General features: G+C 46.9%; 6 protein-coding genes across 6 annotated transcripts; 2 read left to right on the plus strand and 4 right to left on the minus strand.

Moving 5' to 3' along the window:
* Positions 1–18335: 18335 nt before the first annotated feature.
* LOC135598203 (uncharacterized) lies at positions 18336–19685 on the minus strand. The gene has a single exon (XM_065091743.1). It carries the CDS (start codon positions 19596–19598, stop codon positions 18336–18338), a length of 1263 nt encoding a protein of 420 aa, XP_064947815.1. The 5' UTR covers positions 19599–19685.
* A 377-nt stretch (positions 19686–20062) lies between these two features.
* Positions 20063–21385, minus strand: LOC135598204 (F-box protein SKIP23-like). The gene has a single exon (XM_065091744.1). It carries the CDS (start codon positions 21383–21385, stop codon positions 20063–20065), a length of 1323 nt encoding a protein of 440 aa, XP_064947816.1.
* A 15136-nt stretch (positions 21386–36521) lies between these two features.
* On the plus strand, positions 36522–79641 carry LOC135598205 (serine/threonine-protein kinase STY46-like). Its single transcript, XM_065091745.1, has 5 exons — positions 36522–36596; positions 37810–37890; positions 37988–38041; positions 79142–79276; positions 79355–79641. Exons 1-5 carry the CDS (start codon positions 36522–36524, stop codon positions 79430–79432), a joined length of 423 nt encoding a protein of 140 aa, XP_064947817.1. The 3' UTR covers positions 79433–79641.
* Positions 79642–104329: 24688 nt separating this feature from the next.
* On the plus strand, positions 104330–105010 carry LOC135598206 (uncharacterized). The gene has a single exon (XM_065091746.1). The coding sequence runs from the start codon at positions 104330–104332 to the stop codon at positions 105008–105010; it is 681 nt and encodes a 226-aa protein (XP_064947818.1).
* An 8081-nt stretch (positions 105011–113091) lies between these two features.
* LOC135598207 (uncharacterized) lies at positions 113092–114120 on the minus strand. Its single transcript, XM_065091748.1, has one exon. It carries the CDS (start codon positions 114118–114120, stop codon positions 113092–113094), a length of 1029 nt encoding a protein of 342 aa, XP_064947820.1.
* A 15945-nt stretch (positions 114121–130065) lies between these two features.
* On the minus strand, positions 130066–130617 carry LOC135598208 (uncharacterized). Its single transcript, XM_065091749.1, has one exon. It carries the CDS (start codon positions 130615–130617, stop codon positions 130066–130068), a length of 552 nt encoding a protein of 183 aa, XP_064947821.1.
* Positions 130618–144179: the final 13562 nt, after the last annotated feature.

Genomic DNA, 144179 nt, shown 5'->3' on the forward strand with positions numbered 1-144179 from the left:
GCACCTCCAGCACCGGGAACCCTAAGAGAATTCAAATTTTGGAGCCCAAATTTGAATCCTCTTGAGGCCTATAAATACCCCTCAAATCTTAGCTGAGATAACAACTTTTGAGAAGCATTTTGATTGAGAGAAAAGTCTTAGAAAGTCTTAGCAAGTCTTGTTTTCAATTTGCTAGAGAGTTCTCCTCCTTCTTTCTTATTGAAAATTTGTAAGAGGTTGAACTGCTTGTAAAAGGTTGTAAGAGGGGTGTTTACCCTTCCATTTCAAGAGATTTGCTAGTGGAAGGTGGGAGCCTCATCGAAGAGGGGCATCGCAAGTGGAGTAGGTCATTTGACCGAACCACTCTAAAAATCGGCGTAATATCTAGTTTGCATTTTATTATTGTCATTTACATTACTGTAAATCTTCTTACTGCTTTAGTTCCTTATTACCCTTGCTGCGCAATTTTAAGAATACGCTTTCAAGTTAAACTTTTCAAGTTCCGTTCTTATCGTATGAAAGAACTTGTTAAAATCGAAGTTTTAATCCGCTGCACTAATTCACCCCCCCCCCCCTCTTAGTGCCGCTCCGATCCTAACAAGTGGTATCAGAGCAAGGTTATCTCTCATATTTGGTTTAATACCCAAGAGAGATGGCTTACTCCGGCATGCAAGAGGGCCATTCTATTGCACGACCACCTTTGTTTAATGGGTCGGATTACACATATTGGAAGACTCGCATGAGGATCTTCCTCATTTCTATGGACTTTGAGCTTTGGTCTATTGTCGAGAATGGATTTCAAAAATCTTCTCTTCCGATGAGCGAATGGGATGAATCGGAGAAGAAGGTTTTTGCTTTAAATGCAAAGGCTATGAATGCCTTGTTTTGTGCACTAGACAAAAACGAATTTAATCGTGTTTCAATGTGTGATTCGGCTTTTGATATTTGGAGAACTCTTGAGGTCACTCATGAAGGCACTAGCCGAGTGAAAGAGTCCAAAATCAACATCCTTGTGCACTCTTACGAACTTTTCCGAATGAAACCAAGTGAGTCCATCGGAGACATGTACACCCGGTTTACGGATGTCATCAATGGACTCAAAGCTCTTGGTAAAGATTTTAATAACTTTGAACTAGTAACTAAAATCTTAAGATCCCTCCCTAAAAGTTGGGATCCAAAAGTTACGGCCATTCAAGAGGCCAAAGACCTTAAAGCATTCCCTCTTGAAGAACTCATTGGGTCTCTAATGACATACGAAATGACATGTCAAGCTCATGATGAGCTCGAGAACCCCCTTCCAAAGAACAGGAAGGATATAACACTCAAATCACAAGAAGACCACTTGAAAGGAACATCAAGTGATGAGGACAGTGACAATGACATTGCACTTTTGACTCAAAAATTTAAAAAATATTTAAGAAAGAACAAATTTAAAAATAATACAAAAAATAAATTTGAACAAAAGAAGGACCAAGTGATTTGCTATGAATGCAAAAAACCGGGACACTATAAGAACGATTGTCCTCAAGCCAAAAAAAGAACATCAAAGAAGAAGGCGTTCAAGGCAACGTGGGATGATTCAAGCGCATCCGAAGAAGAGGAGTCCAACACCGAGCAAGTTGCTCATTACGCGCTAATGGCGTTAGGAGAAGAGGTATGTGATTTATTTAATGAAGATTTATCTTTTGAAGAACTATCTATCGCTTTTCATGAATTATTTGATGAATGTAGAACTGTTAGCAAGAAGTTAAGTATCTTAAAGAAAGAGCATGCTTTGCTACAAGATAAGTTTAATAGTCTTCAAACTCCTCCATGCTCTAAGTGTGAGCACTTAGAAGCAATTAAAAATGAAAATTTACTTCTTAAGGAAACCTTAAACAAGTTTAAGGTTGGTAGCAAAGGATTAGATATGATCCTTGCACATAAGGGTCACATCGCAAATAGAAATGGAATTGGATTTGTAAAAGGATTACATCAAAATTCTACCACTTTCATAAAAGGACCTATATTACATGTTTCCTCTTATATGAAATGCAACTTTTGTTGCAAATCCGGACATATTGCCTACAAATGCCCATTTAGGAAAATTAGTTCACAAAAATTAATATGGGTTCCTAAAGGAACTATAAAGAATTCAATAATAAATAACAAAGTTAGTGGGTCAATTTTTGAGGCACCCAAAATCAAATGGGTACCTAAAAATCATCCTCTTTTGTAGACAAACCCACAAGCTAGGAGCAAGAGATGGTATCTCGATAGTGGATGCTCAAGACATATGACTGGAGATCCATCTCATTTCTCTATGCTCACTAGCAAAGAAGAAGGGTACGTTACCTTCGGAGACAACAACAAGGGCAAAATCATTGGCAAGGGAACTATTGGTAACAAATTTAATTTTTCCATTGATGATGTCTTACTAGTTGATGGATTGAAACATAATCTCTTGAGTATTAGTCAACTATGCGATAAAGGTTACATCGTTAGATTTGAATCAAATATGTGCATTATTGAAAAACCAAATCATAACATGACTATGATTGCTTTAAAACAAAATAATGTCTATACCATCAATCTTGATGAACTAAGTAATGAAATGTGTTTCTCCGCCGTAAATGATGATGCTTGGCTTTGGCATAGGAGATTAGGCCATGCAAGCATGAAAACAATATCTAAGATCTCATCTCAAGAATTAGTACGAGGAATTCCAAATATAAAGTTTATTAAAGACAAAGTATGCGATGCATGTCAACTAGGCAAACAAATAAAAACAAGCTTCAAACCAAAAAATCAAATTAGCACCACTAGACCATTACAATTGATCCATTTGGACTTATTTGGACCAATTGATACAACAAGTCTAGGTGGAAGCAAATATGCTTTTGTGATTGTGGATGACTACTCTAGATACACTTGGACCTATTTCTTAGCTCACAAAAGTGATTGCTTCAAGTGTTTCTCTAAATTTTGTAAACTCACTCAAAACGAAAAAGGCTTCATGATTTCATCAATTCGGAGTGATCACGGTGGTGAATTTCAAAACCATGACTTTTAAAATTTTTGCGAAGTTAATGGATACAATCACAACTTCTCAACTCCAAGAAATCCTCAAAATGGTGTAGTTGAAAGAAAAAATAGAAACCTACAAGAAATGGCAAGAACTATGTTAAATGAACATAGCTTACCCAAATATTTTTGGGCCGAAGCCGTAAATACGGCTTGCTACATCATGAATAGGGTTCTAATAAGATCATCTCTATCAAAAACTCCCTATGAATTATGGAATAACAAAAAACCAAATATTTCTTATTTTAAAGTTTTCGGTTGTAAATGCTTTATTTTAAATGAAAATGATGCCTTAGGTAAATTTGATGCTAAATCCGATGAAGGCATCTTTCTTGGCTACTCTTCCGTTTCTAAGGCTTTTCGGATTTTTAATAAAAGAACATTAGTAATAGAAGAGTCTATTCATGTAGTTTTTAATGAAATTTCCGATTTAAAGAAAAGTGATTTTGATGATGATTTTGGTTTTGATAATTTGAATTTAAATGAACCCTCTCCTCAAAATAGCCATTTGAATGCATCTTCTTCCGAAATTTCTTTACCAAAAGAATGGAAGTATGTAGATGCTCATCCAAAAGAGCAAATTATAGGAGATACATCAAAAGGGGTTCAAACTCGTTCTTCTTTCAAAAATTTCTGTGCTAACGCCGCTTTCCTTTCTCAAATTGAACCTAAATGCATTGACGAAGCCTTAAAAGATGATTTTTGGGTCATTGCAATGCAAGAAGAATTGAACCAATTTGAGAGGAATGAGGTATGGAAGCTTGTTCCTAGACCAAGTGACCACTTAGTCATAGGTACTAAGTGGGTCTTTAGAAACAAGCAAGACGAAAATGGTATCGTGGTTAGAAACAAGGCTAGATTAGTGGCCAAAGGTTTCAACCAAGAAGAAGGTATCGATTACGAAGAAACCTTCGCTCCCGTGGCTCGATTAGAAGCCATAAGGATGCTCCTTGCCTATGCTAGTAGTAATAATTTTAAACTATTTCAAATGGATGTTAAAAGTGCTTTCTTGAATGGTTTTATTTCCGAAGAAGTATTTGTCGAACAACCTCCCGGATTTAAAAATTCTCTTCTTCCTAATCATGTATTCAAATTGACTAAAGCTCTCTATGGCTTAAAACAAGCTCCTAGAGCTTGGTATGAAAGGCTTAGTTCCTTTCTTATTTTAAATAATTTTACCAAAGGCAAGGTTGATACTACATTGTTTATTAAATATTTTAAAAATAATTTTCTTATTGTGCAAATTTATGTTGACGATATTATTTTTGGCTCTTCGGATGAATCACTATGTGAATCATTTGCCAAATGTATGAGTCTTGAATTTGAAATTAGTTTAATGGGTGAATTAACTTTCTTTTTGGGATTACAAATCAAACAACTTAGTGATGGTATATTTCTTAACCAATCTAAATATACATTAGAATTGTTAAAACGATTTAACATGGATAATTCAAAAGCAATAAACACCCCTATGAGTACTGCGACTAAGATATGGATGAAAATGGTGAAAGTTTCGATCAAAAAACATATAGGGGAATGATAGGTAGTCTACTCTACCTCACCGCGACTAGACCAGATATTATGTTTAGTGTAGGACTTTGTGCTAGGTTTCAATCTAATCCTAAATTATCTCATCTAAAGAGTGTTAAAAGAATATTTAGGTATCTTAAAGGAACTCTAAATTTAGGATTGTGGTATCCAAAATCTGAAAAATTCGATCTAATAGCTTATGCAGATGCCGATTTTGGTGGATGCAGGATAGATAGAAAAAGTACATCCGGAACATGCCAATTTTTAGGACATGCACTTGTTTCTTGGACTTCCAAGAAACAAAATTCAGTTGCACTATCTACGGCGGAAGCTGAATACATTGCTGCAAGTGCATGTTGTGCACAAGTCATTTGGATGAAAAATACATTAGAAGACTATGGAATTCACTTTAAAAACATTCCCATAAAATGTGATAATACTAGTGCCATATGTCTTACTAAAAATCCAATTCAGCACTCTAGAACTAAGCACATCGACGTTAGGCATCATTTCATACACGATCATGTCCTTAACAATGATGTTGTTCTAGAATTCATTGACACAAAGCATCAATTAGCAGATATATTTACAAAAGCTTTGAATGAAGACCAATTTGAATTCATTAGAAGGGAATTAGGTATGTTAAATTGTCCCTAAGAATAAACTTGTTTGAATGGATTTTCCGTAAAGTTTTTCATTCTCTCTCCGTTCCTCGGTGACTTGTTAAATTATCTTATCCTATCTTGAGTCAAACACCGCTTCCATCTGATCAAGATTAATGATATTTTGAATCTCGAAATTGATTTTGATGGCTTGATTATGAGTTTCAAGTTGACGAATTGAATTTGAATGGATTTGTATTCGAATTATGATCTTGACTTATTGGAGTTACTACTTAAAATTTTTTTCTTATCCCAATCTCTTCTTTGTACATCTACAATTTTTGTTATTTATAAAAAGAAGAGATTTGATAATATGGATGAATGCTGAATTTTCCTTTAAGATGAACTCTGCGTAAATATTTTAGCATACTTAATTTTGAATGATAAAATCTTTGTATGATAAATTATGTGCTTCAAGTCTCATTCCCTTTTTGTTGATGACAAAGGGGGAGAAAAGTGATGACTTGTATCATTTTAATAGCATGACTTATATGAATTGCAAAAGCTTGTGTGATATGAATGTCTTATATGCCTTGCAAAATCCTTGAGAATATCACAAGATTGATTGATCATATTGAAAGCATGCCTTACATCGATATCATGAAATTCATGTTGAAAATCTTAATCTCCTATCGTAGTAAAAATTGTCCCATATCATTTGACTTATGATTTTCATCGAAGTTTCGCATTTACTATTGCTTAATGAGAATAACGATAAGCTCTACGGTTAGAACTTATCGGTTTATGCTTAAATTCAATGGATGAAATTCAAGTGTTTTCATCTTCTCATAATATGGCATATAGATAGGGGGAGTTATGTTTAACTTCGTCATCAATTGATTGTCATCATCAAAAAGGGGGAGATTGTTGAATCTCGGATTTTGATGATGAAATCAATTGATGGGTTAATTGATCTAATCCATATTATTGAGTTAAGTGTGCAGGATTAACTACGATAATCAGAAAACACAAAGCAAGAGAACTGGAGTCAAGATCGATGGACGTTTAAGAGTCCGAAGAATCGTCGGAGATGCTGTCGGAACCAACCGAGAAGAAATCGGGAACCTATCGGAATTTTCAGAAGTTCGCCGAAGAGATCGTCGGAGGTTCACGGAGATCACCGAGAAGGCTCGGCTACTCGTTAAAGTCATCACAAGATCGGGAGCTTGATGGGAGTCCGTCGGAAGAAGCTCGTCGGAAAGCTCGCCGAAACAAGACTCGATGTTCGCGGTTGAAAGCTTGCTTAGGATGTGTTTTTGTTATGTAGTTCACTTGTAATTAGGATTAGTATTAAGAGATAATCCTATATCCTGGTTAGGGGCCAACTGGGCCCAAAGTCAGATATGGTTTGGGCTTAAATTAAGCCAAACCAGTGAAATCGGAGTGCCAGGCGGTGGCACCGCCCAGCACCCGAGAGCTGGGCGGTGACACCTCCTTGGCTGGGCGGTGGCACCGCCTGGCTGGGCAATGGCACCTCCAGCACCGGGAACCCTAAGAGAATTCAAATTTTGGAGCCCAAATTTGAATCCTCTTGAGGCCTATAAATACCCCTCAAATCTCAGCTGAGATAACAACTTTTGAGAAGCATTTTGATTGAGAGAAAAGTCTTAGAAAGTCTTAGCAAGTCTTGTTTTCAATTTGCTAGAGAGTTCTCCTCCTTTCTTATTGAAAATTTGTAAGAGGTTGAACTGCTTGTAAAAGGTTGTAAGAGGGGTGTTTACCCTTCCATTTCAAGAGATTTGCTAGTGGAAGGTGGGAGCCTCATCGAAGAGGGGCATCGAAAGTGGAGTAGGTCATTTGACCGAACCACTCTAAAAATCGGCGTAATCTCTGGTTTGCATTTTATTATTGTCATTTACATTACTGCAAATCTTCTTACTGCTTTAGTTCCTTATTACCCTTGCTGCGTAATTTTAAGAATACGCTTTCAAGTTAAACTTTTCAAGTTCCGTTCTTATCGTACGAAAGAACTTGTTAAAATCGAAGTTTTAATCCGCTACACTAATTCACCCCCCCCCCCCCCCTCTCAGTGCCGCTCCGATCCTAATAGCATTAAGAGGGGGGGGGGGGGGGGGGGGGGGTGAATTAGTGCAGCGGTGAAGTGCGATAAACTTTTCACAATTTAAACACTTTTCGGAAACTTCGTACGATAAAAGCAACGTTTTCGTTTAAAAACGTTTCGATTGCGTTTTAACTTGAAGAGATAAATAAGACGGAGACAAAGCAGTATAGCATTAAAGTGCAAATGGTTTGCAGTAATATAAATGACAATAAGTAAATGCAAACCAGAGATTACGCCGATTTTACAGTGGTTCGGTCAAATGACCTACATCCACTTGCGAGGCCCCTCTTCGATGAGGCTCCCACCTTCCACTAGCAAATCTCTTGAAAGGAAAGGGTAAATACCCCTCTTACAACTTTTACAAGCGGTTCACTCTCTTACAGATTTTCAGCAAGAAAGAAGGAGGTGAACACTAGCAAATTGAAAACAAGACTAGCAAAGACTCTTCTAAGACTTTTCTCTCAATCACTTGCTGCTCAAAAAGTTATCTTCTCAGCTGAGACTTGAGGGGTATTTATAGGCCTCAAGAGGATTCAAATTTGGGCTCCAAAAATTTGAATTCTCTTATGTTCCCGATGCTGGCGGTGCCACCGCCTAGCGCTCGGGTGCTGGGCGGTGCCACCGCCTAGGCCAATTCAGCTCACTGGTTGGGCTCCAAACTTGGCCCAAACCAGTCCGAACTCGGGCCCAATTGGCCCCTACTTGGGTTATAGGATTAATACCTAATCCTAATCCTAATTAACATGCTAACTATGAATTTAAAGACATTTTCTAAGCTATTACAAAGTCCGTAAGTCAAGACTTCTTCTAGCGAGCTTCCGACGGTCTTCCGATAAACTCTCGGAAACCATTCTGCGGACTCCCGGCAAGCTCCTAGACTTCACGATTTGATCTTGGCGAGTTCCGATGAGCTTCTTCGGCAAGCTCCGATCTTTCTCGGCAAGCTCCGTGAACTTCCAAAGAACCTTCCGGCGAGCTTCCGAAAAACCCTTCGGCAAGCTCCCTACTCATTCTTGGCTAGTTCCGGCAGCATTCCCGACGAACCTTCGGACTTCCGTCGAACTCTCGAACTCGCAACGAATTCTTCGCGCTTGACTCCAGCACTTTGTTTCGCTTTATGTCTTCATCGTTATCGTAGTTAATCCTGCACACACAAACCAAAACTCAACTCCGATCTAGACAATTATTACAACACGAATTGACATTCTGTTGCCCGGCACGTTATTGGTTGGCGCTTCGTTCGATTCTTCGGTGCATCATCCTCTCTTGCGGCTTGTTGCCCAATCGATGGTTGACCTCCGCAACCCCGATATCCTTGGCGCAATTTCGCTCTCCTTGGCCCGATGCCCGACGTCCGAAGCATTCAGCCATCCAATATCCTGACGTGATCTCTTTCGGCGCAACGTCAATTCCTCCTGCGTCAACTGTCTAAACCTGATCTAGTAGACCTGTATCGCTCAAAATGCAGTTTAAATCATAAACACATATCAAGTGGTTTCATCATCAAAATACGAGATTCAACAATCTCCCCCTTTTTGATGATGACAACCACTTGATGACGGAGTTAACCTTAACTCCCGGAGTTTAAACAAACTCCCTCTATCCATATGCCATATTGATAGAACCTTGAATTCAAACTGAATTCAAGTCATTGCAATATTCATCTTGAATACTTGCAACACATCATCGTGAACATATGCATAAACTTATGCATATCATGTCATCAACATACTTCTCCCCCTTTGTCATCAACAAAAAGGAGAAGTATAACTATTCTTTGTGTTTGTAATATAAGTTCTACTCATTGCATGAAAAACATAATATTAAGTTTTATCATCATGCAGTTTTGAAGCTAGAAAATTTAGCAAGTAATGCATCATGCTTAGGACATTCAAGCTATCAAGTTTTAGATATGCAAGTTTTACAGCATACAAGATAGCACTTTTGGTAATGTTCAAGATAGTAAGTTCTACATCATGCAAGCTAGCAATATTGAGATGTTCAAGAAAGCAACTCTTGCTTCTTGAAATATGCAAATTTGTTAAGTTTTGCTAGATGTGCAAGTTAGCATTTTTGACTCTTAAGATAGGAAAGATAGCACATTTGCTTCTTTTGAGATAGCAACTTTTTGCTTCTCTTTAGACTACAAGCTAGCAATTTTTACGATACGTAAGTTTCACAATATACAAGCTAGCAAAAATTTCGAAAGCAAATGCAAGATAGCTTTCTTGTGTAAGCTCATAATTCTTGCTTCCTATTGCGATGTGCAAGTTGCAAGTTTTGCTTCTTGAGATAGGCAAGATAGCACTTTTACAATTTTTGTTTCTTAAGATAGGCAAGCTTGTGATGTTCAAAATAACAAGCTCTTTCTCCTAGAAGTGCCATTTTTGCTTTTTTTGCAAAGTGTAAGCTAGCAAAATGTTTGAAAAAGTGATCAAGTTTTGCAACATACAAGCTAGCAAAAATGCCAAACTAGCAAGAGATAATGTTTTACATGAGGCAAGCAAACAATTTGGCAAATGTTACATTTGCATCTTCTCTTTTGAGAAGTGCAATTTTTGCTTTCATCTTGAATTGTGCAAGCTAGTTAGTTTGCCTCTTTTCATGATGTCCACGCTAGAAATTCTTGCTCCCCCTTTGTCATTGTCAAAAAGAAGGGAAGACCCTTATATCAATTTTCATATTATGACAAAGGTAAGTATCATTCTTATTTGTGCATCATTATATATTCAAATTAAAACATACATAATTTCAATAACCTTATTTTTCATGAACGATACCGAAAAATAAATCAATCATCATTAATAAGCATATCATACATGATACTCAAACATTAAAATTTTCAAGCATTTATCAACATGTTGATCATGATACCAAACATTCATCATTTAAAGCATTCCTGATACACATCATATGCAATAAATACATCATGTACATCATTATCATAAGTATTGCATACATCATTTTAACTTTATGAATATTTCATCATTGCATGCATTATACCAAAACATTTCAAGCCATGCAAGCCATAAATACAAAGAAATCATGTCATGAAGGATAAAATCATTTGAATACCAAAAAAACATGATTTATATAGTAAATATCTTCTTTAAATAAAATATCAAGAAAAATCATAGGAGTACAAAGAAGAGATCTTGTTTTAAAAGAAAAATCAAGTAATAACTCCAAGAACTCACAAGGAAAAATCATGATTCATTTAGAAAATCTCCTCTCAAGAGAATAGCAAGTAAAATCGTAGAAGATCAATTAATGAGAAATTTTGATTTATAATAAAATCTCATGTATCGAATGTCGAGAAATCAAAATGATGATTTATATAAAAAATATCACAAGTTATATTCAAGAGAAAAATCATCATTCATTTTCAACTTATTCAATTTGTCACATCAATATTTCTTAGATATGCATGATACCAAAACATGGTTTTAAATCTTTAACATATAACATGCATAAATTGAAAGGAGAAGGGAAGAATTCAAATGTACAAAGATTTCAACCATCTCATAAACAAATGTAAGACCAAGTCATGAATCCAAAATTCCATGAATCAAAATGATCATCAAAGGTAATCTCATGTTATTCCAAGAAATCAATATCATGATTTTGATAAAACTCATTTCAAATTTAAATCATCAAAATCATCAAAATATCAACATTACTTTCAAGAGATTCAAAATGGTATACATAGATTTATCATAATAAACATCAAAATCAATAGGATAGAGAAAAATAATTTTTCAAGGAAAAAATATTTTCCTCTTTTTAGTTGTTTCAATTCATATGATTTTATTTCACTTATACCAAATAAAAACATGTATAATGTTTAAAACTGAAAGTGTAAGATTTATTACAACAAAGATTAATAAGGCACTTTCATTATGGTAAAAATCAATAATCCATAAATCACAAAATTCATATGCATAATTTTGAAATTTATTAAGCATGATCATTATGCATGACACTAAAACATGGTTTCAAAATGTTTAATATTTTCATTACATCATTATGCAATGGTTTCATTGAACATAATTTTGAATGATTCTTATAGATAACTAAAACTTCTTTAGTTTTAATTTATGTGATTGACTTTATATTAGCATGCTCAAGTTTTGTTCTTATGTCAAAAACATACATCATGTTTGAAAACCAAAGACAAGGTTTTAAAAAAAATATCATCAAGCCTTCCATATAAAAACCATGCATCATCATTGAAAGTTAATATGGAAATCATCAAAATACACATTCTTGCTTCTCAAGCACATATATATGATTATTTAAATCTAACATTTTATTCTATTAACATAAAACATACAATTTTCAAGAAAAATAATTATTCAAAAGAAAAGAGAAAATGCATCATGGAAAACATCAAGTAATTTCAAAATAATTCAAGAGAGTTGAGTTACTTACCTTATAGTCGAAGCCTGTCAAAACCCAATTCGCCGTTTCACCTTTGGAAGTTCTTGATTCATCCTCGGTTGCCTTCCTCTTCTTTGGCCTCTTCCTCTGTTCAAGTTCATTGTTTATTTTAGATTTTTGTTTAATAAACTTATCAAGATTTAGTGTTCGAAATTCAAGTTCATCATTGTCCTCATCACTTGAGTCATCGCTCAAGTGGTATTCATTTGTCCGGAGTTTCAAATCCTTCCTATTCTTTGGAAGGTGGTTCAAGTGTTGATTGTGTTCATCATGTGCATTACGCACCATTTCATATGTTATCAATGAGCCGATAAGTTCTTCAAGTGGAAAAATATTTAAATCTTTTGTTTCTTGTATTGCCGTTACTTTTGATTCCCAAGCTTTAGAAAGTGATCGTAAAACTTTACTAACAAGTTCAAAATTCGAGAAACATTTGCCAAGAGCTTGTAAACCATTGACGACATCCGTAAAACGGGTGTACATGTCAACAATGGTTTCGCTCGGCTTCATTCAAAAAAGCTCGAAATCATGCATTAAAATGTTGATTTTCGAATCTTTGACTCTAGAAGTGCCTTCGTGTGTGATTTCAAGAGTATGCCATATGTCGAAAGCCGTTTCGCACAAAGAAACCCGATTGAACTCATTTTTGTCCAAAGCGCAAAATAAGGCATTCATAGCCTTTGCGTTTAAAGAAAACATCTTCTTCTCCAAATCATTCCAATGGTTCATTGGAAGAAAAGACATTTCAAATCTATTTTCGACTATGTACCATAAATTCAAATCCAAAGAAAGTAAGAAAACTCTCATTCTAGTTTTCCAATAAGTGTAGTCCGTACCATTGAAAAAGGGAGGACAAATGAGAGAGTGACCCTCTTGAAAGCTGTAAAGAGCCATTTCTATTTGGGTGTTAAACCAAGGTAGAAAAATGTGGCTCTGATACCAATTGTTAGGATCTGAGCGGCACTAAGAGGGGGGGTGAATTAGTGCAGCGGTGAAGTGCGATAAACTTTTCACGATTTATACACTTTTCGAAAACTTCGTACGATAAAAGCAACGTTTTCGTTTAAAAACGTTTCGATTGCATTTTAACTTGAAGAGATAAGTAAGACGGAGACAAAGCAGTATAGCATTAAAGTGCAAATGGTTTGCAGTAATATAAATGACAATAAGTAAATGCAAACCAGAGATTACACCGATTTTACAGTGGTTCGGTCAAATGACCTACATCCACTTGCGAGGCCCCTCTTCGATGAGGCTCCCACCTTCCACTAGCAAATCTCTTGAAAGGAAAGGGTAAATACCCCTCTTACAACTTTTACAAGCGGTTCACTCTCTTACAGATTTTCAGCAAGAAAGAAGGAGGTGAACACTAGCAAATTGAAAACAAGACTAGCAAAGACTCTTCTATGACTTTTCTCTCAATCACTTGCTGCTCAAAAAGTTGTCTTCTCAGTTGAGACTTGAGGGGTATTTATAGGCCTCAAGAGGATTCAAATTTGGGCTCCAAAAATTTGAATTCTCTTATGTTCCCGATGCTGGCGGTGCCACCGCCCAGCCCAGGAGGTGTCACCGCCCAGCCTAGGCGGTGCCACCGCCTAGGCCAATTCAGCTCACTCGTTGGGCTCCAAACTTGGCCCAAACCAGTCCGAACTCGGGCCCAATTGGCCCCTACTTGGGTTATAGGATTAATACCTAATCCTAATCCTAATTAACATGCTAACTACGAATTTAAAGACATTTTCTAAGCTATTACAAAGTCTGTAAGTCAAGACTTCTTCTAGCGAGCTTCCGGCGGTCTTCCGATAAACTCTCGGAAACCATTCTGCGGACTCCCGGCAAGCTCCTAGACTTCACGATTTGATCTTGGCGAGTTCCGATAAGCTTCTTCGGCAAGCTCCGATCTTTCTCGGCGAGCTCCGCGAACTTCCAATGAACCTTCCGGCGAGCTTCCGAAAAACCCTTCGGCAAGCTCCCTACTCATTCTTGGCTAGTTCCAGCAGCATTCCCGACGAACCTTCGGACTTCCGTCGAACTCTCGAACTCGCAACGAATCCTTCGCGCTTGACTCCAGCACTTTGTTTCGCTTTATGTCTTCATCGTTATCGTAGTTAATCCTGCACACACAAACCAAAACTCAACTCCGATCTAGACAATTATTACAACACGAATTGACATTTTGTTGCCCGGCACGTTATTGGTTGGCGCTTCGTTCGATTCTTCGGTGCATCATCCTCTCTTGCGGCTTGTTGCCCAATCGATGGTTGACCTCCGCAACCCCGATATCCTTGGCGCAATTTCGCTCTCCTTGGCCCGATGCCCGACGTCCGAAGCATTCAGCCATCCAATATCCTGACGTGATCTCTTCCGGCGCAACGTCAATTCCTCCTGCGTCAACTATCTAAACCTGATCGAGTAGACCTGCATCGCTCAAAATGCAGTTTAAATCATAAACACATATCAAGTGGTTTCATCATCAAAATACGAGATTCAACAATACACGGGCGTTGAGTCGGCTGAGGCGCCGTCGGGCGGCGACAAGCCCGGGTCGTTGAATATTCGCCAATATCGTTCGGAAGTCGTGGCGGGGTGTTCGTCACGATGGTCTCCGTGCGGGGGATGTTCCCCCGAGGCTTTGGTCGGGTGTGACCTCTCAGCCGCGGGCTCATCTGAGCCGCTCAGGTGATCACCCGACATTCCGGGCCCTCCTTCTAGCGCCAATCTACTGCGGGAAACAACTTTGAGTCGTGGCCTCGGGGCCGATGCGGCTTGGTTCGGGTCCGAAAGACGGGGATTTCCCTGGGGGCGTTCCTCGAGCCCGCTGAGGAGGTCGGGGGCGGTGTCCGATCGGGACGGTGTAATCGTCTCTTCCGGGCAGGAACTCCTCGCCTGCGCGTCCGGAGGGGACCTTCGGGCTCGCACCTGCACAAAGGTCGGGCCGGGGTGCTCGGCCCGACCCCTCCGACGATCAAGTTAGAGGAAGATGTGGAGGGGGTTTCAAGAGAAGAAGTGTTTTAGTGTGTCTCGCCCCTGTCCCCCCTCTTCGATTAGGATGCAAGGGTATTTATAGGGGAGTTTAGTGTTACCTGATGTGCCTGCCTATAGGAGGCAAGCTTGTACCTCTGATGGCGTCTGACATTGCTGTTGGCGTTGCGTGGAGAACCGGACTGCCGCAGGGCATGGGCGAGCCTCGGTCGTCGTTCTCCTCTGCCTCGACCAAGCATGTTGGGTCAGACGACTATGAAGTCGTTGTCTGAGAGCGGGTGACATCAGCGCACATCGCGTCGGCATTATTGCCCTCTTTGGGCAGAGTATCGTCCAGGCGTGGCTGACGTCGTGGCGCGTCATGTCACCATTATTACCCTCATTAGGTTCAATTGTAACTGACTATATTTTCCATTAAAACTGTGTGCAACTATAGACTTATCTTAATTCTGCAATGCTTACATGGTGGCATGATTAGGTCTCTTCAATATTGTTTAACTTGATTTAGTTGTATTGGTATCCTGTCTTATTGATTCTTGGCAATTCAGTTGGTTTTTCCTTGAATATTCTGTGGTTTCATTATTTATAATTCAGATCTCCAACGAACCAAGAAATTCCGCACTTCCTCTATATTTAGGTCATAGAACACAAGCCCTATGATCACAAAGCTGATGTTTTTAGCTTTGGAATTGTAATGTAGGAGTTGCTTGCACATTATTGGCATAAAAGAAATGCTCTTTCCACCCCTTATTACTGGAGGGAGCCCCGCTAACTCGAAAGCCCGCTCGGGCGGATAGATAGTAGCCCCCCGACCCCTTGGAAAGGCGAAAGCAAGAAAGAAAGAGAGACAGGGTCGGGGTGATATTGGCATAATGACATTCCCCCAGGAACGCCACGATGTAGCGCCAGGAGTTGGGCACCATCTGAGACGGTGAGATGCGCCACCGTGAAATACAAGAGGTTATGAGGGGGTGCAGGGGGAGGCGCAGCCCAGCCTCAAAAGCATCAATGGTGAGGGCGAAACCCCTCGGAATTGGGTCGTACGACCGTTGGCCCGGTTCAGGTGCCAGGAGAACAAACTCCTCCGGGATGCTGTAGAGATCCCGAAGGCGACTAAGCAACGACTCGCTCACAGTTGAGTCGTGGTCGTGTGGCCACATCAGGGCTTCGAGGGCCCGGGCCGCTTTTTCGTCGGATGACGAACTTGGATTCGACACTACCACCATTCTTCCGGCTCTAGCCGAAGAAGAGGAAGAAGAGAAGGAGGAAGAAGACACCATCCTTACTAACCTTTAGTAAGAAGAGGAGAACGATCGATGCAAACGAAATAGTGGAGTCCGAAGCAGCGGAGTCGGAATAGATAAGGAGACCCTCAGGGGGCTTGCCCCACGCTACTTATAAACATGCCACATCTCGCCAAAACAGCGACCCTTCCTCTCCGGAAGTGCGCTGCGAAGACGCAAACGTCACCTCGCCATAAATATAGCCTGACGTGGCAGCTAACGGCAGCGCGGTGCAAAGTACGGAGGCGCTAATCATATCAGCCTCGAAAGCCGGCGACTCCCGAAAGGGGCGGCCCTTTGAACTTCCCCAGGGAAAAAGCAACCTGGCTGCCCGCGCCCGCGGTTGAACGATCAATAGCTGACCAAAACAAAGTTGTTCCTCGGCTACATGATGCCCGAGGCCACACCCTCGGCCGCATAATGCCCGAGACCACCTCCTCGGCCGCGTAACGCCCGAGGCCACTTCCTCGGCCGCATAATGCCTGAGGCCACCTCCTCGGCCGCATAACGCCCGAGGCCACTTCCTCGGCCGCGTAATGCCCGAGGCCACCTCCTCGGTCGCGTAACACCCGAGGCCACTTCCTCGGCCGCATAATGCCCGAGGCCACCTCCTCGGCCGCATAACGCCCGAGGCCACTTCCTCGGCCGCACAATGCCCGAGGCCACCTCCTCAGCCGCGTAACGCCCGAGGCCACTTCCTCGGCCGCATAATGCCCTAGGCCACTTCCTCGGCCGCATAATGCCCGAGACCACACCCGCGCGGTCTGTCCGCCCGCGTCCTGCTACTCGGTCACATGACCATCGCAACCACACCCGCGCGGTCTGTCCGCCCGCGTCGTGCTACTCGGCCGCATGACCATCGCAGCCACACCCGTACGGTCTGTCCGCATGCGTCGTGCTACTCGGCCGCATGACCATCGCGACCACGCCTGCGTGGTCTGCCTGTCTGCGTCGTGATCCTCAGCCGCATAATGCCCGAGACCACACCTGCGCGGCCAGCCCGCCTGCGTCGTGCTCCTTGGCCCCATGTTCCCGAGACACACCTGTGCGGCCAGCCCGCTTGCGTTGTGCTCCCTGGCTCCATGTTCCCGAGACACACCTGCGCAGCCCGCCCGCCTGCGTTGTGCTCCTTAGCTCCATTCTCCTGAGACACGCCCGCGCGGCCAGCCCGCCTGCGTTGTGCTCCTCGGCTGCATAATGCCCGAGACCACCATCGCGGCCAACCCCCTGCGTCGTCCTCCTCGACTCTATACTCCCGCTTGCCCGCTCTAGACGAGCTCGACCTCACGTCGCCTGAGACTGCTGCAAACACCAAGGGACAAAGCCATGCCTCGGACTCCCCCCAATAGCAAAAACCGATGCATAGCTTCTTCCGGGGGGGAATATGATAGGGGTAATAATGCCTCGGACTCCCCCCAATAGCAAAAACATATATGTTTGAAAACTATATATGTGCCTGCACAACATTCTTTTTTACTTCAATTTCTACTCTATAGGGTTTGAGGCCTACCTTACCAAAGAATACTCATCCAAAGCTTGATGAGCTGCTGCACAAGTGTTGGCAACAAGATCCAGCTGCCAGGCCTGACTTCTCAGAAATATTGGAGATACTACAGCTTATTGCTAAAGAGGTTCATCATCTAAGCCTAGGATTCTGTTCCTAAATTCCAAAACTTCTTTGACATGATGGTTTTGAAACTATCAAACAGGTCGAAGATTAATCCGATGACTGCCGTAAGGATAAGTCATCAGGTGGATTTCTTTCTGTTCTCCGACGTGGCCACTGAAACTTCATTTGATCAAAATGTAGGTACGATCTCATCATCGGCAATTTCCAGCCATAGATAGAGATAGTACCTTAAAACTGTACAGTGTTCAAATTTCATGGCTTGTTTTTCATGGTTCTTAATTTTTATGCTTTTAATTCTTTTCTCTGTGTTTTTGTTATTTGTTACCACTTCGTAAGATGGAATGTGATGAGTAGGAGGACTCTTGTTTTTTTTTTTCTAACAATTCATTTCAGTATGTTAGACTTAAATATATTCTTTAATCTTTGCCACAAAGAAAGGATTTTATTTTTTTATTTGTGCCAATTTCATAGTTTACGGGATTGATTAGTTATATAATTGTGAAAAACTTAATGTTATTGCTCAAAATTTTGCAGGAAAAATAGAAAGAGAAAAAGAGAGACACAGAATAGCATCAAAACAGTCAACATCATTGAACCATGAGATCTAAATCTTGGAAATCATGTCAGGAACTTAATGACTTGGCAATCGAGAAAGAACGGAACCCGTAAAAGAGATGGGGGTTCACCACCATGTCCGTCGATGTCTACTCGTAGCGGCCGCGAAGATTAGGGGACAGCCACCAAGTAGCGTCCGACCCGTCAGACCGCCACTCGAACCTTTGCCCCTCAGCCTGGTTCGAATCGGCGATGACTCTGATCTCACCGTCTCCCAGGCTGAGCAAGCCGATGCTGAACACCGACTCTTCCTCCTCCTCGGTCACCTCGTCTCGGTACACGAAGTACATGTTGTTCCCCTCGAACCCCGGGTAGTCCCCAGCATCGACCGACACCGAGTGGCTGGTGCCCAAGAAAAAGATGCGGTCTCTGATGAGGTGGATGTCGTCCACCTCGACGGCCTCCGCGTCCCTGTTCCAGTCTCCTGGGTCGAGCCAGAAGACGCGGAAGCTCTCGATGTCCCTCCCGTCTGCAGTCCTCTTGGAGCACCCGGTAACCAGCAGCAGTTCTCCGGCCGACGGAACCAAGTAGGAGGGTAAACGATTCTGCGGCACGCTGATAGGCATGACATCACATGCGATCATCGTCACCCTCCCCGGCGGGCCTGGATCGACGTCGAAAATCCCCAACATCTCAGTGTCATCGTAGACGGCGCACAGCCTCCTCGTGCCGTAGGGCACGACGTCGACCAAACGGAACAGAAATCGTATTCCGGGGGCAAAGAAATAGAGGTCCAAGATAGGGCCGTTGACGTTCGCCCTCCACGACGGGTCATCTGGTCGGCACGAAAAGCATTTCTTGTGCACATCGTTGAGGAAGACGATGGCCACGAAGTCCCGGTCGAGGGTGGGGTCGGACGACAAGACAGCCTTGTCGACGATGGCGTCGGACTCGACCGGAAGATTGTGGCAGTCCGTCTTGACGGTGTACATTCTGACGCCGTCCTCGGATTGGGCGGACGAGATCAGCACGTCGGCCGGGAGAGTGGAGAGGCTGGGGAGCGAAATCTCTTCGGCGGTGATGGGGTTGAAGAGGGAGACATCGGAGGAAGCCTCGCAGATGAGGATGAGCCACCCGAAGGAGGAGCCAATGCAGAACTTGTTGACGGTGTTAGGGAGCGGGCGAATGCTTCCGGAGTAGGAGGCGGCCGAGAGGCGGAAGGCTGAGCGGATTCTTGGTTCCGAGGGGGAGAGGAGGAGGAGGAAGGGGAGCTGAGTGTGCAGGTGGCTAGGCCGAAGGGGGAGGGCGGAGCGCCACGGCTTGCAGACGGCCCGGAAGCTAAGGTAGTCGGCGGCACTCGTCAGAAAGTGGGAGGTGAGTTTGACGAGCCGAGGAGAAAGCCTTGCCCACATGTCCTCTCTTGGGACTTCGTCGGCTGCGTATCTTTTATTTCTCTTACTCTTCCTCTCTGGTCTCTATATCTGCAACTGGGGCTCCTTCCTTCCTTTTATGTTCTTGGAGTCTTCTTCCTGGGTTAGTAGTTTCTTGAAGGGGAAGATGATCACGTGTTCTTCCCCCTTCCGTGACAGTTAGGAGGTGGTACGGATAACAAAAGGAGGAAGCAATGATAACGACGATCATGACTTCTGTGTAGACCGATGACGTGGCAAAATGAATCTCCTCGATAGCACACGGGGCGATGACGACGCTGACTTTTACTTTGACTAGCGACATGGAAATATAGTGAGTCGAGTCACGTCATAGCACAATGAATTGACCCTCGATCCAGAGCACACCGAGTCTCAACTTGCCTTGCTAACTAACCTCGACGCCTTAAGAGCACAATGAGAAAGCCAAAGAATACTATGGGTATCTCTCACAATTGGTTGATGCCAGAATGTAAGACGTCAGCAATCTCTGGTTGTTGCCCCCTGCCAAGATTGGGGGCCACCCACCAGGGGATGTCCAACCGGTCCGACAGCCACTCGAGCCCATCCGGCTCAGACCCGCCGGAATCGATAACCTCCGTGATCTCACCATTTTCCAGGTTGACCACGCTCACGGTCGACACCAGGGTATCTTCCCCCTCCAAACTCATCTTCTCTTCCTTCACGTAGTAGATGGCATTCCCCAGGAACCCTGGGAAGTCCCCTGCGGCGACGCACACCGAATGGCTCGTACCCAAAAACAACATACGGTCGCCGATGTCCTGCACTTCGATCGCCTTTGCTGGCCAGTCTCCGTCGCCTGGATCGAGCCTGAAGACGCGGAAGATCCTGGTGTTCTTCCTGGCTGCACTCCTCTTGTAGAACTCGGTAACCAGGAGTAGTTCTCCAGCCGACCCAATCAAGTAGGTGGGTAAACCACCGCGCGGCACGCAGGGCGGCATGGAGTTCCATGCGATCATCGTCGCCCTCCCCGGCGGGCCTGGGTCGACGTCGAAGACTGCTAAGTAATTTTTGTCATTGTAGACAGCGCACAACCTCCGCTCGCCGTAGGGCACGACGTCAGTCAGGTTGAACACCTGCGGCACTCCTGGGAAAATCCAATGGAGATCATCGAAAGGTTCGTTGACGTTGTCCTTCCACGATCTGTCCCCTGGGCGGCAGGTAAAGCAGCGCTTGTATATGCCGTCGAGGAAGACGATTGCCACGAAGTCCCGGTCGAGGGTAGGGTCGGAGGACAAGACGGCCTTGTCGACGATGGTGTTGGACTCGACCGGAATGTTGGGGTAGTCCGTTTTGATGAAGTAAGATCCGATGCCGTCCTCCGATTGGTAGAACAAGAGCAGTACGCATGATGGGAGGGTGGAGAGTGGGGGGAGAGGAATGTCTTCGGCGGTGACGGGGTTGAAGAGGGAGACCGCGGAGGTGACTTCGGAGATGAGGATGAGCCACCCGTAAGAGGAGCCGATGCAATACATGCTGGTGGTGTGAGGTAGGCGGCGCATGCTTCCATTAAAGGCGTTGGCGAGGCAGAAGGCGGAACTGTTTCTTGGTTCCGGGGTAGAGAGGTAGAGGAGGAAGGGGAGCTGAGCGGGGAGGTGACGGGGCCGGCGGGGGACGGCGGAACGCCAACACTTGCAGACGGCGCGGAAGCGGATGTAGTCGGAGGCGCTTCTCAAGAAATGGGAGGTGAGCTTGACGAGATGCTGGCGAAGCCCTGTCCACATAGCTATTCTTGGGACATGGTCGGCCATTGTGCGTCCCCTCTTTCTCACTCTCTCTACCTCTATCTAGATGATGTCCGCCTCAGCATCTTGACGGCATCCAACGGCTTTGTTATTTTTACGGTTATGGAACAGTTGAGATATGGTACGGAGAGCCGCGGCGGGGGAGCGGGGGGGGAGCGTGGCGCGCGTGTGTGGGGGGGGGGTGGGGAGATTGGAGGGAAAGGGAGGGGGGGGGGGAAAGAGGGAAGGGAACGGTTGTTGGTTCTCTTGATTGATTTCGATTAGTTTAATCTTAAATCTGAGTGACAGCCTCAGTTATTCCACCAATCACGATTTCAATGCTCATTTTTGCCTGCAATTGTTTATAGGAACGTCTTCCAGTCATACTTCGAACTCTAATTGATCGATGGACAAAATGAAAGCGGTAAAAAAAGCAGAGCAATGACCATCTCTAGGTGTGGAAGCTGCGAAGATTTGGGGACATCCACCAGTGGACGTCCGTCCGCTGTATCCGCCACTTGAACGGCTTCGCTTCAGGCGTGCGCGAGTCAACGACGTCGGCTATCACCCCATTTTCTAGATTCAGCTCGTTGACGCCCAACACCCGCACAGCTTCAGTCTCCAGACGCCTCTCCTCTTCGATCATGTAGTAGATGGCATTACCCGGGATCCCAGAGCAATCTCCGGCAGCGACGGACACGGAGCAGCACGTGCCCAAGAACAAGATACGATCCCCGATATCCTCCAGTTCCACGGCCACCGCCGGCCTGCCTGTGTCGCCAGGGTCGAACCTGAAGACACGGGTGCTGTCGACGATCTTTCCATCTGCAGTCGTCTTGTTACAGTGGGAAGCCAACAGCACTTCTCCGGCCGACGCAACCAAGTAGAAGGGAAGATCGCTGCGGGGTACGCAGGAGGGAAGGGTGCCCCACGGGGTAGCGGTCAGCGTCGCCGGCGGGCCATTATTGACCTCGAAGACCGCCCAATACTCGTTCTCGAAGGTGGCGCACATTCTACGCTCGCCCACCACCCCCCACCCTCTCTCTCTCTCTCTCTCTCTCTCGCTCAAAGAAATGGTTCTCTCTTTTCAATGTCCTTTTGGGCGGTGGTTGTGCAAGAACCACACTCACATTGATGTGCAAACTGATGGGCCCCGGGAAAGTGAGACCAAAACGCCGGGCCTTGGGGCAGTTCGAAGTTTGTTAATCGATGCAGTTATGTCATCAATCTAATGGGAAAAGATAAATGTGAAATACTGCTGGGAAGGGTTCGGATTTAAAATTATACTAGTAAAAGAAGAAGTTATGATCTAACAAGTGTTTGAGTGACACATGATTTCTATGATGTGTAGTGTGGAAGTACACAGATATGTTATGATTGTTAAATATCAGATTTTGATGATAAAAATAATTGATGAAGTTATGATCTAATGAGTGTTTGAGTGACACATGACTAACTTCGATCATGGAAAGATAAATCAATTGAAGTAAGAGAATCAAACGTTGGGCCGGAATGGATCATGTCAGAAGATTGGACGTCGGGCCAAAGGATTGGTCGACATGCCGGAAGATAAACTTCGTGCCGTGAGTTTGGGCATCGGGCTAGAAGGATCGGACATTGCCCATAGAATATTAGATATTGCAGGAGGTCAACATGCTAATAAATCGAACAATACCCCGAAAGAAAGGATGATGCACCAAAGGTTCGGACGAAGTACCAAATGAACTAATGACATGACAACACATAATTCATGTTTGTAATTGGTTGTACCTTGATCGAAGTAGTTTAGGTCTTAATTGAGTTAGTTTTGGGTGTAACTATGCGAACTCAATTAGGGGCTCGTTGGGCCTGAATCAAGGTTGATTTAGGCCTATTGGAAGGCCCATTTAGTGACCTATAGTTGGGTTAGGCGGTGGCACCACTAGACCAGGTGGTAGAACCACCTATGAGCTGGAACGTACGAAGTGTACAGCTCCGGAAGACCCAACGGTGGTATCGCTAGTGTTAAGCGGTGGTATCACCCAAACTAGCAATGGTATTTCCCAAACACAGTCTCCCAAACTGTGTTAGGCGATGGTACCACCCAAACTAGGTGGTGGTACCATCGGTGCACAGGGCGGTAGGCGATGGTCCCACCCAATGCAAATAGTGGTACCGACGATCCCGAAAACCCTGGGATTCAAATTTTTGGCTCCATTTCTGAAGTCATTTGGAGTATATAAATACCCCACTTATTTTTGCTTAGTATAGCAAGAAAAAAAGTAGAAAGGAAAAAGAATTCTTGTAAGAAAAGAGTTTTAATCTATCTTGAATTGTTGAATCTCTTCCTTCTAGAATTAGAAGTCTTCTAAGGGAGGAGCGAGGTCTTTTGTAAAAGAAAGGTGTGAAAGTTCTCTCCTGAGCCTGTTGAAAGGAGAAAGGGTTATAACAAGGGTAGTTGATCTTTGCCCATTAAAAAGTGTAGAGAAATCTAGGGGTGATATCACATGCGCAGTGGAAGAATAGAAAATAAAAAAACCCAAATTTTCAAAAAAAGTGTTCGTCATTGTACGAAGATTGGTGCGCAAAATTCACGAAATTGAAAACCACATGTGAGATAGTATTTTACCTGAGGAGATCATATATCCCTGAAATCCTACAGTCCTTGTTGGGAAATCTTGGGGGGTGACATCACATGCGTAGCGAAAGAATAGAAAACAAAACCCCCAATTTCCCAAAGATATGTTCATCATCGTGCAAAGATTGGTGCGCAAAAATCCGCGTAATTTAAAACTGTATAAATGAAAGATTGTGTTACCTAGGGAAATCATATATCCCTGAATCTCTGTAGATCTCTAGGAGAGGGTGAATGAGGTCAAACGTTCTCCTCTCTAGTGGTGATTCAAATAGTAGGGCTGCGACAATACTCCTAAAAACTTATAGAACCCCAGAGAAATTCTATATAGATTGATCTTTGAGGGGGATCAACCCTTGGAACGCTATAGTGGTTCCACCCTCCTAGAAGTTGGTCAAATGACTACAATTGTAGATAGATCTTATTCTCGAAGAGATGGAGGTTACATGATTATATAGGGCTCCAAACCCTAGCCCTAGGGGTTGCTTCCTAAGTGAGTTCTCCCTTTTGCCCTCAACCCTAGTTGACTGGTCTAGTAAAAGGGGGGCAGTGGCTAGGAAGCCCAAAGGTCCAAATATAAATCATAGCCACTCTTCTATATAGGATAGAGATGGCTAGGTGGGGTTTATTATAATTTCATAGGTTTTTTGTTAGCTACTTCTTGGTTGAGTAGGACCCAACCCTGCTAGGGTCCTATCAAACTTGCCCTCTTCAAATCAGCCTTGTCCTTGAGGTTCCATGAACTTAAGGAATTGAGTTTGCTAGTTATAAGTGCCCAACAAACCAATCACATGTGATAGGGGTAATAATGGCGACATGACGTGTCACGAAGTCGGTCTCACCTGGGCGCCACTCTATCCGAGGAGGAGGGCAATAACGCTGACTCGACACGCGTTGATATCATCCGCTCTCAGGCAACGACTTCTGACCCCGCGCGCTTGACCGAGGCAGAGGAGGACGACGACCGACCCTCGCTCATACCCTGCGGCAGTCCGATTCTCCACGCAACGACAATAGCAATGTCAAACGCCATCAGAGGTACGATCCTGCCTCCCGCAGGCAGGCACATCAGGTAACGCTAAACTACCTTATAAATATCCCCGAGTTCTAAACGAAACGGGAGGACACTTCTTCACGAGAAAAACTCCCTTCCACATCATCTGACTTGATCGTCGGAGGGGTCGGGCCGAGCTTCCGACCCGACCTGTGTGCAAGAACGAAGGCGAGGTCTCACCTTCCCGATGCAGCGGTGAGGCTTCACCCCCACGTTACATTCCATCCGGACCACCGTGACCGGCCACCACGGCTGCCCCGAGGAGCGCCGCACCGGATCCCCGCACATTCGGATCCAAACCAAGCCGCGTCGGCCCCGAGACCACGGCATACAGTTGTTTCCCGTAACATTTTGACGCTAGAGGAAGGGCCCGAATGTCGAGCGATCAGCAGATCCACTCTGGCGAACCCGCAGCCATGGGGTCGCGTCCGATCAACACCCCAGAAGAACATCCCCTGCGGGATGAACCCTGCGACGAGCGCCTTGCCACGACATCGGAGCGCTACTGGCGGCTGGTCAACAACCCGGGTTTGTCGCCGCCCGACGTCCCTGTTGACCCACCACCTGTTTCGCCTGAAGCCTTCCATGATCTCGCTCACCAAGTCCGAGCGCTGGCGGGCGTGATGCAAACTATCATCCCGCTCATCTCCTAGCCGACGCCCCCACATGCAACCCAGCCTTTGCAATAGCGTGAGCCACCCCTCGCCCGAACACGTGCGCCACTCCCCGAGCGCCCAATTTCGCCTCGAAACCGAACGGCCCAGCTCGGAGACCGAGAGGCGGAAGGCACGTCGAGCCGCCCAGAGCCTGAGGTGCCACCAACTGACTCGACGAACGCCCTGCAAGCCAAGTTGCGCCTCTTCAATCAATGCCTCGATGAAGTACAGCAGGAGGTTCGTAGGTCAAAGGGGGAGTTCGGGGCGGACGAATACCAAGGATCACCATTCTATCACGGACTTAGCTGGTTTTGCCTAAGTCGTGCGGCACCCTTGCGTGTCCGTCCGCAAAGGTCAACCTCCCCGAAGACTCCCATTGTCCCTTAGGACCAACAAGAGAGAGAACGGCTCAATCGGGATCCACAAGCAAACATCTCCGAAAAACACTTCATAGACAATGCAAATTATAAACAGACTTTACAGGCTCTGAATAGTGGCACAACAAAGGGTAAAATGGTCATTACAGACCGAAGATCTCTCGCACGTGTCCACATGACACAACCTTTATTTACAAGCCTAAAGAGGCCACCAACCCAACTAAAATGGGACTATTAAGCCTTCGGCCGCCCCTTTACATGTTGTACAAGGCATGATCATGCCAAAAGACACGGACATACATAAGCATTACATCAAACACCTTGTTTAGAAGTTTGTCCGTGACATTCTCCCCCACTTATTCCTTCGACGTCCTCGTTGAAGCCTTTGTCGACACTGCAACTCCTCGCCTTTGCTGAGTCTTCATTCTTCTGCTCCAGCTACAATGCGCCTCTTGGCTCCTTGTTGCTCTCTGCTGCTGTTTTTGAGTAGTTGAACCTTTGATCCGCCATGCTGCTTCAACTCACCAATGACTCTGACTCTGGTGTGGGGTTGGTTGAGTTGTGTTGATCCTTGTTGATTCCTGCGGATCCCCCAAATGAAGGAAAAGACCATCCTTACTGCGCCAGTCTCTCGAATTTCTCATGCTGCTAGAACTGGTTGGATGCTTGTTGGAGCTTTAACGAGCATCATCTCGTAAACTTCTGAAGTTTTGGGTCCTTCCTCCACAAAATCTGCTCATTGACTCTTCTTTCACTTAGTTGTCACATCCAAGTAGGTTCGCATCACTTTCGCTTTCGATTGGCATTTCGTTAGGAAATGAAGCGGACAATCTACTCTCAGTAGCACTGATCACCGTTGGTGAGGATTTGACAACTATTGTCTTCCATTATCTTCGAAGGGTCTTTGAACTTATGCAGAGCTCATCTGCTGGATAGATAAGAGAATTGGGGTACTCGGTTTCGCCCATTCTCTTGAGAGTTGAGAAGGCAAAGGTTACTTGACTTCGCCCGCCTCCTCGAGGTTGTACTCCATGCATCGAGCTGGTTACTGGTCTTCGCCTGCTCTTTGCTCACACTTCTAAAGCACTTGAAGTGTTTGCACTCCTTGCGTTGAGTTAGTTACTGTGATTCACCTTCTCAATGCCATTGAACTTCTGGAATGCAGGAAGTTTACACCCCAACTTGGAGTAATTCTCTCATAGGTTTGGTTGCCTCTGGGATTGTATCGTCTTCTCCATCAACCCTGCCGCCTACTCCTCTGAGTAGCAAAGGTACAGCACCGCGTACTGCCTGCTTTGTTCCTTGGTTATGCACTCTTGCATGACCCGAAGTCCTTCACTTTCGGCTATCTTTGATGAGAAGCACATTGACACCGGTCTTACGAAGTTCTTCGCCCTCTGCCATTCAGCCTTGTCTCAGTACTTAGAGATTACCTCTGCATTCTCCACCTCCTCGGCCCCTTTCACGACCAAGCGCTCTCCCTCCATGAGAGCAAGGGATCAATGACTTTCACGGAAGTCCCGCCTCTGTGGTACCATGGCGCTGCCATGCCCATGGCCCTACTATCCGTCACCTCGCATCTGCATCCCTTTTCTTCACGATCAGTAGATATGTCTCCGTGGCACTCCTTTGAGTCCACCTCCATTCTAACTGATGCTTGATTTTGGGTAGCTAAGTCCCTCTGGGCTCGTCGTCGCTTCCTCGCCCCTTTCGACCCCCTGCTTCAACACCTCTGTGTTCTCCAAGCAGTCCGTTTGGTCGATGAAAAGACAGACTGCAACTCCCATGCATGGCCTCTGCCATCACGTTGTAGGGTTTGCACCGATTCTGTTCTCCTTAGCTTCCTTGGTAGCAACGTTCGCTTACTCGGCCTTGTCCTCTGACTTGTCGGGCTCCCTTAAGCGAATATGAGCTCTGGAGCAGTCCAACTCTCCAGCTGCTTCGATCATACCTCTGCATGATCAAGTTCCTCCCATGGAACTCACTGGTACTTGCATTCGAACTTTTCCCTTGGTGGAACCCAGCCCCCATATGCTGATGATCAAGGTTTTCATCCGATGCAAAATTCGATGCACGCACGGGAGACCCGCCTCTGCGGTACCATGGCCTTCACTCCTTGAATCCATAGCCCTTCTTGCCGTAGTGTTGTTCACCGAAGTGGAGCTCCCAGTAGCTCCCGATCATACCTCCATATGATCTAGTCCCTCCCGGGACTGAGTCGTGTGTATCGCATTGCCACGAACTGTTCCACCACGATCCGCTGCACCATGTCGCCTCCTGGTGACATCTCCATTGCATTCTGATCCTTGTGGAATAAACTCGAATTGTGAACCCTCCACCTTCGATATTGTTCGCTCCTTTGGCAATCGACCTTCATCCACCCACTCTTGGGTCACACCTAGATGAAGCACCGCTCTAGGACAGTCCGTCGCCTAGTAGCTCCCGAAGTCCACCGACTTCACTGTAATTTGTGCACCATTATCTGGATCCTGGGCCTCTGCCCCTACCAGCACAATCTCCGCTGCGCACTGCTTCCTTCATAGCAACTCAAATGGCAACACTGTGGCATATTCTTCAAGAGTACCCGCCTCTGCGTCCTCTTGCCCCGTGCTAAGGCCTTTTGAACCCAACTTCGCCTCCGCAAATTGAGTCGCCTTAGTTCCTCCATCAAATTCTCCTCCGAGATAAGGTGCATGTGCCCAGAAGCTCCCTTCGTCTTTGGCACCATGCAAGATGAGTCTGCTTCGTTAGAAAGAAGGACCCATGGAACAACATGATCCTACTCTTGCCTCTGCAAGAGTTCATGTCCTTGACCTCTGTCTAAGAAAAGCACCGTGCCTCTGCTCCATGTTCCAACTTCTATGCTGGCTCCCTTCATGCGGCTTGGGTACTTCGCCAAGTTACACCCAAGTTCCTCCGCTCCTCGTTTTTGCATTGAGTCGATGGTGGCCCTCACGCCCACCATTCCACGGGTCAGCCCTCCCTTGAGTTCGATCTCCACATTGACTCCAAGTGTGCCTTCATTTAAGTTGCTTTGGGTCGCTCCCCCACTTGATCTCGCAATGCATTCTCTCAAGCGAGATCATGCGACGACTCCTCGCCGCTTGCTCAATCCATCGAGCTTCGTGGAGTTGTTGTTTGTTGAGGTACTCCTCCTCAACATGTGAGGTCCGTCTCACATGATTCTCCCTCTGGAGAGCCGGGACTTATCCCTCCTGGATAACTATCCCGTTGGAGCAACATCTCTCTTCGTTTGGGAGACCATTATCCCCTTGGACTACTCCGATCTGCTGAACAAACTGTGCATTGTTCTGCCTCCTGCAAACGCACTTGCTAGATTGCGACTCCCCGTCAATACAGACCCCGCTGCACCCCTCAAGGCTTAGCAACATGCTGGACTCGTTGCACACTTCAGCCTCCTACGGACGTATCCTTCACATGCCGAAGAGAAAGTTTCAATGCTCTATGGCGCCGAGTTTCGGTCGCCTTGGGATGGCCACGAACATTCCATCGTCCGCATACAAGCCCATGCATGAGTACCAAATTCTTCGAGTTAGCAATTCCCCTCACCTCTATGAGCTTTGCATAACTCTTTTGGTCGTTGAGCAACTCATTCCACCTTGGATGGTCTCATCCTTTACCAAGCGCCTCGCTTGCCTTGAGCACCATCAAGTATAGTTGTCAATGTTGAGCAGTAGCTCAAACTCAGCCATCCCAACCTTTGTGCGCTCCACATTCTTCCAAGCTTGTCTGTTCTCGTGGTGCCTCTTGCGCGAAGGGTTGGCCATTCCTCTGAATGCCAATCTCAGATGCCCGCTCCTCCGAGCGACTCCTTTTCCCTACATCTCCATGCCCGTTTTCCCTCAAACGGTCGCGCGTGTGCTGACTGCCCTCAACGCAGCCCCGCTAGGTCCCCCACGTTTGCATGCTAAGTGTTTCTATGAGTGCTTGTCCCGCTTTGATACCATCTGTCACAGACTTAGCTGGTTTTGCCTAAGTCGTGCGGCACCCTTGCGTGTCCGTCCGCAAAGGTCAACCTCCCCGAAGACTCCCATTGTCCCTTAGGACCAACAAGAGAGAGAACGGGCTAGAGAGAAGGCTCAATCGGGATCCACAAGCAAACATCTCCGAAAAACACTTCATAGACAATGCAAATTACAAACAGACTTTACAAGCTCTGAATAGTGGCACAATAAAGGGTAAAATGGTCCATTACAGACCGAAGATCTCTCGCACGTGTCCACATGACACAACCTTTATTTACAAGCCTAAAGAGGCCACCAACCCAAATAAAATGGGACTATTAAGCCTTCGGCCGCCCCTTTACATGTTGTACAAGGCATGAACATGCCAAAAGACACGGACATACATAAGCATTACATCAAACACCTTGTTTAGAAGTTTGTCCGTGACAGTTCGCACCCGAAATACAAGATCAAGTGATTCCACCACACTTCCGGCTCCCATCCCTGGATGCCTATGACGGCGCCGCTGACCCCGCGGATCACGTGGCCGTGTTTCGCGCCCAAATGGCGCTATATGGGACTTCTGACACCTTGATGTGCAAGGCGTTCCCAACGACCCTAAGGGGACCGGCCCGCGCATGGTACAGCGGCCTGAAGACCGGGACCATCTCTTCCTTCGACCAGCTCGCTCGAGACTTCAAGCTCAACTTCCTGGCCTACGCCCGTCCGAAGCCGTCCGTGGCGTTGCTCCTCGGACTCCACCAAAGGGAGGATGAGCCCCTCTCCCACTTCGTAAACCATTTTACGACGCAGATCCGAGGACTCTCAGACGGTCACCCTTCTCTATTGATGTAGGCGTTCATGATAGGCCTGCGGCCCTCCAGGTTCTTCTGGTCTCTGGTGGAGCGGCCCCCCACGACGGTACCCGAGATGCTCCAGCGGGCGAGCCAGTTCGTCGCCGCAGAGACATGGATGGCCGGGAAGCGCGAAGAGCACAAGAGGGTCAAGACGGAGCCGCCCCGGCAGCAGCAACCCGCTGCGTCTCGGCGTAGGTTGGACAGATCCGACCCGCCGACATCGAGGCCCCCTCTCCCAGCCTTGAACTCGCCCCGAACGAAAATATTCCTCCACATAAGGGAAAAGGGACTACTCAAAGAACCTTACCCGATGAGGAATCTGCGGGCGCTGGCGGACCAATCGAAGTACTACTTCTTCCACCGGCAACATGGGCATGACTCTGAATAGTGTCGGGAGCTAAAGAGGCAGATCGAGGAGCTCATTCGTAGGGGACACCTCGGTCAGTACCTCCGACCGGACAAGGAACTTTCACCACACCCGGAGGGTCCCATTGAACAACACATCAACGTAATAGCTGGCGGCCTCGCATCTGGGGGGGATTCTATGACCAGAAGAAAGGCGTACGCCAGAGCCGCTCCGGCCGAAGCTCCTAGGCACGGGCCCGAGCCTAACATCACCTTCCCGGCCGAGGCATCCGAACAAACCGAGCACGACGACGCGCTCGTGATATCGGCCAGAATAGCCAATGCGCAAGTAAGAAGGATCATGGTCGATACCGGGAGCTCGGCCGACATACTCTACTTCGACGCCTTCCAAAAGCTCGGCTTATCCGGAGATAACATGAAGCCGATGTTCTCGGCACTCACCGGATTCACTGGTGATTCAATCTCGCCGCTGGGGGCGATCACTTTACCATTGACCCTGGGAGCCCCGCCGAGGTCGAAGACGGTGATGACCACCTTCCTGGTAATCGATCTTCCCGCTGCATATAACGCCATTCTCGGCCGGCCGACCCTCAACAAAATCAGAGCTGTCGTCTCGACCTACTACCAAACTGTGAAGTTCCCGACCCATGCCGGGACCGGAGAGGTCGTAGGAAGTCCCCGAGAATCCAGGCGCTGCTACCTAGCCGTTGTTTCGCTACCCAAGAGGGCCAGTATCGAACCACCGTTGGCGGACCCCCGGGAGGCAAAGAAGCCAGCCTCCCATCCTGAGCCGAGGGGGTCCACCATCGACGTGCCGCTGCTAGAAGATCGACCGGAACAGATGGTTAGGATCGGGTCAGGGCTACCCGAGCAAGAATGAAGACAGCTCGTCGGCCTCCTACAGAAGAATGCCGACGTCTTCGCTTGGTCGCCCTCTGACATGACGGGCGTCGACCCGGAGGTAGCGCAGCATCACCTCAACATTTCACCCGACGCCCGCCTGGTAAAACAAAAACCTAGACGACAGGCTCCTGATCGGCAGCTGGCCATACGGGAAGAAGTAGGTCGACTTCTGGCGGCGGACTTCATAGAAGAAGCCAGATACCCACAATGGCTATCCAATGTAGTCCTCGTCAAGAAAGCTAATGGAAGCTGGAGGATGTGCGTTGATTACACCAGTCTTAACAATGCATGCCCGAAGGATTGCTATCCCCTTCCAAAAATCGACCAGTTGGTCGACGCCACGGCCAGACACGCCCTCCTCTCGTTCATGGACGCCTTTTCGGGATACAACCAGATCATAATGGCACCCGAAGACCAAGAGCATACGACCTTCCTCACCGATCAGGGGATCTACTTCTACAAGGTCATGCCCTTCGGATTGAAGAACGCCAGGGCTACATACCAGAGAACGGTAAACAAGATGTTCACCCACCAGATCGGGCGGAACATGAAAGTTTACGTCGACGACATGATTGTCAAAAGCCAAGAGGCGGGAGCCCACCTGGCCGATCTGGCTGAGACGTTCGCCACGCTACGCAAATACGCTGTGCAAATTCACCTCGCTGAGCTCCTCAAATGGGCGGTGGAGCTCGGCGAGCATGACATACAATACGTGCCCAGGACCGCTTTCAAAGCCCAGTCCGTGGCCGACTTCATCGCAGAATTAACCCAGATCGGGGACGAGGATCTCGAACAACCTCCCGAGGCATGAGTCCTGCACGTCGATGGATCGGCCAACTCAAAAGGTGCCGGCGCGGGGCTGGTGTTGCAAGCTCCCGACGGGCGGTCATTCGAACGTTCCCTCAGCTTCGGGTTCCAGGCCACTAACAACGAGGCGGAATACGAGGCGCTCCTAGCAGGACTCAGGCTGGCCCTCGAGATGCAGGTGGTCGCCATCCGCGTCCTCACCGACTCGCAGCTGGTAGCCGAGCAACTCAACGGGGGATACGAGGCTCGGGACCCGATCATGGCCAAGTACCTAGCACAGGTAAAGAACTTGACCGCCAAGTTCCCTCATTTTGCATTGTCTAGTATCCCGAGGGGAGAGAATGGGCGAGCCGACACGCTAGCTAAGCTGGCATCAAAGCCGGCCCCAGAAGCTGGGCCCGAAGTCGAGGAGCTCCCTGCCCGTGCCATCGAAGTCGCGACGGCAACCTCGAGCGGCGCGCCTACCACCTAGGTACAAGAATTGTTGCGCTTCAAACGGGATGGGACTCTTCCGCCCGACGAAGAGGCGGCTCGGCGCCTGTGTCACACGCACGCGTGGTATACCGAGGTGAGTGGACGGCTTTACAAGCGATCTTTCACATACCCCCTCCTACGATGCTTGGAGCCCGACGAAGCTCAGATGGTTCTGGCCGAGGTCCATGACGGAATCTGCGGGGAACACATCGGCGGGCGAACCCTGGCATACAAAATACTTCGCCAAGGTTACTACTGGCCGACCATGCGCCAGGATGCGAAGGCCCACGTGCAACGGTGTAGTTCGTGCCAAGAACACGCCCGCACACCCCGGCAGCCCGCGGTCCCGCTCACCCCCATCGACTACGCATGGCCGTTCGTACAATGGGGGCTGGACCTGCTCGGTCTTTTCCCCCCAGCCTCAGGACAGCGAAAATACATCGTCCTGGGTGTGGATTATTTCACAAAGTGGGTCGAGACCGAACCATTGGCGACGATCACGGAGCGGCAAATAGAAAAGTTCGTGTGGAAGAACCTGGTGACTCGGTTCGGCTTGCCCAAAACCATCATCACAGACAACGGGCCCCAGTTCGTCGGTAGAAGGTTTCGGGAGTTCTGTGTGAACCACGAAATCCAGCTAAGGTTCAGCTCGGTGGCCTACCCTCAGACGAACGGATTAGCAGAGGTGACCAATCGGTCCATTCTAGATGGGCTCAAAAGAAGAGTGTCCGCTGCCCGATCGGCTTGGACGGACGAACTCCCGAGCGTCTTATGGTCGCTATGCACCACTCCCAAGACCACGACTGGAGAATCCCCCTACAGCCTCGCGTTCGGAACCGAAGCTGTCCTTCCGCCCGAGGTAGCCATTGCCACCCTTTGGACAGGAAGCTATGACGAGGAAGTCTCGAACGAAGGACTTCGAGCCGCCCTCGACCTGCTGGAGGAGCAGCGTGCCGACGCACACTTAAAACCCCTCTCTTATAAGAGAGCGGTCGCGAGGGTCTACAACCGAAAGGTACGACCCCGACCCATCAAACTGGGCGACCTAGTCCTCCGGAGGACCGAGGTCAGCGATCCGACCCGAGCGCGCGGTAAGTTGGCTCCCAATTGAGAAGGCCCTTACCGGGTGACCGAAGTTGTCAGGGTCGGTACGTTTCAACTCGCGACGATGATGGGCCGCCCCTTGCCAAGGACTTGGAACGCGCAAAATCTCAAAAAGTTCTTCCCGTGAGCAGAGACTTGACTAAGAGACAGAATTGTATTGCAACATCAAAAGACACAAGCAGACAAATTGGGGAAAAAGACTGTGTTCATTCAAGAAACCCATTACATGTCAAAACTTCCAAGCGACAAGACAAACAAAGGAAAAGTACAGATGCGACAACACTTATTCAGGTGCATCGGGGCTGTCGTCAAAAGGCACCTCCTCCGGCATGTCGACACCCATGTCCTCAAGAAAGGAGTCGAAGGGGTCTTCCGTGATCTCCAGGTCAGGGTAGCGCCCCTTAAAACGGGCAAGGGCAATCCGGTACCCGTATTCGTACGAGACCCGCCTAGTCCGAACAAGGCCAAGTTGAAAGCCCGAGGAAGCTTTGTAGTCCTCGATCAATTTCTTGTCCTTTTCCGGCCTTTGACGGACCTCGGCGTTAAGGGCCTCGGAAGCCCCCCGTGCCTCGGCGCGCGCCTCTTCTAGGCGGCGGATCAACTCCAATGAATCCGCCCGCGCCGAGCGAGCTTCGGCCACAAACGCCTTCAGATGCGTTTGAAGTTCCATACTTCGTGCCTCAAACGCCTGAAGTTCGGATCGAAGGCGCATTGCCTCCGCATCCAAATCCGCGGCGCGCTGCTCAGCCGCCGCGACCGCCTCGGGACCCCCCCCCCCCCCGGCGCGGAGCTCGTCCACCTATTTCCGGAGCTCGGCGTTACGGCCACTCAAGGCGGCGATGACTCGCCCCGCGTCACGAACGCGGTCCATCAGCGCCGTGGCGTAATGATTGCCCTGCAGACAAACGAGTCAAAAAACTATCCGGGCACACGTAAGTAAAGGAGCGGGATAACACTCACCCATAGCAGCGACTTAGCAGACTTGCCGAGGAGGACCTCGGAGGGCAACGTATACAAATCCCGAGCTATGTCGGGATGAAGCCCCCCGCGGACAAACTCGGCGATCGAATCCCCCTCGGCCCACACCCGGTTGCCCCGGGTGAGGCCCTGCCAGCGGGCCACCAGTGGATCGGAAGCCTCGCCCCGTGGGAGACTGCCCACCACCCGCATCTGGTAGGGTTCATCCTCCCTCCAGGTCGGCAGACGACAAAGGTCGCGGACGGAGGGCCCTCGGGGAGCCTCCACCGCGGCATCCCTACTGGTACCCGCTTCGCATCTCCCGGGGCTCCCCCCAGCGTGGCCCGCCGGCGCAGTGATGGCCCCCGCCGTCTGGACCGTGACCTCTCCAGAGACCTCCCCCGAGGAAACCCTCGCCCTCTTCCGCGGGAGACCGGCCTCGACGTCCACCGGGGTCTCCCTCGAACCAACCCTCGCCGCGGCCGGCGAATGGGATGATGCGGCCGATGAAGTCTTCCTCCCGCGCACGGCAGTGAGGTTCACCATCTCTGTGCGAAAAAACCGAACTCAGTCAGAATGCCGAAAAACATGAGGACCCGCCACTACCCTCTTTAAGGCATACCTCGAGGCACCGGGCTAAGACCCGCCTCGACCAACCACTCCTCGGACATACTCCGGATGGCTTTTGAGGATGGGAGGATTTCTTTAAGCCTTCGGAGCTCTCGGCACTCCACGTCGTCCAAAGCCGGGGTTGCATTGTCTATCGTGCGCGCTGCCCACCGGACCCCGAACCCCCAGTCCTCTGAGCGGCTGACGAAAAAGAAACGCTCCTTCCATCCCTTATTACTGGAGGGAGCCCCGCTAACTCGAAAGCCCGCTCGGGCGGACTGATAGTAGCCCCCCGACCCCTTGGAAAGGCGAAAGCAAGAAAGAAAGAGAGATAGGGTCGGGGCGATATTGGCATAATGACATTCCCCCAGGAACGCCACGATGTAGCGCCAGGAGTTGGGCGCCATCTGAGACGGTGAGATGCGCTACCGTGAAATACAAGAGGTTATGAGGGGGTGCAGGGGGAGGCGCAGCCCGGCCTCAAAAGCATCAATGGTGAGGGCAAAACCCCTCGGAATTGGGTCGTACGACCGTTGGCCCGGTTCAGGTGCCAGGAGAACAAACTCCTCCGGGATGCTGTAGAGATCCCGAAGGCGACTAAGCAACGACTTGCTCACAATTGAGTCATGGTCGTGTGGCCACATCAGGGCTTCGAGGGCCCGGGCTGCTTTTTCGTCGGATGACGAACTTCGATTCGACACTACCACCATTCTTCCGGCTCTAGCCGAAGAAGAGGAAGAAGAGAAGGAGGAAGAAGACACCGTCCTCACTGACCTTTAGTAAGAAGAGGAGAACGATCGATGCAAACGAAATAGGGGAGTCCGAAGCAGCGGAGTCGGAATAGATAAGGAGACCCTTAGGGGGCTTGCCCCACGCTACTTATAAACAGGCCACATCCTGCCAAAACAGCGACCCTTCCTCTTCGGAAGTGTGCTGCGTCTTCTGTTAAAAATGCTAATCCTAGAAAAGATAGTTCTGAGTCTTCTGACTTCAAGAGAATGTTAACTGAAATTTATGGTTCACCCATGATAAAAACAAGGAGCTTGTTGAGCTTTAGATCTAGATCTTGCAAGGAACTTTTTTTTAAATTTCATTTTGATCTGAGTGTTCTACAAATTAGTACCTTTGTGGTGTTGAACAAAGAGTAGTAGTTGCAAATTATTTCTAATATTGCCAGTGTCTTGAAATAAATGTTTAGCTGGAGTTGTGGATCACTGTCAGTTCCTTGTTTAGGAATATGGAAGATGAAGAAGAGTTGGGAGGTTAATGATGGCTAAGGATCTGTGTATACACTGGAAAATAGCACACTGATGGCATTGACTTAACTCTTTGCTAGGCAGAATTTACTACCACTCTTGAAAGGTCCTTTTCTCTCTCTGATAATAGAGGAAAACAAACCCGACAGGCACATTTAAGCAAATACGACTGTAAAATATGGAGATGTATACATAATCCATATACTATGGGTTCTGACTATATTTTCCATTAAAACTGTGTGCAACTATAGACTTATCTTAATTCTGCAAAGCTTACATGGTGGCATGATTAGGTCTCTTGAATATTGTTTAACTTGATTTAGTTGTATTGGTATCCTGTCTTATTGGTTCTTGGCAATTCAGTTGGTTTTTCCTTGAATATTCTGTGGTTTCATTATTTATAATTCAGATCTCCAACCAACCAACAAATTCTGCACTTCCTCTATATTTAGGTCATAGAACACAAGCCCTATGATCACAAAGCTGATGTTTTTAGCTTTGGAATTGTAATGTGGGAGTTGCTTACAGCTAAGGTAACTTCAACTCATGCAGTACGAATTCTTTTTTATTTCACTCAAAACGAAACATCATATGAAGTTTAGTGTGTCTATATTCTATTTTTCTGTGCAGCTCCCAAATGAATACCTAACCCCACTTCAAGCAGCCGTAGGCGTTGTTCAAAAGGTAACCTCACCTCCGGTTTCACTTATGTTGTCAGAACTATAACAATCTATAATACACATTCATAGGAATCCATCATACGCATCCTTCCTTTTCATCAAGATAATATTGTTCTACCAAATTCTTGACCAACTTAACTTTACATGATACCAACAATGTGACTTGTTGTAAAAATTGTTTTTGTCTTTTGCTTCATGTATTGATTTCTGCACTGGATTGGAACAATTAAAAAACTAAATCTCCTTGCCACTTGCATTGAAGCCAATAAATCATGCATTCCTATGGAGCACAAACATGTGTAAACAGTGTTTTATCTGACACAATATGTTCTGATATGAGGGGTCTTGAATAAAGAAGAGTATGTTATGGCTTTATGTGTTTGCAATCTATCTTATTAGACTTATGAGGGATCTTGAGAAAGCAGGTTATGCTACTTATGCCGAATGTTTTGCAATCTATTTTATTAGAACTCTATACCTATGACTTAGATTAGGTGAGGAGATCACATGAACAACATAGCTTGTTGAAAAGTAGAAGCTAATTTATGACAAATACTTCCAAGTATGCAAGAACTAGTAAAGGAGTATTTAAAGTAAAAATAAGATATAATCATGCATAGGTGATCTTTATACTTTCACATCAACATGAAGATATCTTGCTCCCCTTTTCACATAGAGCAGTTTTTTCCATCACCATAAATCATTCAACACATGATTGCTTGCCATACATGACTGGTTTTATCTGATCGATGCTCCTACAGAGTTCCAACACCATATTGTATGGGTTTTAATCAGCGTAGAACTTGGATCCTCCGATCACTAAAATTAACTTAACTAGTTATTAAGGAAAAGAATATACTTCTTGTTATGGTAAGTAACTTTTTTAGCCGTGACCTCGGGGCCAACACGGCTGGTTCAGGGGTCCGAATGGCGGGGATCTGGCGTGGCTCCCTTCGGGATCTTGTGGCGGCCGATTGCGGGGGGTTCGGTTGGAGAGTTCCGCGACGCCGGGTAGAGTTGGCTTCGGTCGGGCACCTGCACACAGGTCGGGTCGACAACTCGTCCCGACCCCTCCTACGATCCAGTCAGTGATGGGGAGTGGAGTTTTGGGTGAAGTAGTGCTTATGTCCTCCCTCTCTTCGTTTGGGGCCCGGGAGTATTTATCGGTGAGTTTGATGTTACCTGATGTGCCATCCTGTCGGGGCTGGGTCGTACCTCAGATGGCGCCTACCGTCGTCGTGGGCGTTGCATGGAAGGCCGAGCTACCGTAGGGTATGGCGAGCCTCGGTCGATGCCTTCCCCTGCCTTGGCCGGTCGTGCGGGATCAGACGATGAGGTCGTCTTGGTACGGTGAGTGAGGGTGCATATTATGTTGGTGTTAATGCTCACCCCCTAGGGCAGTGTGTCGTCCAGGGGTGGCTGACGTCGTGGTGTGTTACGTCAAATCCGGTGTGTTTTTACCCCTATCACTTCTGTAGGAGTTGCATACTTGTATTAGTATCAGTGCTTCTCTATGTTTCTTAACATATATGTTTGAAAACTATATATGTGCCTGCACAACATTCTTTTTTACTTCTATTTCTACTCTATAGGGTTTGAGGCCTACAGCTTATTGCTAAAGAGGTTCATCATCTAAGCCTAGGATTATGTTCCTAAATTCCAAAACTTCTTTGACATGATGGTTTCCTAAATTCCTAAATTCACAATTGGTTGATGCCAGAATGTAAGACGTCAGCAATCTCTAGTTCTTGCCCCTGCCAAGATTGGGGGCCACCCACCAGGGGATGTCCAACCGGTCCGACAGCCACTCGAGCCCATCCGGCTCAGACCCGCCGGAATCGATAACCTCCGTGATCTCACCATTTTCCAGGTTGACCACGCACACGGTCGACACCAGGGTATCTTCCCCCTCCAAACTCATCTTCTCTTCCTTCACGTAGTAGATGGCATTCCCCAGGAACCCTGGGAAGTCCCCCGCGGCGACGCACACCGAATGGTTCGTACCCAAAAACAACATACGGTCGCCGATGTCCTGCACTTCGATCGCCTTCGCTGGCCGGTCTCCGTCGCCTGGATCGAGCCTGAAGACGCGGAAGCTCCTGGTGTTCTTCCTGGCTGCACTCCTCTTGTAGAACTCGGTAACCAGGAGTAGTTCTCCAGCCGACCCAATCAAGTAGGTGGGTAAACCACCGCGCGGCACGCAGGGCGGCATGGAGTTCCATGCGATCATCGTCGCCCTCCCCGGCGGGCCTGGGTCGACGTCGAAGACTGCTAAGTAATTTTTGTCATTGTAGATAGCGCACAACCTCCGCTCGCCGTAGGGCACGACGTCAGTCAGGTTGAACACCTGCGGCACTCCTGGGAAAATCCAATGGAGATCATCGAAAGGTTCGTTGACGTTGTCCTTCCACGATCTGTCCCCTGGGCGGCAGGTAAAGCAGCGCTTGTATATGCCGTCGAGGAAGACGATTGCCACGAAGTCCCGGTCGAGGGTAGGGTCGGAGGACAAGACGGCCTTGTCGACGATGGCGTTGGACTCGACCGTAATGTTGGGGTAGTCCGTTTTGATGAAGTAAGATCCGATGCCGTCCTCCGATTGGTAGAACAACAGTACGAATGATTGGAGGGTGGAGAGTGGGGGGAGAGGAATGTCTTCGGCGGTGACGGGGTTGAAGAGGGAGACCGCGGAGGTGGCTTCGGAGATGAGGATGAGCCACCCGTAAGAGGCGCCGATGCAATACATGCTGGTGGTGTGAGGTAGGCGGCGCATGCTTCCATTAAAGGCGTTGGCGAGGCAGAAGACGGAACTCTTTCTTGGTTCCGGGGTAGAGAGGTAGAGGAGGAAGGGGAGCTGAGCGGGGAGGTGACGGGGCCGGGGGGGGGACGGCGGAACGCCAACACTTGCAGACGGCGCGGAAGCGGATGTAGTCGGAGGCGCTTCTCAAGAAATGGGAGGTGAGCTTGACGAGATGCTGGCGAAGCCCTGTCCACATAGCTATTCTTGGGACATGGTCGGCCATTGTGCGTCCCCTCTTTCTAGTCTCTCTACCTCTATCTGTTAAAATCCTTGTAGATTCTAAACTTGGGGTTGGTCTCTTTAGGGGATCAGCTTCCTTGGAACTCTATAGGGGTTCCTCCCTCCAAGTTGATGCTCAAAGGCTGCAGAAAAAATTCATCTATTGTTTATGAAAAGAGGTGGAATACATGACTATTTATAGGGCTTCTAAACCCTAACTCCTAATAGGACTTTTACTTAAGACTCCTACTTCTAACCAACTCCTAATAGGACTCCTAATCAAGACTCCTACTTCTAACCAACTCTTAATAGGACTCCTACTCAAGACTCCTATTTCTTTACAACTCCCTATTCTTCTCTAAAAAATAACCTCTAACCCTAGCCGGCCTCTTCACCTCTTTAATAGGGGTCGGCTTAGGTAGGTTTTACATGAATGTCCCTCTCAATTAGGACTCTCCTAGCTAGAGTCCTAACAGACCCGCCCTCTTCAAATCAGCCTTGTCCTCGAGGCTGACGATTCATGAATTTTGGGAATTTGATCTTCAAGTTATCATAGTTCTCCCAAGTAGCATCTTCTGTTAGTAGGTTTGCCCACTGTATTAGCAATTCAGTAGTGGATCGTCGTCGTTGAGTCACGATCCGTCGATCAATAATGGCACTTAGCTTAGTCTGAAGTTCTCTTTGGGTAGTCATATTTGGTGGGTGACTTTGGGCTGTCTCCAAGCACCTATTTACAACTTCCGTCTGGCCGTCGGTTTGTGGGTGATATGCCATACTCCTTTTCAATTTAGTACCCTTATAGTGTAATTCTTTTGAGTCCTAATTGTAATGAGCCATGGGGCTTGGTGCTTCCTCCAATTTTTTTATAATCTTACTAGTCTCTGAATCTTCCTGCCATTCCATCTTAATATCCTTAAGAAAGTCGCTGGTCAGAAGTGAAATGGCTGAAACTTCAACTTGCTCGGGTAGCTGCGAAAGCGCATCAACAAGAACATTCTCTTTCTCCTTTTTGTAAGTTATTTTATAATCAAATCCAAGAAGTTTTGTTACCCATTTTTGCTGCTCAGGGGATGATATCTTTCGCTCCAAAAAGTACTTGAGGCTTTTATGGTCGATTTTAATTTGAAATCGTCGGCCAATCAAGTAGGGTCTCCGCCTCGTTGCTGCGCGCACAATGGCGAGCATCTCCTTATCATATGTTGACTTATTTTGATAGGAGGGAGATAATACCTTGCTAGTGTATGTGAGTGGTCGACCATCTTGCATGAGAATGGCTCCAATTCCGACTCCAGATGCGTCGGCCTCAATAATGAAGGGTCGGTTGAAATCTGGTAGTGTTAGCACCGGCGTCGTCGTCATGGTTGCCTTAAGTTTGTCAAAGGCAGTGGAGGCTCTGTCCGACCATTGGAAGACATCTTTTTTCAGTAAGGAAGTAAGTGGTGCACTAATCTCTCCATAGTTTTTCACGAACTTGCAATAGTAGCCTGTTAAACCCAGAAAGCCATGTAGCAAATTTATGTTCCTCGAGGTCAGCCAGTTTTGCATTGCTCCAATTTTGAAGGCGTCTACTGCCACACCTTCCTCTGATATGATATGCCCAAGATATTCCACCTTCTTTTGAAGAAAGCAAAAATTCATAGTGGTTGTTGTGTATTCAAAAGGTGGTTTTCGGTATGTCTTCTTCGCGTACTCGTATTTGTTGATACTCGGATCGAAGGTCCAGCTTTGTAAAGATTTGTGCTCCCTTTTATCTAGCAATTCATCTACAATTGGAATAAGGTATTTGTCCTTGATGGTTATGCCATTGAAAGTTCGGTAATCAACACATATTCGCCTTGTTCCGTCCTTCTTGCGTACAAGTAGCACCGGTGAAGAGTAGAGGTTGCAACTTGGCCGAATAACTCCTGTTTCGAGCATCTCTTTTACAATCATTTCTATTTCATCCTTCTAGAGATGTGGATACTGATATGGCTAAACATTTGCTGAAGATTTGCCTGGAAGGATAGTTATACAATGATCATGCCGACGGGTAAAATGTAGGTTGCGCGGTTCATCAAATATATTTGAAAATTCAGCAAGTAAAGGAAGTAGATTTGGATCTTCAAATTCTGTTGGCTCTCCCTTAGTTTGCTGCTCAAGTTGTACGAAAAAGCCGCTGCATGCTTTATGCAAAACCTTCTCCATTTGTTGTATGCAAATCGTTGTTATGTCGCCCCCACGTTTCCTGTGCAATGTCACATGTTTCTCCTTACTGTAAAATTTCATAATTAGTTTCATAAAATTCAAGGAAATATCACCTAATGTCGTCAACCATTTAATTCTGAGCATGGCCTCATGATTATTAAGAGGGAGAAGGAAAAAATTTGTAATTATCTCTTGGTCCTGCAGCAATAGTTTCTCCTGCGAGCGCCTATGATCACAATTCAAAATCTGTCCGTCGGTGACCTTAACATCAAACCTGCAGCGATTCTCGATAGGTAATGCTATCCGAACAACAAGCTTACTATTTAGGAAGTTAGTAGTACTGCCCGTTTCGATGAGAATAGTGATCGGTTGTTGTCTAAGAAGGCCTCCAACTTTCATCGTTTATGGGTTTGAGTAACCGGCTAGTGCGTGTACTGTAACTTCAGTCGGTTGTGGCTCTTCTTCCACATCTTCTTTATGTTCAAAGTTCTCTTCTGAATATTCAATGACCTCTTCTTCTATTGGTTCAAACATAAGAAGTCTCCCTTTCATCATTTGCGGGTTTGAGTAGTTAGCTATTGTGTGTACTGTAACGTCGGTCGATTGTGGCTCTTCTTCCACATCTTCTTCGTTATGTTTAAGGCTCTCTTTTGAATGCTCAATGACTTCTTCTTCTACTGGTTTAATCAAAAGAAGTCTCCCTTTTCTACAGCAATGCTTGTAACTCACGGCTCGTCGCAATGCCAACATAACCGCTTCGCAGATTGCTCCCGAAGCTCTTCTCTTGTCAACTTCTTTGGTGCAGGGACTCGATCGACAGTAGGTGGGGCTGACGGCTTCAGTATTTCTGGTTGAGGAGCAACACTAGTCCTCCAAGCTTCATGATTCAATCGCTCCTCTTGATGTCGTGCGAAAGAGATGGCTGCCATAAGCGTGTACGGTTGTCGCGCTTTAACTTCTCCTCGGATCTCCGGCTTCAAGCCCTTAATGAAGGTCCTCAATAGCTGTTTTTAAGACCAATCATGAGTTTGATTAGATAACCTTTCAAACCTGGTTTGGTACTCCTGAATGGTAGAGGTTTGTCGGATCTTTGTTAGTTGTCCGTCAATATTCTCGTAATCGATTGGTTTGAAGCGGATTAGCAATCCTTCTTTGAATTGTCGCCATGAAAGGACTCCATAAGTATGTTCAAACCAATCAAACACTGTATAGCATCCCCTTCAAGATGTATAGCTGCAATTTTCACCATAGATGCATTCGCGGTTTTATGGTACCGAAAATATCGCTCCGCGCGCGAGATCCAACCAATTGGGTCTTCTTCTTCCCATCTAGGGAAGTCCACTCTCATGCATGGATAGTTGGAGTTGGTCATAGAGCTTCCCCTCTCTTGGAAGTCATATCTTCGGGCTTGGTGTGATTGGGCAAAGCTCTCTCCTTAATGTGATTTCTTCGGGCTTAGTGGTCGGCCCAATCTGAGTTCGGTAAAGAGCATCTGAACCTTATCCTCCATTCGCGCCTCGAAGGCTTCAAATTTAGCATTGATTACCTCCTCAGATGCCATAGTATATGCCGCCAAATCTGTGATGTTAAGATCTCTCTTTTGTTGTCGGGTTAAAGGCATGTATTGGTTGAGAGAGGTGATGGTCGAAAGGGTTGGTGGATTGGTGCATGTAGGCTACGGTTTAGGCTTATTTTGTGGCTATTTTGGGTGCAATTTGAGGGTGTGGTTTGGTGGAGTTTTAGGGCTGTGGATGAAAGTTTTGGATCTGTAGTAGATTGTAGCAAAGGTTTGATAGAAATCAGTGGAAGTTTAGCAAGTATGTGCTGTCTTGTAAGAGTAGAATTGTCGTCGAAGAAACAACGGTTTCTCGACGTAATTTCCACCAAAAACTTGAGAGAATTGAGGAGGAAATTGATAGCAAAATCACAGAATATATGACAGCAAGGATATCTAATTTAATCAAGAAAATTTCGGTAGTATAACAGCAAGGAAATTGGTGCAAGTTACGATTGCAGAATTCTCGTCGAGAAATTTCAACGGGTTACGATGAAAATTTATAGCAACATAAAATCATTTTTAGAATGAATTTCTTAATAGATTAATCATAGATGGAAGCCAAGATGATCTATGAAGTGTATAAGAAATTTCATTCAAAAAGGATTGCAAATAGATGGGTTAAGGCAACAATATGCGGCTAAAATTTTCTGCAGCATAGATTTTTAAGTATAGCTGATTGGACGTAAAAGATCGGTGGTTTATATTGTGAATTTTTTTGATGAAACGAAAGGGAATTCCACTGTTAGGAAGTATCAAAGCTATCATAAAAATTTCGTAGAGATTTGGATAGAAACAACGTAGTATCAAGATCAAACAAACAGTGCTATGCGGTTGAAATTTTACAGTGCAGATTTTCAAGTATAACAGATTAGACGTAAAATATCAATGGTTTATATTGAGAATTTTTTGACAAAACCAAATGAAATATGCTGTTAGGAAATGTCAAAGATGTCACAAAAATTTCGTAGAGATTTGGATAGAAAAAACATAGTAGCAAGATCAAACAGACGGTGCTATACGATTGGAATTCCGCAATGTATCTTTCGTCATAGAGATGAAAACTTTCTGACAAAAAATTTATGCAGCAATATAGAAATATTTTTTTTGAAATTTTCAAATAAGGAAAACTAAATTGCAGCAGCAGTAAGGTAGAAAACCAGAACCTGTTGCAATTCACGGGGAGATCAAAGGATGATCCGTGGTGGTGGAGATGACGACGGAATTTGGCAATAATCTCTTAAGCAATTGTGGGAATTGCTTTGGGCGGTTGTGGAGGGTTGATGGATGGCTGTGGAATGGCAGCGAGATGCCTAGAACACTGCTATGATACCAAGTGTTAGAACCCTTGCAGATTCTAAACTTGGGGTTGATCTCTTTACGGGATCGGCCTCCTTGGAACTCTATAGGGGTTCCTCCCTCCAAGTTGCTGCTCAAAGGCTACAGAAAAGATTCATCTATTGCTTATGAAATGAGGTGAAATACATGACTATTTATAGGGCTTCTAAACCCTAACTCATAATAGGACTCTTACTTAAGACTCTTACTTCTAACCAACTCCTAATAGGACTCATAATCAAGACTCATACTTCTAACCAACTCCTAATAGGACTTCTACTAAAGACTCATATTCCTTTACAACTCCTTATTCGTCTCTAAGAAGTATTTTTCTTTAAACGCAAAGGCTATGAATGCCTTATTTTGTGCTTTGGACAAAAATGAGTTCAATCGGATTTCAACGTGCGAAACGGCTTTTGATATTTGGCGAACACTTGAAATCTCGCACGAGGGAACTAGTAGAGTCAAAGACTCGAAAGTTAACATTTTAATGCATGATTTCGAGCTTTTTCGAATGAAGCCGAGCGAAACCATTGTTGACATGTACACCCGTTTTACGGATGTCGTCAATGGTTTACAAGCTCTTGGCAAATGTTTCTCGAATTTTGAACTTGTTAGTAAAGTTTTACGATCACTTTCTAAAACTTGGGAATCAAAAGTAATGACAATACAAGAAACAAAAGATTTAAATATTTTTCCACTTGAAGAACTTATCGGCTCATTGATGACATATGAAATGGTGTGCAATGCACATGATGAACACAATCAACACTTGAACCACCTTCCAATGAATAGGAAGGATTTGGAACTCCGGACAAATGAATACCACTTGAGCGATGACTCAAGTGATGAGGACAATGATGAACTTGAACTTCGAACACTAAATCTTAATAAGTTTATTAAATAAAAATCTAAAATAGACAATGAACTTGAACGAAGGAAGAGGCCAAAAAAGAGGAAGGCAACCAAGGATGAATCAAGAACTTCCAAAGGTGAAACGGCGAATTGGGCTTTGACGGGCTTCGACTACAAGGTCAGTAACTCAACTCTCTTGAATTATTTTGAAATTACTTGAAGTTTTTCATGAGTGCTTAATTTAAATAGTAGGAATAGAAAATAAAAATTGTTTTTATTTTTAGCATCTTTGAAAAATTAAAAATTTAATCATGAAAAGTATATTGCTAAGGTTTCATACATGTTATGTTTTGAAATGTTGAATGATGTATGCAACATTAGGGATGATAACTATATGATATGTGATAATGCTTATGATTAATTTATGCATGTGTATCTTGATGATTTTATGTCATGCATGAGTTTTTGAAGTAAATATTGATTTGAAACTCTCATTTTAAATTAACAATTGGATTAACATGTTTTTGGTTTAATCATTTTTATGACGAATTAAGATGACATTCTCATGACATATTAAGATGACATAGTGCATGTACATCTTTATATGAATTTCTTGATAGTCTTTTGATGATAGACGTGATATCATTTTTGATGTGTTTGGTCTTGACGGCTTAATGGCGAAACTTATGTTTTGATTTTAAACGATGATACATGTTTTCACAAAAAGACTTGAATACCCTTACATGAAATCAATTGTATGAAATAGAAATGAATTTTATATCATATTGAGATTAATTAATTTATTTTACCAATCTTGTGAATCTCATGAAAATAAACATGATGAATATTTTGGAAATAAATGAGTGTATCATGCATTTGGTCTTAATGATTTCTCTTGAACATACTTTTTGAAATCATACTTGATAATGAATATCAAGATATTAAAAGGATGTTATCATGGAATCATGCTTGATAATTTAAATTATGAAATTTACCCTATCTTGAATGTTGACATTTAAAAAAAAAAAGGGGGGGGGGGGGCGGGGGCAAAGGCATGCTCATAAGAAGCAAATCACATGAATAGAAATTTATAAAATAAAAAGTAATCCTCTATCTTATTGATTTTTCAATAAATCTATGCTGGTCATATATGAATTTATTGAATGTAATTTTGAGGATGATTTCAGATTTGACAAATGCTTGATTCGTATTTACGACATAAGATACATTTTAAATATGAATCATGCTTCAATCATGTTAAATGCTTCAATCATTTTCTATCTCAAGATTTCTCGATTTTGATGAAATACAAGTGATAAATTCATTTATGATATCTTGTAAATCACTTGAATTATAAATGAGTTTTTTTTTTTTGATGTGTTAAAAGAATCACTTAAAAAGAAAATGCTTTTCCCATCTTATCAAGATTAATGATTTCATGATATTGTGTGAATCTCGAAATTGATTTTGATGAAATAGTAATAACGTTATTCATGTTATGAATCTCAAAAATGATAATTTGATTATGATTTTTTTTAAATTAACTTGAATGAAATTTTGTTTTAACCAAATCATGAACTTTCCCTTGACTTCTTGACTTAAGAAGAAACATGATGATTACTTGATATTTGATGCTTGAAATTTCTTGTGAAATGTGATCTTATTGAGATTTCTTATGCATGAAACAAATTGTTCTCCTTGCTATTTATTACCAAATGAATCATGATATCATTGCTATTATATCTCCTATGATTCATGTGTAGAGAAAGAATTTATAAATCATAATACAATGAGATTTCTTATGCAAAAATAAAGTGTTTTTGTGATTCTTTGCTAAAGAAAATAATTATTAAAATCATGATCTTGATAATTATAACATAAAGTTCTTTATAAATCAAGATCGTTCATTATGCTCCCTCCATTTATCAAAAAGGAATTCTTCAAATGAAGTGTAACTTGTCTTTTGATTTCTAAGAATTCAATGAAGTGTCATATTGATATCTTGATACTTGGAATATTTTAAAATGTGATCTTGATAAGAATATTTCAAGTTGCTCTTTGTGCTATATCTTTTCAAATGAATCATGAGCCTTGATATCATATATTTCATAATATAGAAATAACAAGATTTCTTTGCCTTGTATGCCTTGTGTGATGATTGTACATCAATTTGCTTTATTATGAATTATATGAATCTTGATTGTGAACTTGTTAAGAAGAATTTTAATGAACCATGAATCATATATTTGGTATTCACGAATTGATCCTTATTGATATATTTCATGAATTCTTTGCATATTTGGCTTGTTGAATGGTTGAAATTTTTAGCCATTGAATTCTCCCTTCTTTTTGACAATGACAAAGGGGGAGATAGATTGCTAGCACAATTCAAGAAAAAGGCAAAAAATTACACTTCTCAAAAGAGAAGAAATTGATATCTTGAACATCACCGAAAATTGCTAGCTTGAAATGTCAAGAAAATATAAAAAAATATTTACTTTCCTGCACATCTAAAGAGAAGATGCAAATGTAACACTTGCCAAATTGTTTGCTTGCCTCATGTAAAACATTGTCTCTTGGTAGTTTGGCATTTTGCTAAGAAAGCAAAAATGATACTTCTCAAAAGAGAAGAAAGAGCTTACTTAAACATCACAAGCTTGCCTATCTTAAGAAACAAAAAATTTGCAAAAGTGCTATCTTGCCTATCACAAGAAGCAAAACTTGCAACTTGTACATTGCAATAGGAAGCAAGAATCATGAGCTTACACAAGAAAGCTATCTTGTATTTGCTTTCGAAATTTTTGCTAGCTTGTATGTTGCAAAACTTGCTCACTTTTTCAAACACTTTGCTAGCTTGTACTTTGTAAAGGAAGTGAAAATAGCACTTCTCAAAAGAGAAGAAAGAACTTATTATCTTGAACATCACAAAAATTTGCTACCTTGCATGATGTAAAATTTGCTAAGATCACTATCTCAAAAGAGTTGCTATCTCAAAAAAAAAAAAAAAAAAGGCAAATGTGCTATCTTGCCTATCTCAAAATATAAAACATGCTACGGAAGCAAAATTGCTAGCTCAAACATTGCAAAGGAAGCAAAAATTTGCTAGTTTGCAACTTGCATATCATGAAAATTGCTAGCTTGTAGTCTAAAGAGAAGCAATTAGTTGTTATCTCAAGAAAAGCAAACATGCTAAACTTACACATCTTTAATTGCTAGATTGCATGACGATAAAATTTGATACTATGTTTTTCATGCAATGTATGAAACTTTTTTTCTCTAAACACATAAGAGTAGGAACTTCTCCTTTTTGTTGATGACAAAGGGGGAGAAGTATATTGATGACTTCATGCATTAAATATTTTATATATTTGCATGATGGTTTAAATGTTTTTCATAACATGTGATGAATGTTACTTGGATTTGGGATAATCCAAGTGTTCTATCAATGGCATATTGATAGGGGGAGTTTAGTTAAACTCCGAGGAGTTAAGGTTAACTTCGTTAGTCATCAATTAGTTGTCATCATCAAAAAGGGGGAGATTGTTGAATCTCGGATTTTGATGATGAAACTAATTGATTGTGTTTAGATGTTTAATAGCATTTTGAGTGATGCAGGTCTACTCGATCAGGATTAGACAGTTAACGCAGGAAGAATTGACGTTGCGTCGGAGGAGATCATGTTAGGATATTGGATGGCAGAAGGCTTCGGACGTCGGGCATCGGGCCAAGAGCGGAATTACGCCAAGGATATCGGGGTTGCAGAGGCCAACCGCCAATTGGGTAATAAGCCACAATAAAGGACGATGCACTGAAGAATCGGATGAAGCGCCAACCAATGACATGCCGGGCAACAGAATGTCAATTCGCGTTGTAATAATTGTCTAGATCGGAGTAGGGTTTTGGCTTGTGTGTGCAGGATTAACTATGATAACGATGAAGACATAAAGCGAAACAAAGTATCGGAGTCAAGCGCAAAGGATTTGTTGCGTGTTTGAGAGTTCGACGGAAGTCCGAAGGTTCGTCGGGAATGCTACCGGAACTAGCCAAGAATGAGTAGGGAGCTTGCCGAAGGATTTTTCGGAAGCTCGCCGGAAGGTTCGTTGGAAGTTCGCGGAGCTCGCCGAGAAAGATCAGAGCTTGCCGAAGAAGCTCGTTGGAACTCACCAAGATCAAATCGTGAAGTCTAGGAGCTTGCCGGGAGTCCGTAGAATGGTTTTCGAGAGTTTATCGGAAGACCGCCGAAAGTTCGCCGGAAGCTCGCCGAAAGAAGTCTTGACTTGCGGACTTTGTAATAGCTTAGGAAATGTCTTTAAATTCATAGTTAGCACATTAATTAGGATTAGGATTCAGAGATAATCCTATATCCTGGTTAGGGGCCAACGGGGCCCAAAATTAGACTTGGTTTGGGCTAAATTTAAAGCCCAACCAGTGAACCGAAGGGTCTGGCGGTGGCACCGCCAGATTGGGCGGTTGCACCGCCCAGCACCCGAGAGCTGGGCGGTGGCACCACTTGGCTGGGCGGTGGCACCGCCAGTCCACTGTCAGTGTCAGAAACTGACAGGCAGTGGCACCGCCATTGACAAGCGGTGGCACCGCCAGCATCGGGAACCAAAGAGGATTCAAATTTTGGAGCCCAAATTTGAATCCTCTTGAGGCCTATAAATACCCCTCAAATCTCAGCTGGGATTACAACTTTTTGAGAAGCAATTGATTGAGAGAAAGGTCTTAGAAAAGTCTTTGCTAGTCTTGTTTTCAATTTGCTAGTGTTCACCTCCTTCTTTCTTGCTGAAAATCTGTAAGAGAGCGAACTGCTTGTAAAAAGTTGTAAGAGGGGTATTTACCCTTCCCCTTCAAGAGATTTGCTAGTGGAAGGTGGGAGCCTCATCGAAGAGGGGCCTCGCAAGTGGATGTAGGTCATTTGACCGAACCACTTTAAAATCGGCGTGATCTCTGGTTTGCATTTACTTATTGTCATTTATATTACTGCAAACCATTTGCACTTTAATGCTCTACTGCAAACAAAAAACATGTTAATCCAAAATAAGAGTATCAAATCAACATTTACTTCAAAAACTCATGCATGACATAAAATCATCAAAGTACACATGCATGGATTAATCCTAACTCTAAGGTGGATGTAGGCTATGGTTTAGGCTTATTTTGTGGCTATTTTGGGTGCAATTTGAGGGTGTGGTTTGGTGGAATTTTAGGGCTGTGGATGAAAGTTTTAGGGCTGTGGCCGAGGGACCCCACTCAGGCGGGCAGGCTGCTCTGAGGTGTGTCTCGGGAACATGGAGCCGAGGAGCACAACGCAGGCGGGCTGGCCACGCAAGTGTGTCTCGGGAGCATGGAGCCAAGGAGCACGACACAGGCAGGCTGGCCGCGCAGGTGTGTCTCGGGGAGCATGGGGCCGAGGAGCACGACGTAGGCGGGTAGGCCGCGCAGGTGTGGTCTCGGGCATCATGCGGTTGAGAATCACGACGCAGGTGGGCAGACCGCGCAGGCGTGGTCTCGAGGGTCATGCGACCGAGTAGCACGACATAGGCGGGCAGGCCACGCAGGCGCGGTCTCGGGCACCAAACCGAGAGGTGTGGCTCGGGCGGCAAGTCACCCTGAGGGGGGACTCGACAGTCTACGGCCGAGTCGTGTAGATTCAAAAGGGTTTAAGCCGGGGCTAACCGTGAGCCGGGAGGTAGTCAGGTAGATACTGAACCTTCGCTCGGAAGAGACTGAGGCAGGGCTTAGATTTCTTTTCCTGGGGACTACATCGGGTAGCCATCGTGGGTGCTTAGCCTCTCTTATGGAGCCCGCGGTCGGAAGTTGTCCCTTCTCGTTTCGGTCGCCCAGGCCTCAGCTGCGATGTACCGGTTAGCCCGCTGGAGCATCTCTGGCACCGTAGTGGGAGGTCGCTCCGCGAGGGACCAGAGGAATCTGGAAGGTCGTAGACCTATCACAAACGCCTGCACTAACAGAGAGGGGTGAGTGTCCGACAAGCCCCGGATTTGCGTGGCAAAGTGATCCAAAAAATGTGAGAGGGGCTCGTCCTCCCTTTGTTTGAGTCTGGGAGTAGTGCCGCGGAGGGCTTTGGCCATGCGCAGGCTACGAAGTGGAGCTCAAAGTCATTGGCGAGCTGGTCGAAGGAAGTGATAGTCCCGATCTTCAGGCCGCCATACCACGCGTGGGCCGACCCTCTCAAAGTGGTAGGAAACGCTCTGTACATCAGAGCATCAGAGGTTCCGTATAGCGCCATTTGGGCGCAAATAGTAGCTACATGGTCCGCTGGGTCGGCGGAGCCATCGTAAGCGTCCAAAGAGAGGAGCTGGAAGTCCGGGGGGACTGTCAGATCCCGTATCTCGGGCGTGAAGGGAGACCCTTGGTGTGGGTCCTCCCCAAGCTCTCCCTTGGACCTGCGAACCTCTTTCTGGACCTCGTCGAGTCGCTGGCTGACGAAGCGCAACTGGGCCCGTAGAGAGTTCGAAGAGAGTGCCTCAGGTTCCGGGCGACCGCTCGGGTTTGCCATCGCTGGATCCCCGAGTGGGGCCGGTCGGACCCGAGGCGAAGTGGGGGGCTCTAGTAGTGTCACGTGGGCTCAAATGGGCGCCTCGCGTTGTCGCAGTGGTTCGATCACGGGCGGGTGCGCCGGATGAGAAACGAGCGGGATAATGGTTTGCACCATTTCCATCAGAGCTCGGACTTGACAGGCAAGGTCCTGAAAGGCCTCGGGTGACACGAGCGTTGAGTCGGCTGGGGCGCCGTCGAGCGACGACAAGCCCGGGTCGTTGAATATTCGCCAATATCGTTCGGAAGTCGTGGCGGGGTGTTCGTCACGATGGTCTCCTTGCGGGGGATGTTCCCCTGAGGCTTTGGTCGGGTGTGACCTCTCAGCCGCGGGCTCATCTGAGCCACTCGGGTGATCACTCGACATTCCGGGCCCTCCTTCTAGCGCCAATCTGATGCGGGAAACAACTTTGAGCCGTGGCCTCGGGGCCGACGCGGCTTGGTTCGGGTCCGAAAGACGGGGATCTCCTTGGGGGAGTTCCTCGAGCCCGCTGAGGAGGTCGGGGGCGGTGTCCGATCGGGACGGTGTAATCGTCTCTTCCGGGCAGGAACTCCTCGCCTGCGCGTCCGGAGGGGACATTCGGACTCGCACCTGCACAAAGGTCGGGCCGGGGTGCTCGGCCCGACCCCTCCAACGATCAAGTTAGAGGAAGATGTGGAGGGGGTTTCAAGAGAAGAAGTGTTTTAGTGTGTCTCGCCCCTGTCCCCCCTCTCCGTTTAGGATGCAAGGGTATTTATAGGGGAGTTTAGTGTTACCTGATGTGCTTGCCTATAGGAGGCAGGCTTGTACCTCTGATGGCGTCTGACATTGCTGTTGGCGTTGCGTGGAGAACCGGACTGCCGCAGGGCATGGGCGAGCCTCGGTCGTCGTTCTCCTCTGCCTCGACCAAGCATGTTGGGTCAGACGACGATGAAGTCGTTGTCTGAGAGCGGGTGACGTCAACGCACATCGCGTCGGCATTATTGCCCTCTTTGGGCAGAGTGTCGTCCAGGCGTGGCTGACGTCGTGGCGCGTCATGTCGCCATTATTACCCTCATTAGGTTCAATTGTAACGGACTATATTTTCCATTAAAACTGTGTGCAACTATAGACTTATCTTAATTCTGCAAAGCTTACATGGTGGCATGATTAGGTCTCTTGAATATTGTTTAACTTGATTTAGTTGTATTGGTATCCAGTCTTATTGATTCTTGGCAATTCAGTTGGTTTTTCCTTGAATATTCTGTGGTTTTATTATTTATAATTCAGATCTCCAACGAACCAACAAATTCCGCACTTTCTCTATATTTAGGTCATAGAACACAAGCCCTATGATCACAAAGCTGATGTTTTTAGCTTTGGAATTGTAATGTGGGAGTTTCTTGCACATTATTGGCATAAAAGAAACGCTCCTTCCACCCCTTATTACTAGAGGGAGCCCCGCTAACTCGAAAGCCCGCTCGGGTGGACAGATAGTAGCCCCCCGACCCCTTGGAAAGGCGAAAGCAAGAAAGAAAGAGAGACAGGGTCGGGGCGATATTGGCATAATGACATTCCCCCAGGAACGCCACGATGTAGCGCCAGGAGTTGGGCGCCATCTGAGACGGTGAGATGTGCCACCGTGAAATACAAGAGGTTATGAGGGGGTGCAGGGGGAGGCACAGCTCGACCTCAAAAGCATCAATGGTGAGGGCGAAACCCCTCGGAATTGGGTCGTACGACCGTTGGCCCGGTTCAGGTGCCAGGAGAACAAACTCCTCTGGGATGCTGTAGAGATCCCGAAGGCGACTAAGCAACGACTCGCTCACAGTTGAGTCGTGGTCGTGTGGCCACATCAGGGCTTCGAGGGCTCGGGCTGCTTTTTCGTCGGATGACGAACTTGGATTCGACACTACCACCATTCTTCCAGCTCTAGCCGAAGAAGAGGAAGAAGAGAAGGAGGAAGAAGACACCATCCTTACTGACCTTTAGTAAGAAGAGGAGAACGATCGATGCAAACGAAATAGTGGAGTCCGAAGCAGCGGAGTCGGAATAGATAAGGAGACCCTCAGGGGGCTTGCCCCACGCTACTTATAAACAGGCCACATCCCGCCAAAACAGCGACCCTTCCTCTCCGGAAGTGCGCTGCGAAGACACAAATGTCACCTCGCCATAAATATAGCCTGACATGGCAGCTAACGGCAGCATGGTGCAAAGTACGGAGGCGCTAATCATATCAGCCTCGAAAGCCGACGACTCCCGAAAGGGGCGGCCCTTTGACCTTCCCCAGGGAAAAAGCAACCTGGCCGCCCGCGCCCGCGGTTGAACGATCAATAGCTGACCAAAACAAAGTTGTTCCTCGGCTACATGATGCCCGAGGCCACACCCTCGGCCGCATAATGCCCGAGGCCACCTCCTCGGCCGCGTAACACCCGAGGCCACTTCCTCGGCCGCATAATGCCCGAGGCCACTTCCTCGGCCGCATAATGCCGCATAATGACTCTGATCTCACCGTCTCCCAGGCTGAGCAAGCCAATGCTGAACACTGACTCTTCCTCCTCCTCGGTCACCTCGTCTCGGTCACCTCCCAGGCTGAGCAAGCCAATGTTGAATAGGGGACTTGGTCGGCTGCGTATCTTTTCTTTCTCTTACTCTTCCTCTCTGGTCTCTATATCTGCAATTGGGGCTCCTTCCTTCCTTTTTATGTTCTTGGAGTCTTCTTCCTGGGTTAATAGTTTCTTGAAGGGGAAGGTGGTACGGATAACAAAAGGAGGAAGCAATGATAATGACGATCATGACTTCTGTGTAGACCAATGACGTGGCAAGATGAGTCTCCTCGATAGCACACGGGGCGATGACGACGCTGACTTTTACTTTGACTAGCGACGTGGAAATATAGTGAGTCACGTCATAGCACAATGAATTGACCCTCGATCCAGAGCACACTGAGTCTCAACTTGCCTTGCTAACTAACCTCGACGCCTTAAGAGCACAATGAGAAAGCCAAAGAATACTATGGGTATCTCTCACAATTGGTTGATGCCAGAATGTAAGACGTCAGAAATCTCTAGTTCTTGCCCCTGCCAAGATTGGGGGCCACCCACCAGGGAATGTCCAACCGGTCCGACAGCCACTCGAGCCCATCCGGCTCAGACCCGCCGGAATCGATAACCTCCGTGATCTCACCATTTTCCAGGTTGACCACGCTCACGGTCGACACCAGGGTATCTTCCCCCTCCAAACTCATCTTCTCTTCCTTCATGTAGTAGATGGCATTCCCCAGGAACCTTGGGAAGTCCCCTGCGGTGACGCACACCGAATGGACTCGACCGGAATGTTGGGGTAGTCCGTTTTAATGAAGTAAGATCCGATGTCATCCTCCGATTGGTAGAACAAGAGCAGTACGCATGATGGGAGGGTGGAGAGTGGGGGGAGAGGAATGTCTTCGGCGGTGACGGGGTTGAAGAGGGAGACCGCGGAGGTGACTTTGGAGATGAGGATGAGCCACCCGTAAGAGGAGCCGATGCAATACATGCTGGTGGTGTGAGGTAGGCGGCGCATGCTTCCATTAAAGGCGTTGGCGAGGCAGAAGGCAGAACTGTTTCTTGGTTCTGGGGTAGAGAGGTAGAGGAGGAAGGGGAGCTGAGCGGGGAGGTGACGGGGCCAGGGGGGGACGGCGGAACGCCAACACTTGCAGACGGCGTGGAAGCGGATGTAGTCGGAGGCACTTCTCAAGAAATGGGAGGTGAGCTTGACGAGATGCTGGCGAAGCCCTGTCCACATAGCTATTCTTGGGACATGGTCGGCCATTGTGCGTCCCCTCTTTCTCGGTCTCTCTACCTCTATCTGTTAAAACCTTTGTAGATTCTAAACTTGGGGTTGATCTCTTTAGGGGATCGACTTCCTTGGAACTCTATAGGGGTTCCTCCCTCCAAGTTGCTGCTCAAAGGCTGCAGAAAAGATTCATCTATTGCTTATGAAAAGAGGTGGAATACATGACTATTTATAGGGCTTCTAAACCCTAACTCCTAATAGGACTCTTACTTAAGACTCCTACTTCTAACCAACTTCTAATATGACTCCTTATCAAGACTCCTACTTCTAACCAACTCCTAATAGGACTCCTACTCAAGACTCCTATTCCTTTACAACTCCTTATTCGTCTCTAAGAAATAACCTCCTAACCCTACCCGGCCACTTCACCTCTTTAATAAGGGTCGGCTTAGGTAGGTTTTACATGAATGTCCCTCTCAATTAGGACTATCCTAGCTAGAGTCCTAAGAAACCCGCCCTCTTCAAATCAGCCTTGTCCTCGAGGCTGACGATTCATGAATTTTGAGAATTTGATCTTCAAGTCATCATAGTTCTCCCAAGTGGCATCTTCTGTTAGTAGGTTTGCCCACTGTATTAGCAATTCAGTAGTGGATCGTCGTCGTTGAGTCACGATCCGTCGATCAATAATGACACTTAGCTTAGTCTGAAGTTCTCTTTGGGTAGTCATATTTGGTGGGTGGCTTTGGGCTGTCTCCAAGTACCTATTTACAACTTCTGTCTGGCCGTCGGTTTATGGGTGATATGCCATACTCCTTTTCAATTTAGTACCCTTATAGTGTAATTCTTTTGAGTCCCAATTGTAATGAGCCATGGGGCCTGGTGCTTCCTCCAATTTTTTCATAATCTTACTAGTCTTTGAATCTTCCTACCATTCCATCTTAATATCCTTAAGAAAGTCGCTGGTCAGAAATGAAACGGCTGAAACTTCAACTTGTTCGGGTAGCTGCGAAAGCGCATCAACAAGAACATTCTCTTTCTCCTTTTTGTAAGTTATTTTATAATCAAATTCAAAAAGTTTTGTTACCCATTTTTGCTGCTCAGGGGATGATATCTTTCGCTCCAAAAAGTACTTGAGGCTTTTATGGTCGGTTTTAATTTGAAATCGTCAGCCAATCAAGTAGGGTCTCCACCTCGTTGCTGCGCGCACAATGGCGAGCATCTCCTTATCATATGTTGACTTATTTTGATAGGAGGGAGATAATGCCTTGCTAGTGTATGTGAGTTGTCGACCATCTTGCATGAGAATGGCTCCAATTCCGACTCCAGATGCGTCGGCCTCAATAATGAAGGGTCGGTTGAAATCTGGTAGTGTTAGCACCGGCGTCGTTGTCATGGCTGCCTTAAGTTTGTCGAAGGCAGCGGAGGCTCTGTCCGACCATTGGAAGACATCTTTTTTCAGTAAGGAAGTAAGTGGTGCACTAATCTCTCCATAGTTTTTCACGAACTTGCAATAGTAGCCAATTAAACCCAGAAAGCCATGTAGCAATTTTATGTTCCTCGAGGTCAGCCAGTTTTGCATTGGTCCAATTTTGAAGGGGTCTACTGCCACACCTTCCTCTGATATGATATGCCCAAGATATTCCACCTTCTTTTGAAGAAAGCAAAAATTCATAGTGGTTGTTGTGTGTTCAAAAGGTAGTTTTCGGTATGTCTTCGTCGCATACTCATATTTGATGATACTTGGATCGAAGGTCCAGCTTTGTAAAGATTTGTGCTCCCTTTCATCTAGCAATTCATCTACAATTGGAATAAGGTATTTGTCCTTGATGGTTATGCCATTGAAAGCTCGGTAATCAACACATATTCGCCTTGTTCCGTCCTTCTTGCGTACAAGTAGCACCGGTGAAGAGTAGAGGTTGCAACTTGGCCGAATAACTCCTGTTTCGAGCATCTCTTTTACAATCCTTTCCATTTCATCCTTCTGGAGATGTGGATACTGATATGGCTGAACATTTGCTGAAGATTTTCCTGGAAGGATAGTTATACAATGATCATGCCGACGGGTAAGAGGTAGGTTGCGCGGTTCGTCAAATATATTTGAAAATTCAGCAAGCAAAGGAAGTAGATTTGGATCTTCAAATTCTGTTGGCTCTTCCTTAGTTTTCTACTTAAGTTGTACCAAAAAGCCGCTGCATGCTTTATGCAAAACCTTCTCCTTTTGTTGTGTGCAAATCGTTGTTATGTCGCCCCCACGTTTCCCGTGCAATGTCACTTGTTTCTCCTTATTGTAAAATTTCATAATTAGTTTCATAAAATTCCAGGAAATATCACCTAATGTCGTCAACCATTTAATTCTGAGCATGGCCTCATGATTGTTAAGAGAGAGAAGGAAGAAATCTGTAATTATCTCTTGGTCCTGCAGCAATAGTTTCTCCTGCGGGCGCCTATGATCACAATTCAAAATCCGTCCATCGGTGACCTTAACATCAAACATGCAGCGATTCTCGATAGGTAATGCTATTCGAACAGCAAGCTTACTATTTAGGAAGTTAGTAGTATTGCCCGTTTCGATGAGAATAGTGATCGGTTGTTGTTTAAGAAGGCCTCCAACTTTCATCGTTTGCGGGTTTGAGTAGCCGGCTAGTGCGTGTACTGTAACTTCAGTCGATTGTGTCTCTTCTTCCACATCTTCTTTATGTTCAAGGTTCTCTTCTGAATATTCAATGACCTCTTCTTCTATTGGTTCAAACATAAGAAGTCTTCCTTTCATCGTTTGCGGGTTTGAGTAGTCAGTTATTGTGTGTACTGTAACGTCGGTCGGTTGTGGCTCTTCTTCCGCATCTTCTTCGTTATGTTTAAGGCTCTCTTTTGAATGCTCAATGACATCTTCTTCTACTGGTTCAATCAAAAGAAGTCTCCCTTTTCTACAGCAATGCTTGTAACTCCATGGCTCGTCGCAATGCCAACATAACCGCTTCGTAGATTGCTCCCGAAGCTCTTCTCTTGTCAACTACTTTGGTGCAGGGACTCGATCGACAGTAGGTGGGGCTGAGGGCTTCAGTATTTCTGGTTGAGGAGCAACTCTAGTCCTCCAAGCTTCATGATTCAATCGCTCCTCTTGATGTCGTGCGAAAGAGATGGCTGCCATAAGCGTGTACGGTTGTCGCGCTTTAACTTCTCCCCGGATCTCCGACTTCAAGCCCTCAATGAAGGTCATCAATAGCTGTTTTTGATACCAATCATGAGTTTGATTAGATAACCTTTCAAACCTGGTTTGGTACTCCTGAATGGTAGAGGTTTGTCGGATCTTTGCTAGTTGTCCGTCAATATTCTCGTAATCGGTTGGTTTGAAGCGGATCAGCAATCCTTCTTTGAATTGTCGCCATGAAAGGACTCCACAAGTATGTTCAAACTAATCAAACCACTGTATAGCATCCCCTTTAAGATGTATAGTTGCAATTTTCACCATAGATGCATTCGCGGTTTTATGGTACCGAAAATATCGCTCCGCGTGCGAGATCCAACCAATTGGGTCTCCTTCTTCCCATCTAGGGAAGTCCACTCTCATGCATGGATAGTTGGGGTTGGTCATAGAGCTTCCCCTCTCTTGGAAGTCATATCTTCGGGCTTGGTGCGATTGGGCAAAGCTCTCTCCTTGATGTGATTTCTTCGGGCTTAGTGGTCGGCCCAATCTGAGTTCGGTAAAGAGCATCTGAATCTTATCCTCCATTCGCGCCTCGAAGGCTTCAAATTTAGCATTTATTACCTCCTCAGATGCCATAGTATATGCCACCAAATCTGTGATGTTAAGATCTCTCTTTTGTTATCGGGTTAAAGGCATGTATTGGTTGAGAGAGGTGATGGTCGAAAGGGTTGGTGGATTGGTGGATGTAGGCTACGGTTTAGGCTTATTTTGTTGCTATTTTGGGTACAATTTGAGGGTGTGGTTTGGTGGAGTTTTAGGGCTGTGGATGAAAGTTTTGGATCTGTAGTAGATGGTAGCAAAGGTTTGATAGAAATCAGTGGAAGTTCAGCAAGTATGTGCTGTCTTGTAAGAGTAGAATTGTCGTAAAAAAAACAACGGTTTCTCGACATAATTTCCACCAAAAACTTGAGAGAATTGAGGAGGAAATTGATATAAAAATCACAGAATATATGACAGCAAGGATATCTAATTTAATCAAGAAAATTTCGGTAGTTTAACAGCAAGGAAATTGGTGCAAGTTGCGATTGCAGAATTCTCGTCGAGAAATTTCAGCAGGTTACGATGAAAATTTACAGCAACACAAAATCGTTTTTAGAGATGAATTTCTTAATAGATTAATCATAGATGGAAGCCAAGATGATCTATGAAGTGTATAAGAAATTTCATTCAAAAATGATTGCAAATAGATGGGTTAAAGCAACAATATGCGGCTAAAATTTTCTGCAGCATAGATTTTTAAGTATAGCTGATTGGACGTAAAAGATCAGTGGTTTATATTGAGAATTTTTTTGATGAAACTAAAGGGAATTCCACTATTAGGAAGTGTCAAAGCTATCATAAAAATTTCGTAGAGATTTGGATAGAAACAACGTAGTATCAAGATCAAACAAACAGTGCTATGCGGCTGAAATTTTACAGTGCAGATTTTCAAGTATAGCAGATTAGACGTAAAATATCAATGGTTTATATTGAGAATTTTTTGACAAAACCAAATGAAATCTGCTGTTAGGAAATATCAAAGATGTCATAAAAATTTCGTAGAGATTTGGATAGAAAAAACACAGTAGCAAGATCAAACAGACGGTGCTATACGGTTGGAATTCCACAATGTATCTTTTGTCGTAGAGATGAAAACTTTATGACGAAAAGTTTATGCAGCAATATAGAAATAGTTTTTTTGTGATTTTCAAATAAGAATAACTAAATTGCAGCAGCAGTAAGGTAGAAAATCAGAACCTGTTGCAATTCACGGGGAGATCAAAGGATGATCCGTGGTGGTGGAGATGACGACGGAATTTGGCAACAATCTCTTAAGCAATTGTGGGAATTGCTTTGGGTGGTTATGGAGGGTTGATGGATGGCTGTGGAAGGGCAGCGAGACGCCAAGAACACTGCTCTGATACCAAGTGTTAGAACCCTTGCAGATTCTAAACTTGGGGTTGATCTTTTTAGGGGATCGGCCTCCTTGGAACTCTATAGGGGTTCCTCCCTCCAAGTTGCTGCTCAAAGTGCAGAAAAGATTCATCTATTGCTTATGAAAAGAAGTGAAATACATGACTATTTATAGGGCTTATAAACCGATTATGGAACAGTTGAGATATGGTACGGAGAGCCTCCCCCCCCCCCCCCCCACCCTAGCTGGAGGGAAGGGGGGGGGGGGCGGGGCGGAAGAGGGAAGGGAACGGTTGGTTCTCTTATTGATTTCGATTAGTTTAATCTTAAATCGGAGTGACAGCTTCAGTTATTCCACCAATCACGATTTCAATGCTCATTTTTGCCTGCAATTGTTTATAGGAACGTCTTCCAGTCATACTTTGAACTCTAATTGATCGATGGACAAAATGAGAGCGGTAAAAAAAGCAGAGCAATGACCTTTCCTTTCCTTGCAAGGAATTACTTGACTCTTTTCAAACTTCCTTTCCTTGCAAGGAATTACTTGAAATATTTTATGAATAAAAAAGAATTAATAAATAATATGACTCACTATAAAGGAATGTCTTACTAAAAATAGTTTCGATACTGTAAGCAATGGTCATGGTCAACTAACATTAATATAAATAGTAAAATGATCAATAGCCATAAAAGAACTAAAAGTACGTTATTTGAATATAAATTTTTTTGAAATATTTATTGACATAATTATTATTCGATATGGTGTTACACTAAATGTTAGAAAGATTAGTAGGCTACGAGGTCATGAGATATAAATCAAGTTTGGATAATAAAAATATAAAACAAATATAAGCGAATTAATATGATTCAAATATTGTTTCAACGAAAAAAAAACCTTAAACCGTAAAGAGATAGGAGAGTCACATCACCATGATGATCTCTCCTAAAGAAAACCTAATAAAAACTTGTCCAAATATAACAAAAACAGAGAGTAATAATAATATTAGAGTTCCAAAATTACTGTAGTTGACCAAAGTTATTGAGGGTTGACCAGTCTAACTTCCTCTTACCATCGGAACAGTGGCAGACCAGCGATCGGACGTCGTAGACGTGGATGAGGTTATTACACTTGGTTGGAATTGGGCTGAAGCAAATCTCTCTTCTTCTTCGCTTTGCTTCGCTTGCGTTGCTGTTGTTCCGTAGAGCTCCATTTATAGAGTGAGGGAAGGTGGAGGGCTCGTTGCTCATGAGCAGAGAGGTGCGGTTGCGACGAGCAGCACGCGGTGACCGTGGTGGGCAACATGCGGGCGCGGCTACGGCGTGCAAAGCGAGCGACTGTGGTGAATAGCAGCAGGCAGGTGATTGTGGGCCCACAAGCAGACGACGATGAAGACCGCGGGGAGCATCATGGGCGACAACATGAAACTCAACGTGCGTGCGATGGTGCGTGAGGGCAGCAAGCGCAGGGGATGACTGCGGTAAGGAACATAGGTGGGGGTCGGTGAGAAGTTGACTCCAATCAACTTTCATAGTTGATTTGACTTGAGCCCAAATATGATTAAATTTTGAGTAAGTTCTCACAAGTTCCCGTCATCAAAACATTGGTATCGTTTTAGCTTAGATTCTTTTATCTTCTCTTCTTCATTGGGCATTATACTGAAGCTCGATGACGATCGATCAAATTTAAGCAGTGATTGAATTTACCCAAAGAAAGTGACTTCGTCAACACGTCCATGGGATTATGAGTTGTGTTAATTTTGTGAAAAAAGCTTTCATTTTAGTGATTACTTCTTGTATAAATTATACCTATCGTCGATTGCATATTGAATCGTATCGTTCGATCAATTTCTTATGTATGTCTCATGGGTTAAGTATAATTTCTTGGTAGATTTGTCGCAACAAATCTCCTTTAAGCAAATTATTAAGCTTATATATTTCAGATTTGTCTCTTGTAGATTTGTCTCTTGTACAATAGTAAAGATACTATAAAATTGCTTGTCATTTTATATAGTATCTAAGTGTCACACATATTGAATTACAATTAGCATGCAAATAGAAGCACATATAATATGTATATGTGAGATATGATTTATGATGTCTATACTTCATAAATATGATAAATGATATGTTAATATTTTTAGCTTTTAAAGTTGAAATTAATCTATGATATAGTTGAAATTAAAGTTGAAATTAGTCTATCATAAATATGATTTATGATGTCTATACTGCATGATCATTCAATGCAACAAGCCTAAGTGTACTAGCGAATTTGAGTATAAGATTAATCAATAATAATAAGTATGCATATAATGTCTAGAAGTAACGGTTGAATTGTTAACTACCTTAAACAAATCTCAAAACTTAAATGAGTTTGATCATGATTAAAGTGAGGAAGTTTGAGTTTTAAACATCGTATATGTTAAGGATAATAAAATACTTAGGTATGAATGAAGTAATGAAAAATTAAATAGAGATAAAAATCAAAGAAAAGTGTTATACTAAAAATATTAGGATACATAAGTGAGATTGAAGGATAAGTTTAGACCAAAAATATAATTTTTATCAAACCAAATTAGATTTTATTGAAGTTGTGAAAATATTAAAATTATACTAGTAAAAGAAGAAAAGATAAAAAAAAAACCTTAAAATGAGGCATAATAAGATTGAACTATAGACCTCAAGTAACCTCTTAAGTGCCTCTTTGGTTTCATCCTTCTTACTCACCTAATAACCTATGATATTTTCTCTCATTCTTCAATCATTTTGTCAGCTTTTTATCATATCTTCATAGAGGCTAGAAAACCCCAGCTTCAAGGAAGATTGACATAAGAAAACCTCAATTCTTTCCTTAATATAGATAGGATTTCAATCTTAAAGATTATAAACTAATTTTTTCAGTTGCTTTTGAGTAACTTATGCTTTGAATTAATCTTTAATTTTTAAATATATTTTATATGAATCTCTTATGTTTCTAAAGCCTATAGTATGACTTTAATATAAGATTGGGGTATAGAGTTATGAGTGTCCAAATCTAAGATACTTAAAATCTCTAGTATTTAGTTCTATCCTAATTTCACTAGAATAGAATATGTGTTAGTAGTTGAATTAAGAAAATTGTTTAGCCTCCAAATGATTTTATTTTAAAATAAAATTTGATGCATTTTTAGTTTTATATATCTCCTAGTTTTTAGTAAAATTTCATGATAATTCAAGATGTCAGCTAGAATAGTGAAATAAAATTATTTTACAAAATTGTACATTAATTTTATTGAAACAAACTAGTTCATTTGATAATAGTGAATTGTTAAAACAATTATAGTAAAATTTAGATAAATTTTAGGTAAGTATAGTCCATTTAAGAAGGGATTTTATTAAAATTTTTATGAATTATTGCTATGAATTTTTAAAATAATAATTTAAGAGATAAGGTTCTTAATTGAAGTATCTGATGATCTTATGCTCTAAAATCGATAGGTGTATCGCTCATAGCATACTCGATTATTAAGGAACATGATTTTTTACTGGCATCTTCATTTTGAGTTAAATCATTAAGTATAAGTTTAATTTTCTATAAAATAGTGGTCATATAAATTATCATATTCATAATATATTTTAGAAAATATATTTCAAATGATATGATTTTTATGAGCTTGGCATAAAGTTAATGTTAATGTATACATTACATAAGCATACAAATATATAAATTACAATGGAAATATATTATGTGCATACATATATAACGACGTATGATGTGAGTGTGTACGTATTTTCTATGATGTGTAGTGTGGAAGTACACAGATATGTTATGATTGTTAAATCTCAGATTTTGATGATAAAAATAATTGATGAAGTTATGATCTAATGAGTGTTTGAGTGACACATGACTAACTTCGATCATGGAAAGATAAATCAATTGAAGTAAGAGAATCAAACATTGGGCCGGAATGGATCATGTCAGAAGATTGGACGTCGGGCCAAAGGATTGGTCGACATGCCGGAAGATAAACTTCGTGCCGTGAGTTCGGGCATCGGGCTAGAAGGATCGGATATTGCCAATAGAATATTAGATATTGCAGGAGGTCAACATGCTAATAAATCGAACAATACCCCGAAAGAAAGGATGATGCACCAAAGGTTCGGACGAAGTACCGAATGAACTAATGACATACTGGACAACACATAATTCATGTTTGTAATTGGTTGTATCTTGATCGAAGTAGTTTAGGTCTTAATTGAGTTAGTTTTGGGTGTAACTATGCGAACTCAATTAGGGGCTCGTTGGGCCTGAATCAAGGTTGATTTAGTCCTATTGGAAGGCCCATTTAGTGACCTATAGTTGGGTTAGGCGGTGGCACCACTAGACCAGGTGGTAGAACCACCTATGAGCTGGAACGTACGAAGTGTACAGTTCCGGAAGACCCAACGGTGGTATTGCTAGTGTTAAGCGGTAGTATCACCCAAACTAGCAATGGTATTGCCCAAACACAGTCTCCCAAACTGTGTTAGGCGATGGTACCACCCAAACTAGGTGGTGGTACCATCGGTGCACAGGGTGATAGGCGATGGTCCCACCCAATGCAAATAGTGGTATCGACGATCCTGAAAACCTTGGGATTCAAATTTTTGGCTCCATTTCTGAAGTCATTTGGAGTATATAAATACCCCACTCATTTTTGCTTAGTATAGCAAGAAAAAAAGTAGAAAGGAAAAAGAATTCTTGTAAGAAAAGAGTTTTAATCTATCTTGAATTGTTGAATCTCTTCCTTCTAGAATTAGAAGTCTTCTAAGGAAGGAGCGAGGTCTTTTGTAAAAGAAAGGTGCGAAAGTTCTCTCCTGAGCTTGTTGAAAGGAGAAAGAGTTATAACAAGGGTAGTTGATCTTTGCCTATTAAAAAGTGTAGAGAAATCTAGGGGTGATATCACATGCGCAGTGGAAGAATAGAAAATAAAAAAACCCAAATTTTCAAAAAAAATGTTCGGCATTGTATGAAGATTGGTGCGCAAAACTCACGAAATTGAAAACCACATGTGAGATAGTATTTTACCTGAGGAGATCATATATCCCTGAAATCCTACAGCTCTTGTTGGGAAATCTTGGGGGGTGACATCATATGCGTAGCGGAAGAATAGAAAACAAAACCCCCAATTTCCCAAAGATATGTTCATCATCGTGCAAAGATTGGTGCGCAAAAATCCGCGTAATTTAAAACTGTATAAATGAAAGATTGTGTTACCTAGGGAAATCATATATCCCTGAATCTCTGCAGATCTCTAGGAGAGGGTGAATGAGGTCAAACGTTCTCCTCTCTAGTGGTGATTCACATAGTAGGGCTGCGACGATACTCCTGAAAACTGATAGAACCCAGAGAAATTCTATATAGATTGATCTTTGAGAGGGATCAACCCTTGGAATGCTGTAGGGGTTCCACCCTCCTAGAAGTTGGTCAAATGACTATAATTGTAGATAGATCTTATTCTCGAAGAGATGGAGGTTACATGATTATATAGGGCTCCAAACCCTAGCCCTAGGGGTTACTTCCTAAGTGAGTTCTCCCTTTTGCCCTCAACCCTAGTTGACTGGTCTAGTAAAAGGGGGGCTGTGGCTAGGAAGCCCAAAGGCCCAAATATAAATCATAGCCACTCTTCTATATAGGATAGATATGGCTAGGTGGGGTTTATTATAATTTCACAGGTTTTTTGTTAGCTACTTCTTGGTTGAGTAGGACCCAACCCTGCCAGGGTCCTATCAAGCTTGCCCTCTTCAAATCAGTCTTGTCCTTGAGGTTCCATGAACTTAAGGAATTGGGTTTGCTAGTTATAAGTGCCTAACAAACCAATCACATGTGATAGGGGTAATAATGGCGACATGACGTGTCACGACGTCGGTCTCACTTGGGCGCCACTCTGTCCGAGGAGGAGGGCAATAACGCTGACTCGACATGCGCTGACGTCGTTCGCTCTTAGGTAACGACTTCTGACCCCGCGCGCTTGACTGAGGTAGAGGAGGACGACGACTGACCCTCGCCCATACCTTGCGGCAGTCCGGTTCTCCACGCAACGTCAATAGCAATGTCAGATGCCATCAGAGGTACGATCCTACCTCCCGCAGGCAGGCACATCAGGTAACACTAAACTACCCAATAAATACCCTCGAGTTCTAAATGAAATGGGAGGACATTTCTTCACGAGAAAAACTCCCTTCCACATCATCTGACTTGATCGTCGGAGGGGTCGGGCCGAGCTTCCGACCCGACCTGTGTGCAGGAACGAAGGCGAGGTCGCACCTTCCCGACGCAGCGGTGAGGCTTCACCCCCACGCTACATTCCATCCGGACCACCGTGACCGGCCACCACGGCTGCCCCGAGGAGCGCCGCGCTGGATCCCCGTGCATTCGGACCCGAACCAAGCCGCGTTGGCCCCGAGGCCACGGCATACAGTTGTTTCCCGCAACATTTTGGCGCTAGAGGAAGGGCCCGAATGTCGAGCGATCAGCAGATCCACTCTGGCGAACCCGCAGCCATGGGGTCGCGTCCGATCAACACCCCAGAAGAACATCCCCTGCGGGATGAACCCTGCGACGAGCGCCCTGCCACGACATCGGAGCGCTACTGGCGGCTGTTCAATGACCCGGGTTTGTCGCCGCTCGACGTCCCTGTTGGCCCGCCACATATTTCGCCCGAAGCCTTCCACGATCTCGCTCACCAAGTCCGAGCGCTGGCGGGCATGATGCAGACTATCATCCCGCTCGTCTCCCAACCGACACCCCCACATGCAACCCAGCCTTTGCAATAGCGTGAGCCCCCCGCCCGGATGCGTGCGCCACTCCCTAAGCACCCAATTTTGCCTCGAAACCGAACGACCCAGCTCGGAGACCGAGAGGCAGAAGGCACGTCGAGCCGCCCAGAGCCTGAGGTGCCACCCGCGGACTCGACAAACACCCTGCAAGCCCAGTTGCGCCTCTTCAATCAACACCTCGACGAAGTACAACAGGAGGTTCGCAGGTCAAAGGGGGAGTTCGAGGCGGACGGATACCAAGGATCACCGTTCGCACCCGAAATACAAGATCAAGTGATTCCACCACACTTCCGGCTCCCATCCCTGGACGCCTATGACGACGCCGCTGACCCCGCGGATCACGTGGCCGCGTTTCGCGCCCAAATGTCGCTATATGGGACTTCTGACACCTTGATGTGCAGGGCGTTCCCAACGACCCTAAGGGGACCGGCCCGCTCATGGTACAGCGACCTGAAGACTGGGACCATCTCTTCCTTCGACCAGCTCGCCCGAGACTTCGAGCTCAACTTCCTGGCCTACGCTCGTCCAAAGCCGTTCGTGGCGTTGCTCCTCGGACTCCACCAAAGGGAGGACGAGCCCCTCTGAGATCATGGTTGATACCGGGAGCTCGGCCGACATACTCTACTTCGACGCCTTACAAAAGCTCGGCTTATCCGGAGATAACATGAAGCCGATGTTCTCGGCACTCACCGGATTCACCGGTGATTCAATCTCGCCGCTAGGGGCGATCACTTTACCATTGACCCTGGGAGCCCCGCCGAGGTTGAAGACGGTGATGACCACCTTCCTGGTAATCGACCTTCCCGCTGCATATAACACCATTCTCGGCCGACCGACCCTCAACAAAATCAGAGCTGTCGTCTCGACCTACTACCAAACTGTGAAGTTCCCGACCCACGCCGGGATCGTTGGCGGACCCCTTGGAGGCGAAGAAGCCAACCTCCCATCCTGAGCCGAGGGGGTCCACCATCGACGTGTCGCTGCTAGAAGATCGGCCGGAGCAGATGGTTAGGATCGGGTCAGGGCTACCCGAGCAAGAATGAAGACGTCTTCGCTTGGTCGCCCTCTGACATGACGGGCGTCGACCCGGAGGTAGCGCAGCATCACCTCAACATTTCACCCGACGCCCGCCCGGTAAAACAAAAACCTAGACGATAGGCCCCTGATCGGCAGCTGGCCATACGGGAAGAAGTAGGCCGACTTCTGGCAACAGACTTCATAGAAGAAGCCAGATACCCACAATGGCTATCCAATGTAGTCCTCGTCAAGAAAGCTAATGGAAGCTGGAGGATGTGCGTTGATTACACCAGTCTTAACAATGCATGCCCGAAGGATTGCTATCCCCTTCCAAAAATCGACCAGTTGGTCGACGCCACGGCCGGACACGCCCGCCTCTCATTCCTGGACGCCTTCTCGGGATACAACCAGATCAGAATGGCACCCGAAGACCAAGAGCATACGACCTTCCTCACCGATCAAGGGGTCTACTTCTACAAGGTCATGCCCTTCGGATTGAAGAATGCCGGGGCTACATACCAGAGAACGGTAAACAAGATGTTCGCCCACCAGATCGGGCGGAACATGGAAGTTTACGTCGACGACATGATTGTCAAAAGCCAAGAGGCGGGAACCCACCTAGCCAATCTGGCCGAGACGTTCGCCACGCTGCGTAAATACGACATGAGGCTCAACCCCGCGAAGTGCGCCTTCAGCGTTACCTCGGGAAAGTTCCTCGGGTTCATCATACACGAAAGAGGAATTGACGCCAACACAGAGAAAGTCCAAGTGATCATCAATATGCAATCGCCTCAAACGATCAAAGACCTACAACGCCTTAACGGGAGGCTCGTCGCCATGTCCCGTTTCCTTGCCCGGTCAGGTGATCGCTGCCTCCCCTTCTTCAGGGTGTTGAAGAACCCGAAAAACTTTCAATGGACGGCAGAATGCGAGGAAGCCCTCAAGCAAATGAAGCAACACTTAGCCAACCTCCCCCGACTTGCCTCAGTCTCTCATGGGGAGAAGCTAGGCCTCTACCTGGCTACCTCCCAGCACGCAGTCAGTTCCATCCTGGTCAAGGAAGATTCCGGCGAACAGCTCCCGGTCTACTATGCCAGCCACGTCCTGACCGGGCCAGAGGAACGATACCCCCCGATCGAGAAGCTGGCGCTTGCACTCGTGCTGTCAGCCCGAAAGCTACGCCCCTACTTCCAGGCTCACCCGGTGGAGGTCATTACTGACCAACCGCTTCGGCATATCTTATCTAAATTTGATGTTGCAGGACGTCTCCTCAAATGGGCGGTGGAGCTCGGCGAGCATGACATACAATACGTGCCCAGGACCGCTATCAAAGCCCACTCCGTGGCCGACTTCATAGCAGAATTAACCTAGATCAGGGACGAGGATCTCGAACAACCTTCCAAGGCCTGGGTCCTGCACGTCGACGGATTGGCCAACTCAAAAGGTGCCGGCGCGGGGCTGGTGTTGCAAGCTCCCGACGGGCGGTCGTTCGAACGTTCCCTCTGCTTCGGGTTCCAGGCCACTAACAATGAGGCGGAATACGAGGCGCTCTTAGCTGGACTCAGGCTGGCCCTCGAGATGCAGGTGGTCGCCATCCGCGTCCTCACCGACTCGCAACTGGTAGCCGAGCAACTCAATGGGGGATACGAGGCTCGGGACCCGATCATGGCCAAGTACTTGGCACAGGTAAAGAACCTGACAACCAAGTTCCCTCATTTTGCATTGTCTAATATCCCGAGGGGAGAGAATGGGTGAGCCGACACGCTAGCTAAGCTGGCATCAAAGTCGGCCCTAGAAGCTAGGCCCGAAGTCGAGGAGCTCCCTGCCCGTGCCATCGAAGTCGCGACGGCAACCTCGAGCGACGCGCCTACCACCTGGGTACAAGAATTGTTGCGCTTCAAACAGGACGGGACTCTTCCGCCCGACTAAGCGGCAGCTCGGCGCCTGCGTCGCACGCACGCGTGGTATACCAAGGTGAGTGGATGGCTTTACAAGCAGTCTTTCACATACCCCCTCCTACGATGCTTGGAGCCCGACGAAGCTCGGACGGTTCTGGCCGAGGTCCATGACGGAATTGTTAGGATCGAGAGCACTAAGAGGGGGGGGGGGGGGTGAATTAGTGCAGTTGAAATCTTTCAGCGATTAAAAACGAAAGCTGCGTTCGTTCGATAAAAACTATTTTGATGCAAAAGCCGATTCTAAGATTAAGTGCAGTTTACGTCTAAACACAGTTTGCGTCTAAATGCAGATTGCGTCTAAGCGCAGTTTGCGTCTAAACACAGTTTGCGTCTAAGCGCAGTTTACGTCTAAGCTCAGATTGCGTAAATCACTTGTTTAGATCAAAAGCGGTTTAAGCAGAAGTAGAAAGACAGTGTGCTGCTATTGTACAGCTCAAAAAGTAATCTGCAAAATGTAGATTTACGTCTAAACGCATATTTACGTCTAAACGCATATTTACGTCTGAATGCAGATTTTCGTCTAAACCTTGAAACTCGTTCGTAAAATTGCAGAAGATAGTTTGCAGTTATAAATAGAATCAAAACGTAAATGTAAACTGCAAAGAAACTCGTTTGTAAAAGCGCAGAAGACAGTTTTGCAGAATCAAAACGTAAACTGTAATGTATGAAAACACCGATTTACGTCTGAATGCAGATTCGGAAAGATCAGCACTTAGAAACTTGTTCGTAAAGGCGCAGAGAGCAGTAGCTATGTAGGAGGTTTGCAGTAATGATAAAGTGCTCAAAATAAACGCAAACCAGAGATTTAGAGTGGTTCGATCAGTCTTGACCTACTCCACTTTTGGCTTCCTCCACCGACGAGGTCACCGACGTCAACTAGAGGCCTTCCTTCAATAGGCGAAGGCCAACTGCCCTTTTACAGATTCACTCCTTTTGGCGGGCTTAGGAGACAACCCTTACAGAAGTTTTCTCTCCTCTCTTTACAACTCAAACTTGAAGAATAGAAAGAGGAGAACTAGCAGTTTTGAGCTCTAAGAAACACAGAAAGATAGCAAGATTTCGAGTGTGTGTTCTATACTTTCAGTGTTGAATGGGTGGGGTATTTATAGGCCCCAACCCAATTCAAATTTGGAGCTCAAAACGATCAAATCCCGGAATTCCGGGATCAGGCGGTTGCACCTCCTGACTGGAGAGGTTGCACCGCCTGGTAGAGCTCGAGGACTGAGCCCAGGCGGTTGCACCTCTCTGTCAGGGGCGGTTGCACCTCCTGAGTCTGGCTCGGAGACTGAGCCCCAGGCGGTGCCACCTCTTGACTGAGGCGGTTGCACCTCTCTACCAGAGCTCGAAGACCGAGCTCAGGCGGTGCCACCTCTCTATCAGGGAGGTTGCACCGCCCAGTCTAGCTCGAAGACTGAGCTCAGGCGGTGCCACCTCCTGGCTGGGGAGGTTGCACTGCCCAGTCTCGCTAGGAGGCTTAGCCCAGGCGGTGCCACCTCCTGGCCTAGGCGGTTGCACCTCCTGGTGCAATCAGGGTCCGAATGGTTAGCTCCATTCGGCCCAATTTCAGTCTTTCAGGGGCCCAATTGCCCCAAGATTAAGCTAATGGGATCACCTCCCATTTTTCAACTTAATCAATGTGCTAAATACGATTAGATCTAAGACAATTTCTGCAGCTTTGCTTCGGTGCGTCAATCGCTTCTTCCGGCGAGTTTCCGGCGAACTTCCGTCGATCATCCGATGAACCCTCGGTGATGCTCCTGCGGACTTCCGGCAAACTCCTGGACTTTGCGACGATCCACTTGGCGAGTTCCGACGAGCTTCGCTTGGCAAGCATCTAGACTTCTCGGATCTATTCTCGCAGAACCTCCGACGACCGTCCGAACTTCCGTCGAACTCTCGAACTCCCAACGTGATCATGAACTTGACTCCGGCGCAACTCCTGCTGCTTGTCTAACTTTCATCGTAGTTAATCCTACACACACAAAACAAAAACTTTGATCGAGACAATTAATCCTAAGCAATTAACCAAGTTGTCCGGCATGTCATTGGTCCCTCGACGCTTCGTCCGATTCTTCGGCGCATCGTCCTTTCCTCCAGCCTATTGCCCAATCGGCCAGTTGACTCCGCAACTCCGATATCCTTGGCACAATACCCGCTCTTCTTGGCCCGATGCCCGAGTCCACGACCCGAAGCCTTCTGTCGATACGTCAACCGATCCACCGGCCCGACGTCCAATCTTCTGACATGTTCCTCTGGCACAACATGATGTTCCTGCTTTAATTGTCTCATCCTAATCGAAGCACCCTGCATCACTCAAAACGCAGATTAAATCATAAACATATATCAAGGAGTTTCATCATCAAAATACGAGATTCAACAGGAATCTGCGGGGAACACATTGGTGGGCGAACCCTGGCACACAAAATACTTCGCCAAGGTTACTACTGGCCGACCATGCGCCGGGATGCGAAGGCCCACGTGCAACAGTGTAGTTCGTGCCAAGAACACGCCCGCACACCCCGGCAGCCCGCGGTCCCGCTCACCCCCATCGACTGCGCATGGTCGTTCGCGCAATGGGGGCTGGACCTTCTCGGTCCTTTCCCCCCAACCTCGGGACAGCGAAAATACATCATCGTGGGTGTGGATTATTTCACAAAGTGGGTCGAGGCCGAACCACTGGCGACGATCACGAAGCGGCAAATAGAAAAGTTCATGTGGAAGAACCTGGTGACTCGATTCGGCTTGCCCAAAACCATCATCACAAACAACGGGCCCCAGTTCGCCGGCAGAAGGTTCCGGGAGTTCTGCGCGAACCACGGAATCCAGCTAAGGTTCAGCTCGGTGGCCTACCCTCAGACGAACGGATTAGCAGAGGTGACCAATCGGTCCATTCTAGATGGGCTCAAAAGAAGAGTGTCCGCTGCCCGATCGGCTTAGACGGACGAACTCCCGAGCGTCTTATGGTTGCTACGCACCACTCGCAAGACCGCGACTGGAGAATCCCCCTACAGCCTCGCGTTCGGAACCGAAGCTGTCCTTCCGCCCGAGGTAGCCATTGCCACCCTTCGGATAGGAAGCTATGACGAGGAAGTCTCGAACGAAGGACTTCGAGCCGCCCTCGACCTGCTGGAGGAGCAGCTTGCCGACGCACACTTAAAAGCCCTCTCTTATAAGAGAGCGGTCGCGAGGGTCTACAACCGAAAGGTACGACCCCGACCCATCAAACTGGGCGACCTAGTCCTCCGGAGGACCGAGGTCAGCGATCCGACCCGAGCGCGCGATAAGTTGGCTCCCAATTGGGAAGGCCCTTACCGGGTGACCGAAGTTGTCAGGGTCGGTACGTTTCGACTCGCGACGATGATGGGCCGCCCCTTGCCAAGGACTTGGAATTCGCAAAACCTCAAAAAGTTCTTCCCGTGAGCAGAGACTTGACTAAGAGACAGAATTGTATTGCAACATCAAAAGACACAAGCAGACAAATTGGGGAAAAAGACTGCGTTCATTCAAGAAACCCATTACATGTCAAAACTTCCAAGCAACAAGACAAACAAAGGAAAAGTACAGACACGACAACACTTATTCAGGAGCGTCGGGGCTATCGTCAAAAGGCACCTCCTCCGGCATGTCGACACCCATGTCCTCAGGAAAGGAGTCGAAGGGGTCTTCCGCGATCTCTAGGTCAGGGTAGCGCCCCTTAAAATGGGCAAGGGCAATCCGGTACCCGTATTCGTACGAGACCCGCCCAATCCGAACAAGGCCAAGTTGAAAGCCCGAGGAAGCGTTGTAGTCCTCGATCAATTTCTTGTCCTTTTCCGGCCTTTGACGGACCTCGGCGTTAAGGGCCTCGGAAGCCCCCCGTGCCTTGGCGCGCGCCTCTTCTAGGCGGCGGATCAACTCCAGTGAATCCGCCCGCGCCGAGCGAGCTTCGGCCACAGATGCCTTCAGATACATCTAAAGTTCCATACTTCGTGCCTCAAACGCCTGAAGTTCGGATCGAAGGCGCATTGTCTCCGCATCCAAATCCGCGGCGCGCTGCTCAGCCGCCGCGATCGCCTCGGGACCCCCCCCGGCGCGGAGCTCGTCCACCTGTTTCCGGAGCTCGGCGTTACGACCACTCAAGGCGGCGATGACTCGCCCCGCGTCACGAACGCGGTCCATCAGCGCCGCGGCGTAATGATTGCCCTGCAGACAAACGAGTCAAAAAACTATCCGGGCACACGTAAGTAAAGGAGCGGGATAACACTCACCCATAGCAGCGACTTAGCAGACTTGCCGAGGAGGACCTCGGAGGGCAACGTATACAAATCCCGAGCTATGTCGGGATGAAGCCCCCCGCGGACAAACTCAGCGGCCGAATCCCCCTCGGCCCACACCCGGCTGCCCCGGGTGAGGCCCAGCCAGCGGGCCACCAGTGGATCGGAAGCCTCGCCCCGTGGGAGACTGCCCACCACCCGCATCTGGTAGGGTTCATACTCCCTCCCGGTCAGCAGACGACAAAGGTCACGGACGGAGGGACCTCGGGGAGCCTCCACCGCGGCATCCCTACTGGTACCCGCTTCGCATCTCCCGGGGCTCCCCCCGGCGTGGCCCGCCGGCGTAGTGATGACCCCTGCCGTCTGGACCGCGACCTCTCCAGAGACCTCCCCCGAGGAAACCCTCGCCCTCTTCCGTGGGAGACCGGCCTCGACGTCCACCGGGGTCTCCCTCGAACCAACCCTTGCCGCGGCCGGCGAACGGGACGATGCGGCCGACGAAGTCTTCCTCCCGCGCATGGCAGTGAGGTTCACCATCTCTGCGCGAAAAAACCAAACTCAGTCAGAACGCCGAAAAACATGAGGACCTGCCACTACCCTCTTTAAGGCATACCTCGAGGCACCGGGCTAAGACCCGCCTCGACCAACCACTCCTCGGACATACTCCGAATGGCTTTTGAGGATGGGAGGATTTCTTTAAGCCTTCGGAGCTCTCGGCGCTCCATGTCGTCCAAAGCCGGGGTTGCATTGTCTATCGTGCGCGCCGCCCACCGGACCCCGAACCCCTAGTCCTCTGAGCGGCTGACGAAAAAGAAATGCTCCTTCCACCCCTTATTACTAGAGGGAGCCCCGCTAACTCGAAAGCCCGCTCGGGCGGACAGATAGTAGCCCCCCGACCCCTTGGAAAGGCGAAAGCAAGAAAGAAAGAGAGACAGGGTCGGGGCGATATTGGCATAATGACATTCCCCCAGGAACGCCACGATGTAGCGCTAGGAGTTGGGCGACATCTGAGACGATGAGATGCGCCACCGTGAAATACAAGAGGTTATGAGGGGGTGCAGGGGGAGGCGCAGCCCGGCCTCAAAAGCATCAATGGTGAGGGCGAAACCCCTCGGAATTGGGTCGTACGACCGTTGGCCCGGTTCAGGTGCCAGGAGAACAAACTCCTCCGGGATGCTGTAGAGATCCCAAAGGCGACTAAGCAATGACTCGCTCACAGTTGAGTCATGGTCGTGTGGCCACATCAGGGCTTCGAGGGCCCGGGCCGCTTTTTCATCGGATGACGAACTTGGATTCGACACTACCACCATTCTTCTAGCTCTAGCCGAAGAAGAGGAAGAAGAGAAGGAGGAAGAAGACACCATCATTACTGACCTTTAGTAAGAAGAGGAGAACGATCAATGCAAACAAAATAGTGGAGTCCGAAGCAGCGGAGTCGGAATAGATAAGGAGACCCTCAGGGGGCTTGCCCCACGCTACTTATAAACAGGCCACATCCCGCCAAAACAGCGACCCTTCCTCTCCGAAAGTGCGCTGCGAAGACGCAAACGTCACCTCGCCATAAATATAGCCTGACGTGGCAGCTAACGGCAGCGCGGTGCAAAGTACGGAGGCGCTAATCATATCAGTCTCGAAAGCCGGTGACTCCCGGGGCGGCCCTTTGACCTTCCCCAGGGAAAAAGCAACCTGGTCGCCCGCGCCCGCGGTTGAATGATCAATAGCTGACCAAAACAAAGTTGTTCCTCGGCTACATGATGCCCGAGGCCACACCCTCGGCCGCATAATGCCCGAGACCACCTCCTCAGCCACGTAACGCCCGAGGCCACTTCCTCGGCCGCATAATGCCTGAGGCCACCTCCTCGGCCGCATAACGCCCGAGGCCACTTCCTCGGCCGCATAACGCCCGAGGCCACCTCCTCGGTCGCGTAACGCCCGAGGCCACTTCCTCGGTCGCATAATGCCCGAGGCCACTTCCTTGGCCGCATAATGCCCGAGACCACACCCGCGCGGTCTGTCTGCCCGCATCGTGCTACTCGGCCGCATGACCATCGCAACCACACCCGCGCGGTTTGTCTGCCCGCATCGTGCTACTCGGTCGCATGACCATCGCAGCCACACCCGCGCAGTCTGTCCGCCTGCGTCGTGCTACTCGGCTGCATGACCATCGCGACCACGCTTGCGCGGTCTGCCTGTCTGCGTCGTGATCCTCGGCCGCATAATGCCCGAGACCACACCTGCGCGGCCAGCCCGCCTGCGTCGTGCTCCTTGGCCCCATGTTCCCGAGACACACCTGCGCGGCTAGCCCGCCTGCGTTGTGCTCCCTGGCTCCATGTTCCCGAGACACACCTGCGCGGCCCGCCCGCCTGCGTTGTGCTCCTTGGCTCCATGCTCCTGAGACACGCCCGCGCGGCCAGCTCGCTTGCGTTGTGCTCCTCGGCTGCATAATGCTCGAGACCACCATCGCGGCCAGCCCCCTGCGTCCTCCTCCTCGGCTCTATACTCCCGCTTGCCCGCTCTAGACGAGCTCGACCTCACGTCGCCTGAGACTGCTGCAAACACCAAGGGACAAAGCCATGCCTCGGACTCCCCCCAATAGCAAAAACCGACGCATAGCTTCTTCCGGGGGGGAATATGATAGGGGTAATAATGCCTCAAGACTCCCCCCAATAGCAAAAACATATATGTTTGAAAACTATATATGTGCCTGCACAACATTCTTTTTTACTTCAATTTCTACTCTATATGGTTTGAGGCCTACCTTACCAAAGAATACTCATCCAAAGCTTGATGAGCTGCTGCACAAGTGTTGGCAACAAGATCCAACTGCCAGGCCTGACTTCTCAGAAATATTGGAGATACTACAGCTTATTGCTAAAGAGGTTCATCATCTAAGCCTAGGATTCTGTTCCTAAATTCCAAAACTTCTTTGACATGATGGTTTTGAAACTATCAAACAGGTCGAAGATGAATCCGATGACTGCCGTAAGGATAAGTCATCAGGTGGATTTCTTTCTGTTCTACGACGTGGCCACTGAAACTTCATTTGATCAAAATGTAGGTACGATCTCATCACCGGCAATTTCCAGCCATAGATAGAGATAGTACCTTAAAACTGTACAGTGTTCAAATTTCATGGCTTGTTTTTCCTGGTTCTTAATTTTTATGCTTTTAATTCTTTTCTCTGTGTTTTTGTTATTTGTTACCACTTCGTAAGGTGGAATTTGCATTACCCGGGATCCCAGAGCAATCTCCGACAGCGACGGACACGGAGCAGCACGTGCCCAAGAACAAGATACGATCCCCGATATCCTCCAGTTCCACGGCCACCGTCGGCCTGCCTGTGTCGCCAGGGTCGAACCTGAAGACACGGGTGCTGTCGACGATCTTTCCATCTGCAGTCGTCTTGTTACAGTGGGAAGCCAACAGCACTTCTCCGGCCGACGCAACCAAGTAGAAGGGAAGATCGCTGCGGGGTACGCAGGAGGGAAGGGTGCCCCACGGGGTAGCGGTCAGCGTCGCCGGCGGGCCATTATTGACCTCGAAGACCGCCCAATACTCGTTATCGAAGGTGGCGCACATTCTACGCTCGCTCACATTGATGTTTGAAGGAGCAAACTGGTGGGCCCCGGGAAAGTGAGACCAAAACGCCGGGCCTTGGGGCAGTTCGAAGTTTGTTAATCGATGCAGTTATGTCATCAATCTAATGGGAAAAGATAAATGTGAAGTACTGCTGGGAAGGGTTCGGATTTAAAATTATACTAAAATGAGGCATAATAAGATTAAACTATTGACCTCGAGTAACCTCTTAAGTGCCTCTTTGGTTTCATCCTTCTTACTCACCTAATAACCTATGACTTTTTCTCTCATTCTTCAATCATTTTGTCAGCTTTTTATCATATCTTCATAGAGGCTAGAAAACCCTAGCTTCAAGGAAGATTAACATAAGAAAAGCTCAATTCTTTCCTTAATATAGATAGGATTTCAATCTTAAAGATTATAAACTAATTTTTTCAGTTGCTTTTGAGTAACTTATGCTTTGAATTAATCTTTAATTTTTAAATATATTTTATATGAATCTCTTATGTTTCTAAAGCCTATAGTATGACTTTAATATAAGATTGGGGTATAGAGTTATGAGTGTCAAAATCTAAGATACTTAAAATCTCTAGTATTTAGTTCTAACCTAATTTTACTAGAATAGAATATGTGTTAGTGGTTGAATTAAGAAAATTGTTTAGCCTCCAAATGATTTTATTTTAAACTGAAATTTGATGTATTTTTAGTTTTATATATCTCCTAGTTTTTAGTAAAATTTCATGATAATTCAAGATGTCAGCTAGAATAGTGAAATAAAATTATTTTACAAAATTGTACATTAATTTTATTGAAACAAACTAGTTCATTTGATAATAGTGAATTGTTAAAGCAATTATAGTAAAATTTAGATAAATTTTAGGTAAGTATAGTCCATTTAAGAAGGGATTTTATTAAAATTTTTATGAATTATTGCTACAAATTTTTAAAATAATAATTTAAGAGATAAGGTTCTTAATTGAAGTATCTGATGATCTTATGCTCTAAAATCGATAGGTGTATCGCTCATAGCATACTCGATTATTAAGGAACTTGATTTTTTACTAGCATCTTCATTTTGAGTTAAATCATTAAGTATAAGTTTAATTTTCTATAAAATAGTGGTCATATAAATTATCATATTCATAATATATTTTAGAAAATATATTTCAAATGATATGATTTTTATGAGCTTGGCATAAAGTTAATGTTAATGTATACATTACATAAGCATACAAATATATAAATTACAATGGAAATATATTATGTGCATACATATATAACGACGTATGATGTGAGTGTGTACGTATTTTCTATGATGTGTAGTGTGGAAGTACACAGATATGTTATGATTGTTAAATCTCAGATTTTGATGATAAAAATAATTGATGAAGTTATGATCTAATGAGTGTTTGAGTGACACATGACTAACTTCGATCATGGAAAGATAAATCAATTGAAGTAAGAGAATCAAACATTGGGCCGGAATGGATCATGTCAGAAGATTGGACGTCGGGCCAAAGGATTGGTCGACATGCCGGAAGATAAACTTCGTGCCGTGAGTTCGGGCATCGGGCTAGAAGGATCGGATATTGCCAATAGAATATTAGATATTGCAGGAGGTCAACATGCTAATAAATCGAACAATACCCCGAAAGAAAGGATGATGCACCAAAGGTTCGGACGAAGTACCGAATGAACTAATGACATACTGGACAACACATAATTCATGTTTGTAATTGGTTGTATCTTGATCGAAGTAGTTTAGGTCTTAATTGAGTTAGTTTTGGGTGTAACTATGCGAACTCAATTAGGGGCTCGTTGGGCCTGAATCAAGGTTGATTTAGTCCTATTGGAAGGCCCATTTAGTGACCTATAGTTGGGTTAGGCGGTGGCACCACTAGACCAGGTGGTAGAACCACCTATGAGCTGGAACGTACGAAGTGTACAGTTCCGGAAGACCCAACGGTGGTATTGCTAGTGTTAAGCGGTAGTATCACCCAAACTAGCAATGGTATTGCCCAAACACAGTCTCCCAAACTGTGTTAGGCGATGGTACCACCCAAACTAGGTGGTGGTACCATCGGTGCACAGGGTGATAGGCGATGGTCCCACCCAATGCAAATAGTGGTATCGACGATCCTGAAAACCTTGGGATTCAAATTTTTGGCTCCATTTCTGAAGTCATTTGGAGTATATAAATACCCCACTCATTTTTGCTTAGTATAGCAAGAAAAAAAGTAGAAAGGAAAAAGAATTCTTGTAAGAAAAGAGTTTTAATCTATCTTGAATTGTTGAATCTCTTCCTTCTAGAATTAGAAGTCTTCTAAGGAAGGAGCGAGGTCTTTTGTAAAAGAAAGGTGCGAAAGTTCTCTCCTGAGCTTGCTGAAAGGAGAAAGAGTTATAACAAGGGTAGTTGATCTTTGCCTATTAAAAAGTGTAGAGAAATCTAGGGGTGATATCACATGCGCAGTGGAAGAATAGAAAATAAAAAAACCCAAATTTTCAAAAAAAATGTTCGGCATTGTATGAAGATTGGTGCGCAAAACTCACGAAATTGAAAACCACATGTGAGATAGTATTTTACCTGAGGAGATCATATATCCCTGAAATCCTACAGCTCTTGTTGGGAAATCTTGGGGGGTGACATCATATGCGTAGCGGAAGAATAGAAAACAAAACCCCCAATTTCCCAAAGATATGTTCATCATCGTGCAAAGATTGGTGCGCAAAAATCCGCGTAATTTAAAACTGTATAAATGAAAGATTGTGTTACCTAGGGAAATCATATATCCCTGAATCTCTGCAGATCTCTAGGAGAGGGTGAATGAGGTCAAACGTTCTCCTCTCTAGTGGTGATTCACATAGTAGGGCTGCGACGATACTCCTGAAAACTGATAGAACCCAGAGAAATTCTATATAGATTGATCTTTGAGAGGGATCAACCCTTGGAATGCTGTAGGGGTTCCACCCTCCTAGAAGTTGGTCAAATGACTATAATTGTAGATAGATCTTATTCTCGAAGAGATGGAGGTTACATGATTATATAGGGCTCCAAACCCTAGCCCTAGGGGTTACTTCCTAAGTGAGTTCTCCCTTTTGCCCTCAACCCTAGTTGACTGGTCTAGTAAAAGGGGGGCTGTGGCTAGGAAGCCCAAAGGCCCAAATATAAATCATAGCCACTCTTCTATATAGGATAGATATGGCTAGGTGGGGTTTATTATAATTTCACAGGTTTTTTGTTAGCTACTTCTTGGTTGAGTAGGACCCAACCCTGCCAGGGTCCTATCAAGCTTGCCCTCTTCAAATCAGTCTTGTCCTTGAGGTTCCATGAACTTAAGGAATTGGGTTTGCTAGTTATAAGTGCCTAACAAACCAATCACATGTGATAGGGGTAATAATGGCGACATGACGTGTCACGACGTCGGTCTCACTTGGGCGCCACTCTGTCCGAGGAGGAGGGCAATAACGCTGACTCGACATGCGCTGACGTCGTTCGCTCTTAGGTAACGACTTCTGACCCCGCGCGCTTGACTGAGGTAGAGGAGGACGACGACTGACCCTCGCCCATACCTTGCGGCAGTCCGGTTCTCCACGCAACGTCAATAGCAATGTCAGATGCCATCAGAGGTACGATCCTACCTCCCGCAGGCAGGCACATCAGGTAACACTAAACTACCCAATAAATACCCTCGAGTTCTAAATGAAATGGGAGGACATTTCTTCACGAGAAAAACTCCCTTCCACATCATCTGACTTGATCGTCGGAGGGGTCGGGCCGAGCTTCCGACCCGACCTGTGTGCAGGAACGAAGGCGAGGTCGCACCTTCCCGACGCAGCGGTGAGGCTTCACCCCCACGCTACATTCCATCCGGACCACCGTGACCGGCCACCACGGCTGCCCCGAGGAGCGCCGCGCTGGATCCCCGTGCATTCGGACCCGAACCAAGCCGCGTTGGCCCCGAGGCCACGGCATACAGTTGTTTCCCGCAACATTTTGGCGCTAGAGGAAGGGCCCGAATGTCGAGCGATCAGCAGATCCACTCTGGCGAACCCGCAGCCATGGGGTCGCGTCCGATCAACACCCCAGAAGAACATCCCCTGCGGGATGAACCCTGCGACGAGCGCCCTGCCACGACATCGGAGCGCTACTGGCGGCTGTTCAATGACCCGGGTTTGTCGCCGCTCGACGTCCCTGTTGGCCCGCCACATATTTCGCCCGAAGCCTTCCACGATCTCGCTCACCAAGTCCGAGCGCTGGCGGGCATGATGCAGACTATCATCCCGCTCGTCTCCCAACCGACACCCCCACATGCAACCCAGCCTTTGCAATAGCGTGAGCCCCCCGCCCGGATGCGTGCGCCACTCCCTAAGCACCCAATTTTGCCTCGAAACCGAACGACCCAGCTCGGAGACCGAGAGGCAGAAGGCACGTCGAGCCGCCCAGAGCCTGAGGTGCCACCCGCGGACTCGACAAACACCCTGCAAGCCCAGTTGCGCCTCTTCAATCAACACCTCGACGAAGTACAACAGGAGGTTCGCAGGTCAAAGGGGGAGTTCGAGGCGGACGGATACCAAGGATCACCGTTCGCACCCGAAATACAAGATCAAGTGATTCCACCACACTTCCGGCTCCCATCCCTGGACGCCTATGACGACGCCGCTGACCCCGCGGATCACGTGGCCGCGTTTCGCGCCCAAATGTCGCTATATGGGACTTCTGACACCTTGATGTGCAGGGCGTTCCCAACGACCCTAAGGGGACCGGCCCGCTCATGGTACAGCGACCTGAAGACTGGGACCATCTCTTCCTTCGACCAGCTCGCCCGAGACTTCGAGCTCAACTTCCTGGCCTACGCTCGTCCAAAGCCGTTCGTGGCGTTGCTCCTCGGACTCCACCAAAGGGAGGACGAGCCCCTCTGAGATCATGGTTGATACCGGGAGCTCGGCCGACATACTCTACTTCGACGCCTTACAAAAGCTCGGCTTATCCGGAGATAACATGAAGCCGATGTTCTCGGCACTCACCGGATTCACCGGTGATTCAATCTCGCCGCTAGGGGCGATCACTTTACCATTGACCCTGGGAGCCCCGCCGAGGTTGAAGACGGTGATGACCACCTTCCTGGTAATCGACCTTCCCGCTGCATATAACACCATTCTCGGCCGACCGACCCTCAACAAAATCAGAGCTGTCGTCTCGACCTACTACCAAACTGTGAAGTTCCCGACCCACGCCGGGATCGTTGGCGGACCCCTTGGAGGCGAAGAAGCCAACCTCCCATCCTGAGCCGAGGGGGTCCACCATCGACGTGTCGCTGCTAGAAGATCGGCCGGAGCAGATGGTTAGGATCGGGTCAGGGCTACCCGAGCAAGAATGAAGACGTCTTCGCTTGGTCGCCCTCTGACATGACGGGCGTCGACCCGGAGGTAGCGCAGCATCACCTCAACATTTCACCCGACGCCCGCCCGGTAAAACAAAAACCTAGACGATAGGCCCCTGATCGGCAGCTGGCCATACGGGAAGAAGTAGGCCGACTTCTGGCAACAGACTTCATAGAAGAAGCCAGATACCCACAATGGCTATCCAATGTAGTCCTCGTCAAGAAAGCTAATGGAAGCTGGAGGATGTGCGTTGATTACACCAGTCTTAACAATGCATGCCCGAAGGATTGCTATCCCCTTCCAAAAATCGACCAGTTGGTCGACGCCACGGCCGGACACGCCCGCCTCTCATTCCTGGACGCCTTCTCGGGATACAACCAGATCAGAATGGCACCCGAAGACCAAGAGCATACGACCTTCCTCACCGATCAAGGGGTCTACTTCTACAAGGTCATGCCCTTCGGATTGAAGAATGCCGGGGCTACATACCAGAGAACGGTAAACAAGATGTTCGCCCACCAGATCGGGCGGAACATGGAAGTTTACGTCGACGACATGATTGTCAAAAGCCAAGAGGCGGGAACCCACCTAGCCAATCTGGCCGAGACGTTCGCCACGCTGCGTAAATACGACATGAGGCTCAACCCCGCGAAGTGCGCCTTCAGCGTTACCTCGGGAAAGTTCCTCGGGTTCATCATACACGAAAGAGGAATTGACGCCAACACAGAGAAAGTCCAAGTGATCATCAATATGCAATCGCCTCAAACGATCAAAGACCTACAACGCCTTAACGGGAGGCTCGTCGCCATGTCCCGTTTCCTTGCCCGGTCAGGTGATCGCTGCCTCCCCTTCTTCAGGGTGTTGAAGAACCCGAAAAACTTTCAATGGACGGCAGAATGCGAGGAAGCCCTCAAGCAAATGAAGCAACACTTAGCCAACCTCCCCCGACTTGCCTCAGTCTCTCATGGGGAGAAGCTAGGCCTCTACCTGGCTACCTCCCAGCACGCAGTCAGTTCCATCCTGGTCAAGGAAGATTCCGGCGAACAGCTCCCGGTCTACTATGCCAGCCACGTCCTGACCGGGCCAGAGGAACGATACCCCCCGATCGAGAAGCTGGCGCTTGCACTCGTGCTGTCAGCCCGAAAGCTACGCCCCTACTTCCAGGCTCACCCGGTGGAGGTCATTACTGACCAACCGCTTCGGCATATCTTATCTAAATTTGATGTTGCAGGACGTCTCCTCAAATGGGCGGTGGAGCTCGGCGAGCATGACATACAATACGTGCCCAGGACCGCTATCAAAGCCCACTCCGTGGCCGACTTCATAGCAGAATTAACCTAGATCAGGGACGAGGATCTCGAACAACCTTCCAAGGCCTGGGTCCTGCACGTCGACGGATTGGCCAACTCAAAAGGTGCCGGCGCGGGGCTGGTGTTGCAAGCTCCCGACGGGCGGTCGTTCGAACGTTCCCTCTGCTTCGGGTTCCAGGCCACTAACAATGAGGCGGAATACGAGGCGCTCTTAGCTGGACTCAGGCTGGCCCTCGAGATGCAGGTGGTCGCCATCCGCGTCCTCACCGACTCGCAACTGGTAGCCGAGCAACTCAATGGGGGATACGAGGCTCGGGACCCGATCATGGCCAAGTACTTGGCACAGGTAAAGAACCTGACAACCAAGTTCCCTCATTTTGCATTGTCTAATATCCCGAGGGGAGAGAATGGGTGAGCCGACACGCTAGCTAAGCTGGCATCAAAGTCGGCCCTAGAAGCTAGGCCCGAAGTCGAGGAGCTCCCTGCCCGTGCCATCGAAGTCGCGACGGCAACCTCGAGCGACGCGCCTACCACCTGGGTACAAGAATTGTTGCGCTTCAAACAGGACGGGACTCTTCCGCCCGACTAAGCGGCAGCTCGGCGCCTGCGTCGCACGCACGCGTGGTATACCAAGGTGAGTGGATGGCTTTACAAGCAGTCTTTCACATACCCCCTCCTACGATGCTTGGAGCCCGACGAAGCTCGGACGGTTCTGGCCGAGGTCCATGACGGAATTGTTAGGATCGAGAGCACTAAGAGGGGGGGGGGGGGGTGAATTAGTGCAGTTGAAATCTTTCAGCGATTAAAAACGAAAGCTGCGTTCGTTCGATAAAAACTATTTTGATGCAAAAGCCGATTCTAAGATTAAGTGCAGTTTACGTCTAAACACAGTTTGCGTCTAAATGCAGATTGCGTCTAAGCGCAGTTTGCGTCTAAACACAGTTTGCGTCTAAGCGCAGTTTACGTCTAAGCTCAGATTGCGTAAATCACTTGTTTAGATCAAAAGCGGTTTAAGCAGAAGTAGAAAGACAGTGTGCTGCTATTGTACAGCTCAAAAAGTAATCTGCAAAATGTAGATTTACGTCTAAACGCATATTTACGTCTAAACGCATATTTACGTCTGAATGCAGATTTTCGTCTAAACCTTGAAACTCGTTCGTAAAATTGCAGAAGATAGTTTGCAGTTATAAATAGAATCAAAACGTAAATGTAAACTGCAAAGAAACTCGTTTGTAAAAGCGCAGAAGACAGTTTTGCAGAATCAAAACGTAAACGTAAACTGTAATGTATGAAAACACCGATTTACGTCTGAATGCAGATTCGGAAAGATCAGCACTTAGAAACTTGTTCGTAAAGGCGCAGAGAGCAGTAGCTATGTAGGAGGTTTGCAGTAATGATAAAGTGCTCAAAATAAACGCAAACCAGAGATTTAGAGTGGTTCGATCAGTCTTGACCTACTCCACTTTTGGCTTCCTCCACCGACGAGGTCACCGACGTCAACTAGAGGCCTTCCTTCAATAGGCGAAGGCCAACTGCCCTTTTACAGATTCACTCCTTTTGGCGGGCTTAGGAGACAACCCTTACAGAAGTTTTCTCTCCTCTCTTTACAACTCAAACTTGAAGAATAGAAAGAGGAGAACTAGCAGTTTTGAGCTCTAAGAAACACAGAAAGATAGCAAGATTTCGAGTGTGTGTTCTATACTTTCAGTGTTGAATGGGTGGGGTATTTATAGGCCCCAACCCAATTCAAATTTGGAGCTCAAAACGATCAAATCCCGGAATTCCGGGATCAGGCGGTTGCACCTCCTGACTGGAGAGGTTGCACCGCCTGGTAGAGCTCGAGGACTGAGCCCAGGCGGTTGCACCTCTCTGTCAGGGGCGGTTGCACCTCCTGAGTCTGGCTCGGAGACTGAGCCCCAGGCGGTGCCACCTCTTGACTGAGGCGGTTGCACCTCTCTACCAGAGCTCGAAGACCGAGCTCAGGCGGTGCCACCTCTCTATCAGGGAGGTTGCACCGCCCAGTCTAGCTCGAAGACTGAGCTCAGGCGGTGCCACCTCCTGGCTGGGGAGGTTGCACTGCCCAGTCTCGCTAGGAGGCTTAGCCCAGGCGGTGCCACCTCCTGGCCTAGGCGGTTGCACCTCCTGGTGCAATCAGGGTCCGAATGGTTAGCTCCATTCGGCCCAATTTCAGTCTTTCAGGGGCCCAATTGCCCCAAGATTAAGCTAATGGGATCACCTCCCATTTTTCAACTTAATCAATGTGCTAAATACGATTAGATCTAAGACAATTTCTGCAGCTTTGCTTCGGTGCGTCAATCGCTTCTTCCGGCGAGTTTCCGGCGAACTTCCGTCGATCATCCGATGAACCCTCGGTGATGCTCCTGCGGACTTCCGGCAAACTCCTGGACTTTGCGACGATCCACTTGGCGAGTTCCGACGAGCTTCGCTTGGCAAGCATCTAGACTTCTCGGATCTATTCTCGCAGAACCTCCGACGACCGTCCGAACTTCCGTCGAACTCTCGAACTCCCAACGTGATCATGAACTTGACTCCGGCGCAACTCCTGCTGCTTGTCTAACTTTCATCGTAGTTAATCCTACACACACAAAACAAAAACTTTGATCGAGACAATTAATCCTAAGCAATTAACCAAGTTGTCCGGCATGTCATTGGTCCCTCGACGCTTCGTCCGATTCTTCGGCGCATCGTCCTTTCCTCCAGCCTATTGCCCAATCGGCCAGTTGACTCCGCAACTCCGATATCCTTGGCACAATACCCGCTCTTCTTGGCCCGATGCCCGAGTCCACGACCCGAAGCCTTCTGTCGATACGTCAACCGATCCACCGGCCCGACGTCCAATCTTCTGACATGTTCCTCTGGCACAACATGATGTTCCTGCTTTAATTGTCTCATCCTAATCGAAGCACCCTGCATCACTCAAAACGCAGATTAAATCATAAACATATATCAAGGAGTTTCATCATCAAAATACGAGATTCAACAGGAATCTGCGGGGAACACATTGGTGGGCGAACCCTGGCACACAAAATACTTCGCCAAGGTTACTACTGGCCGACCATGCGCCGGGATGCGAAGGCCCACGTGCAACAGTGTAGTTCGTGCCAAGAACACGCCCGCACACCCCGGCAGCCCGCGGTCCCGCTCACCCCCATCGACTGCGCATGGTCGTTCGCGCAATGGGGGCTGGACCTTCTCGGTCCTTTCCCCCCAACCTCGGGACAGCGAAAATACATCATCGTGGGTGTGGATTATTTCACAAAGTGGGTCGAGGCCGAACCACTGGCGACGATCACGAAGCGGCAAATAGAAAAGTTCATGTGGAAGAACCTGGTGACTCGATTCGGCTTGCCCAAAACCATCATCACAAACAACGGGCCCCAGTTCGCCGGCAGAAGGTTCCGGGAGTTCTGCGCGAACCACGGAATCCAGCTAAGGTTCAGCTCGGTGGCCTACCCTCAGACGAACGGATTAGCAGAGGTGACCAATCGGTCCATTCTAGATGGGCTCAAAAGAAGAGTGTCCGCTGCCCGATCGGCTTAGACGGACGAACTCCCGAGCGTCTTATGGTTGCTACGCACCACTCGCAAGACCGCGACTGGAGAATCCCCCTACAGCCTCGCGTTCGGAACCGAAGCTGTCCTTCCGCCCGAGGTAGCCATTGCCACCCTTCGGATAGGAAGCTATGACGAGGAAGTCTCGAACGAAGGACTTCGAGCCGCCCTCGACCTGCTGGAGGAGCAGCTTGCCGACGCACACTTAAAAGCCCTCTCTTATAAGAGAGCGGTCGCGAGGGTCTACAACCGAAAGGTACGACCCCGACCCATCAAACTGGGCGACCTAGTCCTCCGGAGGACCGAGGTCAGCGATCCGACCCGAGCGCGCGATAAGTTGGCTCCCAATTGGGAAGGCCCTTACCGGGTGACCGAAGTTGTCAGGGTCGGTACGTTTCGACTCGCGACGATGATGGGCCGCCCCTTGCCAAGGACTTGGAATTCGCAAAACCTCAAAAAGTTCTTCCCGTGAGCAGAGACTTGACTAAGAGACAGAATTGTATTGCAACATCAAAAGACACAAGCAGACAAATTGGGGAAAAAGACTGCGTTCATTCAAGAAACCCATTACATGTCAAAACTTCCAAGCAACAAGACAAACAAAGGAAAAGTACAGACACGACAACACTTATTCAGGAGCGTCGGGGCTATCGTCAAAAGGCACCTCCTCCGGCATGTCGACACCCATGTCCTCAGGAAAGGAGTCGAAGGGGTCTTCCGCGATCTCTAGGTCAGGGTAGCGCCCCTTAAAATGGGCAAGGGCAATCCGGTACCCGTATTCGTACGAGACCCGCCCAATCCGAACAAGGCCAAGTTGAAAGCCCGAGGAAGCGTTGTAGTCCTCGATCAATTTCTTGTCCTTTTCCGGCCTTTGACGGACCTCGGCGTTAAGGGCCTCGGAAGCCCCCCGTGCCTTGGCGCGCGCCTCTTCTAGGCGGCGGATCAACTCCAGTGAATCCGCCCGCGCCGAGCGAGCTTCGGCCACAGATGCCTTCAGATACATCTAAAGTTCCATACTTCGTGCCTCAAACGCCTGAAGTTCGGATCGAAGGCGCATTGTCTCCGCATCCAAATCCGCGGCGCGCTGCTCAGCCGCCGCGATCGCCTCGGGACCCCCCCCGGCGCGGAGCTCGTCCACCTGTTTCCGGAGCTCGGCGTTACGACCACTCAAGGCGGCGATGACTCGCCCCGCGTCACGAACGCGGTCCATCAGCGCCGCGGCGTAATGATTGCCCTGCAGACAAACGAGTCAAAAAACTATCCGGGCACACGTAAGTAAAGGAGCGGGATAACACTCACCCATAGCAGCGACTTAGCAGACTTGCCGAGGAGGACCTCGGAGGGCAACGTATACAAATCCCGAGCTATGTCGGGATGAAGCCCCCCGCGGACAAACTCAGCGGCCGAATCCCCCTCGGCCCACACCCGGCTGCCCCGGGTGAGGCCCAGCCAGCGGGCCACCAGTGGATCGGAAGCCTCGCCCCGTGGGAGACTGCCCACCACCCGCATCTGGTAGGGTTCATACTCCCTCCCGGTCAGCAGACGACAAAGGTCACGGACGGAGGGACCTCGGGGAGCCTCCACCGCGGCATCCCTACTGGTACCCGCTTCGCATCTCCCGGGGCTCCCCCCGGCGTGGCCCGCCGGCGTAGTGATGACCCCTGCCGTCTGGACCGCGACCTCTCCAGAGACCTCCCCCGAGGAAACCCTCGCCCTCTTCCGTGGGAGACCGGCCTCGACGTCCACCGGGGTCTCCCTCGAACCAACCCTTGCCGCGGCCGGCGAACGGGACGATGCGGCCGACGAAGTCTTCCTCCCGCGCATGGCAGTGAGGTTCACCATCTCTGCGCGAAAAAACCAAACTCAGTCAGAACGCCGAAAAACATGAGGACCTGCCACTACCCTCTTTAAGGCATACCTCGAGGCACCGGGCTAAGACCCGCCTCGACCAACCACTCCTCGGACATACTCCGAATGGCTTTTGAGGATGGGAGGATTTCTTTAAGCCTTCGGAGCTCTCGGCGCTCCATGTCGTCCAAAGCCGGGGTTGCATTGTCTATCGTGCGCGCCGCCCACCGGACCCCGAACCCCTAGTCCTCTGAGCGGCTGACGAAAAAGAAATGCTCCTTCCACCCCTTATTACTAGAGGGAGCCCCGCTAACTCGAAAGCCCGCTCGGGCGGACAGATAGTAGCCCCCCGACCCCTTGGAAAGGCGAAAGCAAGAAAGAAAGAGAGACAGGGTCGGGGCGATATTGGCATAATGACATTCCCCCAGGAACGCCACGATGTAGCGCTAGGAGTTGGGCGACATCTGAGACGATGAGATGCGCCACCGTGAAATACAAGAGGTTATGAGGGGGTGCAGGGGGAGGCGCAGCCCGGCCTCAAAAGCATCAATGGTGAGGGCGAAACCCCTCGGAATTGGGTCGTACGACCGTTGGCCCGGTTCAGGTGCCAGGAGAACAAACTCCTCCGGGATGCTGTAGAGATCCCAAAGGCGACTAAGCAATGACTCGCTCACAGTTGAGTCATGGTCGTGTGGCCACATCAGGGCTTCGAGGGCCCGGGCCGCTTTTTCATCGGATGACGAACTTGGATTCGACACTACCACCATTCTTCTAGCTCTAGCCGAAGAAGAGGAAGAAGAGAAGGAGGAAGAAGACACCATCATTACTGACCTTTAGTAAGAAGAGGAGAACGATCAATGCAAACAAAATAGTGGAGTCCGAAGCAGCGGAGTCGGAATAGATAAGGAGACCCTCAGGGGGCTTGCCCCACGCTACTTATAAACAGGCCACATCCCGCCAAAACAGCGACCCTTCCTCTCCGAAAGTGCGCTGCGAAGACGCAAACGTCACCTCGCCATAAATATAGCCTGACGTGGCAGCTAACGGCAGCGCGGTGCAAAGTACGGAGGCGCTAATCATATCAGTCTCGAAAGCCGGTGACTCCCGGGGCGGCCCTTTGACCTTCCCCAGGGAAAAAGCAACCTGGTCGCCCGCGCCCGCGGTTGAATGATCAATAGCTGACCAAAACAAAGTTGTTCCTCGGCTACATGATGCCCGAGGCCACACCCTCGGCCGCATAATGCCCGAGACCACCTCCTCAGCCACGTAACGCCCGAGGCCACTTCCTCGGCCGCATAATGCCTGAGGCCACCTCCTCGGCCGCATAACGCCCGAGGCCACTTCCTCGGCCGCATAACGCCCGAGGCCACCTCCTCGGTCGCGTAACGCCCGAGGCCACTTCCTCGGTCGCATAATGCCCGAGGCCACTTCCTTGGCCGCATAATGCCCGAGACCACACCCGCGCGGTCTGTCTGCCCGCATCGTGCTACTCGGCCGCATGACCATCGCAACCACACCCGCGCGGTTTGTCTGCCCGCATCGTGCTACTCGGTCGCATGACCATCGCAGCCACACCCGCGCAGTCTGTCCGCCTGCGTCGTGCTACTCGGCTGCATGACCATCGCGACCACGCTTGCGCGGTCTGCCTGTCTGCGTCGTGATCCTCGGCCGCATAATGCCCGAGACCACACCTGCGCGGCCAGCCCGCCTGCGTCGTGCTCCTTGGCCCCATGTTCCCGAGACACACCTGCGCGGCTAGCCCGCCTGCGTTGTGCTCCCTGGCTCCATGTTCCCGAGACACACCTGCGCGGCCCGCCCGCCTGCGTTGTGCTCCTTGGCTCCATGCTCCTGAGACACGCCCGCGCGGCCAGCTCGCTTGCGTTGTGCTCCTCGGCTGCATAATGCTCGAGACCACCATCGCGGCCAGCCCCCTGCGTCCTCCTCCTCGGCTCTATACTCCCGCTTGCCCGCTCTAGACGAGCTCGACCTCACGTCGCCTGAGACTGCTGCAAACACCAAGGGACAAAGCCATGCCTCGGACTCCCCCCAATAGCAAAAACCGACGCATAGCTTCTTCCGGGGGGGAATATGATAGGGGTAATAATGCCTCAAGACTCCCCCCAATAGCAAAAACATATATGTTTGAAAACTATATATGTGCCTGCACAACATTCTTTTTTACTTCAATTTCTACTCTATATGGTTTGAGGCCTACCTTACCAAAGAATACTCATCCAAAGCTTGATGAGCTGCTGCACAAGTGTTGGCAACAAGATCCAACTGCCAGGCCTGACTTCTCAGAAATATTGGAGATACTACAGCTTATTGCTAAAGAGGTTCATCATCTAAGCCTAGGATTCTGTTCCTAAATTCCAAAACTTCTTTGACATGATGGTTTTGAAACTATCAAACAGGTCGAAGATGAATCCGATGACTGCCGTAAGGATAAGTCATCAGGTGGATTTCTTTCTGTTCTACGACGTGGCCACTGAAACTTCATTTGATCAAAATGTAGGTACGATCTCATCACCGGCAATTTCCAGCCATAGATAGAGATAGTACCTTAAAACTGTACAGTGTTCAAATTTCATGGCTTGTTTTTCCTGGTTCTTAATTTTTATGCTTTTAATTCTTTTCTCTGTGTTTTTGTTATTTGTTACCACTTCGTAAGGTGGAATTTGCATTACCCGGGATCCCAGAGCAATCTCCGACAGCGACGGACACGGAGCAGCACGTGCCCAAGAACAAGATACGATCCCCGATATCCTCCAGTTCCACGGCCACCGTCGGCCTGCCTGTGTCGCCAGGGTCGAACCTGAAGACACGGGTGCTGTCGACGATCTTTCCATCTGCAGTCGTCTTGTTACAGTGGGAAGCCAACAGCACTTCTCCGGCCGACGCAACCAAGTAGAAGGGAAGATCGCTGCGGGGTACGCAGGAGGGAAGGGTGCCCCACGGGGTAGCGGTCAGCGTCGCCGGCGGGCCATTATTGACCTCGAAGACCGCCCAATACTCGTTATCGAAGGTGGCGCACATTCTACGCTCGCTCACATTGATGTTTGAAGGAGCAAACTGGTGGGCCCCGGGAAAGTGAGACCAAAACGCCGGGCCTTGGGGCAGTTCGAAGTTTGTTAATCGATGCAGTTATGTCATCAATCTAATGGGAAAAGATAAATGTGAAGTACTGCTGGGAAGGGTTCGGATTTAAAATTATACTAAAATGAGGCATAATAAGATTAAACTATTGACCTCGAGTAACCTCTTAAGTGCCTCTTTGGTTTCATCCTTCTTACTCACCTAATAACCTATGACTTTTTCTCTCATTCTTCAATCATTTTGTCAGCTTTTTATCATATCTTCATAGAGGCTAGAAAACCCTAGCTTCAAGGAAGATTAACATAAGAAAAGCTCAATTCTTTCCTTAATATAGATAGGATTTCAATCTTAAAGATTATAAACTAATTTTTTCAGTTGCTTTTGAGTAACTTATGCTTTGAATTAATCTTTAATTTTTAAATATATTTTATATGAATCTCTTATGTTTCTAAAGCCTATAGTATGACTTTAATATAAGATTGGGGTATAGAGTTATGAGTGTCAAAATCTAAGATACTTAAAATCTCTAGTATTTAGTTCTAACCTAATTTTACTAGAATAGAATATGTGTTAGTGGTTGAATTAAGAAAATTGTTTAGCCTCCAAATGATTTTATTTTAAACTGAAATTTGATGTATTTTTAGTTTTATATATCTCCTAGTTTTTAGTAAAATTTCATGATAATTCAAGATGTCAGCTAGAATAGTGAAATAAAATTATTTTACAAAATTGTACATTAATTTTATTGAAACAAACTAGTTCATTTGATAATAGTGAATTGTTAAAGCAATTATAGTAAAATTTAGATAAATTTTAGGTAAGTATAGTCCATTTAAGAAGGGATTTTATTAAAATTTTTATGAATTATTGCTACAAATTTTTAAAATAATAATTTAAGAGATAAGGTTCTTAATTGAAGTATCTGATGATCTTATGCTCTAAAATCGATAGGTGTATCGCTCATAGCATACTCGATTATTAAGGAACTTGATTTTTTACTAGCATCTTCATTTTGAGTTAAATCATTAAGTATAAGTTTAATTTTCTATAAAATAGTGGTCATATAAATTATCATATTCATAATATATTTTAGAAAATATATTTCAAATGATATGATTTTTATGAGCTTGGCATAAAGTTAATGTTAATGTATACATTACATAAGCATACAAATATATAAATTACAATGGAAATATATTATGTGCATACATATATAACGACGTATGATGTGAGTGTGTACGTATTTTCTATGATGTGTAGTGTGGAAGTACACAGATATGTTATGATTGTTAAATCTCAGATTTTGATGATAAAAATAATTGATGAAGTTATGATCTAATGAGTGTTTGAGTGACACATGACTAACTTCAATCATGGAAAGATAAATCAATTGAAGTAAGAGAATCAAACGTTGGGCCGGAATGGATCATGTCAGAAGATTGGACGTCGGGCCAAAGGATTGGTCGACATGCCGGAAGATAAACTTCGTGCCGTGAGTTCGGGCATCGGGCTAGAAGGATCGGACATTGCCCATAGAATATTAGATATTGCAGGAGGTCAACATGCTAATAAATCGAACAATACCCCGAAAGAAAGGATGATGACCAAAAGGTTCGGACGAAGTACCAAATGAACTAATGACATACTGGACAACACATAATTCATGTTTGTAATTGGTTGTATCTTGATAGAAGTAGTTTAGGTCTTAATTGAGTTAGTTTTGGATGTAACTATACGAACTCAATTAGGGGCTCGTTGGGCCTGAATCAAGGTTGATTTAGGCCTATTGGAAGGCCCATTTAGTGACCTATAGTTGGGTTAGGTGGTGGCACCACTAGACCAGGTGGTAGAACCACCTATGAGCTGGAACGTACGAAGTGTACAGCTCCGGAAGACCCAACGGTGGTATCGCTAGTGTTAAGCGGTGGTATCACCCAAACTAGCAATGGTATTGCCCAAACACAGTCTCCCAAACTGTGTTAGGCGATGGTACCACCCAAACTAGGTGGTGGTACCATCGGTGCACAGGGTGGTAGGCGATGGTCCCACCCAATGCAAATAGTGGTACCGACGATCCCGAAAACCCTTGGATTCAAATTTTTAGCTCCATTTCTGAAGTCATTTGGAGTATATAAATACCCCACTTATTTTTGCTTAGTATAGCAAGAAAAAAAGTAGAAAGGAAAAAGAATTCTTGTAAGAAAAGAGTTTTAATCTATCTTGAATTGTTGAATCTCTTCCTTCTAGAATTAGAAGTCTTCTAAGGGAGGAGCGAGGTCTTTTGTAAATGAAAGGTTCGAAAGTTCTCTCCTGAGCCTGTTGAAAGGAGAAAGGGTTATAACAAGGGTAGTTGATCTTTGCCCATTAAAAAGTGTAGAGAAATCTAGGGGTGATATCACATGCGCAGTGGAAGAATAGAAAATAAAAAAACCCAAATTTCCAAAAAAAGTGTTCGTCATTGTACGAAGATTGGTGCACAAAATTCACGAAATTGAAAACCACATGTGAGATAGTATTTTACCTGAGGAGATCATATATCCCTGAAATCCTACAGTCCTTGTTGGGAAATCTTGGGGGGTGACATCACATGCGTAGCGAAAGAATAGAAAACAAAACCCCCAATTTCCCAAAGATATGTTCATCATCGTGCAAAGATTGGTGCGCAAAAATCCGCGTAATTTAAAACTGTATAAATGAAAGATTGTGTTACCTAGGGAAATCATATATCCCTGAATCTCTGTAGATCTCTAGGAGAGGGTGAATGAGGTCAAACGTTCTCCTCTCTAGTGGTGATTCACATAGTAGGGCTGCGACAATACTCCTAAAAACTTATAGAACCCCAGAGAAATTCTATATAGATTGATCTTTGAGGGGGATCAACCCTTGGAATGCTATAGTGGTTCCACCCTCCTAGAAGTTAGTCAAATGACTACAATTGTAGATAGATCTTATTCTCGAAGAGATGGAGGTTACATGATTATATAGGGCACCAAACCCTAGCCCTAGGGGTTGCTTCCTAAGTGAGTTCTCCCTTTTGCCCTCAACCCTAGTTGACTGGTCTAGTAAAAGGGGGGCAGTGGCTAGGAAGCCCAAAGGTCCAAATATAAATCATAGCCACTCTACTATATAGGATAGAGATGGCTAGGTGGGGTTTATTATAATTTCATAGGTTTTTTGTTAGCTACTTCTTGGTTGAGTAGGACCCAACCCTGCCAGGGTCCTATCAAACTTGCCCTCTTCAAATCAGCCTTGTCCTTGAGGTTCCATGAACTTAAGGAATTGAGTTTGCTAGTTATAAGTGGCCAACAAACCAATCACATGTGATAGGGGTAATAATGGCGACATGACGTGTCACGAAGTCGGTCTCACCTGGGCGCCACTCTATCCGAGGAGGAGGGCAATAACGCTGACTCAACACGCGCTGATATCATCCGCTCTCAAGCAACGACTTCTGACCCCGCGCGCTTGACCGAGGCAGAGGAGGACGACGACCGACCCTCGCTCATACCCTGCGGCAGTCCGGTTCTCCACGCAACGACAATAGCAATGTCAAACGCCATCAGAGGTACGATCCTGCCTCCCGCAGGCAGGCACATCAGGTAATGCTAAACTACCCTATAAATACCCCCGAGTTCTAAACGAAACGGGAGGACACTTCTTCACGAGAAAAACTCCCTTCCACATCATCTGACTTGATCGTCGGAGGGGTCGGGCCGAGCTTCCGACCCGACCTGTGTGCAAGAACGAAGGCGAGGTCGCACCTTCCCGATGCAGCGGTGAGGCTTCACCCCCACGTTACATTCCATCCGGACCACCGTGACCGGCCACCACGGTTGCCCCGAGGAGCGCCGCACCGGATCCCCGCACATTCGGATCCAAACCAAGCTGCGTCAGCCCCGAGACCACGGCATACAGTTGTTTCCCGTAACATTTTGACGCTAGAGGAAGGGCTCGAATGTCGAGCGATCAGCAGATCCACTCTGGCGAACCCGCAGCCATTGGGTCACGTCCGATCAACACCCCAGAAGAACATCCCCTGCGGGATGAACCCTGCGACGAGCGCCTTGCCACGACATCGGAGCGCTACTGGCGGCTGGTCAACGACCCGGGTTTGTCGTCGCCCGACGTCCCTGTTGGCCCGCCACCTATTTCGCCTGAAGCCTTCCACGATCTCGCTCACCAAGTCCGAGCGCTGGCGGGCGTGATGCAAACTATCATCCCGCTCATCTCCTAGCCGACGCCCCCACATGCAACCCAGCCTTTGCAATAGCGTGAGCCCCCCGCCCGGACGCGTGCGCCACTCCCCGAGCGCCCAATTTCGCCTCGAAACCGAACGGCCCAGCTCGGAGACCGAGAGGCGGAAGGCACGTCAAGCCGCCTAGAGCCTGAGGTGCCACCAACTGACTCGACGAACGCCCTGCAAGCCCAGTTGCGCCTCTTCAATCAATGCCTCGATGAAGTACAGCAGGAGGTTCGCAGGTCAAAGGGGGAGTTCGGGGCGGACGGATACCAAGGATCACCATTCTGTCACGGACTTAGCTGGTTTTGCCTAAGTCGTGCGGCACTCTTGCGTGTCCGTCCGCAAAGGTCAACCTCCCCGAAGACTCCCATTGTCCCTTAGGACCAACAAGAGAGAGAACGGGCTAAAGAGAACGGCTCAATCGGGATCCACAAGCAAACATCTCCGAAAAACACTTCATAGACAATGCAAATTACAAACAGACTTTACAAGCTCTGAATAGTGGCACAACAAAGGGTAAAATGGTCATTACAGACCGAAGATCTCTCGCACGTGTCCACATGACACAACCTTTATTTACAAGCCTAAAGAGGCCACCAACCCAACTAAAATGGGACTATTAAGCCTTCGGCCGCCCCTGTACATGTTGTACAAGGCATGATCATGCCAAAAGACACGGACATACATAAGCATTACATCAAACACCTTGTTTAGAAGTTTGTCCGTGACATTCTCCCCCACTTATTCCTTCGACGTCCTCGTTGAAGCCTTTGTCGACACTGCAACTCCTCGCCTTTGCTGAGTCTTCATTCTTCTGCTCCAGCTACAATGCGCCTCTTGGCTCCTTGCTGCTCTCTGCTGCTGTTTTTGAGTAGTTGAACCTTTGATCCACCATGCTGCTTCAACTCACCAATGACTCTGACTCTGGTGTGGGGTTGGCTGAGTTGTGTTGATCCTTGTTGATTCCTGCGGATCCCCCAAATGAAGGAAAAGACCATCCTTATTGCGCCAGTCTCTCGAATTTCTCATGCTGCTATAACTGGTTGGATGCTTGTTGGAGCTTTAACGAGCATCATCTCGCAAACTTCTGAAGTTTTGGGTCCTTCCTCCACAAAATCTGCTCATTGACTCTTCTTTCACTTAGTTGTCACATCCAAGTAGGTTCGCATCACTTTCGCTTTCGATTGACATTTCGTTAGGAAATGAAGCGGACAATCTACTCTCAGTAGCACTGATCACCGTTGGTGAGGATTTGATAACTATTGTCTTCCATTATCTTCGAAAGGTCTTTGAACTTGTGCAGAGCTCATCTGCTGGATAGATAAGAGAATTGGGGTACTCGGTTTCGCCCATTCTCTTGAGAGTTGAGAAGGCAAAGGTTACTTGACTTCGCCCGCTTCCTCGAGGTTGTACTCCATGCATCGAGCTGGTTACTGGTCTTCGCCTGCTCTTTGCTCACACTTCTAAAGCACTTGAAGTGTTTGCACTCCTTGCGTTGAGTTAGTTACTGTGATTCACCTTCTCAATGCCATTGAACTTCTGGAATGCAGGAAGTTTTCACCCCAACTTGGAGTAATTCTCTCATAGGTTTGGTCGCCTCTGGGATTGTATCGTCTTCTCCATCAACCCTGCCGCCTACTCCTCTGAGTAGCAAAGGTACAGCACCGCGTACTGCCTGCTTTGTTCCTTGGTTATGCACTCTTGCATGACCCGAAGTCCTTCACTTTCGGCTATCTTTGATGAGAAGCACATTGACACCGGTCTTACGAAGTTCTTCGCCCTCTGCCATTCAGCCTTGTCTCAATACTTAGAGATTGCCTCTGCATTCTCCACCTCCTTGGCCCCTTTCACGACCAAGCGCTCTCCCTCCATGAGAGCAAGGGATCAATGACTTTCACGGAAGTCCCGCCTCTGCGGTACCATGGCGCTGCCATGCCCATGGCCCTACTATCCATCGCCTCGCATCTGCATCCCTTTTCTTCACGATCAGTAGATATGTCTCCGTGGCACTCCTCTGAGTCCACCTCCATTCTAACTGATGCTTGATTTTGGGTAGCTAAGTCCCTCTGGACTCGTCGTCGCTTCCTCGCCCCTTTCGACCCCCTGCTTCAACACCTCTGTGTTCTCCAAGCAGTCCGTTTGGTCGATGGAAAGACAGACTGCAACTCCCATGCATGGCCTCTGCCATCACGTTGTAGGGTTTGCACCGATTCTATTCTCCTTAGCTTCCTTGGTAGCAACGTTCGCTTACTCGGCCTTGTCCTCTGACTTGCCGGGCTCCCTTAAGCGAATATGAGCTCTGGAGCAGTCCAACTCTCCAGCTGCTTCGATCATACCTCTGCATGATCAAGTTCCTCCCATGGAACTCACTGGTACTTGCATTCGAACTTTTCCCTTGGTGGAACCCAGCCCCCATATGCTGATGATCAAAATTCGATGCACGCACGGGAGACCCGCCTCTGCGGTACCATGGCCTTCACTCCTTGAATCCATAGCCCTTCTTGCCGTTGTGTTGTTCACCGAAGTGGAGCTCCCAGTAGCTCCCGATCATACCTCCATATGATCTAGTCCCTCCCGGGACTAAGTCGTGTGTATCGCATTGCCACGAACTGTTCCACCACGATTCGTTGCACCATGTCGCCTCCTGGTGACATCTCTATTGCATTCTGATCCTTGTGGAATAAACTCGAATTGTGAACCCTCCACCTTCGATTTTGTTCGCTCCTTTGGCAATCGACCTTCATCCACCCACTCTTGGGTCACACCTAGATGAAGCACCGCTCTAGGACAGTCCGTCGCCTAGTAGCTCCCGAAGTCCACCGACTTCACTGTAATTTGTGCACCATTGTTTGGATCCTGGGCCTCTGCCCCTACCAGCACAATCTCCGCTGCGCACTGCTTCCTTCATAGCAACTCAAATGGCAACACTGTGGCATATTCTTCAAGAGTACCCGCCTCTACGTCCTCTTGCCCCATGCTAAGGCCTTTTGAACCCAACTTCGCCTCCGCAAATTGAGTCGCCTTAGTTCCTCCATCAAATGCTCCTCCGAGATAAGGTGCATGTGCCCAGAAGCTCCCTTCGTCTTTGGCACCATGCAAGATGAGTCTGCTTCGTTAGAAAGAAGGACCCATGGAACAATATGATCCTACTCTTGCCTCTGCAAGAGTTCATGTCCTTGACCTCTGTCTAAGAAAAGCACCGTGCCTTTGCTCCATGTTCCAACTTCTATGCTGGCTCCCTTCATGCGGCTTGGGTACTTCGCCAAGTTACACCCAAGTTCCTTCGCTCCTCGTTTTTGCATTGAGTCGATGGTGGCCCTCACGCCCACCATTCCACAGGTCAGCCCTCCCTTGAGTTCGATCTCCACATTGACTCCAAGTGTGCCTTCATTTAAGTTGCTTTGGGTCGCTCCCCCACTTGATCTCGCAATGCATCCACCAATGCATTCTCTCAAGCGAGATCATGCGACGACTCCTCGCCGCTTGCTCAGTCCATCGAGCTTCGTGGAGTTGTTGTTTGTTGAGGTACTCCTCCTCAACATGTGAGGTTCGTCTCACATGATTCTCCCTCTGGAGAGCCGGGACTTATCCCTCCTGGATAACTATCCCGTTGGAGCAACATCTCTCTTCGTTTGGGAGACCATTATCCCCTTGGATTACTCCGATCTGCTGAACAAACTGTGCATTGTTCTGCCTCCTGCAAACGCACTTGCTAGATTGCGACTCCCCGTCAATACAGACCCCGCTGCACCCCTCAAGGCCTAGCAACATGCTGGACTCGTTGCACACTTCAGCCTCCTACGGACGTATCCTTCACATGCCGAAGAGAAAGTTTCAATGCTCTATGGCGTCGAGTTTCGGTCGCCTTGGGATGGCCACGAACATTCCATCGTCCGCATACAAGCCCATGCATAAGTACCAAATTCTTCGAGTTAGCAATTCCCCTCACCTCTGTGAGCTTTGCATAACTCTTTTGGTCGTTGAGCAACTCATTCCACCTTGGATGGTCTCATCCTTTACCAAGCGCCTCGCTTGCCTTGAGCACCATCAAGTATAGTTGTCAATGTTGAGCACTAGCTCAAACTCAGCCATCCCAACCTTTGTGCGCTCCACATTCTTCCAAGCTTGTCTGTTCTCGTGGTGCCTCTTGCGCGAAGAGTTGGCCATTCCTCTGAATGCCAATCTCAGATGCCCGCTCCTCCGAGCAACTCCTTTTCCCTACATCTCCATGCCCGTTTTCCCCCAAACGGTCGCGCGTGTGCTGACTGCCCTCAACGCAGCCCCGCTAGGTCCCCCACGTTTGCATGCTAAGTGTTTCTATGAGTGCTTGTCTCGCTTTGATACCATCTGTCACAGACTTAGCTGGTTTTGCCTAAGTCGTGCGACACCCTTGCGTGTCCGTCCGCAAAGGTCAACCTCCCCGAAGACTCCCATTGTCCCTTAGGACCAACAAGAGAGAGAACGAGCTAGAGAGAAGGCTCAATCAGGATCCACAAGCAAACATCTCCGAAAAACACTTCATAGACAATGCAAATTACAAACAGACTTTACAAGCTCTGAATAGTGGCACAATAAAGGGTAAAATGGTCCATTACAAACTGAAGATCTCTCGCACGTGTCCACATGACACAACCTTTATTTACAAGCTTAAAGAGGCCACCAAACCAACTAAAATGGGACTATTAAGCCTTCGACCGCCCCTTTACATGTTGTACAAGGCATGAACATGCCAAAAGACACGGACATACATAAGCATTACATCAAACACCTTGTTTAGAAGTTTGTCCGTGACAGTTCGCACCCGAAATACAAGATCAAGTGATTCCACCACACTTCCGGCTCCCATCCCTGGACGCCTATGACGGCGCCGCTGACCCCGCGGATCACGTGGCCGTGTTTCGCGCCCAAATGGCGCTATATGGGACTTCTGACGCCTTGATGTGCAAGGCGTTCCCAACGACCCTAAGGGGACCGGCCCGCGCATGGTACAACGGCCTGAAGACCGGGACCATCTCTTCCTTCGACCAGCTCGCTCGAGACTTCAAGCTCAACTTCCTGGCCTACGCCCGTCCGAAGCCGTCCGTGGCGATGCTCCTCGGACTCCACCAAAGGGAGGACGAGCCCCTCTCCCACTTCGTAAACCATTTTACGACGCAGATCCGAGGACTCTCAGACGCTCACCCTTCTCTATTGATGCAGGCGTTCATGATAGGCCTGCGGCCCTCCAGGTTCTTCTGGTCTCTGGTGGAGCGACCCCCCACGACGGTACCCGAGATGCTCCAGCGGGCGAGCCAGTTCGTCGCTGCAGAGACATGGATGGCCGGGAAGCGCGAAGAGCACAAGAGGGTCAAGACGGAGCCGCCCCGGCAGCAGCAACCCGCTACGTCTCGGCGTAGGTTGGACAGATCCGACCCACCGACATCGAGGCCCCCTCTCCCAGCCTTGAACTCGTCCCGAACGGAAATATTCCTCCACATAAGGGAAAAGGGACTGCTCAAAGAACCTTACCCGATGAGGAATCCGCGGGCGCTGGTGGACCAATCGAAGTACTACCGCTTCCACCGGCAACATGGGCATGACTCTGAATAGTGTCGGGAGCTAAAGAGGCAGATTGAGGAGCTCATTCGTAGGGGACACCTCGGTCAGTACCTCCGACCGGACAAGGAACTTTCACCACGCCCGGAGGGTCCCATTGAACGACACATCGACGTAATAGCTGGCGGCCCCGCATCTGGGGGGGATTCTATGACCAGAAGAAAGGCATACGCCAGAGCCGCTCCGGCCGAAGCTCCTAGGCACGGGCCCGAGCCTAACATCACCTTCCCGGCCAAGGCATTCGAACAAACCGAGCACGACGACGCGCTCGTGATATCGGCCAGAATAGCCAATGCGCAAGTAAGAAGGATCATGGTCGATACTGGGAGCTCGGCCGACATACTCTACTTCGACGCTTTCCAAAAGCTCGGCTTATCCGGAGGTAACATGAAGCCGATGTTCTTGGCACTCACCGGATTCACTAGTGATTCAATCTCGCCGCTGGGGGCGATCACTTTACCATTGGCCCTGGGAGCCCCGCCGAGGTCGAAGACGGTGATGACCACCTTCCTGGTAATCGACCTTCCCGCTGCATATAACGCCATTCTCGGCCAGCCGACCCTCAACAAAATCAGAGCTGTCGTCTCGACCTACTACCAAACTGTGAAGTTCCCGACCCATGCCGGGACCGGAGAGGTCGTAGGAAGTCCCCGAGAATCCAGGCGCTGCTACCTAGCCGCCGTTTCGCTACCCAAGAGGGCCAAGATCAAACCACCGTTGGCGGACCCCCGGGAGGCAAAGAAGCCAGCCTCCCATCCTAAGCCGAGGGGGTCCACCATCGACGTGCTGCTGCTAGAAGATCGGCCGGAGCAGATGGTTAGGATCGGGTCAGGGCTACCCGAGCAAGAATGAAGACAGCTCATCGGCCTCCTACAGAAGAATGCCGCCGTCTTCGCTTGGTCGCCCTCTGACATGACGGGCGTCGACCCAGAGGTAGCACAGCATCACCTCAACATTTCACCCGACGCCCGCCCGGTAAAACAAAAACCTAGACGACAGGCTCCTGATCGGCAGCTGGCCATACGGGAAGAAGTAGGCCGACTTCTGGCGGTGGACTTCATAGAAGAAGCCAGATACCCACAATGGCTATCCAATGTAGTCCTCGTCAAGAAAGCTAATGGAAGCTGGAGGATGTGTGTTGATTACACCAGTCTTAACAATGCATGCCCGAAGGATTGCTATCCCCTTCCAAAAATCGACCAATTGGTCGACGCCACGGCCAGACACGCCCTCCTCTCGTTCATGGACGCCTTCTCGGGATACAACCAGATCAGAATGGCACCCGAAGACCAAGAGCATACGACCTTCCTCACCGATCAGGGGGTCTACTTCTACAAGGTCATGCCCTTCGGATTGAAGAACGCCGGGGCTACATACCAGAGAACGGTAAACAAGATGTTCGCCCACCAGATCGGGCGGAACATAAAAGTTTACGTCGACGACATGATTGTCAAAAGCCAAGAGGCGGGAGCCCACCTGGCCGATCTGGCTGAGACGTTCGCCACGCTACGCAAATACGCTGTGCAAATTCTCCTCGCTGAGCTCCTCAAATGGGCGGTGGAGCTCGGCGAGCATGACATACAATACGTGCCTAGGACCGCTTTCAAAGCCCAGTCCGTGGCCGACTTCATCGCAGAATTAACCCAGATCGGGGACGAGGATCTCGAACAACCTCCCGAGGCATGGGTCCTGCATGTCGATGGATCGGCCAACTCAAAAGGTGCCGGCGCGGGGCTGGTGTTGCAAGCTCCTGACGGGCGGTCGTTCGAACGTTCCCTCCGCTTCGGGTTCCAGGCCACTAATAACGAGGCGGAATACGAGGCGTTCCTAGCAGGACTCAGGCTGGCCCTCGAGATGCAGGTGGTCGCCATCCGCGTCCTCACCGACTCGCAGCTGGTAGCCGAGCAACTCAACGGGGGATACGAGGCTCGGGACCCGATCATGTCCAAGTACCTGGCACAGGTAAAGAACCTGACCGCCAAGTTCCCTCATTTTGCATTGTCTAGTATCCCGAGGGGAGAGAATGGGTGAGCCGACACGCTAGCTAAGCTGGCATCAAAGCCGGCCCCAGAAGCTGGGCCCGAAGTCGAAGAGCTCCCTACCCGTGCCATCGAAGTCGCGACGGCAACCTCGAGTGGCGCATCTACCACCTGGGTACAAGAATTGTTGCGCTTCAAACGGGACGGGACTCTTCCGCCCGACGAAGCGGCGGCTCGGCGCCTGCGTCGCACGCACGCGTGGTATACCGAGGTGAGTGGACGGCTTTACAAGCGATCTTTCACATACCCCCTCCTACGATGCTTGGAGCCCGACGAAGCTCGGATGGTTCTGGCCGAGGTCCATGACGGAATCTGCGGGGAACACATCGGCGGGCGAACCCTGGCATACAAAATACTTCGCCAAGGTTACTACTGGCCGACCATGCGCCAGGATGCGAAGGCCCACGTGCAACGGTGTAGTTCGTGCCAAGAACACGCCCGCACACCCCGGCAGCCCGCGGTCCCGCTCACCCCCATCGACTACGTATGGCCGTTCGTACAATGGGGGCTGGACCTGCTCGGTCTTTTCCCCCCAGCCTCGGGACAGCGAAAATACATCGTCCTGGGTGTGGATTATTTCACAAAGTGGGTCGAGACCGAACCACTGGCGACGATCACGGAGCGGCAAATAGAAAAGTTCGTGTGGAAGAACCTGGTGACTCGGTTCAGCTTGCCCAAAACCATCATCACAGACAACGGGCCCCAGTTCGTCGGCAGAAGGTTTCGGGAGTTCTGTGTGAACCACGAAATCCAGCTAAGGTTCAGCTCGGTGGCCTACCCTCAGACGAACAGATTAGCAGAGGTGACCAATCGGTCCATTCTAGACGGGCTCAAAAGAAGAGTGTCCGCTGCCTGATCGACTTGGACGGACGAACTCCCGAGCGTCTTATGGTCGCTACGCACCACTCCCAAGACCACGATTGGAGAATCCCCCTACAGCCTCGCGTTCGGAACCGAAGCTGTCCTTCCGCCCGAGGTAGCCATTGCCACCCTTCGGACAGGAAGCTATGACGAGGAAGTCTCAAACGAAGGACTTCGAGCCGCCCTCGACCTGCTGGAGGAGCAGCGTGCCGACGCACACTTAAAACCCCTCTCTTATAAGAGAGCGGTCGCGAGGGTCTACAACCGAAAGGTACGACCCCGACCCATCAAACTGGGCGACCTAGTCCTCTGGAGGACCGAGGTCAGCGATCCGACCCGAGCGCGCGGAAAGTTGGCTCCCAATTGAGAAGGCCCTTACCGGGTGACCGAAGTTGTCAGGGTCGGTACGTTTTGACTCGCGACGATGATGGGCCGCCCCTTGCCAAGGACTTGGAACGCGCAAAATCTCAAAAAGTTCTTCCCGTGAGCAGAGACTTGACTAAGAGACAGAATTGTATTGCAACATCAAAAGACATAAGCAGACAAATTGGGGAAAAAGACTGTGTTCATTCAAGAAACCCATTACATGTCAAAACTTCCAAGCGACAAGACAAACAAAGGAAAAGTACAGATGCGACAACATTTATTCAGGTGCGTCGGGGCTGTCATCAAAAGGCACCTCCTCCGGCATGTCGACACCCATGTCCTCAGGAAAGGAGTCGAAGGGGTCTTCCGTGATCTCCAGGTCAGGGTAGCGCCCCTTAAAACGGGCAAGGGCAATCCGGTACCCGTATTCGTACGAGACCCGCCTAGTCCGAACAAGGCCAAGTTGAAAGCCCGAGGAAGCTTTGTAGTCCTCGATCAATTTCTTGTCCTTTTCCGGCCTTTGACGGACCTCGGCGTCAAGGGCCTCGGAAGCCCCCCGTGCCTCGGCGCGCGCCTCTTCTAGGCGGCGGATCAACTCCAGTGAATCCGCCTGCGCCGAGCGAGCTTCGCCACAGACGCCTTCATATGCGTTTGAAGTTCCATACTTCGTGCCTCAAACGCCTGAAGTTTGGATCGAAGGCGCAATGCCTCCGCATCCAAATCCGCGGCGCGCTGCTCAGCCGCCGCAACCGCCTCGGGACCCCCCCCCCCGGCGCGGAGCTCGTCCACCTATTTCCGGAGCTCGGCGTTATGGCCACTCAAGGCGGCGATGACTCGCCCTGCGTCACGAACGCGGTCCATCAGCGCCGTGGCGTAATGATTGCCCTGCAGACAAACGAGTTAAAAAACTATTCGGGCACACGTAAGTAAAGGAGCGGGATAACACTCACCCATAGCAGCGACTTAGCAGACTTGCCGAGGAGGACCTTGGAGGGCAACGTATACAAATCCTGAGCTATGTCGGTATGAAGCCCCCCGCGGACAAACTCGGCGGTCGAATCCCCCTCGACCCACACCCGGTTGCCCCGGGTGAGGCCCTGCCAGCGGGCCACCAGTGGATCGGAAGCCTCACCCCGTGGGAGACTGCCCACCACCCGCATCTGGTAGGGTTCATCCTCCCTCCAGGTCGGCAGACGACAAAGGTCGCGGGCGGAGGGCCCTCGGGGAGCCTCCACCGCGGCATCCCTATTGGTACCCGCTTCGCATCTCCCGGGGCTCCCCCCAGCGTGGCCCGCCGGCGCAGTGATAGCCCCCGCCGTCTGGACCGTGACCTCTCCAGAGACCTCCCCCGAGGAAACCCTCGCCCTCTTCCGCGGGAGACCGGCCTCGACGTCCACCGGGGTCTCCCTCGAACCAACCCTCGCCGCGGCCGGCAAATGGGATGATGCGGCTGACGAGATCTTCCTCCCGCGCACGGCAGTGAGGTTCACCATCTCTGTGCGAAAAAACCAAACTCAGTCAGAACGCCGAAAAACATGAGGACCCGCCACTACCCTCTTTAAGGCATACCTCGAGGCACCGGCTAAGACCCGCCTCGACCAACCACTCCTCGGACATACTCCGGATGGCTTTTGAGGATGGGAGGATTTCTTTAAGCCTCCAGAGCTCTCGGCACTCCACGTCGTCCAAAGCCGGGGTTGCATTGTCTATCGTGTGCGCCGCCCACCGGACCCCGAACCCCCAGTCCTCTGAGCGGTTGACGAAAAAGAAACGCTCCTTCCATCCCTTATTACTGGAGGGAGCCCCGCTAACTCGAAAGCCCGCTCGGGCGGACAGATAGTAGCCCCCCGACCCCTTGGAAAGGCGAAAGCAAGAAAGAAAGAGAGATAGGGTCGGGGCGATATTGGCATAATGACATTCCCCCAGGAACGCCACGATGTAGCGTCAGGAGTTGGGCGCCATCTGAGACGGTGAGATGCGCCACCGTAAAATACAAGAGGTTATGAGGGGGTGCAGGGGGAGGCGCAGCCCGGCCTCAAAAGCATCAATGGTGAGGGCAAAACCCTCGGAATTGGGTCGTACGACCGTTGGCCCGGTTCAGGTGCCAGGAGAACAAACTCCTCCGGGATGCTGTAGAGATCCCGAAGGCGACTAAGCAACGACTCGCTCACAATTGAGTCATGGTCGTGTGGCCACATCAGGGCTTCGAGGGCCCGGGCTGCTTTTTCGTCGGATGACGAACTTGGATTCGACACTACCACCATTCTTCCGGCTCTAGCCGAAGAAGAGGAAGAAGAGAAGGAGGAAGAAGACACCATCCTCACTGACCTTTAGTAAGAAGAGGAGAACGATCGATGCAAACGAAATAGTGGAGTCTGAAGCAGCGGAGTCGGAATAGATAAGGAGACCCTCAGGGGGCTTGCCCCACGCTACTTATAAACAGGCCACATCCTGCCAAAACAGCGACCCTTCCTCTTCGGAAGTGTGCTGCGAAGACGCAAACGTCACCTCGCCATAAATATAGCCTGACGTGGCAGCTAACGGCAGCGCGATGCAAAGTACGGAGGCGCTAATCATATCAGCCTCGAAAGCCGGCGACTCCCGAAAGGGGCGGCACTTTGACCTTCCCCAGGGAAAAAGCAACCTGGCCGCCCGCGCCCGCGGTTGAACGATCAATAGCTGACCAAAACAAAGTTGTTCCTCGGCTACATGATGCCCGAGGCCACACCCTCTGCCACATAATGCCCGAGACCACCTCCTCGGCCACGTAACGCTCGAGGCCACTTCCTCGGCTGCATAATGCCCGAGGCCACCTCCTCGGCCGCATAACTCCCGAGGCCACCTCCTCGGCCGCATAATGCCCGAGGCCACCTCCTCGGTCGCGTAATGCCCGAGGCCACCTCCTCGGCCGCGTAACGCCCGAGGCCACCTCCTCGGCCGCATAACGCCCAAGGCCACTTCCTCGGCTGCATAATGCCCGAGGCCACCTCCTCGCTCGCATAACGCCCGAGGCCACTTCCTCGGTCGCATAATGCCCGAGGCCACCTCCTCGGCCGCATAACGCCCGAGGCCACCTCCTCGGTCGCATAATGCCCGAGGCCACCTCCTCGGCCGCATAACGCCCGAGGCCACTTCCTCGGCCGTATAATGCCTGAGGCCACCTCCTCGGTCACGTAACGCCCGTGGCCACTTCCTTGGCCGCATAATGCCCGAGACCACACCTGCGCGGCCAGCCCGCCTACGTCGTGCTCCTTGGCCCCATGTTCCTGAGACACACCTGCGCGGCCAGCCCGCCTGCGTTGTGCTCCCTGGCTCCATGTTCCCGAGACACACCTGCGCGGCCCGCCCGCCTGCGTTGTGCTCCCTGGCTCCATGCTCCCGAGACACGCCCGCGCGGCCAGCCCGCCTGCGTTGTGCTCCTCGGCCACATAATGCCCGAGACCACCATCGCGGCCAGCCCGCCTGCGTCATCCTCCTCGGCTTTATACTCTCACTTGCCCGTTCGAGACGAGCTCGACCTCACGTCGCCTGAGACTGCTGCAAACACCAAGGGACAAAGCCATGCCTCGGACTCCCCCCAATAGCAAAAATCGACGCATAGCTTCTTCCGGGGGGGAATATGATAGGGGTAATAATGCCTCGGACTCCCCCCAATAGCAAAAACATATATGTTTGAAAACTATATATGTGCCTGCACAACATTCTTTTTTACTTCTATTTCTACTCTATAGGGTTTGAGGCCTACCTTACCAAAGAATACTCATCCAAAGCTTGATGAGCTGCTGCACAAGTGTTGGCAACAAGATCCAACTGCCAGGCCTGACTTCTCAGAAATATTGGAGATACTACAGCTTATTGCTAAAGAGGTTCATCATCTAAGCCTAGGATTCTGTTCCTAAATTCCAAAACTTCTTTGACATGATGGTTTTGAAACTATCAAACAGGTCGAAGATGAATCCGATGACTGCCGTAAGGATAAGTCATCAGGTGGATTTCTTTCTGTTCTACGACGTGGCCACTGAAACTTCATTTGATCAAAATGTAGGTACGATCTCATCACCGGCAATTTCCAGCCATAGAGAGAGATAGTACCTTAAAACTGTACGGTGTTCAAATTTCATGGCTTGTTTTTCCTGGTTCTTAATTTTTATGCTTTTAATTCTTTTCTCTGTGTTTTTGTTATTTGTTACCACTTCGTAAGGTGGAATGTTATTTGTTAGACTTAAATATATTCTTTAATCTTGCCACATAGAAAGGATTTTATTTTTTTTATTTGTGCCAATTTCATAGTCGACGGCACTCGTCAGAAAGTGGGAGGTGAGTTTGACGAGCCGGGGAGAAAGCCTTTCCCACATGTCCTCTCTTGGGACTTGGTCGGCTGCGTATCTTTTCTTTCTCTTACTCTTCCTCTCTGGTCTCTCGGACTGGGGCTCCTTCTTCCTTTTATGTTCTTGGAGTCTTCTTCCTGGGTTAATAGTTTCTTGAAGGGGAAGGTGGTACAGATAACAAAAGGAGGAAGCAATGATAACGACGATCATGACTTCTGTGTAGACCAATGACGTGGCAAGATGAGTCTCCTCGATAGCACACGGGGCGATGACGACGCTGACTTTTACTTTGACTAGCGACGTGGAAATATAGTGAGTCACGTCATAGCACAATGAATTGACCCTCGATCCAGAGCACACTGAGTCTCAACTTGCCTTGCTAACTAACCTCGACGCCTTAAGAGCACAATAAGAAAGCCAAAGAATACTATGGGTATCTCTCACAATTGGTTGATGCCAGAATGTAAGACGTCAGCAATCTCTAGTTCTTGCCCCTGCCAAGATTGGGGGCCACCCACCAGGGGATGTCCAACCGGTCCGACAGCCACTCGAGCCCATCCGGCTCAGACCCGCCGGAATCGATAACCTCCGTGATCTCACCATTTTCCAGGTTGACCACGCACACGGTCGACACCAGGGTATCTTCCCCCTCCAAACTCATCTTCTCTTCCTTCACGTAGTAGATGGCATTCCCCAGGAACCCTGGGAAGTCCCCCGCGGCGACGCACACCGAATGGTTCGTACCCAAAAACAACATACGGTCGCCGATGTCCTGCACTTCGATCGCCTTCGCTGGCCGGTCTCCGTCGCCTGGATCGAGCCTGAAGACGCGGAAGCTCCTGGTGTTCTTCCTGGCTGCACTCCTCTTGTAGAACTCGGTAACCAGGAGTAGTTCTCCAGCCGACCCAATCAAGTAGGTGGGTAAACCACCGCGCGGCACGCAGGGCGGCATGGAGTTCCATGCGATCATCGTCGCCCTCCCCGGCGGGCCTGGGTCGACGTCGAAGACTGCTAAGTAATTTTTGTCATTGTAGATAGCGCACAACCTCCGCTCGCCGTAGGGCACGACGTCAGTCAGGTTGAACACCTGCGGCACTCCTGGGAAAATCCAATGGAGATCATCGAAAGGTTCGTTGACGTTGTCCTTCCACGATCTGTCCCCTGGGCGGCAGGTAAAGCAGCGCTTGTATATGCCGTCGAGGAAGACGATTGCCACGAAGTCCCGGTCGAGGGTAGGGTCGGAGGACAAGACGGCCTTGTCGACGATGGCGTTGGACTCGACCGTAATGTTGGGGTAGTCCGTTTTGATGAAGTAAGATCCGATGCCGTCCTCCGATTGGTAGAACAACAGTACGAATGATTGGAGGGTGGAGAGTGGGGGGAGAGGAATGTCTTCGGCGGTGACGGGGTTGAAGAGGGAGACCGCGGAGGTGGCTTCGGAGATGAGGATGAGCCACCCGTAAGAGGCGCCGATGCAATACATGCTGGTGGTGTGAGGTAGGCGGCGCATGCTTCCATTAAAGGCGTTGGCGAGGCAGAAGGCGGAACTCTTTCTTGGTTCCGGGGTAGAGAGGTAGAGGAGGAAGGGGAGCTGAGCGGGGAGGTGACGGGGCCGGGGGGGGGACGGCGGAACGCCAACACTTGCAGACGGCGCGGAAGCGGATGTAGTCGGAGGCGCTTCTCAAGAAATGGGAGGTGAGCTTGACGAGATGCTGGCGAAGCCCTGTCCACATAGCTATTCTTGGGACATGGTCGGCCATTGTGCGTCCCCTCTTTCTAGTCTCTCTACCTCTATCTGTTAAAACCCTTGTAGATTCTAAACTTGGGGTTGGTCTCTTTAGGGGATCAGCTTCCTTGGAACTCTATAGGGGTTCCTCCCTCCAAGTTGATGCTCAAAGGCTGCAGAAAAAATTCATCTATTGCTTATGAAAAGAGGTGGAATACATGACTATTTATAGGGCTTCTAAACCCTAACTCATAATAGGACTTTTACTTAAGACTCCTACTTCTAACCAACTCCTAATAGGACTCCTAATCAAGACTCCTACTTCTAACCAACTCTTAATAGGACTCCTACTCAAGACTCCTATTCCTTTACAACTCCCTATTCTTCTCTAAAAAATAACCTACTAACCCTAGCCGGCCTCTTCACCTCTTTAATAGGGGTCGGCTTAGGTAGGTTTTACATGAATGCCCCTCTCAATTAGGACTCTCCTAGCTAGAGTCCTAACAGACCCGCCCTCTTCAAATCAGCCTTGTCCTCGAGGCTGACGATTCATGAATTTTGGGAATTTGATCTTCAAGTCATCATAGTTCTCCCAAGTGGCATCTTCTGTTAGTAGGTTTGCCCACTGTATTAGCAATTCAGTAGTGGATCGTCGTCGTTGAGTCACGATCCGTCGATCAATAATGGCACTTAGCTTAGTCTGAAGTTCTCTTTGGGTAGTCATATTTGGTGGGTGACTTTGGGCTGTCTCCAAGCACCTATTTACAACTTCCGTCTGGCCGTCGGTTTGTGGGTGATATGCCATACTCATTTTCAATTTAGTACCCTTATAGTGTAATTCTTTTGAGTCCTAATTGTAATGAGCCATGGGGCTTGGTGCTTCCTCCAATTTTTTTATAATCTTACTAGTCTCTGAATCTTCCTGCCATTCCATCTTAATATCCTTAAGAAAGTCGCTGGTCGGAAGTGAAATGGCTGAAACTTCAACTTGCTCGGGTAGCTGCGAAAGCGCATCAACAAGAACATTCTCTTTCTCCTTTTTGTAAGTTATTTTATAATCAAATCCAAGAAGTTTTGTTACCCATTTTTGCTGCTCAGGGGATGATATCTTTCGCTCCAAAAAGTACTTGAGGCTTTTATGGTCGATTTTAATTTGAAATCGTCGGCCAATCAAGTAGGGTCTCCGCCTCGTTGCTGCGCGCACAATGGCGAGCATCTCCTTATCATATGTTGACTTATTTTGATAGGAGGGAGATAATACCTTGCTAGTGTATGTGAGTGGTCGACCATCTTGCATGAGAATGGCTCCAATTCCGACTCCAGATGCGTCGGCCTCAATAATGAAGGGTCGGTTGAAATCTGGTAGTGTTAGCACCGGCGTCGTCGTCATGGCTGCCTTAAGTTTGTCAAAGGCAGCGGAGGCTCTGTCCGACCATTGGAAGACATCTTTTTTCAGTAAGGAAGTAAGTGGTGCACTAATCTCTCCATAGTTTTTCACGAACTTGCAATAGTAGCCTGTTAAACCCAGAAAGCCATGTAGCAAATTTATGTTCCTCGAGGTCAGCCAGTTTTGCATTACTCCAATTTTGAAGGGGTCTACTGCCACACCTTCCTCTGATATGATATGCCCAAGATATTCCATCTTCTTTTGAAGAAAGCAAAAATTCATAGTGGTTGTTGTGTTTTCAAAAGGTGGTTTTCGGTATGTCTTCTTCGCGTACTCGTATTTGTTGATACTCGGATCGAAGGTCCAGCTTTGTAAAGATTTGTGCTCCCTTTCATCTAGCAATTCATCTACAATTGGAATAAGGTATTTGTCCTTGATGGTTATGCCATTGAAAGCTCGGTAATCAACACATATTCGCCTTGTTCCGTCCTTCTTGCGTACAAGTAGCACCGGTGAAGAGTAGAGGTTGCAACTTGGCCGAATAACTCCTGTTTCGAGCATCTCTTTTACAATCCTTTCTATTTCATCCTTCTAGAGATGTGGATACTGATATGGCTAAACATTTGCTGAAGATTTGCCTGGAAGGATAGTTATACAATGATCATGCCGATGGGTAAAATGTAGGTTGCGCGGTTCGTCAAATATATTTGAAAATTCAGCAAGTAAAGGAAGTAGATTTGGATCTTCAAATTATGTTGGCTCTCCCTTAGTTTGCTGCTCAAGTTGTATGAAAAAGCCGCTGCATGCTTTATGCAAAACCTTCTCCATTTGTTGTATGCAAATCGTTGTTATGTCGCCCCCACGTTTCCTGTGCAATGTCACATGTTTCTCCTTACTGTAAAATTTCATAATTAGTTTCATAAAATTCCAGGAAATATCACCTAATGTCGTCAACCATTTAATTCTGAGCATGGCCTCATGATTGTTAAGAGGGAGAAGGAAAAAATTTGTAATTATCTCTTGGTCCTGCAGCAATAGTTTCTCCTGCGAGCACCTATGATCACAATTCAAAATCCGTCCGTCGGTGACCTTAACATCAAACCTGCAGCGATTCTCGATAGGTAATGCTATCCGAACAACAAGCTTACTATTTAGGAAGTTAGTAGTACTGCCCGTTTCGATGAGAATAGTGATCGGTTGTTGTCTAAGAAGGCCTCCAACTTTCATCGTTTACAGGTTTGAGTAACCGGCTAGTGCGTGTACTGTAACTTCAGTCGGTTGTGGCTCTTCTTCCACATCTTCTTTATGTTCAAAGTTCTCTTCTGAATATTCAATGACCTCTTCTTCTATTGGTTCAAACATAAGAAGTCTCCCTTTCATCATTTGCGGGTTTGAGTAGTTAGCTATTGTGTGTACTGTAACGTCGGTCGGTTGTGGCTCTTCTTCCACATCTTCTTCGTTATGTTTAAGGCTCTCTTTTGAATGCTCAATGACTTCTTCTTCTACTGGTTCAATCAAAAGAAGTCTCCCTTTTCTACAACAATGCTTGTAACTCCACGGCTCGTCGCAATGCCAACATAACCGCTTCGCAGATTGCTCCCGAAGCTCTTCTCTTGTCAACTTCTTTGGTGCAGGGACTCGATCGACAGTAGGTGGGGCTGACGGCTTCAGTATTTCTGGTTGAGGAGCAACACTAGTCCTCCAAGCTTCATGATTCAATCGCTCCTCTTGATGTCGTGCGAAAGAGATGGCTGCCATAAGCGTGTACGGTTGTCGCGCTTTAACTTCTCCTCGGATCTCCGGCTTCAAGCCCTTAATGAAGGTCCTCAATAGCTGTTTTTAAGACCAATCATGAGTTTGATTAGATAACCTTTCAAACCTAGTTTGGTACTCCTGAATGGTAGAGGTTTGTCGGATCTTTGTTAGTTGTCCGTCAATATTCTCGTAATCGGTTGGTTTGAAGCGGATTAGCAATCCTTCTTTGAATTGTCGCCATGAAAGGACTCCATAAGTATGTTCAAACCAATCAAACACTGTATAGCATCCCCTTCAAGATGTATAGCTGCAATTTTCACCATAGATGCATTCGCGGTTTTATGGTACCGAAAATATCGCTCCGCGCGCGAGATCCAACCAATTGGGTCTTCTTCTTCCCATCTAGGGAAGTCCACTCTCATGCATGGATAGTTGGAGTTGGTCATAGAGCTTCCCCTCTCTTGGAAGTCATATCTTCGGGCTTGGTGTGATTGGGCAAAGCTCTCTCCTTAATGTGATTTCTTCGGGCTTAGTGGTCGGCCCAATCTGAGTTCGGTAAAGAGCATCTGAACCTTATCCTCCATTCGCGCCTCGAAGGCTTCAAATTTAGCATTGATTACCTCCTCAGATGCCATAGTATATGCCGCCAAATTTGTGATGTTAAGATCTCTCTTTTGTTGTCGGGTTAAAGGCATGTATTGGTTGAGAGAGGTGATGGTCGAAAGGGTTGGTGGATTGGTGCATGTAGGCTACGGTTTAGGCTTATTTTGTGGCTATTTTGGGTGCAATTTGAGGGTGTGGTTTGGTGGAGTTTTAGGGCTGTGGATGAAAGTTTTGGATCTGTAGTAGATTGTAGCAAAGGTTTGATAGAAATCAGTGGAAGTTTAGCAAGTATGTGCTGTCTTGTAAGAGTAGAATTGTCGTCGAAGAAACAACGGTTTCTCGACGTAATTTCCACCAAAAACTTGAGAGAATTGAGGAGGAAATTGATAGCAAAATCACAGAATATATGACAGCAAGGATATCTAATTTAATCAAGAAAATTTCGGTAGTATAACAGCAAGGAAATTGGTGCAAGTTGCGATTGCAGAATTCTCGTCGAGAAATTTCAACGGGTTACGATGAAAATTTATAGCAACATAAAATCATTTTTAGAGATGAATTTCTTAATAGATTAATCATAGATGGAAGCCAAGATGATCTATGAAGTGTATAAGAAATTTCATTAAAAAAGGATTGCAAATAGATGGGTTAAGGCAACAATATGCGGCTAAAATTTTCTTCAGCATAGATTTTTAAGTATAGCTGATTGGACGTAAAAGATCGATGGTTTATATTGTGAATTTTTTTGATGAAACGAAAGGGAATTCCACTGTTAGGAAGTATCAAAGCTATCATAAAAATTTCGTAGAGATTTGGATAGAAACAACGTAGTATCAAGATCAAACAAACAGTGCTATGCGGTTGAAATTTTACAGTGCAGATTTTCAAGTATAACAGATTAGACGTAAAATATCAATGGTTTATATTGAGAATTTTTTGACAAAACCAAATGAAATATGCTGTTAGGAAATGTCAAAGATGTCACAAAAATTTCGTAGAGATTTGGATAGAAAAAACATAGTAGCAAGATCAAACAGACGGTGCTATACGATTGGAATTCCGCAATGTATCTTTCGTCATAGAGATGAAAACTTTCTGACAAAAAATTTATGCAGCAATATAGAAATAATTTTTTTGAAATTTTCAAATAAGGATAACTAAATTGCAGCAGCAGTAAGGTAGAAAACCAGAACCTGTTGCAATTCACGGGGAGATCAAAGGATGATCCGTGGTGGTGGAGATGACGACGGAATTTGGCAATAATCTCTTAAGCAATTGTGGGAATTGCTTTGGGCGGTTGTGGAGGGTTGATGGATGGCTGTGGAAGGGCAGCGAGATGCCAAGAACACTGCTCTGATACCAAATGTTAGAACCCTTGCAGATTCTAAACTTGGGGTTGATCTCTTTACGGGATCGGCCTCCTTGGAACTCTATAGGGGTTCCTCCCTCCAAGTTGCTACTCAAAGGCTACAGAAAAGATTCATCTATTGCTTATGAAATGAGGTGAAATACATGACTATTTATAGGGCTTCTAAACCCTAACTCATAATAGGACTCTTACTTAAGACTCTTACTTCTAACCAACTCCTAATAGGACTCCTAATCAAGACTCATACTTCTAACCAACTCCTAATATGACTCCTACTAAAGACTCATATTCCTTTACAACTCCTTATTCGTCTCTAAGAAGTATTTTTCTTTAAACGCAAAGGCTATGAATGCCTTATTTTGTGCTTTGGACAAAAATGAGTTCAATCGGATTTCAACGTGCGAAACGGCTTTTGATATTTGGCGAACACTTGAAATCTCGCACGAGGGAACTAGTAGAGTCAAAGACTCGAAAGTTAACATTTTAATGCATGATTTCGAGCTTTTTCGAATGAAGCCGAGCGAAACCATTGTTGACATGTACACCCGTTTTACGGATGTCGTCAATGGTTTACAAGCTCTTGGCAAATGTTTCTCGAATTTTGAACTTGTTAGTAAAGTTTTACGATCACTTTCTAAAACTTGGGAATCAAAAGTAATGACAATACAAGAAACAAAAGATTTAAATATTTTTCCACTTGAAGAACTTATCGGCTCATTGATGACATATGAAATGGTGTGCAATGCACATGATGAACACAATCAACACTTGAACCACCTTCCAAAGAATAGGAAGGATTTGGAACTCCGGACAAATGAATACCACTTGAGCGATGACTCAAGTGATGAGGACAATGATGAACTTGAACTTCGAACACTAAATCTTAATAAGTTTATTAAATAAAAATCTAAAATAGACAATGAACTTGAACGAAGGAAGAGGCCAAAAAAGAGGAAGGCAACCAAGGATGAATCAAGAACTTCCAAAGGTGAAACGGCGAATTGGGCTTTGACGGGCTTGGACTACAAGGTAAGTAACTCAACTCTCTTGAATTATTTTGAAATTACTTGAAGTTTTTCATGAGTGCTTAATTTAAATAGTAGGAATAGAAAATAAAAATTATTTTTATTTTTAGCATCTTTGAAAAATTAAAAATTTAATCATGAAAAGTATATTGCTAAGGTTTCATACATGTTATGTTTTGAAATGTTGAATGATGTATGCAACATTAGGGATGATAACTATATGATATGTGATAATGCTTAGGATTAATCTATGCATGTGTATCTTGATGATTTTATGTCATGCATGAGTTTTTGAAGTAAATATTGATTTGAAACTCTCATTTTAAATTAACAATTGGATTAACATGTTTTTGGTTTAATCATTTTTATGACGAATTAAGATGACATTCTCATGACATATTAAGATGACATAGTGCATGTACATCTTTGTATGAATTTCTTGATAGTCTTTTGATGATAGACGTGATATCATTTTTGATGTGTTTGGTCTTGACGGCTTAATGGCGAAACTTATGTTTTGATTTTAAACAATGATACATGTTTTCACAAAAAGACTTGAATACCCTCACATGAAATCAATTGTATGAAATAGAAATGAATTTTATATCATATTGAGATTAATTAATTTATTTTACCAATCTTGTGAATCTCATGAAAATAAACATGATGAATATTTTGGAAATAAATGAGTGTATCATGCATTTGGTCTTAATGATTTCTCTTGAACATACTTTTTGAAATCATACTTGATAATGAATATCAAGATATTAAAAGGATGTTATCATGGAATCATGCTTGATAATTTATTTTATGAAATTTACCCTATCTTGAATGTTGACATTTAAAAAAAAAAAGGGGGGGGGGGCAAAGGCATGCTCATAAGAAGCAAATCACATGAATAGAAATTTATAAAATGAAAAGTAATCCTCTATCTTATTGATTTTTCAATAAATCTATGCTGGTCATATATGAATTTATTGAATATAATTTTGAGGATGATTTCAGATTTGACAATTGCTTGATTCGTATTTACGACATAAGATACATTTTAAATATGAATCATTCTTCAATCATGTTAAATGCTTCAATCATTTTCTATCTCAAGATTTCTCGATTTTGATGAAATACAAGTGATAAATTCATTTATGATATCTTGTAAATCACTTGAATTATAAATGAGTTTTTTTTTTTTTTGATGTGTTAAAAGAATCACTTAAAAAGAAAATGCTTTTCCCATCTTATCAAGATTAATGATTTCATGATATTGTGTGAATCTCGAAATTGATTTTGATGAAATAGTAATAACGTTATTCATGTTATGAATCTCAAAAATGATAATTTGATTATGATTTTTTTTTAAATTAACTTGAATGGAATTTTGTTTTAACCAAATCATGAACTTTCCCTTGACTTCTTGACTTAAGAAGAAACATGATGATTACTTGATATTTGATGCTTGAAATTTCTTGTGAAATGTGATCTTATTGAGATTTCTTATGCATGAAACAAATTGTTCTCCTTGCTATTTATTACCAAATGAATCATGATATCATTGCTATTATATCTCCTATGATTCATGTGTAGAGAAAGAATTTATAAATCATAATACAATGAGATTTCTTATGCAAAAATAAAGTGTTTTTGTGATTCTTTGCTAAAGAAAATAATTATTAAAATCATGATCTTGATAATTATAACATAAAGTTCTTTATAAATCAAGATCGTTCATTATGCTCCCTCCATTTATCAAAAAGGAATTCTTCAAATGAAGTGTAACTTGTCTTTTGATTTCTAAGAATTCAATGAAGTGTCATATTGATATCTTGATACTTGGAATATTTTAAAATGTGATCTTGATAAGAATATTTCAAGTTGCTCTTTGTGCTATATCTTTTCAAATGAATCATGAGCCTTGATATCATATATTTCATAATATAGAAATAACAAGATTTCTTTGCCTTGTATGCCTTGTGTGATGATTGTACATCAATTTGCTTTATTATGAATTATATGAATCTTGATTGTGAACTTGTTAAGAAGAATTTTAATGAACCATGAATCATATATTTGGTATTCACGAATTGATCCTTATTGATATATTTCATGAATTCTTTGCATATTTGGCTTGTTGAATGGTTGAAATTTTTAGCCATTGAATTCTCCCTTCTTTTTGACAATGACAAAGGGGGAGATAGATTGCTAGCACAATTCAAGAAAAAGGCAAAAAATTACACTTCTCAAAAGAGAAGAAATTGATATCTTGAACATCACCGAAAATTGCTAGCTTGAAATGTCAAGAAAATATAAAAAAATATTTACTTTCCTGCACATCTAAAGAGAAGATGCAAATGTAACACTTGCCAAATTGTTTGCTTGCCTCATGTTAAAACATTGTCTCTTGGTAGTTTGGCATTTTGCTAAGAAAGCAAAAATGATACTTCTCAAAAGAGAAGAAAGAGCTTACTTAAACATCACAAGCTTGCCTATCTTAAGAAACAAAAAATTTGCAAAAGTGCTATCTTGCCTATCACAAGAAGCAAAACTTGCAACTTGTACATTGCAATAGGAAGCAAGAATCATGAGCTTACACAAGAAAGCTATCTTGTATTTGCTTTCGAAATTTTTGCTAGCTTGTATGTTGCAAAACTTGCTCACTTTTTCAAACACTTTGCTAGCTTGTACTTTGTAAAGGAAGTGAAAATAGCACTTCTCAAAAGAGAAGAAAGAACTTATTATCTTGAACATCACAAAAATTTGCTACCTTGCATGATGTAAAATTTGCTAAGATCACTATCTCAAAAGAGTTGCTATCTCAAAAAAAAAAAAAAAAAAGGCAAATGTGCTATCTTGCCTATCTCAAAATACAAAACATGCTACGGAAGCAAAATTGCTAGCTCAAACATTGCAAAGGAAGCAAAAATTTGCTAGTTTGCAACTTGCATATCATGAAAATTGCTATCTTGTAGTCTAAAGAGAAGCAATTAGTTGTTATCTCAAGAAAAGCAAACATGCTAAACTTACACATCTTTAATTGCTAGATTGCATGACGATAAAATTTGATACTATGTTTTTCATGCAATGTATGAAACTTTTTTTCTCTAAACACATAAGAGTAGGAACTTCTCCTTTTTGTTGATGACAAAGGGGGAGAAGTATATTGATGACTTCATGCATTAAATATTTTATATATTTGCATGATGGTTTAAATGTTTTTCATAACATGTGATGAATGTTACTTGGATTTGGGATAATCCAAGTGTTCTATCAATGGCATATTGATAGGGGGAGTTTAGTTAAACTCCGAGGAGTTAAGGTTAACTTCGTTAGTCATCAATTAGTTGTCATCATCAAAAAGGGGGAGATTGTTGAATCTCGGATTTTGATGATGAAACTAATTGATTGTGTTTAGATGTTTAACAGCATTTTGAGTGATGCAGGTCTACTCGATCAGGATTAGACAGTTAACGCAGGAAGAATTGACGTTGCGTCGGAGGAGATCATGTTAGGATATTGGATGGCAGAAGGCTTCGGACGTCGGGCATCGGGCCAAGAGCGGAATTACGCCAAGGATATCGGGGTTGCAGAGGCCAACCGCCAATTGGGTAATAAGCTACAATAAAGGATGATGCACTGAAGAATCGGACGAAGCGCCAACCAATGACGTGCCGGGCAACAGAATGTCAATTCGCGTTGTAATAATTGTCTAGATCGGAGTAGGGTTTTGGCTTGTGTGTGCAGGATTAACTATGATAACGATGAAGACATAAAGCGAAACAAAGTATTGAGTCAAGCGCAAAGGATTTGTTGCGAGTTTGAGAGTTCGACGGAAGTCCGAAGGTTCGTCGGGAATGCTACCGGAACTAGCCAAGAATGAGTAGGGAGCTTGCCGAAGGATTTTTCGGAAGCTCGCCGGAAGGTTCGTTGGAAGTTCGCGGAGCTCGCCGAGAAAGATCGGAGCTTGCCGAAGAAGCTTGTTGGAACTCACCAAGATCAAATCGTGAAGTCTAGGAGCTTGCTGGGAGTCCGTAGAACGATTTTCGAGAGTTTATCGGAAGACCGCCGAAAGTTCGCCGGAAGAAGTCTTGACTTGCGGACTTTGTAATAGCTTAGGAAATGTCTTTAAATTCATAATTAGCACATTAATTAGGATTAGGATTCAGAGATAATCCTATATCCTGGTTAGGGGCCAACGGGGCCCAAAATTAGACTTGGTTTGGGCTAAATTTAAAGCCCAACCAGTGAACCGAAGGGTCTGGCGATGGCACCGCCAGTCCACTGTCAGTGTCAGAAACTGACAGGCAGTGGCACCGCCATTGACAGGCGGTGGCACCGCCAGCATCGGGAACCAAAGAGGATTCAAATTTTGGAGCCCAAATTTGAATCCTCTTGAGGCCTATAAATACCCCTCAAATCTCAACTGAGATTACAACTTTTTGAGAAGCAATTGATTGAGAGAAAGGTCTTAGAAAAGTCTTTGCTAGTCTTGTTTTCAATTTGCTAGTGTTCACCTCCTTCTTTCTTGCTGAAAATCTGTAAGAGAGCGAACTGCTTGTAAAAAGTTGTAAGAGGGGTATTTACCCTTCCCCTTCAAGAGATTTGCTAGTGGAAGGTAGGAGCCTCATCGAAGAGGGGCCTCGCAAGTGGATGTAGGTCATTTGACGGAACCACTTTAAAATCGGCGTGATCTCTGGTTTGCATTTACTTATTGTCATTTATATTACTGCAAACCATTTGCACTTTAATGCTCTACTGCAAACCAAAAACATGTTAATCCAAAATAAGAGCATCAAATCAACATTTACTTCAAAAACTCATGCATGACATAAAATCATCAAAGTACACATGCATGGATTAATCCTAACTCTAAGGTGGATGTAGGCTATGGTTTAGGCTTATTTTGTGGCTATTTTGGGTGCAATTTGAGGGTGTGGTTTGGTGGAGTTTTAGGGCTGTGGATGAAAGTTTTAGGGCTGTGGCCGAGGGACCCCACTCAGGCGGGCAGGCCGCTCTGAGGTGTGTCTCGGGAACATGGAGCCGAGGAGCACGACGCAGGCGGGCTGGCCGCGCAAGTGTGTCTCGGGAGCATGGAGCCAAGGAGCATGACGCAGGCGGGCTGGCCGCGCAGGTGTGTCTCGGGGAGCATGGGGCCGAGGAGCACGACGTAGGCGGGCAGGCCGCGCAGGTGTGGTCTCGGGCATCATGCAGTTGAGAATCACGACGCAGGTGGGCAGACCGCGCAGGCGTGGTCTCGAGGGTCATGCGACCGAGTAGCACGACATAGGCGGGCAGGCCACGCAGGCGCGGTCTCGGGCACCAAACCGAGAGGTGTGGCTCGGGCGGCAAGTCACCCTGAGGGGGGACTCGGCAGTCTACGGCCGAGTCGTGTAGATTCAAAAGGGTTTAAGCCGGGGCTAACCGTGAGCCGGGAGGTAGTCAGGTAGATACTGAACCTTCGCTCGGAAGAGACTGAGGCAGGGCTTAGATTTCTTTTCCTGGGGACTACATCGGGTAGCCATCGTGGGTGCTTAGCCTCTCTTATGGAGCTCGCGGTCGGAAGTCGTCCCTTCTCGTTTCGGTCGCCCAGGCCTCAGCTGCGATGTACCGGTTAGCCCGCTGGAGCATCTCTGGCACCGTAGTGGGAGGTCGCTCCGCGAGGGACCAGAGGAATCTGGAAGGTCGTAGACCTATCACAAACGCCTGCACTAACAGAGAGGGGTGAGTGTCCGGCAAGCCCCGGATTTGCGTGGCAAAGTGATCCAAAAAATGTGAGAGGGGCTCGTCCTCCCTTTGTTTGAGTCCGAGGAGTAGTGCCGCGGAGGGCTTTGGCCATGCGCAGGCTACGAAGTGGAGCTCAAAGTCATTGGCGAGCTGGTCGAAGGAAGTGATAGTCCCGGTCTTCAGGCCGCCATACCACGCGTGGGCCGGCCCTCTCAAAGTGGTAGGAAACGCTCTGTACATCAGAGCATCAGAGGTTCCGTATAGCGCCATTTGGGCGCGAAAAGTAGCTACATGGTCCGCTGGGTCGGCGGAGCCATCGTAAGCGTCCAAAGAGAGGAGCTGGAAGTCCGGGGGGACTGTCAGATCCCGTATCTCGGGCGTGAAGGGAGACCCTTGGTGTGGGTCCTCCCCAAGCTCTCCCTTGGACCTGTGAACCTCTTTCTGGACCTCGTCGAGTCGCTGGCTGACGAAGCGCAACTGGGCCCGTAGAGAGTTCGAAGAGAGTGCCTCAGGTTCTGGGCGACCGCTCGGGTTTGCCATCGCTGGATCCCCGAGTGGGGCCGGTCGGACCCGAGGCGAAGTGGGGGGCTCTGGTAGTGTCACGTGGGCCCAAACGGGCGCCTCGCGTTGTCGCAGTGGTTCGATCACGGGCGGGTGCGCCGGATGAGAAACGAGCGGGATAATGGTTTGCACCATTTCCATCAGAGCTCGGACTTGACGGGCAAGGTCCTGAAAGGCCTCGGGTGACACGAGCGTTGAGTCGGCTGGGGCGTCGTCGGGCGACGACAAGCCCGGGTCGTTGAATATTCGCCAATATCGTTCGGAAGTCGTGGCGGGGTGTTCGTCACGATGGTCTCCTTGCGGGAGATGTTCCCCCGAGGCTTTGGTCGGGTGTGACCTCTCAGCCGCGGGCTCATCTGAGCCACTCGGGTGATCACCCGACATTCCGGGCCCTCCTTCTAGCGCCAATCTGATGCGGGAAACAACTTTGAGCCGTGGCCTCGGGGCCGACGCGGCTTGGTTCGGGTCCGAAAGACGGGGATCTCCTTGGGGGAGTTCCTCGAGCCCGCTGAGGAGGTCGGGGGCGGTGTCCGATCGGGACGGTGTAATCGTCTCTTCCGGGCAGGAACTCCTCGCCTGCGCGTCCGGAGGGGACATTCGGACTCGCACCTGCACAAAGGTCGGGCCGGGGTGCTCGGCCCGACCCCTCCAACGATCAAGTTAGAGGAAGATGTGGAGGGGGTTTCAAGAGAAGAAGTGTTTTAGTGTGTCTCGCCCCTGTCCCCCCTCTCCGTTTAGGATGCAAGGGTATTTATAGGGGAGTTTAGTGTTACCTGATGTGCTTGCCTATAGGAGGCAGGCTTGTACCTCTGATGGCGTCTGACATTGCTGTTGGCGTTGCGTGGAGAACCGAACTGCCGCAGGGCATGGGCGAGCCTCGGTCGTCGTTCTCCTCTGCCTCGGCCAAGCATGTTGGGTCAGACGACGATGAAGTCGTTGTCTGAGAGCGGGTGACGTTAGCGCACATCGCGTCGGCATTATTGCCCTCTTTGGGCAGAGTGTCGTCCAGGCGTGGCTGACGTCGTGGCACGTCATGTCGCCATTATTACCCTCATTAGGTTCAATTGTAACGGACTATATTTTCCATTAAAACTGTGTGCAACTATAGACTTATCTTAATTCTGCAAAGCTTACATGGTGGCATGATTAGGTCTCTTGAATATTGTTTAACTTGATTTAGTTGTATTGGTATCCAGTCTTATTGATTCTTGGCAATTCAGTTGGTTTTTCCTTGAATATTCTGTGGTTTTATTATTTATAATTCAGATCTCCAACGAACCAACAAATTCCGCACTTCCTCTATATTTAGGTCATAGAACACAAGCCCTATGATCACAAAGCTGATGTTTTTAGCTTTGGAATTGTAATGTGGGAGTTGCTTGCACATTATTGGCATAAAAGAAACGCTCCTTCCACCCCTTATTACTAGAGGGAGCCCCGCTAACTCGAAAGCCCGCTCGGGTGGACAGATAGTAGCCCCCCGACCCCTTGGAAAGGCGAAAGCAAGAAAGAAAGAGAGACAGGGTCGGGGCGATATTGGCATAATGACATTCCCCCAGGAACGCCACGATGTAGCGCCAGGAGTTGGGCGCCATCTGAGACGGTGAGATGCGCCACCGTGAAATACAAGAGGTTATGAGGGGGTGCAGGGGGAGGCGCAGCTCGACCTCAAAAGCATCAATGGTGAGGGCGAAACCCCTCGGAATTGGGTCGTACGACCGTTGGCCCGGTTCAGGTGCCAGGAGAACAAACTCCTCCGGGATGCTGTAGAGATCCCGAAGGCGACTAAGCAATGACTCGCTCACAGTTGAGTCGTGGTCGCGTGGCCACATCAGGGCTTCGAGGGCCCGGGCTGCTTTTTCGTCGGATGACGAACTTGGATTCGACACTACCACCATTCTTCCAGCTCTAGCCGAAGAAGAGGAAGAAGAGAAGGAGGAAGAAGACACCATCCTTACTGACCTTTAGTAAGAAGAGGAGAACGATCGATGCAAACGAAATAGTGGAGTCTGAAGCAGCGGAGTCGGAATAGATAAGGAGACCCTAAGGGGGCTTGCCCCACGCTACTTATAAACAGGCCACATCCCGCCAAAACAGCGACCCTTCCTCTCCGGAAGTGCGCTGCGAAGACACAAATGTCACCTCGCCATAAATATAGCCTGACATGGCAGCTAACGGCAGCATGGTGCAAAGTACGGAGGCGCTAATCATATCAGCCTCGAAAGGCGACGACTCCCGAAAGGGGCGGCCCTTTGACCTTCCCCAGGGAAAAAGCAACCTGGCCGCCCGCGCCCGCGGTTGAACGATCAATAGCTGACCAAAACAAAGTTGTTCCTCGGCTACATGATGCTCGAGGCCACACCCTCGGCCGCATAATGCCCGAGACCACCTCCTCGGCCGCGTAACGCCCGAGGCCACTTCCTCGATCGCATAATGCCTGAGGCCACCTCCTCGGCCGCATAATGCCCGAGGCCACTTCCTCGGCCGCGTAACACCCGAGGCCACTTCCTCGGCCGCATAATGCCCGAGGCCACTTCCTCGGCCGCATAATGACTCTGATCTCACCGTCTCCCAGGCTGAGCAAGCCAATGCTGAACACTGACTCTTCCTCCTCCTCAGTCACCTCGTCTCGGTCACCTCCCAGGCTGAGCAAGCCAATGCTGAATAGGGGACTTGGTCGGCTGCGTATCTTTTCTTTCTCTTACTCTTCCTCTCTGGTCTCTATACCTGCAACTGGGGCTCCTTCCTTCCTTTTTATGTTCTTGGAGTCTTCTTCCTGGGTTAATAGTTTCTTGAAGGGGAAGGTGGTACGGATAACAAAAGGAGGAAGCAATGATAATGACGATCATGACTTCTGTGTAGACCAATGACGTGGCAAGATGAGTCTCCTCGATAGCACACGGGGCGATGACGACGCTGACTTTTACTTTGACTAGCGACGTGGAAATATAGTGAGTCACGTCATAGCACAATGAATTGACCCTCGATCCAGAGCACACTGAGTCTCAACTTGCCTTGCTAACTAACCTCGACGCCTTAAGAGCACAATGAGAAAGCCAAAGAATACTATGGGTATCTCTCACAATTGGTTGATGCCAGAATGTAAGACGTCAGCAATCTCTAGTTCTTGCCCCTGCCAAGATTGGGGGCCACCCACCAGGGAATGTCCAACCGGTCCGACAGCCACTCGAGCCCATCCGGCTCAAACCCGCCGGAATCGATAACCTCCGTGATCTCACCATTTTCCAGGTTGACCACGCTCACGGTCGACACCAGGGTATCTTCCCCCTCCAAACTCATCTTCTCTTCCTTCACGTAGTAGATGGCATTCCCCAGGAACCCTGGGAAGTCCCTTGCGGCGACGCACACCGAATGGACTCGACCGGAATGTTGGGGTAGTCCGTTTTGATGAAGTAAGATCCGATGTCATCCTCCGATTGGTAGAACAAGAGCAGTACGCATGATGGGAGGGTGGAGAGTGGGGGGAGAGGAATGTCTTCGGCGGTGACGGGGTTGAAGAGGGAGACCGCGGAGGTGACTTTGGAGATGAGGATGAGCCACCCGTAAGAGGAGCCGATGCAATACATGCTGGTGGTGTGAGGTAGGCGGCGCATGCTTCCATTAAAGGCATTGGCGAGGCAGAAGGCAGAACTGTTTCTTGGTTCCGGGGTAGAGAGGTAGAGGAGGAAGGGGAGCTGAGCGGGGAGGTGACGGGGCCAGGGGGGGACGGCGGAACGCCAACACTTGCAGACGGCGTGGAAGCGGATGTAGTCGGAGGCACTTCTCAAGAAATGGGAGGTGAGCTTGACGAGATGCTGGCGAAGCCCTGTCCACATAGCTATTCTTGGGACATGGTCGGCCATTATGCGTCCCCTCTTTCTCGGTCTCTCTACCTCTATCTGTTAAAACCTTTGTAGATTCTAAACTTGGGGTTGATCTCTTTAGGGGATCGACTTCCTTGGAACTCTATAGGGGTTCCTCCCTCCAAGTTGCTGCTCAAAGGCTGCAGAAAAGATTCATCTATTGCTTATGAAAAGAGGTGGAATACATGACTATTTATAGGGCTTCTAAACCCTAACTCCTAATAGGACTCTTACTTAAGACTCCTACTTCTAACCAACTTCTAATAGGACTCCTTATCAAGACTCCTACTTCTAACCAACTCCTAATAGGACTCCTACTCAAGACTCCTATTCCTTTACAACTCCTTATTCGTCTCTAAGAAATAACCTCCTAACCCTACCCGGCCACTTCACCTCTTTAATAAGGGTCGGCTTAGGTAGGTTTTACATGAATGTCCCTCTCAATTAGGACTCTCCTAGCTAGAGTCCTAAGAAACCCGCCCTCTTCAAATCAGCCTTGTCCTCGAGGCTGACGATTCATGAATTTTGGGAATTTGATCTTCAAGTCATCATAGTTCTCCCAAGTGGCATCTTCTGTTAGTAGGTTTGCCCACTGTATTAGCAATTCAGTAGTGGATCGTCGTCGTTGAGTCACGATCCGTCGATCAATAATGGCACTTAGCTTAGTCTGAAGTTCTCTTTGGGTAGTCATATTTGGTGGGTGGCTTTGGGCTGTCTCCAAGTACCTATTTACAACTTCTGTCTGGCCGTCGGTTTATGGGTGATATGCCATACTCCTTTTCAATTTAGTACCCTTATAGTGTAATTCTTTTGAGTCCCAATTGTAATGAGCTATGGGGCTTGGTGCTTCCTCCAATTTTTTTATAATCTTACTAGTCTTTGAATCTTCCTACCATTCCATCTTAATATCCTTAAGAAAGTCGCTGGTCAGAAATGAAACGGCTGAAACTTTAACTTGTTCGGGTAGCTGCGAAAGCGCATCAACAAGAACATTCTCTTTCTCCTTTTTGTAAGTTATTTTATAATCAAATTCAAAAAGTTTTGTTACCCATTTTTGCTGCTCAGGGGATGATATCTTTCGCTCCAAAAAGTACTTGAGACTTTTATGGTCGGTTTTAATTTGAAATCGTCAGCCAATCAAGTAGGGTCTCCACCTCGTTGCTGCGCGCACAATGGCGAGCATCTCCTTATCATATGTTGACTTATTTTGATAGGAGGGAGATAATGCCTTGCTAGTGTATGTGAGTTATTGACCATCTTGCATGAGAATGGCTCCAATTCCGACTCCAGATGCGTCGACCTCAATAATGAAGGGTCGGTTGAAATCTGGTAGTGTTAGCACCGGCGTCGTTGTCATGGCTGCCTTAAGTTTGTCGAAGGCAGCGGAGGCTCTGTCCGACCATTGGAAGACATCTTTTTTCAGTAAGGAAGTAAGTGGTGCACTGATCTCTCCATAGTTTTTCACGAACTTGCAATAGTAGCCAGTTAAACCTAGAAAGCCATGTAGCAATTTTATGTTCCTCGAGGTCAGCCAGTTTTACATTGGTCCAATTTTGAAGGGGTCTACTGCCACACCTTCCTCTGATATGATATGCCCAAGATATTCCACCTTCTTTTGAAGAAAGCAAAAATTCATAGTGGTTGTTGTGTGTTCAAAAGGTAGTTTTCGGTATGTCTTCTTCGCATACTCATATTTGATGATACTTGGATCGAAGGTCCAGCTTTGTAAAGATTTGTGCTCCCTTTCATCTAGCAATTCATCTACAATTGGAATAAGGTATTTGTCCTTGATGGTTATGCCATTGAAAGCTCGGTAATCAACACATATTCGCCTTGTTCCGTCCTTCTTGCGTACAAGTAGCACCGGTGAAGAGTAGAGGTTGCAACTTGGCCGAATAACTCCTGTTTCGAGCATCTCTTTTACAATCCTTTCTATTTCATCCTTCTGGAGATGTGGATACTGATATGGCTGAACATTTGCTGAAGATTTTCCTGGAAGGATAGTTATACAATGATCATGCCGACGGGTAAGAGGTAGGTTGCGCGGTTCGTCAAATATATTTAAAAATTCAGCAAGCAAAGGAAGTAGATTTGGATCTTCAAATTCGGTTGGCTCTTCCTTAGTTTTCTGCTCAAGTTGTACCAAAAAGCCGCTGCATGCTTTATGTAAAACCTTATCCATTTGTTGTGTGCAAATCGTTGTTATGTCGCCCCCACGTTTCCCGTGCAATGTCACTTGTTTCTCCTTATTGTAAAATTTCATAATTAGTTTCATAAAATTCCAGGAAATATCACTTAATGTCGTCAACCATTTAATTCTGAGCATGGCCTCATGATTGTTAAGAGGGAGAAGGAAGAAATCTGTAATTATCTCTTGGTCCTGCAGCAATAGTTTCTCCTGCGGGCGCCTATGATCACAATTCAAAATCCGTCCATCGGTGACCTTAACATCAAACATGCAGCGATTCTCGATAGGTAATGCTATTCGAACAGCAAGCTTACTATTTAGGAAGTTAGTAGTATTGCCCTTTTCGATGAGAATAGTGATCGGTTGTTGTTTAAGAAGGCCTCCAACTTTCATCGTTTGCGGGTTTGAGTAGCCGGCTAGTGCGTGTACTGTAACTTCAGTCGGTTGTGTCTCTTCTTCCACATCTTCTTTATGTTCAAGGTTCTCTTTTGAATATTCAATGACCTCTTCTTCTATTGGTTCAAACATAAGAAGTCTTCCTTTCATCGTTTGCGGGTTTGAGTAGTTAGTTATTGTGTGTACTGTAATGTCGGTCGGTTGTGGCTCTTCTTCCGCATCTTCTTCGTTATGTTTAAGGCTCTCTTTTGAATGCTCAATGACATCTTCTTCTACTGGTTCAATCAAAAGAAGTCTCCCTTTTCTACAGCAATGCTTGTAACTCCATGGCTCGTCGCAATGCCAACATAACCGCTTCGTAGATTGCTCCCGAAGCTCTTCTCTTGTCAACTACTTTGGTGCAGGGACTCGATCGACAGTAGGTGGGGCTGAGGGCTTCAGTATTTCTGGTTGAGGAGCAACTCTAGTCCTCCAAGCTTCATGATTCAATCGCTCCTCTTGATGTCGTGCGAAAGAGATGGCTGCCATAAGCGTGTACGGTTGTCGCGCTTTAACTTCTCTCCGGATCTCCGACTTCAAGCCCTCAATGAAGGTCATCAATAGCTGTTTTTTATACCAATCATGAGTTTGATTAGATAACCTTTCAAACCTGGTTTGGTACTCCTGAATGGTAGAGGTTTGTCGGATCTTTGCTAGTTGTCCGTCAATATTCTCGTAATCGGTTGGTTTGAAGCGGATCAGCAATCCTTCTTTGAATTGTCGCCATGAAAGGACTCCACAAGTATGTTCAAACTAATCAAACCACTGTATAGCATCCCCTTTAAGATGTATAGTTGCAATTTTCACCATAGATGCATTCGCGGTTTTATGGTACCGAAAATATCGCTCCGCGCGCGAGATCCAACCAATTGGGTCTCCTTCTTCCCATCTAGGGAAGTCCACTCTCATGCATGGATAGTTGGGGTTGGTCATAGAGCTTCCCCTCTCTTGGAAGTCATATCTTCGGGCTTGGTGCGATTGGGCAAAGCTCTCTCCTTGATGTGATTTCTTCGGGCTTAGTGGTCGGCCCAATCTGAGTTCGGTAAAGAGCATCTGAATCTTATCCTCCATTCGCGCCTCGAAGGCTTCAAATTTAGCATTTATTACCTCCTCAGATGCCATAGTATATGCCACCAAATCTATGATGTTAAGATCTCTCTTTTGTTATCGGGTTAAAGGCATGTATTGGTTGAGAGAGGTGATGGTCGAAAGGGTTGGTGGATTGGTGGATGTAGGCTACGGTTTAGGCTTATTTTGTTGCTATTTTGGGTACAATTTGAGGGTGTGGTTTGGTGGAGTTTTAGGGCTGTGGATGAAAGTTTTGGATCTGTAGTAGATGGTAGCAAAGGTTTGATAGAAATCAGTGGAAGTTCAGCAAGTATGTGCTGTCTTGTAAGAGTAGAATTGTCGTAAAAAAAACAACGGTTTCTCGACATAATTTCCACCAAAAACTTGAGAGAATTGAGGAGGAAATTGATAGAAAAATCACAAAATATATGACAGCAAGGATATCTAATTTAATCAAGAAAATTTCGGTAGTTTAACAGCAAGGAAATTGGTGCAAGTTGCGATTGCAGAATTCTCGTCGAGAAATTTCAGCGGGTTACGATGAAAATTTACAGCAACACAAAATCGTTTTTAGAGATGAATTTCTTAATAGATTAATCATAGATGGAAGCCAAGATGATCTATGAAGTGTATAAGAAATTTCATTAAAAAAGGATTGCAAATAGATGGGTTAAGGCAACAATATGCGGCTAAAATTTTCTGCAGCATAGATTTTTAAGTATAGCTGATTGGACGTAAAAGATCAGTGGTTTATATTGAGAATTTTTTTGATGAAACCAAAGGAAATTCCACTATTAGGAAGTGTCAAAGCTATCATAAAAATTTCGTAGAGATTTGGATAGAAACAACGTAGTATCAAGATCAAACAAACAGTGCTATGCGGCTGAAATTTTACAGTGCAGATTTTCAAGTATAGCAGATTAGACGTAAAATATCAATGGTTTATATTGAGAATTTTTTGACAAAACCAAATGAAATCTGCTGTTAGGAAATATCAAAGATGTCATAAAAATTTCGTAGAGATTTGGATAGAAAAAACATAGTAGCAAGATCAAACAGACGGTGCTATACGGTTGGAATTCCACAATGTATCTTTTGTCGTAGAGATGAAAACTTTATGACGAAAAGTTTATGCAGCAATATAGAAATAGTTTTTTTGTGATTTTCAAATAAGAATAACTAAATTGCAGCAGCAGTAAGGTAGAAAACCAGAACCTGTTGCAATTCACGGGGAGATCAAAGGATGATCCGTGGTGGTGGAGATGACGACGGAATTTGGCAACAATCTCTTAAGCAATTGTGGGAATTGCTTTGGGTGGTTATGGAGGGTTGATGGATGGCTGTGGAAGGGCAGCGAGACGCCAAGAACACTGCTCTGATACCAAGTGTTAGAACCCTTGCAGATTCTAAACTTGGGGTTGATCTTTTTAGGGGATCGGCCTCCTTGGAACTCTATAGGGGTTCCTCCCTCCAAGTTGCTGCTCAAAGTGCAGAAAAGATTCATCTATTGCTTATGAAAAAAGTGAAATACATGACTATTTATAGGGCTTATAAACCGGTTATGGAACAGTTGAGATATGGTACGGAAAGCCCCCCCCCCCCCCCCCCCCCCCCCCACCCTAGCTGGAGGGAAGGGGGGGGGGGGGGGGGGCGGGGCGGAAGAGGGAAGGGAACGGTTGGTTCTCTTATTGATTTCGATTAGTTTAATCTTAAATCGGAGTGACAGCTTCAGTTATTCCACCAATCACGATTTCAATGCTCATTTTTGCCTGCAATTGTTTATAGGAACGTCTTCCAGTCATACTTTGAACTCTAATTGATCGATGGACAAAATGAGAGCGGTAAAAAAAGCAGAGCAATGACCTTTCCTTTCCTTGCAAGGAATTACTTGACTCTTTTCAAACTTCCTTTCCTTGCAAGGAATTACTTGAAATATTTTATGAATAAAAAAGAATTAATAAATAATATGACTCACTATAAAGGAATGTCTTACTAAAAATAGTTTCGATACTGTAAGCAATGGTCATGGTCAACTAACATTAATATAAATAGTAAAATGATCAATAGCCATAAAAGAACTAAAAGTACGTTATTTGAATATAAATTTTTTTGAAATATTTATTGACATAATTATTATTCGATATGGTGTTACACTAAATGTTAGAAAGATTAGTAGGCTACGAGGTCATGAGATATAAATCAAGTTTGGATAATAAAAATATAAAACAAATATAAGCGAATTAATATGATTCAAATATTGTTTCAACGAAAAAAAAACCTTAAACCGTAAAGAGATAGGAGAGTCACATCACCATGATGATCTCTCCTAAAGAAAACCTAATAAAAACTTGTCCAAATATAACAAAAACAGAGAGTAATAATAATATTAGAATTCCAAAATTACTGTAGTTGACCAAAGTTATTGAGGGTTGACCAGTCTAACTTCCTCTTACCATCGGAACAGTGGCAGACCAGCGATCGGACGTCGTAGACGTGGATGAGGTTATTACACTTGGTTGGAATTGGGCTGAAGCAAATCTCTCTTCTTCTTCGCTTTGCTTCGCTTGCGTTGCTGTTGTTCCGTAGAGCTCCATTTATAGAGTGAGGGAAGGTGGAGGGCTCGTTGCTCATGAGCAGAGAGGTGCGGTTGCGACGAGCAGCACGCGGTGACCGTGGTGGGCAACATGCGGGCGCGGCTACGGCGTGCAAAGCGAGCGACTGTGGTGAATAGCAGCAGGCAGGTGATTGTGGGCCCACAAGCAGACGACGATGAAGACCGCGGGGAGCATCATGGGCGACAACATGAAACTCAACGTGCGTGCGATGGTGCGTGAGGGCAGCAAGCGCAGGGGATGACTGCGGTAAGGAACATAGGTGGGGGTCGGTGAGAAGTTGACTCCAATCAACTTTCATAGTTGATTTGACTTGAGCCCAAATATGATTAAATTTTGAGTAAGTTCTCACAAGTTCCCGTCATCAAAACATTGGTATCGTTTTAGCTTAGATTCTTTTATCTTCTCTTCTTCATTGGGCATTATACTGAAGCTCGATGACGATCGATCAAATTTAAGCAGTGATTGAATTTACCCAAAGAAAGTGACTTCGTCAACACGTCCATGGGATTATGAGTTGTGTTAATTTTGTGAAAAAAGCTTTCATTTTAGTGATTACTTCTTGTATAAATTATACCTATCGTCGATTGCATATTGAATCGTATCCGTCAATTTCTTATGTATGTCTAATGGGTTAAGTATAATTTCTTGGTAGATTTGTCGCAACAAATCTCCTTTAAGCAAATTATTAAGCTTATATATTTCAGATTTGTCTCTTGCAGCAACAAACATATCATCGGTGTACAATCGTAAAGATACTATAAAATTGCTTGTCCTTTTATATAGTATCAAAGTGTCACACATATTGAATTACAATTAGCATGCAAATAGAAGTACATATAATATGTATATGTGACTCTTACCTAGTGATATGATTTATGATGTCTATACTTCATAAATATGATAAATGATATGTTAATATTTTTAGCTTTTAAAGTTGAAATTAATCTATGATATAGTTGAAATTAAAGTTGAAATTAGTCTATCATAAATATGATTTATGATGTCTATACTGCATGATCATTCAATGCAACAAACCTAAGTGTACTAGCGAATTTGAGTATAAGATTAATCAATAATAATAAGTATGCATATAATGTCTAGAAGTAACGGTTGAATTGTTAACTACCTTAAACAAATCTCAAAACTTAAATGAGTTTGATCATGATTAAAGTGAGGAAGTTTGAGTTTTAAACATCATATATGTTAAGGATAATAAAATACTTAGGTATGAATGAAGTAATGAAAAATTAAATAAAGATAAAAATCAAAGAAAAGTGTTATACTAAAAATATTAGGATACATAAGTGAGATTGAAGGATAAGTTTAGACCAAAAATATAATTTTTATCAAACCAAATTAGATTTTATTGAAGTTGTGAAAATATTAAAATTATACTAGTAAAAGAAGAAAAGATAAAAAAAAAAACCTTAAAATGAGGCATAATAAGATTGAACTATAGACCTCAAGTAACCTCTTAAGTGCCTCTTTGGTTTCATCCTTCTTACTCACCTAATAACCTATGATATTTTCTCTCATTCTTCAATCATTTTGTCAGCTTTTTATCATATCTTCATAGAGGCTAGAAAACCCCAGCTTCAAGGAAGATTGACATAAGAAAACCTCAATTCTTTCCTTAATATAGATAGGATTTCAATCTTAAAGATTATAAACTAATTTTTTCAGTTGCTTTTGAGTAACTTATGCTTTGAATTAATCTTTAATTTTTAAATATATTTTATATGAATCTCTTATGTTTCTAAAGCCTATAGTATGACTTTAATATAAGATTGGGGTATAGAGTTATGAGTGTCCAAATCTAAGATACTTAAAATCTCTAGTATTTAGTTCTATCCTAATTTCACTAGAATAGAATATGTGTTAGTAGTTGAATTAAGAAAATTGTTTAGCCTCCAAATGATTTTATTTTAAAATAAAATTTGATGCATTTTTAGTTTTATATATCTCCTAGTTTTTAGTAAAATTTCATGATAATTCAAGATGTCAGCTAGAATAGTGAAATAAAATTATTTTACAAAATTGTACATTAATTTTATTGAAACAAACTAGTTCATTTGATAATAGTGAATTGTTAAAACAATTATAGTAAAATTTAGATAAATTTTAGGTAAGTATAGTCCATTTAAGAAGGGATTTTATTAAAATTTTTATGAATTATTGCTATGAATTTTTAAAATAATAATTTAAGAGATAAGGTTCTTAATTGAAGTATCTGATGATCTTATGCTCTAAAATCGATAGGTGTATCGCTCATAGCATACTCGATTATTAAGGAACATGATTTTTTACTGGCATCTTCATTTTGAGTTAAATCATTAAGTATAAGTTTAATTTTCTATAAAATAGTGGTCATATAAATTATCATATTCATAATATATTTTAGAAAATATATTTCAAATGATATGATTTTTATGAGCTTGGCATAAAGTTAATGTTAATGTATACATTACATAAGCATACAAATATATAAATTACAATGGAAATATATTATGTGCATACATATATAACGACGTATGATGTGAGTGTGTACGTATTTTCTATGATGTGTAGTGTGGAAGTACACAGATATGTTATGATTGTTAAATCTCAGATTTTGATGATAAAAATAATTGATGAAGTTATGATCTAATGAGTGTTTGAGTGACACATGACTAACTTCGATCATGGAAAGATAAATCAATTGAAGTAAGAGAATCAAACATTGGGCCGGAATGGATCATGTCAGAAGATTGGACGTCGGGCCAAAGGATTGGTCGACATGCCGGAAGATAAACTTCGTGTCGTGAGTTCGGGCATCGGGCTAGAAGGATCGGATATTGCCCATAGAATATTAGATATTGCAGGAGGTCAACATGCTAATAAATCAAACAATACCCCGAAAGAAAGGATGATGCACCAAAGGTTCGGACGAAGTACCGAATGAACTAATGACATACTAGACAACACATAATTCATGTTTGTAATTGGTTGTATCTTGATCGAAGTAGTTTAGGTCTTAATTGAGTTAGTTTTGGGTGTAACTATGCGAACTCAATTAGGGGCTCGTTGGGCCTGAATCAAGGTTGATTTAGTCCTATTAGAAGGCCCATTTAGTGACCTATAGTTGGGTTAGGCGGTGGCACCACTAGACCAGGTGGTAGAACCACCTATGAGCTGGAACGTACGAAGTGTACAGTTCCGGAAGACCCAACGGTGGTATCGCTAGTGTTAAGCGGTAGTATCACCCAAACTAGCAATGGTATTGCCCAAACACAGTCTCCCAAACTGTGTTAGGCGATGGTACCACCCAAACTAGGTGGTGGTACCATCGGTGCACAGGGTGGTAGGCGATGGTCCCACCCAATGCAAATAGTGGTATCGACGATCCTGAAAACCTTGGGATTCAAATTTTTGGCTCCATTTCTGAAGTCATTTGGAGTATATAAATACCCCACTCATTTTTGCTTAGTATAGCAAGAAAAAAAGTAGAAAGGAAAAAGAATTCTTGTAAGAAAAGAGTTTTAATCTATCTTGAATTGTTGAATCTCTTCCTTCTAGAATTAGAAGTCTTCTAAGGAAGGAGCGAGGTCTTTTGTAAAAGAAAGGTGCAAAAGTTCTCTCCTGAGCTTGTTGAAAGGAGAAAGAGTTATAACAAGGGTAGTTGATCTTTGCCTATTAAAAAGTGTAGAGAAATCTAGGGGTGATATCACATGCGCAGTGGAAGAATAGAAAATAAAAAAACCCAAATTTTCAAAAAAAATGTTCGGCATTGTACGAAGATTGGTGCGCAAAACTCACGAAATTGAAAACCACATGTGAGATAGTATTTTACCTGAGGAGATCATATATCCCTGAAATCCTACAGTTCTTGTTGGGAAATCTTGGGGGGTGACATCATATGCGTAGCGGAAGAATAGAAAACAAAACCCCCAATTTTCCAAAGATATGTTCATCATCGTGCAAAGATTGGTGCGCAAAAATCCGCGTAATTTAAAACTGTATAAATGAAAGATTGTGTTACCTAGGGAAATCATATATCCCTGAATCTCTGCAGATCTCTCGGAGAGGGTGAATGAGGTCAAACGTTCTCCTCTCTAGTGGTGATTCACATAGTAGGGCTGCGACGATACTCCTGAAAACTGATAGAACCCAGAGAAATTCTATATAGATTGATCTTTGAGAGGGATCAACCCTTGGAATGCTATAGGGGTTCCACCCTCCTAGAAGTTGGTCAAATGACTATAATTGTAGATAGATCTTATTCTCGAAGAGATGGAGGTTATATGATTATATAGGGCTCCAAACCCTAGCCCTAGGGGTTACTTCCTAAGTGAGTTCTCCCTTTTGCCCTCAACCCTAGTTGACTGGTCTAGTAAAAGGGGGGCAGTGGCTAGGAAGCCCAAAGGCCCAAATATAAATCATAGCCACTCTTCTATATAGGATAGATATGGCTAGGTGGGGTTTATTATAATTTCACAGGTTTTTTGTTAGCTACTTCTTGGTTGAGTAGGACCCAACCCTGCCAGGGTCCTATCAAGCTTGCCCTCTTCAAATCAGTCTTGTCCTTGAGGTTCCATGAACTTAAGGAATTGGGTTTGCTAGTTATAAGTGCCTAACAAACCAATCACATGTGATAGGGGTAATAATGGCGACATGACGTGTCACGACGTCGGTCTCACCTGGGCGCCACTCTGTCCGAGGAGGAGGGCAATAACGTTGACTCGACATGCGCTGACGTCGTTCGCTCTTAGGTAACGACTTCTGACCCCGCGCGCTTGACTGAGGTAGAGGAGGACGACGACTGACCCTCGCCCATACCTTGCGGCAGTCCGGTTCTCCACGCAACGTCAATAGCAATGTCAGACGCCATCAGAGGTACGATCCTACCTCCCGCAGGCAGGCACATCAGGTAACACTAAACTACCCAATAAATACCCTCGAGTTCTAAATGAAATGGGAGGACATTTCTTCACGAGAAAAACTCCCTTCCACATTATCTGACTTGATCGTCGGAGGGGTCGGGCCGAGCTTCCGACCCGACCTGTGTGCAGGAACGAAGGCGAGGTCGCACCTTCCCGACGCAGCGGTGAGGCTTCACCCCCACGCTACATTCCATCCGGACCACCGTGACCGGCCACCACGGCTGCCCCGAGGAGCGCCGCGCTGGATCCCCGCGCATTCGGACCCGAACCAAGCCGCGTTGGCCCCGAGGCCACGGCATACAGTTGTTTCCCGCAACATTTTGGCGCTAGAGGAAGGGCCCGAATGTCGAGCGATCAGCAGATACACTCTGGCGAACCCACAGCCATGGGGTCGCGTCCGATCAACACCCCAGAAGAACATCCCCTGCGGGATGAACCCTGCGACGAGCGCCCTGCCACGACATCGGAGCGCTACTGGCGGCTGTTCAATGACCCGGGTTTGTCGCCGCTCGACGTCCCTGTTGGCCCGCCACATATTTCGCCCGAAGCCTTCCACGATCTCGCTCACCAAGTCCGAGCGCTGGCGGGCATGATGCAGACTATCATCCCGCTCGTCTCCCAACCGACACCCCCACATGCAACCCAGCCTTTGCAATAGCGTGAGCCCCCCGCCCGGACGCGTGCGCCACTCCCTAAGCACCCAATTTTGCCTCGAAACCGAACGACCCAGCTCGGAGACCGAGAGGCAGAAGGCACGTCGAGCCGCCCAGAGCCTGAGGTGCCACCCGCGGACTCGACAAACACCCTGCAAGCCCAGTTGCGCCTCTTCAATCAACACCTCGACGAAGTACAACAGGAGGTTCGCAGGTCAAAGGGGGAGTTCAAGGCGGACGGATACCAAGGATCACCGTTCGCACCCGAAATACAAGATCAAGTGATTCCACCACACTTCCGGCTCCCATCCCTGGACGCCTATGACGACATCGCTGACCCCGCGGATCACGTGGCCGCGTTTCGCGCCCAAATGTCGCTATATGGGACTTCTGATGCCTTGATGTGCAGGGCGTTCCCAACGACCCTAAGGGGACCGGCCCGCGCATGGTACAGCGACCTGAAGACCGGGACCATCTCTTCCTTCGACCAGCTCGCCCGAGACTTCGAGCTCAACTTCCTAGCCTACGCCCGTCCAAAGCCGTTCGTGGCGTTGCTCCTCGGACTCCACCAAAGGGAGGACGAGCCCCTCTGAGATCATGGTCGATACCGGGAGCTCGGCCGACATACTCTACTTCGACGCCTTACAAAAGCTCGGTTTATCCGGAGATAACATGAAGCCGATGTTCTCGGCACTCACCGGATTCACCGGTGATTCAATCTCGCCGCTGGGGGCGATCACTTTACCATTGACCTTGGGAGCCCCGCCGAGGTTGAAGACGGTGATGACCACCTTCCTGGTAATCGACCTTCCCACTGCATATAACACCATTCTCGGCCGACCGACCCTCAACAAAATCAGAGCTGTCGTCTCGACCTACTACCAAACTGTGAAGTTCCCGACCCACGCCGGAATCGTTGGCGGACCCCTGGGAGGCGAAGAAGCCAGCCTCCCATCCTGAGCCGAGGGGGTCCACCATCGACGTGCCGCTGCTAGAAGATCGGCCGGAGCAGATGGTTAGGATCGGGTCAGGGCAACCCGAGCAAGAATGAAGACAGCTCGTCGGCCTCCTACAGAAGAATGCCGACATCTTCGCTTGGTCGCCCTCTGACATGATGGGCGTCGACCCAGAGGTTGCGCAGCATCACCTCAACATTTCACCCGACGCCCGCCCGGTAAAACAAAAACCTAGACGATAGGCCCCTGATCGGCAGCTGGCCATACGAGAAGAAGTAGGCCGACTTCTGGCAACAGACTTCATAGAAGAAGCCAGATACCCACAATGGCTATCCAATGTAGTCCTCGTCAAGAAAGCTAATGGAAGCTGGAGGATGTGCGTTGATTACACCAGTCTTAACAATGCATGCCCGAAGGATTGCTATCCCCTTCCAAAAATCGACCAGTTGGTCGACGCCACGGCCGGACACGCCCGCCTCTCATTCCTGGACACCTTCTCGGGATACAACCAGATCAGAATGGCACCCGAAGACCAAGAGCATACGACCTTCCTCACCGATCAAGGGGTCTACTTCTACAAGGTCATGCCCTTCGGATTGAAGAACGCCGGGGCTACATACCAGAGAATGGTAAACAAGATGTTCGCCCACCAGATCGGGCGGAACATGGAAGTTTACGTCGACGACATGATTGTCAAAAGCCAAGAGGCGGGAACCCACCTAGCCAAT

Source organism: Musa acuminata, chromosome BXJ2-1 (assembly GCF_036884655.1).
Source record: "Musa acuminata AAA Group cultivar baxijiao chromosome BXJ2-1, Cavendish_Baxijiao_AAA, whole genome shotgun sequence".
Taxonomy (NCBI): domain Eukaryota; kingdom Viridiplantae; phylum Streptophyta; class Magnoliopsida; order Zingiberales; family Musaceae; genus Musa; species Musa acuminata.

What these genes read in the sequence shown, in the direction of transcription:
- LOC135598203 (XM_065091743.1), bottom strand. Translation starts at nt 19,598, where the DNA reads ATGTGGGCAAGGCTTTCTCCTCGGCTCGTCAAACTCACCTCCCACTTT.
- LOC135598204 (XM_065091744.1), bottom strand. Translation starts at nt 21,385, where the DNA reads ATGGCCGACCATGTCCCAAGAATAGCTATGTGGACAGGGCTTCGCCAG.
- LOC135598205 (XM_065091745.1), top strand. Translation starts at nt 36,522, where the DNA reads ATGCGCTACCGTGAAATACAAGAGGTTATGAGGGGGTGCAGGGGGAGG. An exon ending in GGGAGTTGCTTACAGCTAAG is followed by an intron (nt 37,891 to 37,987) that starts GTAACTTCAACT and finishes TTTTCTGTGCAG; the next exon opens with CTCCCAAATGAATACCTAAC. An exon ending in TACAGCTTATTGCTAAAGAG is followed by an intron (nt 79,277 to 79,354) that starts GTTCATCATCTA and finishes ACTATCAAACAG; the next exon opens with GTCGAAGATGAATCCGATGA.
- LOC135598206 (XM_065091746.1), top strand. Translation starts at nt 104,330, where the DNA reads ATGGCGCTATATGGGACTTCTGACGCCTTGATGTGCAAGGCGTTCCCA.
- LOC135598207 (XM_065091748.1), bottom strand. Translation starts at nt 114,120, where the DNA reads ATGCGCCGCCTACCTCACACCACCAGCATGTATTGCATCGGCGCCTCT.
- LOC135598208 (XM_065091749.1), bottom strand. Translation starts at nt 130,617, where the DNA reads ATGGCCGACCATGTCCCAAGAATAGCTATGTGGACAGGGCTTCGCCAG.